This window comes from Rhopalosiphum maidis, chromosome 2 (assembly GCF_003676215.2).
Source record: "Rhopalosiphum maidis isolate BTI-1 chromosome 2, ASM367621v3, whole genome shotgun sequence".
Taxonomy (NCBI): domain Eukaryota; kingdom Metazoa; phylum Arthropoda; class Insecta; order Hemiptera; family Aphididae; genus Rhopalosiphum; species Rhopalosiphum maidis.
In genome coordinates, this window is record NC_040878.1 from 75270036 (window position 1) to 75409372 (window position 139337).

The window sequence follows — 139337 nt, forward strand, 5'->3', positions numbered from 1 at the left end:
ATATAAATAGCGTTCGCTGAATGTCTGTACCCGTATGCAATCGCCAACGTGCATACTGCGTACATAATGAACATGATAGGTATAGCCATTAGATATAACGGACTATAGGTGCGGCGCGGCCGTAGTGTTGCGGATTAATCAATCCTAATGAACCTAAATTCACAAAATATTAAATCATAAAATACTAAATTAATGCAAAAAAAATTATTTTTTCAACTTGTAAAGTGTATGCTGTGTACACACACTCCACGCCACTGTACCTTATAGGTATATACATATGAGGTCGATCTTGCAGTGTATAAGGGAATAATAATATAATAAATATTAAATATATGTATATGATTTCATAATATAGTATATTATAAAATCAATAAAAAATGCTTAAAAATATAATAAACTAGATTTTTTTTAAGAAGATGTCAGCGCACTGTTTGTTTTTTCTCTCTAGCCCACGCACAACATAGACAAAACGCATTTACGCATTCTGAGTAGAATTCGCTCAATTTTGGTTCTAGAGTAAATATACCTATTATAAAATTAAATTTTGATAATATTTCTGAGTACAAGACGATAAGTTTTTTTAATAAAATTAAAATTTTGAAAATTTAAAGGTTATTAAAAAAGTTGTAATTTATAGCTATTTCTAAACGATATAATTAACGTTGTATTGGGAATAATGGAAAAACTCATCGTCTTGTACTCAGAAATATTATCAAAATTTAATTTTATATTAAATATTTAATATTTTTTAAGTGGGTTAGAGAGAGAAAACAAACAGTGTGTGACATCCTCTTAAGATTCAGTTAAAAATAAAATATTATAACTATAGACTAAATTATATTTATAGAAATATTAAAATAAGTAGACTAAAACGTCTTATCTATGTATTGTTATAATAATGAGAAAAAATAAAAATCGTGAATTACCAAAGAATATTCGGATCGTAATGATTCAAAAATAATCCTAACGCATTAAAAAATGCGTACAATGCGTATTGAAACTTAAATTTAGAAAAACTATTTTGTATAACACTTAAGAATCAATAATTAATATCATGATAAAGATGACAGCTCAACAAGATTATTTTTCGGTAGTTGTTTTTTTTAATAAAATATGTTGTAGATCTTAAGATTAGAAAAAAAACAATTATGTTGGAAATGATATTAAGATTATAATCAAATTAAATATTGTACTTTGGTCTCTTTGTCGAAATTACAAAATTAAAATATATATATATATATATATATATATATATATATATATATATATTAAATATTACGCGGACATGCATGCATTATATTCATTATACAACCATGAACCAATAACCAATTTTTTAAAACACTATTATTGTATTATTCAAATTTATAATCATTAAAAATTGATATATGTAAGGCATGTGAAATATTTAAATTTAAATTAATTGTAACTCAAAAACAAATAACCGACAACCTTGAAAACAACTTGAAATATTGATCAAGTGTTTATAATATTATCATACTATTCTATTCTGTTTATAATAAGATTTGTAAAGATTTTGTTTGCAGTCAAGATATTTTGACTATTTTTGAGCAATTTATAGGCATGGGAAATATAAAAATGTTTGTCTTTTTTTTTATAAGTATCTACTAAAAATTATTCACTGGGTAGAAATTCCTACCTAATACAAATTTTCTTATAAATTATTAATTTCTCTATTTAAAAGTGTTGAACATATATAGTCATCATTATTTATAAGTGTTTGAAGTTAGAATTTTTACAAAATAAACTATTACTTGATTAAAAAATTGTAATTGTTTTTGAGTTAGTTATAAGTATGACAAATTTTAATTTTTTTTAGTTTTTTTTATTTGTCGATGAAAAATATTCATTGGGTTAAAAAAAACTTGAAAATTTAATAATAGATCCCACATAAGTTGTTATTTTATTCATATTTATAATTTTTTTATAATCATAGGCAAATTATTTTTTTTTTATACATTTTAAGTTAGAATTTTAACAAATTCGTTAAAATCATAAAAATGGCAAACTATTTTTTAGTTAGAAGTTTATAAAAACATTTTTTTGATATCTAAGTTTTGAAAATTTAATATAAGATTCCTCTAAATTGTAGTTAATATCGAAACAATAAAATCTAAAAATATATAAAAAAACGTTTATTTTTTAGACATTTTAATTATAAATTTGAACGAAATTAATAATTTAAACGATAAAATATAAATATATAATGATAATATTAATTATTTTGTTTTAATGCAAAGATAAAGAACGAGACTTTAAAACTTTTGCGTATATTAAATTATTACTATTTTATTACCGTGTCAAACTGTCAACGCAATGACATCTTTGATTGATTTTATAATAATATATCTGTTTTTTGTTAATATTATGAACCTGTTTTAAATGTTATATTATGGTGTTAACAGAAACGTGTTATTAAATTTTTAATTATTATAAGTTGATATAATATAGTACAATAATTAAATACTAATAATAAAATTAAATGCAATATTTTTTGAAAAAAATATATCAACCTACTATTATAATACAAAAAGTAAAATAAATGACTTAAATAACTATATCAAAATAACATACTATATTAATGTCGTGAAATAAGTTAGTAATAATTAGGTTGACACTCACAAAACGTCTCCGTTCAAAATATATAGAATATTGATATATAGAAATATATCATTGAATTCAAGTTTAACACATCCATAACAGTATTCATCGCTTGACATGTACAACAGAGAGGTTCCTACTTGCCCAGATACCTTTTTTTACTTGAAATACAATGTTTCATTCTTAAAGTTTGTATCTTAAGTAACTATAAATAGATAAATAAACAAAAGTTTTTGTGGATTTGTATTACAAACTCATATTCAATATTCAAATATTACAATTTACAATTTACAATATGATCCAATCAACCGTTAAATGCGTCTTAACAATGCATTTTCTATCCAGCACCCTGTTCAATTCACAATCATTGCTACCTAAGTAACATATTACATCATTAATCATTGTTATTCATTTAAACTAAGCGAATTCAGTATAGTTGTACTCTGTCCGTTATTAATTAATAAATAAATGTTATTTTTAGTAAAAAATATGTTCTGAAATGAAATAAAACAAAACTTAATATACGATTTTTATTTCCTGAAATAATAAATAATAATTGTATACGACGTGTACACCACTTTATCGGACTCGCGTATAAAAATAAACCGGGTATTGACGGCACGGAGTTGCGACATTTGTTCGCTGTCTATTGTTGATTCAATTGTTTTTATTTTTATACTGGATTTCAACTAAAATGTTTTTATAACAATATGAGATTTAGGATTTAAGCGTTTTACATAGTAAAATATGTTGTACAGATGGATATAAGTTATATAACGCATTCAAATTCAATAATGATTTGAGAAAAATATGTTATTGTGCCATTGCACGAATGCTTTTTATAACGAATTGAAAATCGGGGTTTCGTGTATTCGGGTCTAACTAATACGTACTAGAGAAATTCACCACAAAAATCGGAGTCTCTATCTCAAGTTTTTATATATTGGGGGGGGGAGGGCAGACATCACACACATCGTATAATACTATAATACATAGTTACTACGTTTATATGCAGCAGTTAATGCGAATTAACTCAATGCGCATTAGAGAACGGGTATATAAATGCACCTAAAATATCAAGATTAGACGTTGAATAAAATTTAGTCCATGTTTTATACTTTGGATGACATGATCAAAATAATTATAATTTGACATTTTAAAATTCCCGCTAAAATATTAATTTGCATTAAAGTGTTTACATACATTTCTTAATACCGGAGTAAGAGTTAATTCAATTCGTCAAATCGAATTAAATAATAAATGCGCATCAGCTTAATGCGAATTAAAAATGCGTTTTAATGTACCTAACTCTCGGACTAACTCTCAATGCGCATTAATGCCATTAACTGCTGCATATAGACGTAGTAATTAAGTATAACATTGAATTCACCAAGGCCCTATTCGTTTGAAATTTTATTGGGCTACTTCTTTTGTTGCTAAAGTTAAGTCTGTTTTACAGTCAAGCGTTTCAGTTTTCTACGACGATTGGCGATGGCGGCGTTTCAGCCAATGCTGTAAATGAAACGGTGTAGACCAGAGATGGGCAACTGAAAGTTATTAGAGGGTCAATTTTTAGAAAATTCAAATTTAGCGGGCCAGAGTATAGAGAGTATAAAAAGGTCATTCAAAATATGCATTTTAATTTAGCCTAGACGTAGCATAGAGTATAGACGGATAATTTTTATACATTTTTTTTTTATAATTTACTTAGTGTTCACCAATACATTTTTTACCACACCTATTTTGAGACGGTCCTAAGTCTGTATGAAGTGGGAAAGAATATGTGTTGTAAAAAACCGGTGCCGTTTGAGTAATTACCTGTTCGTTAAACATTTTTCGGCGGGAGCCGTTTGGGAATAAGCAAACAATGGAGGGAGCTGTTTGGGATGCGCCGGTATAGACCATTGACTTTGAAATTGTATGATGTAATTTTAAAATGTAGGGTGGGCTTGATAAAAAAGGTTCGCGGGCCACATCCGGCCCACGGGCTGCCAGTTGCTCACCACTGGTGTAGACCATAGACATATTAATATAATATGGTCTACGCGTCTCTCTTACCTTGGTCAAAGGTTGCCTAATCAAATAAAAAAATACCTAACCTGTATACAATAGTATGACAGGACTTAGATATACCTATATTCGTATAATTTTCTTATAAAAATTTTATTAAACCTATATCACCCATTGTCTATGTCTGAGTATAGACTCTACATGGATTAAGTTGTTATGTTTTATTGCCATATTTTTCTAATTAATGTAAATCCCAAGATTTCTCTCTCTCTCTCTCTCTCTCTCTTTCTCTCTCTCTCTTTACTCTTTACTATCAGCATACTTCTCTATAATAAATTTGTAGGGCAATCAATGAAACACGTTTGGTCATAAGAAAGAACATTATTTCTGGATATTTTTATGTTATTTTTTTTTATCGCTTTGATATGATTAGTCTGGTTTCATTTATTTGTCTTTGTTTAACAATAATATTATTTATTAGATGCACTATAGAAATTTTAAATACAACCATTTGTAGAGGTTTAATATGTAACAAATAAAATCTATTATACTCGACAACAACACAGTCTGGGTGATAAAAAAAAATGGAATACACAATGAATGTGTAATAATATATTTGTGGTAGTTATATATTTACATAATATTGCTATATTCACAGAACCGATGGAACTACGCCCAACGAAGGCAGTTAACTATAAATGTATAATGAATAATATTATAGTTTTTGTGTAAAAATATAATATACTATTATCAATGCTCGATATATATGAGTCGGTTAATTTAAAAGTAAAAATAATACGGCGGTAAATAATTAGTTACGGGAGTGGTAATTATGACATTACTAAATTATTATTATCGAGCCTGCTTAACACACATACATAGATTTCTGGGGGTTTTTGATAAATTATTTTTTGAAGTGATCGTGTTATATGTCGAATTATGTTTACGTAATCACTGATTAGTTTCAAAAACCCTGTATCAAGTAGATTTTGAATTTGAATTTTTATATTGTAAAAAAAAAAATATGGGCTATAAATGATTTTTATTTAATATATATTACTTATTAGTTATCAATAATTATTAATGTCAGTTGTCAATAATAAAAATAATGAAAATTGCGAGGCATATATTTGATACTTCATAAAACAAACTGTTAAAGTATTTCGGTTGTGGGTGATAGTGTAAGTAAGCATACGATTTCGCCTTTACCACAGGAGCCATAAATATATTTTTTTGTCACGTTTCTGCTGTTTTTGAACAGCACGGGAGTAATCCACTAACCTGCATCTAATGTTTGATATAATATATTGTCATATATTGTCGATACGTTCATGCATATCAATCTGATTTGGAGTTTGGAAAACAATTTTTCGACCGCTGACTGTCTGCCTAAAAGCCTAAAAAGCCTTTAATGTCGATAAAAAGTTATTTTACAACACTTCAACTGGTATTGAAAATTAAACTTTCGGTACAGGATTTAAATTCCAAAAAAAAAAAAAATAAACAAAAAGGGGGTGTTATCAGGACTTACTAACTTAATACCCAAAATTAATAATATTTTAAATTTATTGAAATAACTAACCTAATGCCTTCACTGGAAGGCTTCTTAAATTCGTCGTTCTAGTCATATTATAATCATCGGTTATCACTTTCACTTATTATTTTATTTATGACATATTGTGGATAATATTATGAAAATATAAAAATCAGTTGAAAATGTAGGATGAAATTGCGAAAGCGACAAACTGTAAAAAACGGCATGTGTAAAGCAAAGGCGTATAGATTGTGCTCATTCAACCAAATGTAAAGTTTAAAAATAAGTACCAAAAGTTTGCAAGAAAACACGACATAGGCACTTGCGTGGCACATTTTATTTTCGTCTCACTGTGCAATTTTGAAAAAGCTAACAGAATGCTCTACAAATGATTATAATAATATTATAGACAACTGAATACGATTACTGTTGTCTGTTACTACCGAGCGTCCGTATTCATTATAATTTTATGTCATTTTTTCTTTCACTTAGTTGTAACTCCTATTTAAATAATGTTACTTGTTTGAAAAATAGACAAGCGTGTTTAGCATAATGAATGATTATAATCTACTAAAATATTGTGATTTGGTCCTGTCGTCTAAATTAAGAAAAGACGACAACTAAAACTTGGTATAATATAATATAATTGCATTATATATTATTATCATTTATTATTATACATAATAATATCGATGGAATATCAGAAACATATTTTTAGATTTTTTATAACAATTCCTCACATTATTACAATTTTATCGAAATCGATATATATACATATATATATTTATGTACGTTCCGTCTAATAATAAAACATAATATTGCATTATAGAAGTGCGTCTATCGACTCAATCGGCAGTGCATAACATTTTTATCTAAAAAAATCGAAAATAACTGGCAAAGTCTTCCGACGACGGTTTATAATGTATATCGCATAGTATTAGACAGTGTTAAACCGTATTATACAATACGCGGTTAATAAAATATAAAATGATATAAACATTATAATATTATAGGAACACACTCGTGTATCCAAACAAAAACACATCGTCGGACGTCGCGTCAATCAGCACTCACTGGAAAAACCATACACGCTCTTGATTCTCCGGTCGGTATATAATATGATAGTATTGTAGGGTTAGTGGGTTACTATAATAATAATAATATTATGTACGTTTTACGTTTCCGACAACGACATGGCATTATTAGTTTTGTATTTTCTACCCACAGAAATGATTAAGTCAAAACAAGAATTCAAAAATACCATTGAGAAGTTAGATTCGAATATTCTGTATTCTAAATAAATTTTAAAAAGTTATAAAATAGGGAAACTGGGATAAATACGGGAATAGATTAAATATGTATATTTAATCTATGATACGGGACATACTTGTAAAAACGGGACAAAATGCGTCCTGTATAACTTTTGTCGGGCAGCGGGACACTATGTATTGTATTAGTAGTATTGTTGTGTTTGTTTTTAAATATTTTTGAATTTCTGAACCATTTTATAATAGTTACGTACTTAAATAATAATATAAAAATAATCACCAACGAATATTTTTAGTAGAATATTCAATTTGTTCGTACCAATATAGCTTATAAATAATTTAAAATATAATATATTATACAAATATGACTATAGATAAACGTTATTCACTACATCATATCATTCGCCGTTCTTAAAATGTGAAAACACTGAAAACCCATCATGAACTTGAATTTAGATTATAGTTAACTATATAGCCAATGTATGAGCACGTGTAAATCGATAAAAATAATAGGTATTACATTTTGTACTGCCACTCGCAAATCCTGTGTACAAAACATTGTTCTCCTAGTATGAAAGCTTGTAAATATAAGAAAATAATTTTTTTTTCTCTAATAAACGTTATCGGCGTTTGAAAATCTTCAAAATAAATTAATAATCATTGAAAAATTTATTAAAAAAAAAAAAATACAAGTGACTTCTGATTTATGATATATTATATTATTATTATTATTATTTGTTTATAAATATATTAATATCGTTATTATTATATTTAACAGTTGGACGACTTATTTCCAAAACAACACATCAAATTTCCAAATATTATGTTTAACATTATATTGTATTTTATCTACAAAAAATGCAACGAATTCCGAGTTTGATATAATTTTTTTTTGTTTGGCGTGTCAAACTTTTACGTGAACCTTTTTATTTTTTTTATTGCCCGTGTTTGTTATTATCCGAGTATTTGTTTTTTTGGCATTTAAATTTCTTTCGAATATTCCATCGAAACGATTTGTATATTTTATATTTATTATTTTATTGTTAATTTTCAGTTTCACCAAGAATAACTATGTTTAATGTGTTTGGACGTTTGGTCACATATTATATTTTTATAATTAATTAAAATTCATAATACTATTATATATGAATATTTTATGTAGCGTAACTTTTCTGAATAATTGTTTTTTTTTTTTAATTTTGACTACCACCACAAAGATTATTTTTTATTGTCTTGGAAATATTTAGTATACTTAATATGATTAAGTTTTATTTTTCCTATAAATGATTTTATAAATAAATTCCTAATAATATCTAATTATAACTCGATTAAAAAGTTTGTTTTAGGCATTGTATAATAGTTTAATTTTTAAGAATTTAGTGGTGAAAATATACTAAATAGTGTGCGTTTGTTTTAACGATTTAACCATAGCGTGGCTTACGATAAGTATGTAAGGCAACATTAAATGTAACAAACAATGATAGTTCATTATAAAAAGATTTTTTGTACATATAATAAATATAAATAGTGATTACAAATGCATAACAATCTAATGCATACGACAAAATGTCATAATAAAGCAATAATAATAATTATTGTTTTATAAATATTTAACCTTGAGAGGGGGTATATTATTTTGATATAAATAGGAGTGCAGAGACTTCAGTGATCGTCAATGTTTCTCAGTCCGATCGATCATTGTTGTCATCTCCACTCTTGTGAAAATTGCAGTTTTCTGTTTTCAGTCTCAAATTACGAGTTATGTCAAGTCATTTTCGTAAGTAAGTCATTATAATATATTTTTTATATTAATAGGTTGGTAGGTATTAAATTAATTTTAAATCAGTTTTTCACTGTTAATGGACAAACAAAATGTTATGTTTAGTATGATATAAATAATTGTTTTGAATTTGAATTTTTTTATTTTTATTTTAAGCTTCAAAAACATAAGATTGTATTATAAACATTATAATATAATATATTTTATGTCTGCTAATGTTATGTTTTGAATTGAACAATAATTTTTCTAGATATTGTAAAATATGGATATTACTATTATATTTTATTTCTATTTAGGGATACCAATATTATTAGATACTGCTATATTTTTGACATATACTGTTGGTCGGCACATACTTTTTTTTTATTTTATAGTGTCCCATGTCCTAGAGTTGTATTTATCAAAATGAAAAGTATATATAAACAATTAGTATTTCTACTTAGTAGTTTTTTTATTTATTTTATATTTGCAATTAGTATTGGTCTTTTCTATTAGAAAATATGTAAAAACACATTGAAATATTACAAATTATTAAATTCACTGTACATTTGTATTGTTTGTATTCAATTTTAGTGCCTATATCAATTTTCTGTAATTAATTTATACAATTTATTTTTTATTTTAGTTTTGCATTATGGATTGTAAAACATCACAGGATAGATATGCCGATCAATGCAACCCCATGCATGCTAGTACCGGCCCCGGCCATCCTCACGGATACCAAGAACCATACGTTTTGAATAATTATTCGAATCAAAAAAACTTAAATAATTCGAGATATTTACCAAAGAAATAAAATTATTTTTGAACAATAAATAAACAATCATTTATATCGAGTAATATCTATTATTTTATCTTTTTTTTTTTTAGTATTTGACATACAATCTTGTTCCTTTTTTATTTTCTAAATGTGTGTTTTTAATTATAGCATGAATATGTTATATGTATGCCTATATTATATGATGTGCATTATTCTTGTTAATATGTCTAAAACAGACAGACGCAGTTAAATAGAATTTTACGTGCATAGATATACCAGTTTATGCAGACGATATAATACGTCGACAGGCTTTATACTATGTAATATTATATTACATATTATTATGAGTAACAGCACTGTATACACAGTACAAATAGTACAATAATAAACACTCTAGGGTTCTAAGGTTCTTATTATACTTTTCAACTTACTGCTACAGTTCTCAATGTGAACAGTAAAAACAATTTACGCTATTGATGCACAAGTAGATTTAACGCAAATAAGTACAGGTATAATTTTTTAAGAGCCGATGCTTAAACTAGAGTTTGGAAAACGGTAGATAAAAATGCAGCGTATGCTAAAAGAGAAATTATGTTTCTATTTGATATACAATAGAATTGTTCTCTAAGAAATATCTTAAAAATACAATGTCAAATTCCTCGTGATGGTAATTTATTTATATTAGAAATTTAAGCAGTTTGTTTACACAACAAATTTATTCTCATCATCTTACAGCATGTCAAAATTAACTATTATCATAGTCATCATTATATCGTTAATAGTTTTTTTTGAAAAGTTAGTTCAATACAATGAACCAATGACTAATTAGAAATTAGAAAAATACATTTAACGGATTTTCGGACAGACAATTAACTGAAATTATTCAATTTCACGAGCAACGTTGTGCAGGATCAACTTACTGTAATTTGTAAATATATCTACTATAGAAAATTAAATGACTTAAATTAATGGAACTTATGCATATACATAGTTTTCGATCGATTTTCTTAAAATTTTTGTCAGTAGATTCAATAAGATCCGAAGTGTCAATAATGTCATAATTTATTTTTTATTACTAATTTCTAATTAATTCATAAGTAGTTAATGTAGTCACAAAAAACTATCATTTTATTTTATTTATAATTTGCTGTCAAAAAAAACAGAAAAAATATTATGAATCGGTTAGATTTTATATTTTTAAATCTGTATTATAAACTTGATAAAAAAAAAAATAAAAAATAACTGTGTTAAAAATTTGTGCAAGTTTAGTTTTTTACGTTTAACAAAGTTCAAGAGGGGATATTCCATGGACATTTAATTTGTCACAGGTAGTGCTATACAGGAACATCTAGCGAATTAAAATAATAAAATAAGTATAACTCTAGAAACTGAGGTGGAATGCATCTCCATTTATATTTGTTTATTGTAATTCAAACTATTACAGACTTCAGTGACTACTAATTACTGACTGCTCAGTTTTAAAAAAGACTTTAGGTATATTTATTTGATACCAAGTAAACAATAAACCCACAAAACAGGAAAGTGAGCTCCCAGTTTTTTTTTGATTTTATTTCTTAGATGATGATAAAAAATAAATCGTTCAGTCAAAAAGTTTTAAAATTTAATATAATATCCTACATAAGTAGTGCTTATATTATGTGTTTAACAATATTATATGTATTGTATATTAATGAATTTAAATGTAATATATCTATTATTAGGACCCACTAGACAGAGTAGTAACTTTATAATCAACTTAATGTTAATACAGTTTTCTGCTACGTGATTCTTGTTTTTAATTGATTTAATAATAGAAATAATTGATTATTGTATTGTTAATTTTGATTAGTTTCCTTCCTCGAATGCCTATATTAATCTTTTTGAATTCAATGTATTGAATTTAAGTTGTTAATAAAAATAATCATTGAAGGATCAAAATCACTGATGTAATGGAATCAAAATATCCAATAAAAAAAAATCCAATAGAGTCAGCAATAAGTTGATGACCAGATTAATCATGATTTATGATAATTAAATCAAATAAACATGATAAAACATTTTATCACAAATAACAAAATAAACATATTTTATTTTATTAAAATAAATTAAAGTTGTTGCTATTATTTTATTAATAATTATTTCAAATACAACACCGCTTAATAATATTTTAAACAGTTTACCAAGATTTATGAGGTTTAAAATTAGTTTTACATGCGTCGTACATCTTTGTAAATGTTAAATACGGATACTCTTAGTCTGACTGTTTTTCTCATTTTAAAATTTTGTTGTATAGTTTTCCGACATTGCGGTAATCTTGATAACTCGAAGTCTAAGGAAATATTTATTATATTTGGTAACAAATCCTATATTACAAAGACCATCCTGAAGAGCAGTCAATTTTAATTTGTTCAATAGGACTTTTTGAAGGACTAATAAAGAAAGTCTAAATGTAGTTAATTTGAATTTGTATAAGTTCTGTGGAAGACTAATCTGTGCAACTAACGTGTCCAGAAGTAATGACTATAACCTTGAATAGGGTGTTTGTTGTAATTTAAAAAAAAATTATACATAAAAAATATTAAATAAATAATTTAATTTGTTTTTATTTTCATTTTTTTATTATTATACTTGTATTTTATAATAGTGTAAAAAAACTAAAATTAAAGAAAACCCCTAGTGTCTTTTTACTATAATATATAAAATTATTTGTTGTATAAGGACTTAAGTAAATTGATGGTACATTTAAGCACCTAAGCATTACATCTTTTATTTTCTTACACAACCAAACAGTTTATATGAAACAAGTAAGCTTAAATCCCTTTCTCATGTCAACATTTAGTCTTAGTGTATATACAAATATGTAAAATATATATACATTATTATCTCCGATTATAAGATGTATCAGACACAAATGCAAAGTTATGCTAGTTTTTGGTTAAGATATGCAAAAATATACAAAATAAAATCACTCTATTTCATTTAGAATTTTACGAAAATGTAAGCTGTATAATAAATACTTTTTAAAACTTTTACTAGCAGAAAAACACACTATATTGATAACTTACTTAAGACTGGACTTTTAAGTTTTTAAAATGTTGAGAATATGATTTTTTTAAATATTTTTATACTCTAAAAATGTAGATTAAAATATTCTTTTGATAAGAATCATAATTTTAAATAAAAAAATTCTGAAAACACATATAGTATGTAAATCAATCATCATTACATTCATACGATCGTATATTTGAAAACTGTATTACTATATAATATAATGTTCTTCGTTAATATAAAAATAAATACATTAAGAAGGTATGAAATGCATCTTTGTTTAAATTTCCATTGGTTCAACTAAATATTAAAAGTAAAATTTATTTTTGCCATTTTAAATGTAGGTACATTATAGACAGTTTTAATAAGTAACTCCAGATTTATTATATAAATATACACGAGTTTAAATACTTTAAATAAATACACAAAATATGAAAATGTATTTGTAAATAATCACATTTAACAATACAATTTTGTTCAATATTGTTCAATATTATGGATGTTTTCTAAAGAAGATATGCTCATCAATTTGTGACTTATTTCATCAAGCTATTCATACACGCTCATTTCGCTTAATGCTTACTCATATTATACTTGTAAGCGCGGATCTTTTGTTCAATATAAAGAAGAAAATAAAGTATTCTAAAGGTCAATGTGTATATTGGAGTGTTTATGCTTCCAACCACAGATCATAACACAAATAAATTGATAAGCCTTAAATAAATAGTACGTAATTAGTATTAAAAAATTCACGTTTTCAGTTTCACCAAAAATCTACTAATTTAATTATATTTATAAATAATTTTTGGCATAAAAAAGGAACGATATTTGCTTAAATTAGATTCAATATTTACATATTTATTTATAGGAAATATTATTATTATTGTTATTAATATTATTATAATACATTATTTTTTAATATTATTATTATTATTTCTTAAAATATGTATTTTTATACAGTTAAACATGTTGTGGATATGTGGTATGTGTATATTGGTACTCTTTCACTAAATAATGACATGTACCTATAGCTCACTAAAATAATGATGCATATTGCATAACCTAAAAAAAATATAAGCATCTGGTCTCTATAATGATGATAACTATAAAGTAAACATTTATATTAGTTTAATAATGCTTTTTTGAAAAAGGGTCATAGTTAAGGAGTAGTCGTTACAAATATTAAAAAAAATATATAACTTTACAAAATATTATTATTTAAAATTACATCAAATTATTTTTGTTCTATCAAAAATGTAGTTATTTTATACACCAAACTGTCAACTTATAGTCATAGAAGTAACATAATTAATAAACAAATAAAGATGGGTATTGTGTAATAATTGTAACCCGTAGGTCTATTTTTTATTTTTACGGAATTATCTTATTAATGTATCATAAATATTATTAGTTAAATATGTAAAAAAAATGAAAGGAGTAATTAAGTTACGAATATTTTAAATGACATCAATAACTACGGAGTTAGATTTTATGAATAAAATTAAAATTATTTGGTTCTTTAAAAAATTTATCTCAAATACAAAACTTCTTGAAATATAATTCATGTAATGAAATGCTATATTAATATGCACTTAATTTTGGATGTAAAAAAATTGAATTATGATGGTCTCATGCATTCAATTATTAAAAACTTTTTAAAATGCTATGTTTTTAATTTATTTTTATTGTTGGTTGTAAAGTTTTTGAGAAATTGCTGTTTTTAAAACTACAACACAATAATACAGTATGTATTTATACAATTATCTTCTATTAAATTCTGTACATAATATAATATAATACTATAATGCCATTTAAAAATTTGTTTATTTATACAATTTTCTCACAGGAATTTTTGGACCCCTAATGACTCCAATGACCTCAAGACTTCCCCTCGAATATGACCTTGTTTATACCTGTATTATAATTTATAATAAATTATATACACCCAATAAAGTTTTTCTATATAATTTTGCAATTAATCATCCAAAAATTGTTATTTTTAAACTATTTATTATTTATTAGAAATTATATATTTGATTTGTTTAATAACTATAAATATTTTGAAACCATGTTAAAATTGTAAATATCAAACCTCTTAAAATGTGGGTAAACTTTATATGATAATTATATACAAAAAAAAAATTATATCTGACATAATATGTTTGGAATGATAACATAGATGCTTATCCTAAAAAAAGTAGCAAGCACATTGAATTTGTCTACACCAAACGTTCTTAAATTATATTTTGTGCGGAAGTAATCAACGATTATAAAGCACATTAAGGGGCCACAACATCAACATTTGTTTTCTCTGTCAATCTCCCACATAATATAGGCATTGGTTTATTTACGGAGGGGAAGAGTATCCAAGGGTTCCCCCCAGGTATTGACGATTTAGCAGATAAGAACAGAAGGCTTCATTTCATTTTATAATTTTACTTTATTTATACGCATAAATGTCATAAATGATGTATAATGTAATAAAATTTTCACTCCTCTTCTCCCAGAAATAAGTTTTAAATATATTCTACTGAATATAGGAACAAAGATATTACGACTCTCTAGTTATTTTTAGGACAAAGGCACCTTTTCTATATTTTATAAAGAAAAATATTTCCTATGCATTAACTAGATAGATTTCCAATATTTATATTTTTGAATAAGTTATTGTAGATTAAAAATAATTGAAGTTATTTTAAATTAAAACATGCTAATATTTATAAAAAATATAAATATTATTAATCTATCCGGTAAATGCAAAGAAAATGTTCTTCTTTATAAAATATATAATAGGTGCCTTTGTCCTAAACCAGAGAGTTGTAATCATGGAAATACGGAATATCTTTGTTCCTATATTACGTGAGAGATAGACAGAGAAAACAAATGTTGGTGTACTGGCTCCTTAAGCAAAAGATAAAAAAAAAATTGTTGGAAAATTATTTAGCTGCTTGTCAGTTAACAACATCAAAATTTTATACTATTAACTAAATGTATACAATATTAAATATCAAAACTAAACGCACACTCAACGCACTAGTATTATTCACCCTAAAATACAACATTTATGCATTTATTTACTTAATAAATATTTTTAATCACATTTTAATATTTTATTAATAGTTTCTTTTTATACAAGTGGATCAACCACATTAGTTTAAAAAAATATCATGAGTAATTTGGCTATCATGGAATATTCATGATTAAATTTTTTGATTTTTGGGAAATAGACAAAAAATAGAACATAGTAATAAAAGCTATTCAATTAATTATTACTTAATATTATAATATTTTCTTAATATTGAAGTTTAACTAAATACATTTAAGGATATTTATTTTAAGCAGCAATTTACTATTTTTATTTATTACAGATAAAAAAAAAAACAAATACAATTATTAAGCTAATCTTTTATTAGATTTTTATTTTAGTAGAAATATATCTGTTTTGTATTAATTTATTGTTTTTTCATCATTGGCTCTAAATTATATACCTTTATTCAATGTTTTATAATTTAATGTTGAAAATAAATACCAAATAGAAAGAAAAATATTATTTTATTTTTACTATAATATATAAGGCGTACCAGCTCTTTTATATATAACTAGCAGCCCGAACTTCCTCCAGAAGAAATTATTTTTTTATAATTTAATTTAAAATTATATTACTATTCTTTGGCTATACAAATAATATAAATTATAATTACATATTGTAGTTATTGTTATTGCTAATTTCTGAAAATTAAATATTCTACATTTTGAATTCAACTACTGGAATGGTAAATTTTATTCTTTTTATCATAGAATAGAGATAAGGTAGAAAAAATGTAATAATAAATTATTTGTTCAACGAATAATATATATTTTGAATGGAAAAATGCAAGTGCAAACAAATAAATAATTAAATAATAATAATGACAATAATAAATAAACAAACAAATATATATGTTTATATATAATTATTATCATTATGAGAGGAAGTGATAAGGTCAGAGACGTTCAAAACCGGTTTCCTTCGTCTCCAAAATCAGGTTAGATTCTTATTATATTGATGAAAGTAAATTATGATCAATATTCACAAATGTGATTATGTTTATTCATAGGATAAATAGTCATAGAAATATTAACAAATCGTTAGCTTCATTATGCATGTTTAGTATGTTTACACAATCAATAATACAAGTATACGATTGATACGATCAATTAGGAAATTGTTTTTAAAAATAATGGCAAGCTATTCATTAGCTTTTAAAGCTATAATTATGTTTAACTCGGTGGTCTTTATTCATTTAATTTAGTCATTCCTCATTTCCATATCGATAAAGTAATTATTCCAAAAGTTAGTAAACAATTGCAAATCAAGTAATAACTACTCAAGTGGACAAGTAGGAATATTCTATTCATCGAAATTCTCCCTATTTACCAGCAACAATTTATATAACTATAACAAGCTTTCAATAAATAAAATACAAAAGCAATTTATAAATTTATTATACAATATAAATAATGATTTCTTATGATATTATATTTTTATAAAATTAATTTTTATCTTAAGAAATCACCACATTGTTTAGTTTTCTATGAATATCTAAATTTTTTCAATAAGAAATTTCTAATTTGAGTTTTGATTTATTTTTATATTCACTTTTAATTTAAAACATTTATGATTTGATAAGTTATATATTATTATTAAAAATGTTATAAAAAATTCAATAAATTTTTAAATCTAAAGTTAAAGCGTTTGTAAACTTTATAAACATTTATATAGGGATATTACGTTTTGTTCAATAAGATTTTGCATAATGTCTCGTGAAAAATATTTTCAAAGCTTAAAGCTTTTAACATTAATTATTGTGTAGACAATATTAGTTTTAATGTATTATTTATATACACACGCACCATATACGTCATAAATATAACTGTATTACATATTTAACTTATCGTATAATATCATATTTTATAAGGATTACTATAATATTGTATTATTTTTACTCCAGATAAAAATAAATAAATTTTTTTGATTAATTAGTTGAAGTTTATTGACATCATTTGATTGCATGTTTAGTGTACCTGTAACTTATATCGTATAATATTATATATTTTAGAATGTGTGCTAAGTATATTACATTGACGTTAAGTCCATTATTTTAATCAATTTTCTATTGTTATAAAAATACTACAGATTCAAAAACACTAGATATAGCCACTTGGATAAGATATGCATTTTATTATTTTATATACTATCGTAAATGGTTTTAAAATCTTTGGGTATGAAGAAGAGTATTCGAATGTATGGCTGTACATAAAGCATGATGTATAATCAATATCACTTTAGAAAATAATAGGTACCTATTTAAAATTTTAAACAAAGGTTTATATTGAAGTTGTATTTTAATTAATATTAATCAAAAACCTCGAAACATAATTCCATTTTTAATGTCAATTCATTGCATTTCATTATTATAACTATCTATATACTTTAGGTTGAAAAATATACATATCTGGGATTATTGTAAATAAAATGTAGGCATCTATTTTATTGTATTAATTAATTGATAATTTAAAATAATACTACATTTTTTTTTTTAAATTAGATATGTGCACAATTATTTGTAGATGATAGTGATAATATTATTAATTCAATTGAGTTATAATTTATTTTAATAAAATAAAAATTCACCGAACAAATTTTAATCAGACACAAAATATCCAACAGATTTTGTCTTATCTAATTATATTTTTTTGTAATTCTACCATCTACCAAATACCGTCTCACATTTATTAAAGTAAGTATTTTTGCAGCCTGATCATTTATATTGAACTAAAGAGAATAAAATAAGCGTTCGTTGGTTAATGTTGTGTATAATATTTAGGATAATAAAACTTAAAAAATATCTTTCATGCTTAATATTATCTCAGCAATATTTATTTATAAATTATTAACATACTATTGAGAAAATTAGGAATTCAAAATATTATTGATATAAATCATGATTACTTATGACCTTTTCTATTTCTGGAAAATATGGTGTATGTACCCTATATTAAAAGTTATTTAAAATTATTTCAAGTGGTTAATTAACAGAATACAATAACCGAGTGTTGGGTGTTCATCTCGCTTCGCTTAGTTCAGCAAAATATGTTGAACCACCACATTTAAAAAATAATTATAAACGGAATTTGGTTATAACCGTGATTTTGATTTTTTTTTTTTCAAAATTGTTAGACGATGTTTTGTATTTTTTTTTTTCATGTATTCTATGATAATTTAGTAAGAGTATCTCTTCTAAATACTATTTAGAGTGTAATTTATTTTTTTAATAATTAAAAATATATTTATACATTTTGATTAGTGGCTTAGCCAATGTGGCTGAGGGTGCTGCAGCCCTCCCCCCTCCAGAAATATTAAGAAAATTAAAAAATTATTTTAATTGTCTATGAAAGTCGTTACAAAAATCTTAAATTTTATTTTACTAATTTTAAATTGTCATCTTGTCATTGTGTAGCTTTTATTATTTGATCATTGTCAAAAGTTTACTAGTATTTACACTTTACAGTTATCTATAGTCACGTTAATAGGTATTTAATGTATATAAAATTGTTCATCAGTCACTATAGTGCAAAATATTTTAGCGTTTTAACATTGTACTTTTGTAGGTACCTAAAAATATTATGAAAAAAAAAAATGTACTGGACTGTATAGTGTACATATTATTTTACAACTAATTTTAATATATTTTTAAAGACCATATAATGCACCGTCTTCATAACATTATACGCGCACACCGCAAATCGAAATAAATTTACGACCCTCAGCTGGCTAAATGCGCGTGCTTGCATATACACTCTTATAACACTCATTAGCTATGTCATATTTATGCAAGGACAAATGGGACAATTGCATTGGGCCCACTCAAAACTTAAAAGAGACTCGGGCATATCAAATTAATTGTTTACTTTTTTATCATTATTTTGGAAAACAAAAAAAATATGGATTTCACTTGGATATTTTGGTGGGTTATAAATAGGATTCGGGACTTCTTGTATTTGCATATTTTTTTTTTTAGTGGGCGTAGATTTAAAATTTGCAAATTTATACTGTATGTTACATTTATGGAAGAATCTAGGTAAACCACCGATGTGTAAACATTGATCAGACCCCTCCCCCCTGAAGAAAAATCTTGGCTACGCCATTGATTTTGATGTATTACATACATTTTTAACATAAAATTGAAATATCTTAATAATTGTTTGTATTCTATCGCCGCTTAAAACCAATTTAATCTTGACGAATTCCTATATCATTCAATTACTTCAGTTACATAAATTATTATAATATCTACACTAGTCCGTGGTTTTTGGCAGACATCTATTATATTGAAGTCAACCGAATTCAGGATTACATTTGTAAGTTTGTGACGTTTGTGTGTAGGTATTTTGTTAGTGATGTCCATTGCACAGAGTAATGGGTGCAGTTGTTTCCGCCATGACGTCACGAACGCATAGTATTACTATACTGGCATTTTGCATTGGCATAATAATATCATACATAAACATACGATAATTGAAAATTCGTGTACGAAATTAAATTATTAATCGTATGCGGTGTACGGGCTACAGACCACTCGCCGATAGAGTGCTATAGAATGGTATAAACTGGTATGTGACTGAAAGTCTGAAACGATCGAGTCACACCGCGCGAACTAAATCGATAAATATTGTAACTCAGCATGCCAAAAGCCACGATCCGAGGTCGATCGAATAATTTTAAATGTGCATTCTCGTGGCACGCTGAGATATATTTTGTGTGGTACATATTGTTTAGTTAATAGTGTGATTAAAATAAATAAATAAAAAAAAAATTATAAAAATAATACATAACAAACATATTTATACGTGTAATATTCATTTATTTGCATAAAACGCGTTCAATATTCATTAATATATAATATCTATTCCTTGAGTTGTGTGCGACATCATAATAAATGGAAAAATTATCATATTTTTTGTAAACACATACTTTTATACGACAACGCAATCTATACAACTTAAAATAGTTGATCGGAAAGCAAACGAAATAGTTTAAAATGACACATAATCTATATAATATGCATCAGAATGCGAGTTAGTTCCTCTTTAAGGCCGGTGTGCTAGTGTCTTCCATGTTCGAACTCGGCTTAGGGTGCTTTGCTAGCCGATATTGTTGGCTTACAAGTTCCCTAGCCTTCTTCTTACCCTTCAGGAAGTTCCCCGCCAGCTGCACCTATGTCCTCTTCTTCTCCACCGGTGTACCTACCTCTGGCCACACGTCAGATAAGACCAGCCAGCAGTCCTCGTCACGGTGTTCACGGACAGATACTTCAAATTCAACATCACTGGATACAGTGTTTTACACTGGTCTGTTCACATTGACTTTAAATTTGAATTCAATGACAAGTATCATTGTACCTATACGAAAAACGTTCGGAACGGAGATGATTTGTCAGTCTAGAATAATTAGTAGGATATAATATTACATTATTACATATTACCTATATTTAAATTGTAACATATCGTTATTTTACGTGGTTCCGTAAAAAATTAAATTTCATACGTTCATCAATTTTTTTCTATATTGACGCTTGAATTTTTTTAAATAGTTATTTGAAAAAAAGTTACGAAGAACCTTGTATTGGGTTTTTTAACCTTAAGTATAAATCACAAAATTTCTATGAATTTTTAAATTACTTGTAAAATTTCGCAATTTTGACATATTTTGAAAACATTTGAACTTTAAATGCTTATAAACAAAAATTGTGATTAACGATTTTTGATTTTTTTTTACTACGATAAGTACAACTTATAATAAACCTTATATTAAATTTTAAAGAACTTTTGGTGTGCCAAATTTCTTTTATAGGCATTTAAAAAAAAAGTATTTACAATGATTCATTTTTGAGTTACAGCAAAATAAAAAAATCGATTTTATCGAAAACTAGTTATGCGTAAAAATTCCCGTTTTCCGTTAGTTTTTTAGGGTTTTTCTTGACGCTCTTGAAAATTACTGAACATTTTTTACTTTTGATCCCCCAAAGTACCAATAAGATTCATTTTACTTTTTAAAGAGGGGCTGAAGTTAAAAATCAAAGCACTATTACTACTCAAAAACGTGATGACAGACACAAAAAAAAAAATAAAAAAAAAATACACATCATTGTAAAATCAATACATTCATCACTCCGTTCAGAATCTAAAATCATTTTAAACTATTATTATTTTTAATATTATAATATGATTGGATGCATTATACATTTTATAGTAGTTACAACTTACATTTAACTTATGCAGTATTTTTTCTAAATTAATTTCGTCAGTTAAATTGTATTGAAGTAATTTCAAAGCCATTATTTCTTATGAATTCTATTTAACTCTTCATGAAAAAAACTCTTAGAATAATAAACATAAGATACATTCTGTCAAATAAACTTCATTCTATTGGAATTCGTGATCCTGCCTTTTCATGGTTGATTTCTTATCTGACTCTTAAACATTCAATCAGGCACTTATTTCGCTCCATTGTTATTTATTTTATTAATTTATGATTTAAATTTCTAAACTCTTGTAAATTGTTTTTTTGCCAATTATTTTGATTAGGTAGTAAGATCACTTTCAAAATTAATCTTATTACAAAATAATTTGAATTCCTTTATAATATGATATAAAATAAAATGTTATCGTTAAATATCGAGCAGAGTTAAATAGAAATATTAATGATTAGAGCTTATCATACAAGATGGCCAATGGCTATATAAACTTACTTTTAGTGTAATATAATGTTCTTAATTCCTACTTTGTGAACACTGATATGAATCTGTAAAAAAATTGGGTTTTTTTTTAAAATGGTTTTATTGATTTCTATACAACACTTTGCCCCTTTTTACAAAATATGAATTATCCCACTTAGTATGAAAAGTTGCTCAGTATGCTGTATTTTTGTCGTTCTTACTATTCTTATTAAGGTAATGGCATATAGTATATTGCAGTATTAAAGCACAATTATTGCAGATTCTATTTTTTTGAAGAAGTTAAAAATAAGGGCTTTTTTAGTTCTTTAAACTTTTTTAGCTTAGTTAAATTGGTGTAAAAATACAATGCATTTATATTTTGATTATTATTTGATGAACACAAAGTTTATTTTTAAAACTTAGCCATTTTTTTTCAAAAAAATTCAACATTTATATTTTAGGAATACAAATTGAACATTTCCAAAGTTAATTAATTTCTATTATTTAATATATTCTGCCTACCAACTGAAACTGAGTAGTATATTATTATACTGATACTTTTTACTGCAGATGTTCCTAAATTTGTATAATGTATTTCTATTATGATAGTTGAAAATTATAGTTTTGATTCCTTGGATAATTGAAGGAATTTTTTTATTTGTTATTGGTTGTGCTGAAGAAAACTGTTTCAATTGTTAAAACATCTAAGTTTAAAATAAATAAAGTTCCTCACCCGTAGAGAATTTTAATATTTTTGGTAAGCCACATGGTATATTTTAATTTCAACTTTTAAAGTTCATAATGACAATGAGTCAGTGTATCGGAAAAAGTTTTCAAACGAAGTTTATTTACTAACAAATAAATCAGATTATTAATTTTAGAAGGTTACAGCGTTATACATGTTTATTGAATAATTTTTTACTTACAATTTTTACCTTATTTTAGACATAAAAATAAAAAATTCCGATTAAATAAAGATTTTAATATACGCAGCATGTAAATTATACATAATTTTATAAATTAATTTTTTATTTTATCGTAATAAAATGAAAAGTTATTATTATAGTTGTATAGTTTTTATTAATCATTTACGAATATTACTCTTAATTATTTTAAACGATTTTTTATTGAAATATAATTTTTTTGATTTACCAATACTGAAAATATTATAGTTAAATTATTTTTATAACTCAATGTTAATTACCATATTTTATTATAATTATTGTAGACATTTATGAGAAATTAATTTAAAATTTTAGTAAGTATAATTTATCAATTATAAGTTTTTATTTAAAAATCTAATTTTTGTAGTTATGATAAATTATATTACAACTTTATGAAAGTACTTTGATTATTATCGTGTAATAATTCAACTTAGATTTAGGAACATAAGATAGTTAACCCTAATGCTCTTCGTGTTTTATTTTTAAAAAGTGTTTACTTAAAGTAATTGAATTACAAAAGATAATTTTCTCGGTAATTCGTGGTTTTATATTACAATTAATTGATTAACGTAGTTTGTAGAAAAAAATGAAAACCATGAAATGCTTTATTAAAAAAACTAGTACATCGGTATACAATGTATGTACTCCTTTACACTAGAAAACATGAAAAACATATCTGTGAAATGACGCCATTTGTGAGGGATGAAGGTATTTGGAACAACTGTGTAAAAAATTAAATTAATCAAGTTTTATCGGAAAATTTGAAAATGAAATATAATATGTGTTTTTTTAGTTCTCCTATTTCATAGTCGAAAATGAAAAAAAGCAAGACTATAATATCCATAGAGATATTTTAAACAAATCAGTGAAAGGGAAATTATTCAGATGTTTCGTAAATAAACTAGAACATGAAAATACAATGTGTATGGCCCTTCTTTCTCAGACCCAAAATGGAAAAAAGCATCGTGGAGATACTGGAAGGGGAATATGGAAAAAGTTCTCAAAAAAAATAAATTGTAAAAAAATTCAATAGTGTCGTTAGAAACGTGGTACATAAAAAAAGCCTGCTCTTTTATAAATATAAAGGGTAAGTTTAAGGATATACAAACATGACAATCGAGATTGATGAATAACACTATAGTATATTATATTATTGGTCCATCTCAATGTTAATTGAATAGAATTCGAAATTCTAATAACGTATCACAGTAATATATATAATATATATATATATATATATATATATATTATATAAATGAAACATTGAAACACGTAGGACGTATGAGTAAAAATGCATTTATTTTGCCGTTCTCACTCTCATGGGTACTGCACTGGGTTATAAGACTAGAAATACGTGTTCAGTGCTACTAATCCGAGACATGCGAAGGTAAATATAAGCTTAAGTTGAAAAACATACATACTTTTTGAAAAACTTATTAAACATGATCAAGAGTTTGATGTTTGTATTTATTTAATGTTTATTAGCCACTCCTAAGAAAGTCAACTTTATTGCAAGTCCGTCACACCAGCACCCCAAGTTGTGATTTTTGACACCAAAATTTTACGAGATTATGTAATCATTATGTAACGAAATGTAATCACAAAAAATTTTTTTGTAACTTACTAGGAAGTTCAGAATTCCAAACTTTAATTCCGGGTGCTGGTGTGATGTCACGCCTCAAACTCCGTTAAAACCATTTTAAGTCGGCCGGTCATCACACTGACGTCACACGTGTAAACAGGAATCCATCAAATTCATTCGATTGATTCGAAATTTTCACAACATTTTGTAACCATTTTGTAAACAAATCCAAATGTTATCCAATATTCCAGATACCTGATTGTACTTTAATCAATTAAGAATCGTTCTAATAAGTGACATAAGCATCGTAATATATACTTACGTGTTACGTGTGTATAATATTGTACAATGTGTAAAATTTTTATTTTTCGACATTAATATTAATTAATTAATTTTGATAGTTTTTTTTTTAATTTAGGCTGACATAAGTTAAAAATAAGTTTTAAGTAAAACAAAGATTCCTGTTTACACGTGTGACGTCACTGTGATGACCGGCCGATTTAAAACGGTTTTAAAGGGATTTGAGGTGTGACATCACACCAGCACCCGGAATTAAAGTTTGAAATTTTAAGCTTTCTAGTAAGATACAAAAAAAGTTTTTGTGGTTACATTTCGTAACATAATGATTAGATAATCTTGTGAAATGTTGGTGTAAAAAATCACAACTTGAAGTGCTGGTGTGACGGACCTCTTTATTGCAATTTCTTATTACCTATCATTCTATATGTTATCGTCATTTTTCAAGTACTGGAAATTCTTTTTCTGTTAAAAAAATTGACTAATAGAGACCTGACTTTTGAAAAACGTCTATGTAAAAATTAAAAATAAGTTATTTCAGTTAAAAAAAGTCAAGTATTTTATTAATAGTCTTACTTAGTATTTGTGTACAGCTGTAGTACTATAATAAACAGAGAACAGCTTCCTCAAGTTTGCTTGGAACTTTTTAACGACTATATAATTATGATATCAATATCTTTCTATTGATCACTTTTTATTTTCTTATTACCATTAAACTGTTTAAATTGTTTTAATTGAAAGCAATATTTTTAGGAAATAGCATGTATGTTAAATATAAATGGTTTTAGCTGTCTAATGGTTGTTGCATATTGTTATATTCTATGGCTGTTGATTGATTTAATTTTCAAATTATCACTTTCATGGTGAAATATATTGGTAAATGATAATATATTATAATATATAAATATATACTACTATAAATTTATAAAAATAAAATACTATTTATTATTCTATTAAAATGTGTGATGTAAGCTTATAATTTTATAGAGAAAATATATTTTTTGTTTTTAAACTGCATATGTTTACAATACAATTGCATTTTAAGAATAACTATTAACCAAGTAACAAATATAGTTTGTTAAAATATATTATAATAAATAAATGGTTAACAAAATTTTTTTTTTTAAAACAAGTTATTTGAAACGAGTAGCTGTTATTACTTTGCTCCAGTCTAAGGTTAGGTAAAGTAATAGTTACAATTCCTTCATAAAAAGTTCCAAAGAAACTTTTATGTTATACAAACTATCTATACTAAGATATAATACAAATATTTACATTCAATATTGATACAACCCGCATTGTTTTTTGGTATTTAAGTATTTTAATTATAAATCATACTTTACAATAAGTAATTAAAGTATTTTCGATTATTATTTCGCTTATATATAAGTATAAAATGGTATTTTATTATTTTTATTTTTTTTTTACCTAGATTAAGCCCTATTTGATGCATTTTTTATACTATTTATTTCTCAATTTAAATAAATTACATTTAAACGCCTAAAATAGTAACTATAAAAATATATATTGTATATCTAATAGTAAAATTATATTTTAATACAAGATATTTTATTTATTTAATTTATAATTCATAATATTATCGTATTATTATTTATTACAGTTACCTAAGTGAATAATTTATAATGTGACATTGTATTTATTATATGCATAATTTGTTATTGAATTTTTTTTTTTTTTTAACAGTTTAGTTTCTATAGGTTTCATGGCGGTATTTATTTTAACGAACTTATTCCACGAAATAATATTTATTACTTCCACATATCTGGATAAAAATGTAACTTTTTAATTATTTTAATACTGTTTATTCACTGTTTTCCCTTCTTAAGTTGTCAGAAAGGAATCATTTTATGATTATTACTGAATCTGAAAGACTCAGAAATAACTTAGCGTCACGTTCTTATTAGCATTTATGTCATCGGTTTCTTGATATTACGAATTAATGGTATGATAATCATGTTATGAATAAGCTTAACTTATTTAGCAAATTATATGAAATAATTCATAAATAGATTAAAAATGTGCAAATTAATATTTAATTAAAAATTTAAATTTAATAAATCAATATACAATAAAACTTCCGTTAACGGTCACTTCTAAAATACTGCCACTTCTATGTAACGGTCATTTTTTTTTGGTCTTGCCAAGTGTTATAGAAAAAATATATTAATACCACTATATAGCGGACACTCTAAATAACGGTTAAATTGTAAGATAAAATAATAAAAAGTATGTAGAAGTGCATGGTTTTTGCCCAAATTGTACATGTTTATAATATACATAACTTTTAAATTTTAAATTGTACATACATATAAATAGATAACTTTAGTCATAAATACATTTTGCATACAATTGTTTATGTATTTGGTTTTTTTATGCACTCGATAATATATATAATAATATAAACGTCGAGTCGATATAGCGGTTATTTGGAAGTATTGCACTTCTATTATCGATAACCTCTATATGACGGCCACCTCTAAATAGCGGTAATTATTTCCGGTCCCTTCGGTGACCGTTACATGGAAGTTTTATTGTATTTACATTGAAAAATATAGGATATTTAAATTGTAATACATTTATAAATTTACAAATATACATACCATACACTTATAAACTATACTTATACAATGCTATATTATATTTAATATTATAATTGTTTTTTTTTTAATTCATAGTAAAGCTAAAGAGCAGTAAAACTAGTATACGTATAAAATGTGTAATTATGATGTAATTATTGTTATAGTCTATAACATAAAGGTATATTTAATTAATCTGGCTTTATGCAAAGTAATGAATATAGATATTATCCAGAGGTTATAGGTAGGTAGATATATAATATTTAATTATCGTACATTAATAACACAAAATTTAAATTAATGTTTAAAATAGTTTTGTGGTTCAATTTGGACGTGTTCTACAAAAATAATTATTGGTAATAGACTAGTATATACTAGGAAATATAAATAAATCACCCAAGTACTCGGTTTGAAGTTTTAATTGGAATATTTCATACATGCTTATATAGTTGATTTTGAAGTTTTTTCTTTAAAATCTTTGTGAGGTTTATTGATAAATAAATTTATAGGCATCAAAATTGATATAATGTGTATACAAGTGTATATTATACTGTATACTAAGTAGAGATTTGAACCGTTTGGTTAGTTGAATTGAATTGCATTGATTAGTAATGCGAAATATCAATAAGAAATAATGAATTGAATATTATAATTTTTAATTTATACGTATTTTTGTCATACATTTTGATTTATTTGCTTATCAACATAAACATTTTTATTTACAGTGATGGCTAATAATATAATACATAATACTTCTATATTATTATAAAAGTATGCATTTCTATTTGGTTTTTAGTGCCTCTATTTAAAATATTCTAGTATATATACTGAGATAATTACAATTCTTCTGAAAAATTTATTTATAATAACCTAATAGCAAAATTATTAAACTTCTTTTTTAATCTTTATTTGAGAAACTCAATAATCTGTACATTCTTAGTACAATAAGCTGAAAAAATAAATTATTTGAATTTACAAACATTTAGCTTAAGAGAAGAAAGCATTCAACGATGGAACTCTGGTAGAAAATTACTAAGCTAATGCTTATAACAATAGTTTGCTTTATATATGTTTAATGTTGGTTTTCTCGAATTATATGAACATATTTACTTGGTCCAATTATATGATTTTTTATTTAACTAGTCTATTTTTGGAAATTAAGACCAAATATTGATCCTTGATAATTTTTGAGTTTATTTACACGTTTTGTTATTAGTTATCAATTAGGTTACGTAAATAATAATAATAACAATAATCTTGTGTCTTAGAGCATTGATTCACCTAATAAAATCCGAACCAGATCTTAATTTATTTTCAAACTAAATTCGAGAACCCATCTCCATATTTAATTATTATATCATGAAAGTATATCGTAAACAAGGGTATCGTTTTCTGATAGTTATATACAGTTAATGACATTTATTGTATATTACCGTTATAAGAAGGTAAATTAATTTTTTAAATGCGAAACAGCATAAAATAATATTATTATTGTAGAAAAATTAAATTTCAAGTCAAGAATAAATACAAAATTGTTTTTACACAAATTTACAAACACAATTATATAAATTTACTACCCTTATCTATGGATAATGTCATCATCACCTCCCTAATTCAGCTCCTGTTAGTACTTACATGTTCTAAGACTATAATAAAATAATTAACATATTAATTTGCTTTACTCGATACTACTTGTTAATTTTTGAAATATTAATTTGTAAAACGATGTGAATTTCAGTCTCAAATAAATATTTACATCTCAATTGAAGTGTCATGTATTATAATGTTTGCTACGAAACGTCGGATTTAATAATATAATTTACGCGAACAATAAACAGTGTACTACTTATGCCTTATACATCTCTGTGGATAACAATAAACACTTAGCAAAATACACGTAAAAGCCATGTACAGTATCATAATATCATGTTTTTGGTAAGCTACTTCTACATTATCAAGTACAATTACAAGTCATTTTCCAGACCTTCAATTTAATATTATTAAATTATATTAAAGATTATGATCGACTAAGAAAAATCTCTAAATTAGTAAGTATATTAATAAAATCTGTTTAAAAATATTTTTAAATGTTTTAAAAAATATATATAATCTTAGAATACCATGATGTTATTTTATGTTTAAAATTTATTATTTTGTTATCATTAAAAAAATATTAAGTGGTCAACGATTTGATTATTTCGGTTGTATTAATATTGAAATGTATAATTATAAGTATACATAAATTTAACCAGGGCAGTTTTTTTTTAAAAGTATTCTGTAACCCACCTACGTAAATATTATTATTTTTATTCCGCCTTTTAAATTATGGATAAAACGAGAAAACTAGGACTTTTAATGATATTATATTATATATTTTTTTCTTTAAAAATACTTTGAGGCATTAAAAGAATCTAAAAGTTTTATTTAGTCTCATATCTGTCAATCGCACAGTAAACACTATAAATATAGTACTTTGGATGGCGCCATATCGTCCGTCACATCCCGTTTTATTTCACTAAAAAATAAATTGTTTTGTGAGGGAAATAATCCTGAAGACCACCATAGCCGGTAGTTTATAAACCAAATACTGAATCCAATTTTCCAGAGGTGGGGGTGGAAATATCATATTTAGTATCACAAGACATCTAGACATATACCTACCTACATAGTGGTTAGTGGAGATTATGATAAAATTAACTGTGAACAGTGTTAAATGATAATTGAACAAATTTCATCTATGATTTTGATTGGGTACCTTATTAAAATATTAAGATTTTAAAATTCCACCCCTTATTATATTGGTGATGTAATACGTCAAAAATTATATTTTCAAACTATCTCATGTATACTTGAAGTGAAGAATCTTGAGGAATTAAGAACTTGATCTGTACATAATCAATGCAATAATATTAAAAAAATCTTTAGCTTTGTATTAGTATTTAAAAACAACATCCATATAACTAGTTTTATATAGACAATGCTAGGTTTAATGTAATGTATTGGAAAAATATTAACGATTTCTCAGATCAAATATCATTCACGTGAGAAATCGATTCTATAACGATATTACTGAACAGTTAATATAGTAACACAACGGGTGTAATACATATATTTCACGATGATTACATAGCTTTAATTTGAGAACGATTATTGCTTTAATATAATGGGATTTAATTTAATATTTGTTTCAAATATGTAAATTTGTATGGTAGTGATGGTACAATTTATTTAGTTCTCTAAACTATTTTTTTTTCAATGTAAAATTTGCGTACAAAATGCTTTAGTAAATAAAAAAGATCATTAGATTTTTGTAAATATTCAGTTATTGCGTCTACCTGGTTTTCAAAGACTAAAGGACAAAACCACGAAGGGTTTGCGTTTTACGAGGCAATTACTACGCTTGCGCCCTCGATGCCGTGAGGGGCGCGAAATGCATCGCCGTGGTACTCCGACCGAGTATCGTGTGCCGCGCGGCAATTCAGTTGTCCCCATACACCGCGGCACGGAAAATGTTCGCGGAAAGCGCACCGTAATCGTTCGTAACCGCGACGCACATCCGAACCGCTGTCTGTAGGTTTCACTTGGTTTTTGACCCGATAACAGTATTTACGAGCCACGCACATTGCATTTCTGTGAGTATAATAATATTTCATGATAAAATGGTATACTTTATATGCATAATTTTAAAATTCGATAAAATATCTTAAGTACCTATATTTACTGTCCGTCATTCGATTGGTCTATCGTTGCTATCTGTCATCAAGTTATTTACACATTTCGCCAAAGTTATCATAGTGTTATGCATATACATATTTATAATGTAAAAAATTAAACGATAAAAAGACAAATTTTTATATTTGTAAAATTTTTCGCGTTTAATTTGTAAGTGTGTTATTTACAACATCTGCAAGCTTATAAAACGACTCAAGTCTTCAGGATAAAATAATACCAATAATACCATACTTATGGCTTAATTTGGAAGGTTCGGAAATGCATAAATAATAAAACTTTTGATTTAGTTTAATATATTATAGATACATTTAATTACATAATATTACTGATCAGTAGACTATGAATTATGGTAAATAAACGCATTAAAAATGTAGTATATTAAATACAAAAATAACTGTTGCACAAGTACTAAAAAATGATAATTATTTGATAAAGAATATTTTGTATGTTATTGTATATATAAATAAATAAACTATAAACTATATATGAACAAATCAATTGTACTCGAATAAACATTACTTAGTAATTAATTACAATGATTTAATTTCTTAGTTATATGTACTGTTAAAATGTGCAATGTAAGTATTCGATAGCTGGTTGATTATGAATACAATATGTTATATTTAATATACATACATCAAAATCTGTGTTCAAAGTAAAGGCAGTCTTCATAAAACAAAAGTTTGTATCTATTATGCTTATATGCATTAGGGATTTTTGGAAACTTTCGTTTATAACTATAATGTGTTGCTATCTCTCGAAATTGATTGTTCTAAATTTAAATCACTTTGGAAGTTTGTTTAGAATTTGCAAGTGTAGTTTAATTTAATATACGTTTTAATTAAAGATAAATAAAAGCGCTCGTATAAAAATATCGTAAGAATATATATGTTCATTTTTAGATTCTGAGTGGAGAGAGGAATGGATTGATCTTAAAATGTTATATTTATTTTATGCTACCTTTTGAGGGAATAAAAAAATGCTTTGATTTTCAACTTTGAGGGTTATTTTTGGTAGAAAATTGGATCTAGTTGATACTTTTGGGATTCAAAAGTAAACAACTTTCAATACTATATTAATAATTTAGAAAAACAAAAAAAAAAAAATTGACAAAATATAGGAATTTTTATGCAAAATCAGATTTTGACAAAATTGATATCTCTATTTTATTATAATTCAATAAAACGAATAATCGGAAACTTAAAATTGACATTGTTCCCAAATAATTATATTTCTTATTTCTATACATTGTATTATATTAAATATATACATTTATATGCCTTTTAAGCTATTAAATAGGCATGAAAATGTATGCTTTAGTTTTTATAAAAACTTTATGGCGATAAAAAAATATTCTTTAGGTCAAAATACTTGAAAATATTATACAAAACTCCCGTTAAGTTTCTTATATCTGGATAAAAATTACATAAATACAATTTTTTCTGAATGAATTTGAAGTTCAAACTTATATCTAAAGTCAGAAAATGTAATACAATATTCCTCATATGCATTGTATAGTTGAACTGAATAATCTAAAAAATAAATAAAAATAATTATTAGAAGTTCAAATTTGGACGAATTACATTATGTAATTGATGAATAATTATGTTCATTATTATGTTATAATTTAAAAACATTATTCGTGAAACTTAAAACTATAACGTATATTATTAATTTATGTAGATTGTAGTTAATCTTAAGATATTGCCTATTTATACCAGGTACTTATACACACGGTTTAATTTTAAGGTTAGATTTAAGGATTTAGAAGTAAATACAAATAACAGAATATGGTGTAAATATATACTTTATAATAATTAAATATAGATAGTATAATAAATGTAATGTTTTTGCAAAAACTGAATCACCTTACTATAATATTAATAGTAAAATAAATTACTTTACCTAATGATAGTAAAACACACGATCATGAAGTTTATTTAGTGATATAGGCTGACTGACCATTTTCGTTTAGAATTGTTTTACATAAACAATGATAATATATAATTGAATTCGAATTTTATATATCCATCATTGTCACCGATTCAATAAATACTATACAGAAAATTAGTACTCACTCCCTCAAAATTTTTAAATTTGAATTATTTTTACTAAATATGTATGTGTTTTTAAAAGTATTATCGAGTATACAAAAATACGAGTAATACAAAGGTTATCAGAAACATTTAAATGTTGTAAATAAATAGATTACATTTCTGCTCAGATAAACCAGAATTGTATTAAATAATATAGGACAATAAAACAAATAAATAATGATAAGTTTTTAGAAGAAATATAAATATACAAAATTATTTTTTTTTTTATTAAATAAACACCAGGATGATTACAACTATCATCAACTTATGTATTTAATTTAAATATAGAAAGGGTTGTAATTTTGATTTCTTTATTTCAACCATCCTATAAATGAAATTACAAAAATAAAAAACCTATAACTCTTAAATTGTATTATAATCTTGTTATATAAATAAACAAAAATAAAAATTGATGTCAAGTTTACATTAATATACTGAGTGGTCAATCACAACACACAAATAAATAATCTAGAATACCAACACGAAAAGCAGAAAGTTTGATTGAATTCTATATAATGTGTACATTAAATATATATTAATCATAAAATTCACTGTATTCCAGTCATATGTAAATTATATTTAGTTTATACATTAAAAGCAAACAACATAATTAATCATGAAAAGTGATAAAAATATTTATTCTAATAGTCAATAAATAAAATATATACTAAAATACGTTTATACACATTATGTATAATTTAACATACAGAGTTAAAAATATAAATTTAGATTGCGAAAGTTTGTATGTATTACATATAATATTTTATATTTATTCAATTTATAAAATCATCGCTATATTACATTTATAATTTGATAAGTTTTATTCATATTTTTAATTTATAAATTATACAACGTAACTAAAAACAATTTTGATTATTTAAGTATTTTAAGTAATAATAATAGTTATTTTAGTTCGTTTATTAATTGTAGAATAGCGAGGAAATAGCTGTAGAAAAATATGTTTATAACGTTAACATCTATAAAACAGAAAATAGTGATTAGATGATAAGTACAAAATATTGTACCTTTAACGGAAGGGATCGTTTGAGGATTCCATTTTTTATATATATTTTAATCAATAATAACTAAATTAAAATAATATATTATGTACTTATTGGATTCCGTCTCACTTAGTTTTCTAATTTGACATTTGTTGTGAATTGGTACATATAGTTTGAACGCACGCACCCTCAGACACAGGCCAAAGCCGGTCGATGCAGGGGATTAATGATACACACGATTGCAATGAGAGTGTGTGTGTGTGTGTCGTGTATATTCCCCTTTGGCGTATCTTTTAGCTTATCCAAACATTTTATATAGTCACTATAGTGACGTAAACCAACTGCTGTTCGAAATCTTGAGTTAACGAGATGACGGTAAAGGAAATAAATCTCAGAAATATAATGTGAGCTCGTGTACATTTATTTTCACGTTCAACAAAAAACACCGAATTATCAGTAAATGAATGATTTTAGAACGATTGGTTATGGGTTAAGATTTGTATTCGTCTCTCGATGGTTCCGTAAATTAATTAAATTACATTTTATTTCAAATTTGTGTATAGTATATACTTTACACACACACACACACACATAATTATATGGTCAGATTATTAGCTTCAATAATGCGCACACCTACGATGGTCTATTGGTGACCATATAACTGTACAAGTTATATGTTTAGCTGCATGCCCGATAGTCTGTCAGAAGTATATCGTCTTATACATAAAAATACACGCGTGGATGAGTGACTTGGGTCACGTGTATAACGAATGTAGGAGTAAAAATAAGAAAGAAATTTTGTATCGTCCTTACTAAAACGAAGCCCACATACATGTGTAGTAAGTACATATGTATACTAAAAATATGATATTTTATATACGTATATCGAAAGTTTGTATCCAATTAAATTATGAATTTAATATTACACATTCGGCGTACTATTAAAAGGAGCCTACTTCACCGTTTTTCTTGTTATGTAAAAATGTTAATAATAATATTATGCACAATGCGGTTATTATAATCTCAAATACCCCGTCTTAGGAAGGTAGGTCTCATTTATAAATGTATTGCCAATTTATAACGCAAAGTTTAAGTTATTGCTGTGTTTAATTAATGCTTCTAGGGTACAAGAAAACAACATTTTATTGAAATAAATTTTGAGAAGTTATATTAACTTATAATAAAATGAGAAAACCATGAAAACGGTATAATAAAAAAATAATTTAAGAATATTTTTATACTAATGTATGTAAGTACATTATTAAATTTGACAAAATTATTTAGTTAAAATGGAAGTAAAATTTATGTATTACGTTTTGACAATTTATTTTAAAATCCATTTCCATAATTATATTATGTAACTTTTGAAGCTTAGGTTTGGAATTAGTAAGAAAAGTACAGTTTTACATTTAAATTTAACTGTAATGTTAAAACTTTAATATTCTTTCTTAAATACTTTGTAACCTGAAAGTAATCTATTTGACTCAATATTGATCACTTTCAATGTAATTTAAACAAATTTTCTACTTAACTGCGGTATTGTAAAAAAGGTATTCTTATTTTTAATACATTTTGGCATAATTGCTTATTTATTGTTTCTCAAAATGTTGCATGAAGGTATGAATGGAATATTATTTTAAGTCTATAGATAGTTATTATTTAGAATTTTTTTATGCGTATTTATATATATATATAATAAAGATTTCAAATTGTATTTTAAATACCATATTGAATTTAATGGTAAAGTATGAGAGTTATTAGCCTATAAATTGTGTTTAGTTTAAAATGACTAGTAACCAGTTAATATTTTAATATTTTGTTTACTTTCAATATTAATTGCAAATAATAAAGAAAGATGGGTGATATAAGGTAAAATATAATATTATCAAGAACATGCACAGCTCATTTTCTTCATTTATATTTATATCTTCAATAAAGTTTAAGCTAATAACAAAATATAATTTTTCATTTTAAATTTTTTCGTTGACATATTTAAAAATGTGTTAGTTTGTTGTAAATATAAGTAAATATATCATAAACTATGTATACTTTCTAAAATCAAATAAAACTTAAGTTATGAATTTATAAAATATACCTATAAATGTGTATATTTTTGTAAACATTAAATATTTAATCTAAATAAAATTAGTTTGTTTTTGTGAGTTTAATTATTATGAAATGTAAAAATGAAAAATAAAATATTACAAAGCATAGAAAAATACAATTATTTATTTGTATTTGTTTAATTTTAATGAAAAACTATTTTATAAAATGTAGTATAAATGGTATTATATCAATTTTGCATTTTATAATACTTTCAGTACCTTGGTTTAAGACTTAGGAGTACATCACGTCGAGTGCACTATGTGCAATGGTTGAATGAGTTGGATTTATGGTTTTTATAATTGTATTATATATTGAAATTCATCAAGTTAATATCATAATAATAATATTATTATTGGTAGTAAAATGAATTCACGACAGTCGTTTAGTTATAGCCTACCTAGGACGCCATGTTATAATTATTTAATTATTGTCCAAAAATTACAAACGTCTGTACAAAAATGAAATATATTCTACGTACAATTAAATATGTCTGCTACAAATTGTTGGCAAGTGAAAATTTTCAAGAGTTTTAGTTACGAAGTAAATCGTATAACGAGACGTATAACGAAAAAAGTTTAGAAATACGATTTTTCCAAATTACATGATTTTTCTTTTATAATAATAATAATTAATATTATTGTCATTGGATGGTATTTATTTTTATACTGTATAAATCAATACGATATAGAAGTATATAAGTTTTCCGAGCCGTACTGTAGTCATTGACATTGAAAAATTACTACCACGTTAGTTTCAATAAGTCACCGTGCTCAGAATTATTTTAGACTGCTAGAGAGGTTGTGATTTAGATCTGAGTAGTTGAGAGTTGGTAGCACGTGTGCAACGAGTTTGTAATGCGCAGGCGTTGTTAGCATACGAAAGAGATGTGAAACAATGAAAAAAAAAGCGTGCTCACATTTTCACAAGGGTAGATGACAAGGGTTAAAATTAAAAAAAATTGAAACTTTATGAGGCACTAGTTAATTATTTTATTGTAAAAAAAAAAAAATAAAAACGAAATTGATTTTTATTCCTTTCTCTCTTATTAAGTATTAAATACATATTTATTATTTAAGTTTGTCTTATTATATTAACTATATCATTCACCATTATTAAAATCAATTTTAAAATATTATAATTAAATCTATAAGTAATAAGGCATTGAAAAATAAAATAATAGCAAAAATGATTAATAATACATATTTTTAGCTAATTTTTTTTAAATGCCGTCTTTTTATCTGTGTGATGGTTTTAAATAATTTAATAATAAAGTAACACTTAATATTCGTATGATATTGATAAAAAAAAATCATGTTTTTTGGATTAAATATTGCAGGCATAAAGCTGATTTATAAAAATAAAAAAGCTGTGGGGAGGAATTCCATCCATTATACCTCATAATGTAGTTTACGCCTCCCCTCCCATCTATCTGCACACTCTACCGATCTGAACCAGCTCAGATTAGACAACACTGTTCACAGCAGTACAGAACAACAACAGTCAACCATAATATCATAGTCCTACCGGGTGGTGGTAGTTATAAACATATATATATACACACGAGGTGTGTAATAAAATAAAACGCAGGACGAGGTGGTCAAATACTCGGCACTTTGGACAATAAATTATAACCCGATGCCCCCCGAGGGCCCGTATAATATCAGTCGTATAAATGCAGATACACACACACTTACGTGCATACGCATGCGTAAGAACGTCTGTTTATTAATGAACATTAAGAGCCTCTTGTGTTTATTAAATTTCGTTATAACCTAAAAACGTGATGTTCTACTGACGCGTGACCCGTCCCCGTAAGAATTGTTCTAATTTTGTTGACGTCCGTCACAAATTCACAACCCTTGACTATGGTATAGACACATTTTTTAACGCCGCGTAATTTCATCAGTTGACACTATAAATTAGAAAATAAAATCATATTATAATACTCTCCTTTATTCTAAACAGCCTTTCTACTGTTCCTTTCTTTGTATTTTAGCAACGCCCAAATATAATTACGACGATTTTTCTTCTTTTTTTTTCGTAAATGCTTATTGCGAATAAAAAATATCAAACTCGCTAAACATCAATTCTACTGAAAAAATAATTTTAAGTACCGTATTTTAAAATTCAAGATACTGCGGTTAAGTTAAAGATTAAGTGTAGTTTTGTAATAAATGACAGGTTAACTATTCAATATTTTATTTGGGTTTTGAAAATTCAAATACAAATAACCATTTATCTTACAGAAACCTAACCTACTCATTGAATTTCCATTTCATTTAGGTACTGAGGGAGAACCGTATTTTTATATGGCAAAAATCTCACAATGTAGCTAAATAATAATTATAAGTGACTCATAAAAATTGATAATGGTTAACTGTGAAGTGACTAATATGAAATTATTCACTTGTTTATACATTTTAACCCTGAGAATAACTTTTGAATTACGTCTCCGAATTGTTTTTTGTTTACAAAATGTATTGTAAACAAAGCGTGAGTAATATTATAATACAATTCTAGCGTGTACACTAAAAAGAGAAATTTGTGTTAGTATAGAGCTTATAATTTATATGCTATACATACTTAGGGTAAAAAAACTACCATTCTTGATGGTTAATTTATGTGTTATTTATTAAATTGAATCAATAATTTAAACGTATTTACTTTGACTTATAATATAGTATATATTATCTGACCAGGAAATAAGTTCAGAAAACATTTTAAGAAATGGATTTAAAATATTTATAAATTAATATAAATATATGTAATATTTTACGGATTTAGATGAGAACTTTCCATTTTTGAATTCAAGTAAACCAATTTTTTGAAAATATTTTAACACTATACATATATTCTATAGATTTAAGAGGAAATTGAATTTATTTATGAAATTTTTTAAATCAATAATTTAATTTCTAATCCAATTTAATTGTAAAAATACACAATATGTTATATTCATAAAACCGTATTCATATAGCATTACATAAGTGTTTATAAAAAATAAATAGTCTTCCAAGTTTCAGAATCATGGAATATATCAACATAAATAATTTTTATTTGTGCTTATATGACTTAAAAACGATTTATGAAACAATAGTTTTTAAATTATTTTAGAAGACGTATAAAAAAACTTAAAAGATATTGGTATAATATGGAAATGAGTTATTGATTATGAAAATATACAGCTGTAAATAAATACAATGAATGTATTTTCTCGAATAAAAAATATTTTTATTTTATTTAAAACCGTGTATTCAATATTATACTACATAATAATATAAAAAAGAAATGTTAAAAATATAAGTACAAATGTATTTGATTACTCGTCATTTAATAGAAGTGTCATTCTAATTGTATGATAAAAAACAATTTTAACTTATATATAAACCAGTATTGTTATTTCATTTTCTAAATAAAATATTATAACTTTAAACATATAATTTAATAAGACTAAAATCTGTAACTAGGTATACTGTATTTCAAAATGTTTTCAATTTAATGGTATTTGAGCAATATTTCTTGTTGAACACTCTAAAGTAAAGGTTATTTTAAAATTTAATTTTGATGATAGTGTTATAGTCATTCAACTACGGCCCGGAAATTCCATTGGTATTAATACTTACAAGGAATTTTAACGGAATTTATTATTACTATATATATATATATTAAATTCGATTTCACTATAAATTTGGACTTTTGTAGTAATCATCGAGTTTTTTGTGTAAATCGTTAACATCATCGTACAGTGTAGAATATAAAACATATGAACGATTAACAAGTCGTTGATATTCTTAGTGGAAAATATTGTTTTGTATCATACGTTTCAACAAGATGGGAAGTTGGAATTGTTTGAAATAATTTAAGGCTATTAAATGTTTTTTGAAGATCTGTTAAGACCAAAAAATATTATGTAATAAATTGTTGGTTATAATTTAATTTATGATGAGCAATAAAAATTATAATATTTTTATCTGTCAATTGATAAAATCTTATTATCTGGAGGCCTAGAGTATAAATGCTATTTCAGAAGTTTTAACAGATCTTGAATCATATACTTCATATTAGCTGATAATAATATACATATATTTAATTTGATATTATGTTATGGATAACCAGTTGGTAATATTTACATTGTAAATACAAATATATAATTTAATAACTACAAATATTGTTTTTATTGTACCTTGTTGTGTTATTCAATGTGCGTGTCTATATGACTGACATAAACTTGTATAACAATCACACTTGAACATTCTTTGATGTTAGTCAGAATCCCGATAACGATCGGATGGCTTCAATAACATAAAGGCATACTTGCGTATTAAAGTTGCATTACACTGAAATGTGTTTATTAATATATTATGTGTCACCAACTTATAAACGAACCGAATATAATGTATGATAATACTATAATTTACATTTATACTTAGCTATATAGTTAGTGTTTTAATAAAAATTAACATCGAGCGAGTTCTGAGATTATTTTACAGAAGTTTTTCTTTGATTTTCCGCATAGACCTAGTACACCCATATTATACTGTAATATGGGTATAGTATTTAAATTTAATAAATTACTTACTATTTCTAAAAAAATGGTCGTAGATGTGCATTATAAGAAACTGTTTATTCTTATAATTGATCCGTAGTTTGCACTCGCAAACAATGACGGGAATACAGTTAGTTAAATGTATTAGAATACTATTACAGTGCATAGCTTTATACATACGCATTTTTTGGACAATAAAAATGATGTACCTAATTAAGAATGTAGTAGTGGAGGTGAACATGAGAAAAATAGTGCCTCGACAGCTGTTTCATAAATGCAGGTATACAATACACCGTGTGTCCATATGTATCTTGCCATTTTGTGTACTTTTAAAAACGTAATAATACTATATATGCAAAAATTAGTAATCACACTTCTAAAAGTCTGATGAATGTATGGTATTCAAATTTATGGTATACGAGAGAACATCACGAACCATATTATGATATATTTGTTGTAGAAGCTGTATAATTTGTTGTAGAAACCACGCCATATCACATGGTTTGACATAGTGTAGAACAAAATACACTTAATTCTGACCGATGGAAAATATTATGGTTACCTGGCCATCATGAGTATACCATACAAAATATGGTAGGCGATAGTCTCAGTCGAGCACTGACTTTATCAATATCATAGTTGTGGACTTAGAACCTGCGAAAATAAATGTTTTGTTGTCAAACTTCCAAACGATCGGTAATGTCAGCCATACCTTACCTATAAATTATTCACAGACGTTGTAGTAGAATTAGCGACGACTTAATATGTCTCTGCGACAATTAATTTGAATTAAATGTTTGTAATGTATTTTGTAAGTACTTTATATAATATGTAGCCTTTGGAAAAATAATCGCACGATATGTAAATCTTAAAATATATTATTTCGCATTATCGTAACTTTGTATTATAATTTCGATATATATATAGTATGGATAATGGAATTTTTTTCTGTGTAATATCTTCAGATAACGGCATGTTATAACAATGTATGCATGTCACCAAACAGGCTGTAAAATAATTTATTAAGTTTAATAATATTGATGTTTGAGTTTTAATGTATATTAATTATATTTGACGAAAAAAGTTATAGAATATTATAGAATATTGATTTAATAATTAAAAATGTATTCCAAATTAATAATAATTCTATAAAAAACGATAAATTGTATGCATAAATAATAGATCAAATTAGGTTGAAATTTTTCAACATGAATTTCCCATGAGTTTTCTTCAAAATAACAAATAGTAATATTTCATTCACTCGTCTTCAATGCTTTTTTTTTATAAAAACCAATATTTTATTTTCGATATTCTACACCATTAATAATAATAAATAAATATGAATATAAAAGAAGAAACAATTAATTCTTTTCTGAAAAGGAAGGTACAATACAAAATAAAATACGTGTCTGAAAATATAAAGTGAATTTATATTCATATTTTTTTTATTTAAGGAAGCCGTGTTTTGAAATATCAGTTAATAGTTATTACCTTGCACAATAAATTCCGATTCCATTAAGCTGTAATATTGTGACTTAAAATAACGTGGTAAAAAATAAAAATGTCATATTTATTCCATCAATAGAACTAAAAATTAAACAAGTAACAATAACATTATTAGTAAAATAGAGAAAAAAAATTCTGTTTAGGTACTTATAGTTATACCATGCAGCACTAAATCAACTTATTTTTTACTAAAAAAAATAAAAAAATATAAATAATAGGTAAGAGTTCTAATTTTTAAAGTTTAATAATTCAATGTAATTAGTTGAAACGTCTTAAATTTATTGAATAATCCTACAACAACTTGTAAACTTTATGAACTGAAGAATATTATTACAAGATTTTATATTTCTTGATTACTAATTTACATTGTATTCGACAAGCAGTCGTAGCCTCGTGGGGAAATCGATTTTGCAATGTGAGCTCTTTATATAGGTTATTATTTATTATTTATTATTATTTTATATATTCACGATTTATGTTAATTGTTTTCGAAATTATCCAAAGCTATTTAAAATCAACACATAATGAGTTATTATTAGACAATATTATGCCGTTACTAACAATGTTATAAATGCATAACAGTAATGGATTTAATTAGGTTATTTGATTTAAGATCAGTACCTAAATTATAACAGTTTACTAACGTATTTCCTTAATTTTCATCAATAAGGTAACTAAAATGCTGTTATCATTATGTAATCATAAAGGCTTCAATAAGTGATTCTGGATAATCTCTATTTTTTTTTAATTTAAAATTGAAGATGAAAAATATAAACATTAAATTCCCTCATTAATATTAAATATTACATAACGTGTGTAATTTTTTTATTAATTTAATTTAAGTTAAAAATTGAAGAGTATACGTGTTTATCGAACTAAACGTATTAATCTATTAGATTCTGAACGCATTGAAGAATGTATTGATTTTACAATAATGTTTGTTTTTTTTATTTTTGTGTCTGTCATCACGTTTTTTAGTAGTAATAGTGTTTTGATTTTTGACTTCAGCTCCTCTTTAAAAATGAAAATGAATCTGGTTGGTACTTTGGGGGGGGGGGGGGTCAAAAGTAAAAAATGTCTAATAGTTTTCAGGAGCGTCAGGAAAATTCCTAAAAAAGTAACGAAAAACGGGAATTTTTACGTATAACTAGTTTTTGACAAAATCGATTTTTTTATTTTGCTGTAACCCAAACACGAATCATTTTAAATACTTGAAATGTTCACCAAATGTTTATATTAATGTTATCTGTTTACAATTAAATTTTAAAAATATTTTGACTTTTTTAAGATATTAATTATAGAATTGAAATTTTCGATTTTTCTTAGTTTTTTTTTTTTTTTAAATGTCTATAAAAGAAATTTGGCACTCCAAAAAATCTTTAAAATGTAATACAAGGTTTATTATAAGTTGTGCTTATCGTAGAAAAAAAATCAAAAATTGTTAGTCACAATTTTTGTATATAAGCATTTAAAGTTCAAATGTTTAAGAAATATGTTAAAATTGCGAAAATTTGCAAGCAATTTTTAAGTTAAAAATTCATAAAAATTTTGTGATTTATGCTTAAGGTTAAAAAACCCAATACAAGGTTCTCCGTAATTTTTTTTCAAATAACTGTAAACAATTTAAATATAAAAAAAATTTAATGAGCGCATGAAATTTAATTTTTTACGAAATCACTTAAAATAACGATATATTATAATTTAAATATAGGTAATAATATAATATATCCTACTAATTATCCTAGACTGACGAATCGTCTCCATTCAAAATCGTTTAAGTTAGGTTAATAATACCTGTCGTTGTATTCAAATTTAACACATTCATCATAGAGACCTACTCTCCATCTCTACAATACAGCAGAGCAAGACTCACTTGCCCGACCATTTTTTTATAATATTATCATAAAATTACAGTGCTTACGAATAAATTAAATTATTAATTATAATAATATATCTAAATCAATTATGTTAAGTATAATGAATTGTGTTTTATTAATGTATATATATATATATATTTAAATTAAATCTTATATGATTTAAATATTCTTTAATTTAATTTCAAGCATAATCATTGAATTTATAATCGTATTTTAATAATAATATTGTTAAGTTGTAATGTATTTAGATTGTTTAAATATGTTTGAAAAATCTTCCCTGAGATTTTTTTCTGATTTATAATATTTAAAATAATATATAATTCATTATCAGTTAAAACCAGTTCACATGAAATATATATAAATAAAAATAAGTATAACTTATATTATTTAATAACTAATAAGAGCGAATGATTTTTATTCGATTCAAACAACGTAAAGAATCATCAATTAAAAAAGTTATAAACTTGTACATTAAAATATTAAAACGTCACGCGAAAAGTGTTATTTGGTAATTTTTGAATAAATGATATTTAAATATTAATTTTTAAACACTGTGATTTTACCGTAATATATATATTATTATTTATTATAATTATAGGATCTCAAAGGATAATTATGTGTAGCCATGCATTTTTAATTTTATTATTCATAATAAGGTACCATACTACAATTAGAAAGATAACATGTTAAATTATAATATACTAATGTATAATTTAGTTTTCAGAATACATTTGATATTTGAATATATATAATAACAACAAAAATAATTACATTTTAAATTATTAATTTTTTAATTTTAAATAGACGTTTGTATTGGTTATTGAATGATATGTAAATACTAAATATAGATTATATATTTAGATTCTATGAGTAATAATGGGATATAATGATTTTACAATGACATGTTGTGTTATAAGTTTTATTTTTCACTACAAAATATTTGGATTAGTTAAAGTATTTCAAAAGTTTCAATAAATACAAATTGAATTATACTTCACACTCTACAAAAATCATTTTTTAAGATTTTAAAAAAATAAGTTTTTTTAAAAAGTAAAATATTCAGTACAGTAATTTTTAATAAATTAATAACCATTTGTGTAAATTCTAGGATAAACAGTCTTCTACTTGAAAACTTTTTGGGCATGATTTCGTAAAAATTACTTTGCTGAGCTGAGAGAATTGAGAAAATATATCATACTATGAGTATTTCTCATCTGTAAAGTAAATGTTAATAAGTTTATATTTTTGACCAACATAATTTTTATTTGTCTTAGTTTAGTTATATTTCTTTAATAATAAAATGGTTATGTAGTAATGTTTTCCAACATTTTTATATAAAATATTAAATCTAAATTATTGTATTATATAACAAGATAAAAAAAATTCTAAAAAACAATATTTAATTAAAAAAACTAAAACAATGAACTGAAAATATTTTTCAAGGACAATCAATGATTATATAGTAAAAAACAATTAATATAGGTAGGTTGCATATTTCACACGTATTGATTTTTTTTTATTAAACATTTTCGCATAAGATTCGGGGTAATATTTGCCAAATTAATTTTGATAATATAGTATAATTGTAGAATTAATAATTAATAAATTCGTTGTTCTAGATTAAATTCCGGAAGTTTTGTATTTATAAATGTTTTGTAGTAAGTAGAATTTAATATATATAATATATATAAATGGGTATATATTTTTTTGGTTTGATTACCAAATTAATTTTATTTTCTAGTATAATCTATATTTGTATTAACGGTTTCATATTAGTTAATTTATTTTCAATCCTCATGAGTAATATAACTCGATAACTTATGCATTTTGAATGGTATTTTATTTAGATAAGCTGTTTGAAATTTTTTTCTTAAAAATAAGATAAAAATGTTTTTGTTTTTGAATAAGAATAAAATAAAAACATAAACGAATATGATAGAAAAAATGTTTAATGAATGTAAGTTAGGTTTCTGGGTTAAAACTTAAGTTAACCTAATAACCTTATACCTTAGTTCACAGGCATTTAGAATTTATTGAAGTGGTTTTGATATTTATGACATTTAAATGAACTTTAAAGAATCAAGAAATCATATAAAAAAAGAACAATTATCCATTCAAAAACCATAGGTGGTTTTATAAGACTATTTATTTAGTTATCAAATTATTATAGTTATATTATGTCTTAATTCTATAGCATTCTAAATAATTAAGAGCATAGCAGTTATAAAAAAATAGTTATTTATGACTTTTTTTTTTTTTTGAATTTATTGTCATTTCCAGAGATATAGCATTTTGATTAATACGGCATGTAGTATGATATGCAAACAAATGTGATAAACATAACCGTTTCATTCTTAATTGCTATGTTTTAAATTAAGCATTATAGTTTGAATTATATTATATTTATTTCTTTGAAAACATACATACGCTATTGTTTTTTTTATTTTATTGAAAAAAGCAATAAAAATTGTCAGACCATAACATAAATAATTTTTTCTTATATAACTTTTTAGATAAAAATATATTTTTTATTACACTTAACATTTTTATACCTTTATTTTATTTAATCCTTTTTATAATTTTAATTTAAGGTTAGGTTTTTAGATTTAAACTTAATTATATTATAATAATACTGTATGACTTATCTTCTAATTTTTATCTAACTATACTCGTGTTTGTTTTTCTATCCACATAATAAATTATAAACGTATGATCGTATATCATTTGAACATTTTAATTACTATAACACTAATTTATACTATTTTTATTAACATTATTAATAATAGATATAGATATTTCCATAACGCCCAATCACAAAGAAGATCCAATTATATTTTTAATGGTACATTTAAAATATATAAAATATCTTGAAATGTGAGATGATTCAATTAAAAATAATAATAATAAAAGTTAATACAACCTTAACTTTAACAAGTATAACAAAATCTAAATAAAACTTTGTATTTTAAAATTGTATTCGTTATTTATTGTATAGAGATGAATTTTCTTAATATATTCTAGATTTTCTGATACATTAACAATATGCAAAATTATACAACAAAATGTGCTGTTGTGGTATATTTATAAAAATAATTTTATTAGTTTTAAATACGATTCGCTACAATGCTTATATTTTATTATTAGGTTAATAATTTTCTAGTAAGTGGTAATTACTTTTATTAAAACAAATTTGATATAGCTCAATAAAATGAATTATAGAACACGCGTAAGTATATTAAGTATTTTTGTGGGTTTTGTGTTAGCTAATAATTTAATGTATATTGTATACATTCATAAAAACCAATCCGATTTTATAATTTTTTTTATGGAATATAAATTTTAAAGATATGAAATGTCTTATAATTTTAAATAAGAAACAATTTCCTTATATTAAATATTGTAATTAAAAACCCGTTATAAAAATTATTTTGAAAATTATGGAACTATTGTTTTAACACTTATATAAAAGTTAATTTGTAAGCTAATGGCTTTACAGATGCCTTAGTTTGAGTATTAATACTTAAGATTTAGTATTATTGTGTTATATTATATAATTGTGATTTATATGATTTTGTACTTCTGTAAAAATGTCGCCAAGTACAGCTGTAACAAAATAATATTTTCGCAGCGATTTTATATATCAGTATATTATAACAAATTATTATTATTTTTAAAAAATGCAATTGAAATAAAATATTTTTCGAAAAATACATTACTGGTTAGTAAATACGCGGTGCATAAGAGTAGACAATTAATTAACTTTTCAATCAATTACATTGTTATATAAATTACAATTACATTTTGGATAAATAAATTAATGAATTTAATAACAGGTGACACCAAACTACAACAGCTTATATAAAGTAATTAATCGAGAAATTGTTTATAACATAATATGTAGAACAATAATTAAATGTAGTATGTATATAAGTAAAAAAAAAATGTTGAATATTTGAATTTTCATTAATTTAAAATGTATATATTTAATAAAATAATTTCAGTTATATTCTTCATTACGAATTTATTATTTCTCAAAAAAATAATATATTTATAAATTAATGACTTTAATTGAATATTTTAATAATTATTATTACGAATTTACAGAATCTACAGATTTAGAGTGAAATTACAATACAAAAAAAATATACACAAGTCGTTTTGTTTACGTGTTTATTAACAGTCTATTGAAAAATATATAAAGATAAAAAAAACAATAATTTATACATGCGCTTTTAGTCATTCAGTCATTTTCAATTTTTATATTTTATCAATATAAATATAGTTTGAAGTCATATATATGATTAAAGTTTAAACAAGTGTTTTTATTGTGTAATCGTCTATTTCATTTTTCATGTCAGTAAACTTTAAAAAGTTATTTTTTATATTATTATATTCAGTCCATTTTTATAATCTAGATTCTGAAGACTAATAAAATTGAATTAAATTTTTTATAAATTTTGAATTAATTTAAAATGAAAAAAATATGAAAAAAAAAATAATAATATGTATTTGTAGAACTTATTTTCTAGATTATTTTTTTTTTAAATAAATTAATATATTACATTTATTTTGTTAAAATTCTAATCTAAGTAAAATTTCAATAATTGTAAGTTTTTTTTATTGGTAATCAACTCGACATAAAATAAACGCAAATTAAATATATGATAATAAATATTTTAATTTTAATATATTGTATTATTTACTTTTGGGTTGGATACAACTATTTTATTTTCAGACTAATTTAGTGACGTCATTTAAATTCATTTCATTTAGACTACGCCCAGGCCTACTGTTTTTATTTTTTTATCGAGATTTTCGTAAGGTTACTTCCATTAATCAATGTTAATTTTTTTTTTTAGTAATTTAATAGTGATTTTGTTTCACAAAGATAACCTATACAATTTTTTTGTAGTTGAAAACTAAAATACAAAATAATATATAAAATACATTTACTATGTGGTATTAATATTATATTTCTAACCACATGATTATGGCAGTTTGATATCGAGTTTATTACGAGTGTAATACATATATATATTAACAACAAACACATAAGAAAAACGATTGTCTCTGATTAGTTTTGTATATTTTATTATTCATTTGACGTTAATGATCGGCGCTCAAAAAGAATCCAAAGACATAACATTTTTGCAATAAATAATTAGTTGTACAAAGTAAATAATAATCATAAATCAAGTTCATCAGTCATGTTATAACGAATTAATGAATTTTTGATAGACAAACCAAATCGGCATATAATATAAACGCCGAGTATAAAATATAACTTAATAATAAATATAATAACATAATACGATAACGATGGTAACGAAAAATTCTTTTGATTATAAATTGGTAAGTATTAATCAGACACAATAAAAAGGGACAATGTGACCGAAAGATTTAAATATTATTATTATTAGTAAATAGTAATGTAAACAAACATCAACACATATTGTATCACTATACATTCTAATCGCCTTTTCGTTCAGCAAATGGCAATCGTGGCTTTTCCGTTTAACTCTCGCGCTATTTCTATGAAAACAAAACAAAGTATGGTTTGGTGGACAATCTTTCTTATGAGCTGTTACTTCGCTTTTGATAAAATATTACTCGATAGCAATAGCGTACGTCTTAACTCTACCGAGCGTATTTTATACGAATAGCACGAAAAGAAGAATGTATGACAAGTGGTTGGTTAATCACTGGGAACAAATCACTTATACTGAATGATTATTATAATATTTTATTTTATTAAAATGACTAAACTACTTTCGGTATATCTGATAACAGAATTGTGGAGTGGTAAGGTTTGATGGTTAAGGTGGGAATTCATTGGGCGTGTACTCGTGTGCTTATTAGTGCAAGGCCAATACAAATATAAAATACTTAATACAATTAATAATACTACTAGTTAATAAAGTGTATCTTTCTAAAAAAATATTATAGCTATTAAAATTTTATAAATTATAAATATTTAACAATAACTATGATTTTATCAAAAATAAAAAATAAATAAGTTATTAGGTTGGATTTTGAATATATATATATCAAATATTGGTATACATGAACTATGAATACACATATTTATAAAATATACTGTTATACAATATGTAAATCAAAAGATATATTACATGACAGAAGTAAAAAGTATACAATGTAGTGATTCTTGAAACTAACTTCAAGTTTTGATATGCACATTTCCATAACGACTCAAACAAAACTTAAAGAAAAAGTGACACCCTGGAAATATAATTTAATTTCTTTCGACTGAAATTTAAGTCTGAAAATATCAACCTTTAATTAGAATATATTATGAAAATTTGTATTATTTAATAATGAAATTTGCATATTTTCTGGGTTCGTTTATTAAATATTTATTGGAATTGTGATTTTTGAGGTTTACGTTCATCATCAACATCAATTTTCAGTTATCAATTTATCATTAACGAACAGAATACTGTCACATTTTATGTTAGCAAAACCGTACGGGTTACGTCATGGCATGTTAAAGTATCGAGTAACGTAATAAAAGCTCTGTCGATAGTTATTACGTGCAACAAATGAGGAGGTCTTCATTCGATGCAGGTTTAATGTAATGGAAAATCTAAATGATTTTCCCTAAAGTGCCCGAAGTATTTACTTAAAATTTCATCTCTAAAAATTCTCACCGAACACAATAATCGATTTTTTTTTAATATGAATACATTTTCCTTGGAATGTTTTTTGAATTTTGTTATAAAGTACAATGCACAGTTCAAACTTGTTCAAGTTTAGTATAGATAAAAGGTTGCTATTAACAATTAACATTACGTGAATACATAATGAAAAAATTATACAAAAAGCATCAAGTGTTTTTTTTTCAACAATTTAGTAAGTACTCTTGATACACATAAATGAGTTGTCTAAGTTTTTAATTAATGTTACCACTTTTAAAAAACATTGAACGTTACGGAAATTCTTTCTTATCGGTTTGAATTGTATTACGTTTTGAAATATGAGGCTTAATTTAATAAAAATTAAAAATTTAGTAGTATTATGTTTGAAATGCTCGTATAATGCATTATTTTAAAATTTTAGCAGAGTGTTGATTGTATTGGTTTCAACAAAAATGTGTTTTTTTGCGTCTGTAATTACCTTTGAAGTAGATATAATGCTTCAGTTACTAACTTTGAGTATGATTTGTGGTAGAAAATTAAATCTAGTTATAGTATTTTTGATATTCAAAATATTAAGTACTTATTTTTCAAAATAATCAGGAAAATTAAAAAAAAAAAAAAAAAAAAAATTAAATACCAGTTTTTGACAAACACGGTACTACTTACACTATCAGTAAAACTCAGTAATATAAACTATAAGTAAAACTGTATATAAGTACTTACTGATGATAATAGTTTTATATTATAAATGTATTTGTTTTATATGGTGTTAATACATATTTCAAAATCTGAGATTTGAATAAGGTATATTTATTACTTTTATTGTAATATTATTTGTCATGTCTATAAATAGCTCAAAAACAGTTGAATTATTTTGAATATGTTATTATATAAACATAATGACAGTGATAAGATTTTCCATTTGGTGAAAATTGTAAGTATTTATTGTTATTTTTATTTTTTATATAGGTACAATAAAAATTTCAAATATTTTTGAGCAGATATAGTTATTTCACATGTAAATATTGAAGACGTTAAAATTTAAACTTGAGATGTTCATAAAACAAATATTTGGTTTACCAGTATATTTTTAAAAATTTAGGTTGAAAAACTTATAAAATCCTTGTGTTACGTTTTTAAATCTGTTATAAATAAAAATGTTTATAAATTTCTTATAAAAAAAATTGGTTATTTTTGTAATTTAATTTACATTTTTAGAAAAAAAATAAAAAATGTCGTCATGTCAATTTATAATTAAAAAAAGTTTAAATATTTTAAAAATTTGATGATAAAAATAAAATAACAATATGAATATTTAGTGAAAAATGTTAGTATATATGATTTTTAGTTTTTTAGTTAAAACAAAAAACGAAATCGATTTCGTCAAAAATTGAATTTGCATAGAAATTCCCATTTTTCTTACTTTATTTTTTATTTTTTTTTTTCACGAACAAAAAAAAATAAATTCTAAGCATTTTTAATTTTAACTTTTCTTTGGTACAAATTAGATCAAATTTTCTATCTCACCACCTTCAAAGTTAAAAATTGAAATATTACCTAATTTCTAAGATGTTCAGTTAAATTATATTTTTAGTAGTTTTATGAGGAACGAATAAGTACCTAGTATTTTTTTTGTAAATTGTTGATCACACCCAAAATTGGTTTTTGATATTTTTGAACAAAGTTTTAAAAAAAACCCAATTATTGTTTTTCAGAAAAATATTTTATCTGGTACTATTTCAACATAATATCTGCTCATTTATTTAAATATTATTGTATCAACATTTAACAATAATAATACATTTGGCATTTACGTATGATCTATTATGAAATACGATTAGTATACAAACACAACACAAAACGTGTTATTAATCTTAATAATTCTATATTAAATGGAAAGTAATATGTGTTGTGAACAGAGTAAATTATAACGATTGGAGTTGAAATGTAGTCAAACAACCGTTCTATAGACATACATTCATTGTTAGAGCATATACATACAACGATAGTATAGGTTTTTAATGGTCCGTTTTTCATTGTTTTTCCGGAAACGCGCAGCTCCGGGTGTGTGAACTGTGGCCTACATACATCGGGCGCTAACGTTCTCATATAAAATTACTCGCTTATGAGAAATTCCGAAGAGTATTTGCAGTTGTTTCAAAGGCCTAACCATTTTGAATCGAATACATAAATATATATATATATATATATATAATATACTTATAGTGCACAAAGAGTCTAGAGTATAAATTCCAAATTTAAACTGTATGGTTGAGGGGGATATGCTGCTTAAAAGGGTCTTAAATTTATGGCTTTATAAGTTGATACTTATTTGTACAGATGATTTGCACATTTAGCTGTATGAAATGGATTATGGAACAGAGAAAATATAAATATTACACTAACTGCATTTATCTGCCATGAATGGAGTTTGCCTTGTAATAACCTATATTCGAATATTTTATTAACAAATGCTCATTATTTTTAAATAAGTGTTAAATCAATAAGCGCTAAAAATAAAATTATTATAGTAAAATATTTCATACTTATATTTATTGATATCTTTAAACAAATGCTTTTACATATTATTTCTTGTATACATTGTATACATTGTGTTTTCATAATTTTTATGATTTTCAAAGATGAGTTGTGTGGAAATTTTTCTCGGTATTGTCTAAGTGAATTAAAATATATTTTACTCAAAAAATATGTACAAAACTTATTTTTAGGGTACAATCGTTAAATTATCTGTACACAAACTAAAGATATTATATAATATAGGTATATATTTTTTGTGAAATATTAAAAAGAAATGTACTTATGTACATATATGATTAGATTTCTTATATTTTCTGATGTTCAGCAACACTGAATATATTATATAAGGTTAATTATGTTTGATACAATAAATGCCTATGCAATATAAATAAATATAATTTATGATTTTTATCAAATGTAATTCAATAAGTTGTTTTTAATTAGGTATAATAATTTATGTAAATTGAATTTCAATTAACTTTTACTATGTTCACAATTTGTAATTAATAAATCCTTATTTAAGGTGAAAGCTAATGAATATTAAAAAAGTAAAGTCAAATATTCAAGATATAAAGATTTATTTCTAATTATTTTGTACTTTAAAATACTTTATATAAATTACTACATACATATTATATAATATAATATGCTTATAGTACATTGTACATAAATACTACATTCATAAATGCTGTATTTTTTGCCGTGACAATAAGTTTAAAATAAAAAATGATTATGTATTTGTATTTTATTATAATTAATTATTAAAATTTGTTTTTAATATACTATTTTGCTTACCAGACAATTTTTTTTAACTACTCAAATCAAATACTGCTTAATACAATCCTTAGTATACTAGGTCGATACAAATTAAAATTATACTAATAAAATAATATAAAATATATATTTTGATTTATGAATATTATATTTTTATAAATTTAATATTTTATTAATTTTGTATATTTGTTTTTTATTAAAATAATTATTATAGTCCTAATCTAGCGACTTATTTATACTCTTTATTAAAGTTTTATAATATTAATAAATATAAAAATAATATTTTGTATTTTTGTCTAATTTTGTTAAACTATAGTACTACAAAGCACTTAAACACAAATTGATGAACAAATATTAATTACATGAATATTGTTTGATGAAAATTTTTTTTTTTAAATAAATTTTAATCTATTTTTCATAAAGCATTTCATCGATCACACATAAATAAACAGAATACAATTAAATGATAAGAAATTGAGAATAAATAAATTCGTCCTGAAGACAATGATATTTTAATATGTTTGAATAACGTGTGACAAAATAATATAATTATACATGGTTATACAATACGTATTATTTATTTGTGTTTTATATCCTGTAAAGTACAAATGTACATATTACCAATAGGATTTTTGAAGTAGCATTATGTACAAGATAAAATAAAATATTTATCATACATAAAAATCTTCTATAGCTACTTGTTTATTGAAAACTACAATTTTTTTCATAACTATAATAATATTCTCAGAAAACGAGAAATTATTGTAAGTATTAGTTTCTACAATAAAGTACTATTTATTATTTTTCCTGTCAAAGTAAACAATCACCAGTTAAGATTGGATGTGTACTACAAAAGTCTCAGCAACTTTTTAAAAAGGTGCATGTTGTTGATACCTTTAAGTGGGCATTTTTCGATTTCAATCAAAGTTTGTCTAAGCGTAGGAAAAAACTACAGTATCAAAGTATCAAATTTAGAAAAAAATAAGATCAATTATAGTTGTTTTGTCATGATTTAGGTATTATAATTTCGAACACTAATACATTTTAAATATTCACTCGTTGTTTGATAATAGTACGTCAATTAACTATAACTCAAATTAATATTCAATATAAAACTGTAAAAAACTTTTTTTCCTGTATCATAAAATCTTTGGTTAATATGCATTTTACTGCATACAAATACACAATACACACAATAGTTCTATGAAGTATGCATATTATTAATTAATAATTAAAATATGTTATTGCATATATTTCTATGATTAGTTTGAAGTTTCTATACATTTAATCTTTTTTTAATTTGTAGGTATTTAAAATTGACGTTTGTATCACGATAGCATATTATGAGTATCATAAAAATTTTATTTTAATTGGCACGTAATAACCATTAAAAAATTTAAATATATATACAGATAAGTAATGGTATAAATATTTATATTTTTAATTAAATTGAATAAATGAGTTTGTTTTTAGTTTATATAAAGTGTCCATAATACACATCATAATACAGCTATTTATAAACACCATAATTTATTAAAGCGTTTATGCGAAAATATTACTATTAATCAAGAATAATTCATAAACATTTTTTTAAATTTAAATCAGAGCAAATACGCCGGGTTCTATTACTTCATATTATTTAATTATTATCATTTTTCTTTTCTTTTGTGTATATTAAATTTTTACCTTTTTTTCGTATTGTTCCTTAATTAAAAACAAGATTGTAGATGGTAAATTTTAATTTTAGACATAAAAAATAATATAAATGGTTGTGTCATATTATAATTAGTGAATTAACGATAACTTATGTTAATTTATATTAGTAACTATATTTTTTATCTGTTTAAAATTATGCGATAATTACACATTATTTCTTAATACAAGTGGATTAAATATTTGTAATTTTATTGAAACACAATTGTTTATCTGATTATCATTACACATTTTTAATAAATGAATATAATATTTGTTTACGTATTTAAGCAAGTAACCATTTTAATGATAATTAAAATAATTGTATTAAAAGGTGTTATGGTATCATAATAGTTCTAATACAATAAAGTATGCATCAGAAATGTTGTATATATAAAAAAAAAAAATCATGAATAGTTACAATTGTTTTAAATTACCACGTCAAATTTTTAACACAAATATATAATTTTATGAAAATCGTTACGAAAAAATTTAAAGAGTTCGAAGAAGTATTTTAAAATTTAAATATGTAGCTTTTTTCCATTTAATCAACATAAAAACAAATTGTAAGTCCAGCACTTTTTCTATTACTTTGCTAAATTCTCTGGTTAAGAACTCGACTTATGACTATTTAATAATAAGAGACAATATTTAGGAAATATGCAATACCGATGCAATCGCCAATGGCCGTTTGTGTTAGTCGTAAATAATAATTAATGTACATTGTACCTTGTAAGTGTTGTATACTGGTACTAGCTATCTACACACATGCTGGAGTCGCAAATATGTCAATAGTACGGCCGAACAAAAATGAAAATCACGATTTTATTTCTCAAAACACACTTTATAGGAAAAACTTGACACCTTTTAGAGTCACCCGTTTTTATTATTATTTTTTTTTTTTTATTAGAAAAAGGATGATTTTTACAGGATATATTGGACTTTGATTCTTGGTAATTACGTTACATAAAAAAATGGCTCATTTTAAAAATCATATAATATAGTTTAGAAATATAATTTTGAAAATCGGAGTCTAATGCATTGTATAAGAAGTTTTTGTCTTTCCAAAAATTAAAAATGATCGAAATTGGATTACTCTTCTAGATGTGAAAGTTTTTCTTATAAGGAATGTTTTTGAGCAAAAAAATAGGTCACACGCCGGTTCTTTAATCTTTTTATCAAGTAAATATAAAAAGATAGTATGTTATATAATATCTTCATTTAACATTTTATTGAGATCAAATTGTCATCAGCAAATATTTGCCAATATTGCCTTATATATTAGAAATATTTTTATTTATTGCGTGAACAGAAGTATTCATATTGTTTTTTGGTTTTGTATCGATTGTTAACCTTAGCATAACAACTTTACAAACTTTTAGATTTTTATCTAACCAAGAGTTTTTGAAAACATCACGTTTATATGACTATAAAATATCATTGTTTCGTGATTTGAAACCAATTTCTAACAAATTATGAACAATATATATGGTTCCAGCCTGGAACATCCAGGTTTCAACTTACTTATCTTTAATCGGACTCGGTGCAACAATAATATACCGTAATTTCTACTTCTCCAAGACGTTTACACTGAATAAATTGAATTGATATACAAAAGCATGTTTTATGGTTTAAATTTAATTTTTTTCTACTGTTACGGTCTCTTAAGAAGTTAATCTAGTAGACATTTATTTATTAGAGAAAACAATTACTGTTATTATTATTGTAAATATGTGTACTTATACCATTTATGTGCAGTCATAAGTAAAATTAATAGTAACTATTATAAAAGTCAAATCAAATTTAAAAAAAAATAATAATAAATCATGGTTATTATTGTCATATCTATTGATCAATTGATGTAAAAATGAAAGATACTGATATAGATCCTGAAAAAATATTGAATGTAAAAAAAATCGCTATAAAATAAAAATGTTAAACAATATTTTTTGAAATAATTTAAAACAATATCTTCCTGCTTAGTTTCTAAGTCTAAACAGACTATTATATACAAAATGGCTCTACATATAATACTAAGCAACTAATTCGTTTGATATTTTTAGAACTTATATAAAAATTTGATAAAATATATTAATACTTTAACTAACTTTTATTCCGTATCTTCTTGATAAATGTTCGTATCAAGCAGACATTTTTTGTTTCGTTAACTACCGTGTTGAATAAACACAATAAATATCACATAAATGAATTACTTAAACAGCATAAAATTAGTTTTTTTAAAGAGATTACTTTTCCCCTGTTAGTATGTAGTTAACGTAGTAACTATTGTCTATTGCTTACTTGCGTATTGTGATTTATGATACTTGGTGAAATGCGTCTATGTAAGAAACTGTAACATTAAAAAAAATAGTAAACTACGTTTCTTTAATAAATTTAACTTAAATAGAAGCAGTGATTAAAAAAAAATGGATGATAGATAATTTTATAATTTTAATATGTAGATAAAAAAAATAAAAATATTTTGAATTTAACATTAAATTAATAAATACTTAATATTTTAATGTAAAACAAAATATTGTGTATTGTATATATTATATTTTTTTAAACTTGTGTAAATTAAAATGTATTTAAAAGAATAAATTAAAATTAGACAATCATCCGATTGTAAAATATTTTAGTGGAATTGTCTATATTCTACAAATAATAATTATGATTATTGGTAATGACTGGTATATCGGATGATTGAAATGATTGAATACAAATAAATAGTCGAATCATTGATATTAAACTGAATAAATTAATTTTACTAAGAATCAATTTCTAAGAATCGGTATAATTAACGAAAATAAACAAATCTAGTGAGAAGAAATGGTTGTTTACTAATATCTTCCATAATATTTTAGTGTTCCTTTTATAATTAGAAATTTGTAATTATCAAATAACCTGTGTTGGCAGATTTGTTTTAATACGTTCATATGAATAATATTCAATTTTTCTATAAGTGTATGTAAATGGATACAATATGTAAATTTGTCTTTCTTTTTACATATTTGTAATTGCTTACAATTATCAATTATTATATATACCATTTAAACCTGAACTGTTTATAGAAATAATATAAGAAAATAACGTCATTAGTTATTACTGATTATGCAATTATTCTTCTTTCTTGAGCTTCCCCGTATTTTCTTCGACACTATTTATGGTTTACTAAAAACGTTTCTATACGAGTTCATTATTTCTTGGTTCGTGCTGAATATCAATAAACCTAAAAAATATCTATCGTAAAAATCCTAAATAAATATATTGGTTAGAATAAAATACTATCAAAAAAAAAACTCAAGTTGATATTTTCAAACATACGATGAATTTAATATTAAAATTATTATTCAAAGTATGTAGCATTGTCACGATAAATAAATATTTCACATAAATATAAAATGTGACATTTAAATAAATTACTATGTTAAAATATTATGAATATTCTTTTAAGTATAATATTCATCCGAGAAATATGAAAAGATGTTATATGTATAAAATATTTTAATAACTAAAATGCAAAATATTTATTTCTAATAAATAACATTCTACTCGAATTATTTTACAATGGTTTTATTTTTTCAATTTATGCATAATAATTAATTATTTCTGTTGATTTATAAAGTGGACAATTTTTATAACCTCTAAAAGAAGTACGTTAAAGATTTTTTTCTTAAAATAATATTATTATATACATATGTATACAGTAAAAGTAAATTATTTTAAATACATTTCATTCATTAAAAACTTTACTAATTTGGGATTTTCATTAATCGTTACTAATAATTATTATCAAATACTAATGTTCCAACCGATTATTATTGAATATTAAAATTAAATAAATATATTTTTGTATATTAAAAAAAAAACGCAAAATAAATATTAATAATAAAAATAATATTTTTAGTTAGTTATATTTATAGTTATATATTGTTCCATTTAATTTTACAATGGCATTTTTGAAACCTTGTAGGACGGTTATATTATTGAATGCTTCTAGCTTTATTACTGCTTAACTAGCTTTCCACTTTTAGCTGTCTCTGTATAGTGATTTATCATTGTCCATTTGAACTTAGTTTTGATTTGAAGGTCAAGACAACATTTTTAGAACGTATGCGCTATAGTAGAATTCTACGAAAAAAAAAATCGAAAATTAATTTTGCTTATAAAATGAATAATAATTAATAAGTAGTAGATAATAAATCATTATTTTATTTATATTTTCATTAGTCAAAAAATTAAAGTAACTATATTACTGACATTGGTGGTATCTGATGATATAACTCTGGTGGTGAAAGGTTTAATTATAGATTTAACCTGACACTGTCTGTTGGAGTTTTTGTTGTCGATATAAATGTAACTATATATCATTTGTTATCAATACAATTTTGTTTTTAAACTTTATCCGACACCGTTACTCTACATTTATAATTGTTAGTTTACTTAAAGTTTATACTTTGTGTAATTATTACCTTAGACGGTGACACATAATACATATTATATTTATAATATAGTTAGGAAGTATGTGTTGAATAGATATTTACGTGAATTTCATTATCCTCAAAATATCATTTTGTATAAGTATCTGCTAAAAATCAGAATTTTGCATTTGTATTTAAGGAAAAATGTTAGATGATTTCTTTAAAATATTTATTAAAATATTTTATCTATAACGTGCATTAAAAAATGTATAAATATATTGAAACGAAAACATTTTTAAATGAATCATTATTTATATTAATAGACACACAATTTATGTGTTGAACATTTTCTCCAATATGTTGCGCAATAAATGTATCTTTTAATGATAAATTTAAGTTATTAAGTTCATACATTTCATGCACTTTTGAATTATATATTTCAAGGTTAATAATTGTATAAAAATTGTATAATAAAGTCAATTATATTAATTAAATAATTAACGACGTACGTACAATGTACATATATGTGTTAATTATTCCTAAACTATACTTTTCAGAAGAATGTTTAACCAATTTGTTGAAAAATTACATTAGTTTACTCTTGGCTTATTGACATTTGAAATTAATTGAACGTTTTTTCTCTCGATGTTTTTTACCATAAATGCTTGTCGATGATCCTTGTAAAACAACGACCCCTAAATAGTCGAGCATTCAACACCAGTAAATTGAGGTTTTTTCAAACGGTGTAAAAACAAAATTATATTGTCTTTTATAAACGAACAATATCGGGAACGTCCAGGAGAAATGAAATGAAGAATCCATTAGCAAAAGCAAAAACGCACCGCCACACGGTCGTAAATAGCCCGAACTCAAACAAAAATCAATTTTGAACAAACTATAGAAATCCCTGTCGAACAGTTTTGCGTCAAAACAGTGGGTAGGTAGAGTACGGGAAAGTAATTTCTGTAATCTCAACAATCTCGTGCGTCCTTAGGTATACATTCTCTCCAACTTGACCTGATCTGATCTTAGTCAACCTGACCCGATCTACAGTGTAAATCCATGAACATATAGCTTATTTTCGTGTTTAAGTCATAACGATATAGTTTTTTAATTAATCATTTCTCTCCTCTATTAATTTAACATTAGTTTTACTTGTTTTAATGTTTTAATGCACTAACGGGCCAATCTACACGCATTCATTTATACTGGATATACGTTAAAATCAATGTTGTTTTCATTCTTTGTCCTCTAGAAATATGAATTCAAAAACTATTGGATCGTGTTCAATAATGACATTTATCAAAAAATTTGTTGAAACTCGAAAATGGTTTTAGTTTAGTTTTTCGACACATATACATCGCGTTATAAGGTGGATCTGATTAATTTTATTTCCTCTCACGAAAGTTAAATATTTCTTTTTTTATATCAGCGTTGTCATTGGTAACAGATAAATATATATATATATATATGTATATATAATATTATAATGATTAGTAGAAATATGGTAAGTAAAAATTAAAAATGTAAAACAACAAATTTCCATGAAAATTATTTACAGGAAAAACGAAGTTTAGAACGAAACATCGTTCTAGAAACATACCATGTATTTTCGAATAAATTAAAAATTACCAACTCGACGCATGCGGAATAATTAAAAAAAAAAAACTATTTAAATCATTAATTTGTATTTAACTCATAAATATTAAACTATTAGTCGAATTAATATGTGTATTAATTGGGGGTAGAATTTCTTCCCTCTCAAAACTGCATGTGGCCGGATAATTAAACTAGTCGCGATATGAATACATTGAATAGGTACTAAATAATTACAATAAGCAAAAACATATAACGCGTACGATAACAGTATAGAGCTTTTTCTCATAATATCGAAACGACTTTACGGTTTTCACGTTAACGGTTTTATTATTTTTTTTTTTTTTGTGTCACAGGCGGTGTGACGACAGCCAACGACGACGACGACGATATGACCCGTAGAGGACCGTTTGCCAGGCTCGCGGTCGGACACGGCTCAACGAGGACGACGACCACTTCGGACGGGCGGTAAAACGCGAAAATCAAAACCGAACGGACGCCGGACGCGGTACCGACTCGCTCGGAGTCAGAGTGATTGGCCGGCCGGCACCGTTATGTTCAACCCACCCAAACTTCACAAGCACGACTGGTTCATGACCATGGTAACCACGCTGCTCGAGACGTCGGTGAAAGGCGGCGGCAAACCCGACAAAGACCTCGGCGGGATCGGCGACCATCCCTCGTCGGGTCTGTACGGCCCGAACGGCACGTTCGACGGGGGCGGCGGTGGCGGCGACGGCCCGTTCAACTTCACCGTCAAGCGGGCGCTGGACGTGATACTCGACAACCAGCTGAACGTGGACAAGGTGCTGGTGCTGTACCTGGAGGTGGCCATCGTGGTCGCGTACGGCGTGCTGTTCGTCATCGGGCTCGTGTCCAACGGTCTGGTGTGCTTCGTCGTGTTCCGGCAGTGCGGCAAGAAGAACGTGCCCAGCCAGGGACCGTCTCCGCGCAACCTGTACATCGTCAACTTGGCGTTCGCCGACATCATCATGTGCGTGGTGTGCATGCCGTTCACGCTGTGGGCGCTCATGTCCCGCCGCTGGACATGGGGCCTGATCATGTGCAAGACTGTGCCGGCCGCCCAGGGCGCCAACATAACCGTGTCCGCGTGTACCATAACCGCCATCGCTCTAGACAGGTACACCTCCTGACCATTATGTTATAACATAATTATTACAGTTGAATCGCGATAACTCGAACGTCGATAACCCGAAAATATGTATAGGTCTATAAATAATTTATATTTCTAAATTTAATTAGATTAATAAAAAAAAAGAATTCGAGTTGTCAAGTTTTTCGGGTTACTGAGGTTCGAATTAACGCGACTCGATTGCAATATATTATGATCGATCTTAAACTACATATATCTTCCTATATGATTTCATGGTATATAGAGAACCCCGTTAGACTATCGCTGTTATAAGTATAAGTCGCGCAATTTATTGGTATATCAGTTGTTCATTTTGGTAATGAGCTATTAAATGGATCTATCGATTGCTGTGTTGACCTTTCGGGCGATGTGACCTCGGACGCTAAGGTCTCCCGTTAAATATTGTGCAAATGGTACACCCTATTGTGGGGCGATGCCATCGGAAAAAAATATTCGCTTAGCCCAACTCATATAACATGTGATGTCATTCTATTTTATCATCTTCGCGCACTTCTTCAACCGCATGCATAATATATTAATAATTATTATATTAAAGATATATGTGAAAGTATATTTTATTTTGCATTTAATCGATAGAAGTCTACTAGTTTATTATAAATGGTCTGGTTTGCGATGAATGTTCGACGAATGTATAGCTATTAAACCACATGCACTATGATTTATACATAGGCATACTACATAGTAAACTTATTAATAAGCGAAGTTGCTTGAGTCTTTTGTTCTTCGCCGACTTAACCATCAGTCAACCAAATCTCAGTACAAATGCATTGCTTATAATTTACTAATTGCATGGCCTCTGTGGTAGAAAATCGTTCTAAGACAGCGTAATCTGACTTCATTTCACTAATGATTTCGAAAGTAGTTACATGATTTTTATCTTAGTTGGTTTTAATCTAGTATAATAATTATACTACCTAGTAGCTGTTATAGTTGGGTAAAATTTAATCAAGAAAGGTATTACTACGTTCATCGTCATATTTAATCGTCGTCATAGCCATACAATAATACTTGGTCTAAATGCACGAGATTGTCGTACGTCAAAGTTATTGTTTATAAATTAGAATTTACATGGAAATAAAGGGTATTACAAAATAAAAAATAAAACCAAAATCAATCAATCACAGGAATTTTTTATTTTTTAGTGTCACATATTGGAATACATTTTTCCAATTTTTTTCGGTTTAGTATTTGGCGCATTCAGTTACCTATACCATTTTATCTATACAATATTATTACGGTCAATACGGTGATTGTTTATATGACATTGGTATGAGTTTGACATTTATTATCATTGATGAAGTAAAATATAATATTATTATTGCAAAGTACATTTTCATAAAATGATAAAAAGAAGATTCGATTGGTTAGGTTTCGGTGTACGATATCGTAATTCGATTTTTTAATTCCTATATTAACTAAAATGATACGTAGTTATTTTTTACCGTCATATTTTGAATAAATTTTTTATTTAATTTGAATAGTGTTTGTCAGTAGAAATATTTAAATAACTTCATTGAAAATATGTTAAACTAGAGTGCATTAGAATATAGATTATATTTTATTCATATTATATGTGTATTTTATTATTTATGGAAATATTCTGCGTATTAGTATTTTAAATAAAAATATAAGGTTGAAAATATAGAAGTAATAACTAAATTAGCTTATAATTTTTATATTTTAATTTTATATGTTTTTATTTAAAACTATCGTTAAAAACTACATTTATAAAGAGTTGGAAAATACTATAATCTGTACAATCCACATAATATGATATTATTAAAGAATTAGTAAAAATGAAAGCAAAAACGAAATATTTTTATACTTCATAGATAACAAGAACTATTTTTTTTAAATTGTCAATTAATATAATATATTTAAAGAAGTTTTTACAAAAAAACTGACGTGGTTGTGATTAAATCAACCGTTGTTTGTCGTTATTCGTCAAAATTGGTGTTGTGTGAGAAGTGAAGAGAATATACAATATAAATGTAAAATTATATGTTCGATTTTTTTTCAATCAAAAAACTAATATTATAATTATACTCTGTCACTCATAATGGCCGGTGGTAGTTGGTAGTCGTCATAGCTTTGGTTAGTCGTAGGACGTCATCAACGCTATTCATGACGTTTGTCGACAGTTGTACTTACGCATATAGTAGGTTCGGTCCTTCATTCAACCTCTCCTGTGAATGGGAAAGGTGAGAGAATCGAACGAGTCGCGCTGTTTATATACCAAAGTAGAAAGAGCAACGGTGGTCTGTAGAAATGTTTGTACTTAGTACTTGCGATTGCTACGGACCGTGTCAAAACATATAACCGTATAAAGGATATAGTAGATATATTTATTTATTTCCATTTATTATTATTTAATAATATTAATTTTTAATATATTATGTATCAAATAATAGTGGATAGGTGAAAAATTTACTTCTTTCATGATTTAAATGTCATTAATATAAATGGGATATATCAGATAATTTGATTTATTTTTATCATCTGATTTTTCATTTGACCTTTAAAATGTACAGACTTATATTTTCAAGCTAAAAAGTGAACAATATATTTTTATAATTAATTTTAATATATAATGTAATTACTAAAGTTCTTTGTTCATACTTATAATATTTGACGTTTAGATGGCTTGTCTTCGAAATTTGTATATTTTGTAGTAACTAGAATTAACACCCGTAAATAACTTTCATAACCAAAAGAAAACATAAAATGACTGATGTTGACATATAACTTATCCTACTCATAGATTCAAGAACTGCTTTTACTCCCCTGCTTTTAAGTGAGTCTGGTTTTAAATACTTAAATCTTATTACGTATTTAGATATTCTCGATAATATGTGTAAATAATAATCAAATCCGAATGATCTATTTCTTTACGGCCAAAAATATATTAATAAAATCGCACTACGATTAGATACAAACTATTCTAGCTATATATACTCGGTGAATAAAATACAAATTTAAATCAGTAGCAACTGTTCAGATCTTTTTTGACAGACGGATAATAACTGAACAGGCATTTTCGGATTCTTTTCTATATTGTTTTTCTTACATATCTGATAATATCGAATAATTTAATAATAAAAAAAACCCACATCCAGTGCTAGTTTACTGAGCTCGATCGTATATAGACGGCTATATACAATTATTTTTATATAAAGTGCACACAAATAGCTCTAGCTGATGTGGAACGAAGAACTCTTCACCCGAAAATCAAGTTTTATGTGACAAAAAATCACCGAAGATTATATTTTAATATTAGTTTGATATTAAAATATAGTGATGCCAGATAATTTTTAAATTTTGTTGTAACAACCCATAAATATAAACAAGAGACTAGTCTTTTTAATTTATTTTTTGTTATTAACTTGGGTTTTGTATTTTTTTACAAGCTAAATGTAATTAAGATATTTTTAGAAAAATTACCTTAATAAATAATAAGTAGATTTTAAATCGAAAAAAAAACTAATAATTCGGTCGAGACATATTAAGATAATTATTAAAGCGTAATAATTGTATTATAAAATACTTAAATATTTATTGTTGATTTTAATCATATTAGATTTAAATACTACATTTTTAATACAAGTATACGTAAATTATTACATTTTTCAGACCATAAACTGCATTATAGTCACTATTCTTTTTTTCTTCATTTTTTTAACCATTTATTCAATGTCTGCTTTTTACAAAATATTTTTATGCCAAACAATTGTGTTTCTTTGCAATTTATAATAGCAAAAGCTTTTGTAATTTGAAGTGGTTATTGCTTTTAAACTGTAATGACAGACAAAAAAAAAAATTGATGAATGAACCGTCGATACTATTGTGAAAATGGTATGATGAAATTTGTACGTGATGTAAAACATATTTTTAAACACATTGTATAAATAAATATAAATTGAAATAAAATAAACAGAGTTTTAATAAAAATAAAAAAAATAAACATAATATCTAATATTTACAAAGATTAAAAACTAAAAGGATTGTTTTTTTATTTTAAATATATTATTTCCAAAGAAATATTCTTTGAGCTATTTAAAAAATTATTTGCATTTTGATTTAACCTAATATACCCTATATATTTAAGTATAAAATATTAAGTGATTAATTCAAAAAATAATTATCAGTATCTTATGTCATCATAGAATTTCAGTTTTCTATACGTAATTTATTTGTTAATATATTTAAAAGTTTATAATATAATACTATCAAATAATCAATTTTGAACATGAGCATTGTGATTGCATTATAAAAATTGAAATAAAATTGTATACAATTGTACATTGCATTGTAAAATTGATTGCATAATATAATTTAAAGACAGTGATTAGTTGTTCCGTTTAAAAATGTTAATTCTATAAGAATCAATTTTATAGTATAGCATTCAAATTTGTTGGAAATATAAATACACCATATGTATACCACATATATACCACATTTTAAGAATGAATAATGAATTAATAACTTATCCATAGATCCACATGTTTATTATCAAGGCCTTAAAACTTTACAGATTTCTAACTTAGTCTTACATCATCATATATTTCGTTAATTATACTCATCACTATACACTGATTTTGAAATTGATCAACAAAAAAAAATGTTCGTAAAAATATAAAATAATAGTATTAAAAATAGGACCATAATATCATGCGTTTCGTTTTATGCGTTTATACAGACGTAAAATACGTATATATTTGAAGATATATAACTTAGTGCTTCAGTAAACACGTGTAAGATATTGTCGTACAAACTATTTTGCAGAATATTAGTGTGAAATTGTGAATATACGATTATCCTCTGGGAAACACGCACGCATGTTTGTTCGCTAGAATTTCCTAACGGTGTACCCCCACAAAACCATTGCTCACCTCAGTTACAATCCCTTCCCCTTGTTCTATTGTCCACTCTCCTGTTTCTCCTCATTTTCTCTCTCACCACATATCAAAACCACCCTCTTCTCTCTCTTTCTCTCCTTTTCGATATCTACATCTCTTTCTATCTCATCCCCTATCTTTTTCTCTTTATTCTACTCTATACCACCCTATTCTATATATAACAAATATATATATAATCTGGGACAAATTATGTACTTGATCGGGCGGACGGATGGCAAAATGACACCACCAAAGCATTGGTTCCATCACTTTGGAGAAGGACATCTATACACGTTCCATCCACGGTGTATGTGATCATCCGGCCGACAACAACATTCGATGATTGAAGTGTCTGTTAAGTTTAATTTACTGCTCCACGACACGTTCGCTGTCGGTGGATCACTATCGATGGGGTAAAATGGGAATTCACAATATCGTATATTATATGGATAATTTAATTTTAAAACATTTCTATTAATGTTCAATTGTTATAATCATTTATTTATTTGACCGAAAAAAGTCGTGTATTAAAAAAACTTGTTTAATATTAAAACTATCTTTCAAGGTAAATAACATTTGTCATAATTTTTTACATATACAAAAAGTAGAATTGCATATCAAGATTATTAATAATCGTGAAAAACCCGTTGTCGTGAGAAACTCCCGTAATCGATTACAGTGTAATAAAATATAATTAATAGTAAAATAATAAATTCACATTCGCAATCTTACCTTCCTAGATAATGTTTGATTGAAATTGATCGAAATTCGATAGTTATTAATGATATGTAACACTGTAATCGTTTACGGGAGCTTCACACGACACCGGGTTTTCTACGAATATTAATAATTTTGGTATGCAATCATATATCATTAATCTCCACGGACAATATTATATTTGTTTGATAGTGTCTAACAATGGCACTTTTAAAATGAAAAATATAATCTTCCAAAAGTATTTTTTCCAGGTATTCCAAATTCAGTTAAAAGATATGATGTCTTATTTTTACACGTACGCATGTCATGTGAACATTATAAGTATTTTTTTAATGTTTTGCCAACTGTATGATCTAGACACTAGATTGGCTTAAAAATGTACAAATAAATAATCATAAAAATAAAACAAAAGGTTGCGGTACTCGAAATACCATTACGTTTAAATACTACTAAATATATGCGCAACGAAGAACTTCGTAGTATTGTTCGTAACTAAAAACTGACAGGCTTTGTACTTACGTTTTCGTTCTTTCCGTATATGAAACGTGAGTTACCACTAAAAAGTAAAAACTCGCAATTTGATTGTTTCAAAAATAAAATATTTTTAGAACTACAACCGTCACGTTATTTGTACACCAGAGTTTTATATTCAAAGTCCCTTCCCCGCCTACAATGTTTATCCGGGTGATGAAAATAACAAATATCTCAAAAAACAAACTTATGTCTGGTTTCGACGAGAATTTGGTCACATTCTGCATAGTCAGTCAAGCTTCAAGATGTTTATCCTATTTGAAAATACTTTTTGGTTCAGCTGAAATTGTTTCGTCATTGCGACTTTAAGACGATGTCGTATAAATGTAATTAATATTTTCTCTTCCAGTTAAAACAATACAAATATGCAACAATAACAACTTTATACAAAATACTGAAGTTATCTAAGAAACTATTTTAACGTGATATTAAATGCAAAAGGAAAAAAATTATGTGTATTATTACATTAGTTATATTAGTAGGTAATACTTTAAATGTATTTATAAATAACTGTGAAGGTTATTGTAATGGCTCGACAACCATCCCAAGACATCCGAATTTATTTCAATATACATGTTTTTAAATAATAACAATACTATTTTGATAAATAAACATAAATGTAAACATATAAAACATTTTAATTTGGTTATATAATTTATTTTAATTAGTCATAATAATATAATTTAAATATCACAAGTTCATCAAATAGAAATTTTACTTTTTGATGTCTAAATCTATGATAATATTTGATTTTATAACTGATTCATAAATAATTAAATTATGAATCACATCTAAAAGAATATTCTTAAAAAAAAATAAGAATATTAATGTTATTTAAAATAATTGTTTTTTCATTCTAACTAATTCAATTTTTCGTGATTCACGATATATTTATATTAAAATATAATATAATATCAACATATTAGTTTTTATTATAAAGTAGAATACGTTAAAATCAATATTCAATACATCACGCAGTGTGAATATTTTATAAAATATATGTTCATAGTGTAATTTATTAAAAATTGGTAGGCACCAAAATACTTGTGTATAATATAATATTATCTATATGTATATTGTTTTATGTCTATTTGACATGTTTAATCTGACATGTGATATCCGAGTACGATATATATAAAAACCGACGCTAGGGGGTGTCCGCTTTCATGCGTATTTTTTGAGATCCAAAACTTTAGATGAACAATAAACTAGGTTACGTAAGTGATTATAATTTATTGACTTAGGTCGTAATATTCCGAGAAGTTAAAAATCATTTTTAAAATTCATTAGAAAAATGTGGTTCTTTTTTTTTATTAAAACGTACTTGTATAGATATAATACCGCAGTGAATAATAATTGCTATAATAGTGCATTAGGATAAGTTTAAACGTTTTATTTAACTTTGCAATTGAAATGCGAATAGCAAATATTTATAGCATTTATAATATTTGACTTAATTATTGTTAATACTTAAAAGAAATAAATTATGATGAATTTGTTTCGTCTTGGTTTAATAATAATAGGTAAAATGGAACCTATTAGATTATTTATAATATAATAAAATAATCACTATATTAAGAGCAATAAATTAAATTTTTTTTTCATTAATAAATTAAAAATTAATTATGATTTAATGGTCAACGACAAGTCTTATTAAAGTAAACAACTGTGCATAACTTAAAATTCATAATTACATATATCATATTGTGGACTGATTAACAACTAATCATATTTTGTTAAATACGAATTGTAAATACACAGAATTTGTATCAATGTTTTTCAATTCAACTTAATATATTTGTTTTAAAATTGTTTAATAAAAATAATTTAAAATCATTGGTATAGCCATTATATAGATAAGTGTTTAAAATAAATTATTTAATTTGAACGATGTAGGTTTAGTTTATATAATTGTTCATACAACTCGAGTATCGGTCTATTTGAAAAAAATGAACCAAGTAATTAGTATATATACAATTTATAATTTTGTCGTTATAAAATATTATGTAATATGTATTATACTTGATACGTCATGGATATAAAATGTATATTTATTTCTTTATTTAATATTGATCTGAATAAAATGTATTATTAATTGTTGTTAAATGTATAAAAATAAAATGTACAACATACGTTATGATATTTTAGGGTCTTGGAATTTTTACTTAAAGCAGTATATATTTAAAATAAAATTCTTTTAAGTGATTTTCTTAAGAAAAAAAACTGTTGTATACAAATTTCAAAATTTATGGAAATAAAATATCAACTGTTTGCTTATTTCTTGTATAGCTATAAGTAAAAATGAAATTGAAAGATATTTCTAAAATTGTTGAATATTTAATTTAAATAGTCAAATAATATTATTAAAAATACATAACACTGATCGTATTTCAGTATTTCACGTTAAATTAATATTTTTTTATTTATTTAAAGGCCAATGAGGGCTTAAGTACAGTGTTTACGAGTATCTTGAATTACATTTATATATTTTAAACTTAAATACTAATTAAATTTTAAATTTTTAAAAATATTAATTCTATGTTCTTGTTATTTATAGTTTAAAAATTAAGGACTAAAAATAAACATTTTTTTTTCCCCATAAATTAAGTGATAAGTATAATTAGATTTAATATTTTTCCTATTGTCTTATTGTTGTTATGCTTGGCACTTTTTTCCCAACTATTTGAAGTTGATCACATTTTCTACATTTTCATAGTGCTCTGGGAATTTTTTTTTCTTATCCTATGTACAACTTTACAGTAAAGAAGGTTTTTTCGCTCTTAAAAAGGATTAAGTCTTATTTGGTATCAAAGGCTACTTATGAAGGAATAAATTCTTTAGCTTTTTTAACCATACAGTCAGATTTAACAAAGGAATTAAATTATGATAATATCATTGATACATTTTTCAATGAAAAAGCTTGGCGTAAACATTTTTAATTTGATTTAAATTTCCTTCGTTCAAATTTAATTATTATTATATAATATATATAATATATATATATGTAAACGAGTATATTATATACATATACATCATAAACTATTGTGTTTCTATTGTATTTTTCTGTATACCTTAAATGTTTTTAGTTTTCGAATAATGTAAAAAATGCATATATTTCAACATAATATATATATTTTTTACAAATATATAACTGAAAAAAATTGTGATGAGGTAGAAAAAGGTGATTTTTCCTTACCTTGGGCACAAAATACTTAAATACGTTTTTGGCTTTGTTCCCGCTTTTTCTATTTTTGTGTGTCTTTATAATTTTCTAAAGTAATACATTTTTTTTTAAATCCTTGTATTACTTTTAGATTTATAATTTGTATAAGATTTATATTTTTACAATATTTATGGTGTTTCATATTTTAATCTTAAAGTTAGTCCTATCATATATTTAGAACTATATTCAATCAAATTAATTAAATATTAATTAAAAAAGTAAGTAACCAATGTTTTTATCTTTATGAGTTTTAATTTGGTATTTAAGAAACGCAATATATATAAAGTATAAAATTTGTACATATACATAACCCGACTAGGCTCAAAATGTAATTTTTAATTATTTATTATGTATTCTAGCCATTCTAGGTGATTACTTTTTTATATATACAATCTAATGTTCATACTTTTCAATAATTATGATTTTATTTAATTCTATATTTCGGAATTGTACTAAATTTTCATTGTTTTAAATCAATGGATAAAGAAAAAAAATGTTAACAACAAATAAATTTATGTTGAGTTTAAAGGAGGAAAACATTCTAGAAATGGAAGTAGATATGAATTCTTTATAGATTAATGTAATATTTTAGTGTAAAGGAATGTGTTGATGAAATATGGAATTTCGAGACCATATAAAATTAATAAAAATGATTGTATTAAACATATAAATACATAATGTTGATCAATTTTAATTAATTGTTTTATAAATAAATAAAAAGTTCGATTTATATATTACATAAATGTTATTGGATATTAAACGTCATATAAACTAAGAATTGAAACAATTTTTTAAAACAAATTAATTTAGTAAAGATGGTTTGTTTCAAATTACGTTCATGTATCAAAGAATTTTTTTAACTTATGATTATGGTGTTCTCTATCGTTACGTTTTTTTTTATGTATTATCAAACTGATTTTTTTTGTAAAACAAAGTGACAAATTAAAATACGCACTTAACAATTTTTTATATTTTTATATTTTAAAACGGCGCATTAGATATGCAATTTTGCTACTTTTATGTGTGCATTGCATTCATATAATTTGTCTATTATCATAATTATTTTGTTAACTCGTATAACAAAAATAAAAATTTAAGTGATTTGATTATTTTATTTTTAATTGTAATATATAAACCATCGATTCATTCATTCAATTATATACTGGTAATCCAATGTATTGATGTAGTATATTGTCTTATCAATAATATAAAATCATAGTGTGTTATTATTATTATTATCAATGATTAATGAAATTAAACTATGCACATAATATTTTAAGGGACATATTTATTGTTAAAAAATATGTGATCAAAACATTCATAATATGAAAGTATATCATGATGATACTGGTTAAAACATAAAAAATTAATTAAATAGTGTTTTGAAAAATAATTACTATTTTTACGAATGATATGGGAATTACGGCATATTGTACACATAAATTAAAATTGTTTTTATAATATTTTCTTACAGAAGTTTTTACGTGTTTTTTATTGACAGTAACTTTTTCTAACCCAATATTTTGAAATACGATTTTTTTATTTATTGATATATTTGTTTAATAATACTTTTAATCTGTTATATTTTAGTTATGAAAATACTACTTTGGACTATACAGTCATATTAATATTTAATTTAAAAAAACAAACTTAATCAAGTTTTACGGTAAGAATTTGTTGAGTTTTATGTGTGCAGATTTTCGTTTTAAATTTTAACATTTCATTAAACACATTGATAACCTGTTCGCTGTGTCTTATTCTTATTTTCGGCTAACATGAAAGCACTTTAAAAATAAAAGATTTTTTAAAAATAACTAATGCAATTAATATTTTAGGTATCGTAGTTAATTACTATTGTTAATTTAATTAATTATTGAGAATTTTAAATTGTGCATTAGAATGTTAGGCATAGGTTTTTAGAGTAATTCATAACTAATTTGGGTATTTATTTCAATTTATTTTTATCTGTTTAAATCAATTTATTACTATTATTATCAAGTTCAAATATATGCTTGTATAATATGTGTATGTGAATATAGTATTAAATACCTAATTCATGAAATGTTTCATATTATATGTTACAAAATTTGTTATATAGTAAAACTCGCTTAAAACGATCTCTGAAGAGACACTCTAGAGCAGGGGTGGCGAACCTTTTTGGTGTCAAGTGCTAAATTTTCCCAATCAAGGTTTTAAAGATTTTTCACGTGCCCAAAAGAAATTCAACTTTCTAATGATAAAAATAAAGCTATTGATTTATTATATATTATTTTATTAAGTTAACACACCTTTTTTTTTTAGTATTTTTTTTTTTTTAATGTATATAATTTGTTTCAAAACAGTTATAATCAAAATTGTATAGATAGCATAATTTTAATAATTTAAATTTTTTCATGTGTGCCATTGAAATTTGATCAACGTGTCACCTTTGGCACGCGTGCCGTAGATTCACCGCCCCTGCTCTAGAGCATTCTAATCAATCTTATCATTTAAGAAAAAAAAAATAAATACAGACAATATTTGTTTTCATAACAGATTACAAATATTATGGTGATTACTGGAAATTTGGTCGTTAAGCATAATTACTGAATTCAATTAAACCAATTAAATAGTCATCAGTCACCTCGATATTTTACAAATTACACGTTACACAAATGGAAACAAGGTATACATGCAAAGGTATAATGTATTTATAAATACATATGTAATACGTATGGTATATATTTATGTCTGTATAATTTGTACTGAAAAAAATTATTTTACTTTTAAAGATATACGAGTATTCTAGTATAAATACTTGATATACAATTATTTATATCGTAATTATATATAATGTATATACAATTATTCTTGTATAGTTTTTATTATTTTTAGTTATAAAACATTTTAATTGTACATATTTATTGTTTACAGCCAATGAGATTATTTTTATAACTTGAATAGATATATTTTTTGATATTCTTTTAATCAAGCTATATAGAGATATATATTTTATTTTTTAATGTAAAAGTTGTTTATATATACTTACATATGTTAGACAAGAATCAAAGTTTCTGTGTTTTTACGCAGACCACATACTTTTTATTTTCATAATAAATGTGCGGGTTTATAAGAATTTTCCGAGACCAATATTATAGTTTTATTATTCAGAAAGTAAGCCGTTATACAGTCAGAACTCAGAACCTAATACATAACTGATGGGTACAGAAGAAACAAATCTTTAATAGACTTACGTCTAATGACTTATCCGTATTATATCATTTCAGTTTATGAGGAAAATATTAAAACATTTATATGTATTACGCGTGACATTGTTTATATTATAATATAAAAAAAGGGATTCGTATATTATACTTTTGAATATATATGTATGGGACATATTAAATACCGTAGGCTTTCATATAATAATCTTAGATTTTAAAATGAATAATGAACTTTAAGAGTACGTCCGTTTCGTATTTATCTAGAACTCTATTTTGAGTGGAACTGTTAACTATGGTGCAACACAAAATATTCTAAATAATATAATTTAAATCCATAGAATCTATGTATTTAATAGAATTATTAACTAATCACAAAAAATGTGTAATATTTTATATTAAACGTAACATTCTAAAATGTGTTAAATTTATTTATTTTAAACATCGTAATGTATACAATTATAATAATATTTTGTTATCACTTATAATATTGGTTTGTTTACAAATATATGTATATATAATAATAATAATGAATTACATTTTAAGATCACAAATATAATAATATATCGTTCAAGAATTTAATACACATATATTAATCTAAATTGCACAACTGCTTATGAACGGCTTTGTACATTACCTCCCGTACAAGTTATTATAGACTATCATTAATTAGTGCATCCTAACTGTACATTTAACTCTGTTAATATGTTAATAACAAATCTATTTATAGTAGTTATATGATTGTGAGTATCAAATAAACAATTGGCAGGGTTATACAATATACATATGTGTGTGTGTGTGGAACAAAGGAATATAACCAAGAAATTCTATTTGCTTTACACTTTGATGTGGTTCTTGTGTCTGATAATGAATTTCGCAATATGTATTTTCAATTAAAAAACCAATTACTTATGTTTGTTATCAGATATGCAAAACGGCAAACACAAAATAAACTATAATAAACATGTTGTTAAGGTTAACATATTATTATTTATAGCTGTTTTTATTTAATCTATGGTTTATATTTGAGTTAATTGTCAATAGGTAACTTAATCAGATTGACGCAAACATTTATAGACAAAACAAAAAACAATAAATAATACCTTAAATGTCCCATGTATTTACTTTTTTTTTCAAAAACATATGTGTAGGTAAGAGTATTGTTAAACGTTATTCGAATAAATAATTATTGAATTGATTGTTAGATCCTAATTATTTATTTCAAGAAAAATTATTTTTATGCTAGTTCGTAAGACATTCGAATATGTTGATCTAATTTTAGAAATCAGAAGGCTAGTCTATACTGTATTTTAGTATAACGTAGAGCTCGAAATACATTACAATGATGTTTTGTTGGGTAAATTCTCAACTCATTATGTAAAAGGTTGAAAAAATGTTACGGTAAGAAATTATTAAGCAAACTAAAAGACAGCTTAAAGGAAGCATAACGGTGTAAAATAAGAACAACTGCAATGATGTAAATACTCTAAAAAAATATTTTACTTAAACTATAATGAAACATTCTAGTTAGTTTTCTTTTGTCTAAAGGCTGGTGCATCATCAACTTTGGTTATAAGCAGAATTGAAAATCTCTAAAGTATTTACTGCATAGTGTATATGAATATTTAGACATATAATGAACGATAAAATATGTACTTTAAATTCAGTTTTAATCAAGAAACAGTAATAAAACAAAACATCGAATGTTTATTTTCGTAACCAGAATAATAAATATATAATATGTGTACGTGTGTATTTGTGTATATCATATGAAAAATCACTTGTACTTGGAAAAAGAGAGCATAGATACCTTAAATATTTTCTTCATATACATTTACATCTATAAAAATACAATTTATAATTATTGATTTATTCTCTATACTTTTTAAACTATCTATTATATGATGTTGTAATATATTTTTATATCGAACAAGAAATATTTTATTTTACGATCAATAAAACTTTTTAAATAAAATATAAAACAATGTAAAAATATTATAAATATTTTTGTTATTATAGAAGCCATGGGCATGGTATTTTTAGTTTCAAACAATATTAATGAAAACTAATGTGTAGTCATAATTTACATACATATGTTTTATATTAATAATAATCATAATAATAATAATACATATGATAGTTTTGGTCTTTATATTATTATAGTCTAAAAAATAGTTAGGTAATCAGTTTATATTAATAATAATTATATTTTAATATTAATATTAATAATTGTGTAGAATTGTAATAAAAATCAATGATAGATTCAACAAAAATGAAAAGTATTATGTTTTCACTAATTAAAGTCCATACTAAGACTGTTGATAGTGAATTCTGGAAACTAATAAATACGGATGTATTAATGGTAGGTATAATATTTAATAAGTTGTTTTAATACAATATTCATTTCTCAAATGAAAATTTTAAACAATCAGAATTATATAATTTATTTATTTTAACAAATTAATAATTATGTAATGCTTAAGTACTTTTTATTATTTTCAGAATAATTTTATGTTTTTAAATTTAAAATTTTATAATAAATTTGTTATTTGAATATTTGAGGATTCACGATAAAATTTACAAACACAAAAACAGAAGGAAATAAGAATATAAAAATTACAAAATTACAAAAAACTTTAGCTCCCTAATCGTCATTACAGTACGTAACAATTATTATCTAAAACAGAATCGGAATATTTTCGATGTACTAGTATAGATTAATAATATACAGAAAAAAGTGAAATATTCCCCTCGATTAATGATTACATAGCATAACAACTTGATTAAAATATTGCCATCCCCAAACAGTATTGATCGAAGTTATCGCTACTATGCACATTGTTATTTGCTAGAGTGTGTAATGCTGTTTTTAATTACGATCGATAATAAAAAATATATAACAGTAAACGGGCGTGAAATGAAGTGTATACACCTATATTTTTGTACTTGAGTCAAAAAAGATAAAAATCCACCGCTGATTCATCATAGGTAAAGGGAAAACTAATATTTAATAACGGTCAAAACGTAAAAGCTGGCTGGCGATGATGTTTTGAACGCACTTCTAGGCCAAGAACAGACTTGCAGCTGATGGAAACGGAAAAAGCTTTTAATTATGACACGATGTGACTAACCTTTATTTAAATTGATTATAATTGTATGTAAAATCATGTCACCGTCACGATATGTCAACTTGTCAACATTTTACCGTAAACGATTATATTATTATTTGCCAGTGTAGATTAGCAGATTTTTCACATTTTTCACTCACGTAAATGGTGTCATTAAAATATGTTAAATATGTTTTTTTTTTTTTTGATACTTCTCAAACTCTAGTAGTTCTGAAAATTTTTCAGCGCATTATTGTGCCAAAATAATTTGAATTTTGACACCAGTACCTAATACCAAACACTAGAATAGAACAGTATAAGCATAAATGCACCTGTTTATAAAATGTCACGAAAACATCACATTGCAACCGTAAGTCCTGTGATGATGCTCTAACTATAATTTTGTAAATTTCAAAATTTCTATCCATCAACATTCACCAACTAACAAAGAGATGGCGCTATGTTGCAATGATCGCTGTCGGATTTAACTTTAATTTGTGTTCTCTTCGGCCATCACTATTTTAAAATTCTAACATAAGAATTTATTTTATAGAAAAATATTTCTTAAAAACAAAATGAAGTCTTAAGAGCAATTTTAAATTCAAAAATATCCCAAACAAAACTAAACAGCTTCGTATTAGACCGTTAGTAAAAAATGGCTACAAAATCCAAAACGATAAAATTGATTCCAAACGCCATGAGTGACAAGTCGCTTGGTGTCGTTTTGGCATGGCTGTGTGTGGTTATAATTTAGTTTTCCGTTTCTATTGTCGTCCAGCCAGGTTAGTTTGGGTTTTGTTGTGTATGACAATGCGATCTCTGGGTACCATAGGCAATGGCTTAGCCTTTATGTTGGATTAGAGATTGTAATACCCCTCCCCTACCGTTGCCTTTCGTATGATATACAACAGCTCTCTACCATTGACTTTCTTATGCGTACGTTATATTTATGTATACCTACATTTAAGTCGATAACCATCACTCACCCCTCCACATCCACCACCACCACCAACAGTATCAAATCGATAAATCGAGAGTGTTGTACCACTGGCTCACAGACGTCAAATCGCTCGTTGTCTTTTTAGCGTAGCAATGGATTGTACAGTAAAGTTTAGAGCGTGTTATTATAATTTTTTTTAAACGTCTATGTTGTTATCTGACAGGTACTTCACGATCGTCCGGAATCCCCGGGGTTCGGTGTTCCGGTGCAGCGTTGCCAAGACGTTGGTACTCATCTGGGTAGTGTCGTTCGCGGCCATGGTGCCGCTGCTATTGTACCAGAACGTCGAGGAGGTGCACGTCGGACCCATTCGGCTGTACGAGGCGTGTGTTGAGAAATGGCCAAACCGCGTGGCCCAACAGACGTTCACCGTCGGCCTGGCGGTCGCCCAGTTCGTGTTGCCGTTCACCACCATATCGCTGATCCATCTGAAGATATCGTCCTATCTCACAGTGCATCTCAAACACCCGGCTATCCCGTCCAAGGAGATCAACTGCAGACGAGGTGAGTGGCCCACGACCTAACCAAAGAGTTTCCGAACCATTGTCCTCGGACGAGTTTTTACTGGTTAGATAAACACAAAAACTGCAGCGAATAATTCAAAAGCCAACCATTGGCGTTGTGTATTTTTATGGTTTCTGTAAAACGAAATTATTGATGATTTTATGGAATATAACGTACATTTTAGTATTAAACAAGTTCATTCAGCATAATAACAATCGTTAACAAATATTATTGCTAATATGTGCACCGAATTTCAATAAAACTAAAAACTTTAAATATTTTTATACATTATAGTATATTATTATATTACAAGACATAATATATTTTTTATGGCTTCGAATAAAAAGTTTGGAGATTCATTGACCTTACCTAATAGCAGTGTTGTATTTCACAAGTATGTCGTTAAACCGACTGTATTTAAACCCGTGAACCCGTGCGGAGCGTGTCTTTACGGAGTAAAATCACACACATTTTAATGCACGCAGAAAATATCGTTAGTTAATTTGTAAAAATTAATCGAAAACGGGAGTAGGTATTGTACTCATATATTGATATACATTTGAAGATACCTGAACGGTATTTCCGAGTAATTTTTGTCACCTTTGAAACATTATTACGCATACATTAATAGTAAAAACTTTGGTGGTGTAACTTTGAGGTACGCTGTTGGTTGACGGATGGTAGGTATAAGCCTTATTCGATTTGCTTTCGAGATTATTCGCACATACAATATTTAACAAGTATTGATTATAGTTTTGTTGACCAATTTCTGAATAATAATCATATAAATTATTAACACTTGAATATTTAGTATTATTGTACGAAATAACATATATTGTTTTTACGTAGATCATATTATTATTCACTAGATGAGGTAAACTTAAATTCAATTTTTTTTTGTATGATATATGTGAATATTTTATATTTAAAAAAAATATCTTAACATATCATATACCAGTTAATAGTATTGTAAGTAAATTATGAAAAAAATATTCTTAAAAATAAATGCTGGACACACTGTTTTTGCTCACATTTTTATTGAGTATGCAATGATTTATAATTGGTTTAAAATTTAGTATATCCATCACAGTGAAACGAATCGATACAGTTTTAATAAATTAGCGTTTATATCTATAATAGGTTGCATGTATAGACCCACATAATGCTGAAAAGCTTTCTAAAATAATTTTAAGTTCTTATTTACTTATTCAAAATATGTCCATTGCTAAGCCAGTTTGTATTTTTTACGAGAATGTCAAGAACAGATGTATAATGGCAGCGACTAGCCATAATAAAACTAACACAGGAATAATAGTCACGTCCTCAGTGTGGAATACCATCCTATTAGGTCAAAATTCAAAACATATAAAGCTCTTTTACTCGACCTGGATACGGTCATTAATTTTTAAGACCATACAACATGTACTGTGCACAGACCGAAACCAAATTTAGGTTGGGTGACATTTATTTTAATCAATGGACCCGATCAAAAGTTTTCAACTAAAATCAAACTGCAAAATGTCGATTTTCAACAAACACAATAAGAGTAAAGTAAAAAAAACGTAACAATACAAAAATATCTATGATGATAGATGATGATGGTTTTCGCACTATTATCGCTATATTAAATATCATGAATAGGACCTAAATGTAAGTTATTGCATTTTTATCTAAACGATTTCTTATATTGGCGTGTGTCATATAAAAATGACAATACACAAAAAGAATTCTATTTCTTATTATTTAGAAAATGCATCAAAACTTCATGTTCTATTGAGTAATTTAAATAAATAAAAATCAGAAAATATATTTTAGACAATGAGATACAAAAATACGACTACTTTAAAATTCATTATACATTTACACTGACTGTTCAATTGTCCAATACTTTTCAATTAACTTGAACAAATAAAATGTCTATTAGCCTATATGTCTTTTTAAATAAATACCTCTCAAAGTTATCAACCATCGTAATAATAAGCCCTACTGCAGAATACATCAATGTATCGTTTAAAAAATTATTATTAAAATACGTATTTATTTTATAGTCTCTTATTTTGGATTAAACGATACTTACAACTTATCTAATTTCATTAAATATTAATCAGAAAATAAATAACATATTGAATATTTTTCTTTGGAAAAACAAAACAAGAATTGTCTTAAGGTCTGTGTGAAACAATATTATGGTATCGAATTTAAACGCGATTATTTGCTTACACAATTTCTTAATCAAAATAATCTTTCAACAATTTTTAGTTGGATAACATTTTGATTTCACCAAGCGCAAGAAAAAACTATCGTCAAAGTGCGATATACTACAACACGATTGTTTTTGTTAGCAGAATACATTTTTATTATTTTGCTATAATCCAGAAATCAACTCTAAATGTTTAAATCAATATATAGGTATAATAGTTGTAAAATTTGTTTTGGTGGATACAGTATTTTAGTGGAATCTAATTGCATAATAGCTCTATAAGCTTGCTAGTCCGTAGGAATACACAATGACCACACTTAAATAATATCTAACCCAGTAAAATACTTTTTATGCTATAACGAAAAAAATATTCACTTGAATTGCTTTTTCATACTGATACGACAAATATTTCATATGGGTATGCTTAATATTCTCGTGTATGTGTGTGTGCGTTTGTGTGAAAAAAAGAGAGAATATACGTGGTTCGTTGTTTTACATTATCCTCGTCGTTTATAGGGGTCCAAATTTGAATGCAGGGATTAGATCGAAGACTCTAGTGTCATTTGTAGCTACCGATGGCACGAAGGTCAGAAAGTCAGATAAATATTCGCTTTTTTTATTATAAATATATACAATTTCAAGAAAAAAAGGGTTCTCGACCTAAACTTTTAGTATGCCATTTATATGCTATAAAGTGCATGTATGTGTAGGTTTTAAGCATTTATATGTTAAAGCGCATCGGAAAGAAATGGAATATTTAATTTTAATATTTGCGAGTAAACGATAGAACGCGTATAATTTCATAAAGACGGTGTCCCAATTTGCTATACATGAAATTTAAATATGTATCTGTTATGAAAAAAAACTAACGTCTCGATAGTCGATTCGGGTTATACTGTGAAAATACTATTACGTTTATAATAATTAGAACGGAAATACAATTGAAATATTATGACGCACGTATATCGCAATCGATAAATAGATACCACAGGCGATTTCTTACGGAAGTCGTGTGTTTGAAATGTGAGGACGTATAGGTACGCGATAAACGCGTTGTCGAAATGAATGGAGGAAGTCTTTGAGAGAATCGTCCTGTACTATACGCTTGCGAGGCGGCAAAACGATAAACATCCGATGAAGTAACTCTGTGACATACTACACCCAGGATTAAAGGTGTACCTACTTGTACACCTTAGGCGACATATTGAGTAATGTGATCGGTGCCCCCGTAAACGGTGTAGCGTACAGGCAACACACTGCGTTTTGAGTAGATATTTGAAATATCCTCGTCTCGAAGACTCATCTCTTGCTATATATATATATATAGTCCATTATGGTTACAAAGGTAAACTCAAGCTGTTTCAAACCTTTATAGCTAAATGAGTTAAATAAGTTGTCAAAGTTTTAGTCCTTTTCCTTAGCCTATCGCTAAACCTTCTCTCTCATTATAGAAAACGACCAGTAAAAACTGGAAATTTGTTTTATCCGTACAACCGTAACAGGGCCGGGTCATCTGCGTGGTTGTTTATACGGGTCGAATAAACGTACAATATAAATATCTATTATGAAGAGGACAGCACACCCGCATTTGTTGTTTCCATTTTACACACATACAACGCAGCAAATTTTTGTTCAGAAGAATCCATTTTATGTTGTTAGCTTTAATTTGAAGTAAATTGACTACTATTAAACTTTAAGGTGAGAATATTATCCAGGCCCTCTCATAGGCTTTTATTGATATTATAATTTTAGAGTAAATTATTCTGGCTATATAAAATAATGTAACTTTAAAATGCACATAAAGTTATTATATACTTAATATAGTATAAGTAATATTATAACACGCAGTTTAAGATTTTAATTAGATTTCACAATAATGTAAAAATTTAAACTTATAATTCGCATTAGTATATTAGCATATTATATTATAATAAAAATAAAAATGCAGATTACTATTATTTATATAATATTTTATCAACTATATTGAGATTTAAATAAAAAGTAATACCATACAAAATTAATAAACAATAACTTATATGATTATTATTTATATTATCATTACTTATTAATATTAATTAAATTAATATACTGTAGCCTATAGTTGTACATAGTTAATGAGTAAATCAAATTAACTACCAATTCAAAAGCCGACTATGGATATATGTAAAAATATATATCACTTCAAAATTAAATAACACCTATTATATTTGTTTAATAATAATTCGATATATTCAGAACTATAATATAATCAATGAGTTTTTCTATAAGCTAAACAACGGTAAACGTTTTATGTTTTTTTTATTAAATAGATTCTTGAGATTTTTTTTAAATGTATCACGAATTGCGATCAATTAAAACTGGTCTACATACAACATAATTTAATCAGATGTTTTAAAATATGATATTATTATTTATTCTATCATTAAATTTTACCTTAGTATACTTATTCAAAAATATAATAATATTGTCGGTAAGTAACTCACAAGTAAATTAAAAAAATGAATAATAACAATTAAATCTTTACTTAGTATACTTAATTAAATTAATATGTATACAAATTAAATACAATAATAATGTCATATATTATAAATAAGTATTAATTACATAATATTATAATATAGTAATATATGTACTTGCTCCTCGTTATCACCCAAATTTTTTTTATTAGAAAAATATGTCTATTGAATTATATTGCATGAAGTATAATATTATATTAAAAAATAAAATAAAATGAAAAAGACCACCTAAAAGTGGTATTGTCTATTATTTTTCTAAAAGCCACTGGCAATTTTTTTCCTTAAAAAATTTTGTTTTTTTTTTATGTTAAATGTTGTGCCACGTTAAGCCACTTGATTTTTTTTCATTAATTTAATTATTCTGAAATTTAAAATTTATTTTTCGCGTGAGTCATTAAATCACATTTTTTTTTTATATGTTAAAAATGTTAATATAATTTCTTAATTATACAAAAAAATTGTTTTTTCTTTCTTATATTGTCAATAATATAATACTTAAATGATTTTACCTAACTAGCGAAATAATGACTTATAAAATCGTTAAAACACAATATTATTTATGTACCTCTACTTATCAAAAAATTTATTTGTATTTAGAGTTACATAAACATGTTCATGGTTGATACATCGACCTGCATCCGCTATAAATACTAAATACATATTATATACTGTTTCAAGAAATAGTTGAAACATCGTATACATTAAATGCAGTGAATTGTAAGTAAAACACCGACGAATACATCAAGGATAGGTATTTAAACTAGGTATAAGGACTGTAAATAAATAAATATACGTGTTACGAATAGCGCAAGCGACTTCTAGGAGTTGAAATGTTTTTCAATAATTATTAAAAATATAACTAAGTAAAATATAAATTTATTTCATAGAATTACGAGTGTATATTTAAAACTGACAGGTACATATTTTGCATATATTTTGACCATTTTTTTCATTTATAAATGTATATTTAACAATTATTTATATAAAGACGTTTTATAATTTTAAATATATTTTCTGGACCTAAGAATTAGTATGATGATTTTATTTATATAAAATAAATATTTTAAAGTTAGTTTTTGAGCGTTTCTGGCCAATCACTTGTATTGTTACTTATCGGTACACCACAAGCGTGATTCAAAGAAAATAAATCGGAAAAGAAAAATAATAATAAACAATTTATAATTTTGAAAATTTTGAAAATTTTGAAAATATTATCTAGATTTTAGAACTAAAAGATTTTGTTCAATACTATGATTTTATTTATTTTTAATACGTATTTAAAATAGATTATTTAGTGGTTATTTAGGGCATTAATGCAAGCATATCTAAAGATTTGTTAAGGCATGAGTCCCTAGCTCTACTCATAACTTACTTTAAAATGATAAATATCAATGAAAGCTTATGAAATGGCCAGATAATATTCTTAGCTTTATGTTTGATAATAGATAAATTTAATCTAATATTTAAGCTAACAACATGAAACGGATTTTATTGAACGGAAATTTTCTATGTTATATATGTCTAAAACGGAGACATCACATGCGGGTGTGGCATCCTCTTATATTATAAATATTATTATTGTGCTTGAAGGTCATATCGGAATCGTGTAGGTATAATATTACAACAACGGAGAAACGACATATTCATATTATTCATAATAGTATGCAGCATATATTTTTGACACACAAGATCTAACGAGAATCCGGTCATATAATCATATACGCATCGATGAATATATCGATTCATATTGTTTTCCGTCTAGTTGATTTTGGGACCGAACAATGTGCGTTGATGCGTGCAAGCGTGTATACCGAATTTAATAATATATTATATTGTCCGCGGACCAACAAAAGATAGAACGGTTAGAGCAGAATATTCACGATATGCATTGCCAAACACACACCACCGGTTAAACTGACGAAATCCTCACCTACCAATTGATACTTTACCGACACTGACCATTAAATTTTTGATACATGCTCAAAATCATAATTATGAAACTAAAACAAATTTTCAACACTTATTATTTCTAAAGTTTCTGAAAATAATTTTTTCAAATAATTTTAAGTCAAAATAAAACCATATTTTTTTAATATTTGTTATTGTTTTATAATTTTTTAATGTTCTACCTACATGAATCACAACATACGAGTAGGTACATTTTTAATTTCATTTCTGAAACAGAATATCTTTCGGAGTATTTTGATACATAAAAATTGGAATTCGGACGAGTATAAAAATCATGAGTTATAAATATTTAAAATATAATTGACCAGAGTGGTGAGGTAAAGGGATACCCTGCAAAATGTTAATATATTACTCCGCAGAACTAAACTTTAAATACTTATAACTCATAATAAACTACTCATTTAAATTTCGACTTTTATTTATCAATATACTCCAAAATATATTTTACTTGGAAATATGAAATTAAAAATCATTAAAAAAAAGTAAAAATAAAATAAAAAACATATAAAAAACATATAAATAAAGAAAACACAAAAAAATGTTTTATTTTGACTGAAAAGTTATGTATAATAAATATTCTTACAAACGGTAATATAGATTTTGAAATAATGAATTTTGTTCAATCAAAGAATTACTTAGTATAATAAATTGATTATAATCACTTATGTTCAACGATTAAAATTTCAATTTTTCTATGCGGTTTCATTCTTGATTTATTAATAATTTAAAAATATATATTAAAATGTTTTATAATTTTATTAAAAGTTCAACTTCAGAAATCTTTATTAGTTATTCAAATAAAAATAATACTGTCTAAAATTATTTAAATTTATGAATAAATAAATTATTGCAACAAAAAATAATAAATAAAGTACCGAGAAATTTAATTTCTGAAACTGAAATTTTTAAAAAATCAAATTTATACAACTTGTCTTTAATAGTGATGCACAGATGAACTATACATATGAATGCAAACGAAATTTATCTACACTATATTCACACATAAAAGATTTGTTTTTATATTTGTACAATATATTATAAAATAATACTATAATAATGTATTATACAGATTCAATTTATTCAAAACAGTTTACATTTCTTTCGGTTTAATACTCTATTTACATGTTATGTATGAATATATTAGTAATATAAAGTAACATTATAGTACTACAAAGTATAAATATTATGTTTTATTAGTTTTGTCAATTAATTTCAATTAATTTCTCCAATCACTGCTCCAGAACACAATACTTAAAATCGGTAAATTTTTTTTTCAATTTATAACTTAACTACATTTGTAAATATTATAATTAGCCATCTAAAATTAAATTATTTAAAATTATTTTTTACGAATTATTAATATTATTATTTTAGATTTTAAGCGGAGCAATGGAAGTATTGATTTTACAATAAATTCTACTAGTTTTTTGGTGGTATCTAGTAGCAAACTGTGTATAATTGATACTTAAGAAATCAAGACTAAAAAATTCTCAGCAATTTTCAAAATGATTGATAAAAAAACAAAAAATTAAGGGAAAACAAGAAGTTTAATGCATAGGTAACCAGTATGATAAAAACTATAATATAATATATAATACTTGATAAAATTGATTTTGTTCTGTTATTTTAATTCAAAAACAAATAACGATAAGTACTTAAAATTTTCACAAAATGTTTACTTTACCTATTAGTTTTATACTGAATACTTTATACTAAATTTTTAAAACATTGAACATTAACTCGTTTAATAACTATTCCTCCTTAAACAAATTTTTTTGTTATTCAAAACCGAATAACTATAATTACTTAGAGTTAAGTTAACAAACTTAATGTTAACATTTTCTACACATAGTACTCAGTACACGTATAATTTTTAATATAATTCTTTTTGAGCTAATTTATAAATGTTTGAAGTTTTATTTTTTTCTATAAATGATAACTAATAATCATTCGCTGGGTGAAAAATCTTAAAAATTTAATACAATAACACATATAATATATAAATTGTTCTTATATCTGTATAATACATTTTCTACCTATTTATTTAATACATTTATGATATTTATCGAAAATATAATTGACAGTATACGTTATACAGAATGATTTTCTAAAATAATTCAAACTTGTAACACACATGTGATTGAGTATACACAATTTTGTCTGTTGCAAGAAGATTAATACTTTTTTAATTTGTATATTTTTGTCTATTTAGATTTATAATAAATACTAATTAAATTATATGACATTTTAATATCTGGAATTTTATTATTTATACAGTTACTATTATGTTTTTATTTCTATAAAATAAAATATGATTAAAATTAATATTTATTAATACATTTGAATTCATCAAGTTGTTTTATTATTTTAGTTGATAACGATTTATTACAATTTATTTTAAGATTTATTCTGATATAATTACCAGTTTTCACAAGATTCACAGATCACTAAGACTTAAAACATGTTACTTCTACGATTTATGCTAGTGTAAGATAATATATCTCTAATTATAATTGCATTTAACACGTTCCAATAATACATTTCGTAAGAAAAACTACCTAACTATTTATCAATTGAATCAGAAACACGTTTTGGTTTAATTAATTTTTATCTATAAAATTTAGCTATTTGATATCGGTATTTTAAATTTTTGTTCATCAAATACGTTCATACTTTATTCTAATTATATTTATTTAACCATAATATCGAAATCAATTCCTTGTTGATTTCGTGACGTAAACTCATTATCTGTATAAAGAAGTTTTATCATTAACAATAATTAGAAATTAAAAACCATTATTATTTTTTTTTATTAGTGATAATTTTGTTTAGGATACAATATCTGTATCTTAACATAATAAGTAACATATTTATTTAATACAAATGATAATTAATAGTAAAAATAAAATTGAACATGAAAAAAAAAAATATTTTTATTTGGTACCGTTTTGTTACACTGTGGAATTGCTAGCAAACGTCACTCCGAGTTTCTACTATATTCCAAACCGGTAGTCGATGCTAAACGCCATACCCAGACGTTGCAGGGAATTTGTACTTAAGAAAATAACGTTGAGTGTACCATTGTACACAAAAAAAAAATGTCAAAAATATTATCATTATATAATATTATATAAAAAACTTTATTTTTAATTTAAAATCTATAGCAAACTTTCTTTAATATTGTATTGGTAGTTGATTAAATATATATAATTCTGTGAGAAGAAAATATTTTACTTTTTAAGATAATATAGATATTAAATACCATAAATTATAACTATGAAAATTTGGATATTTTAAATTATTGAACATAATTCCAGGCATCCTAATGATTATTATACGTCCGTGTGTATTTTTAATCATCTTAATTTTGTTTAAGACATATTAAAAAAGATATGAATTAATACTAGGATTTGTGTTTTAAAATTGATGAATAAAAGCATTTTACACAATGAAAAATTGATTCCTATAAAATATGCACTCTTAAAATTGTGGGACGTTCTATAATATCTAGCGTTCTATTTACAAGAATATAGCAATGGTTTAAAGTATTAAAATATTACTAGATTAGTATCTACGTGTATTCTATACATTTTAAAACAAATTATACATATCACAAAGATATTTATCCTATTATTAACTGTAAAGTAGGTATATTAAACTGTATATATATATATATATAAATATAGATAGTATAGCTGGTACAAATACTTACATAATATGCATTATGTAAAGCTATTTCTTTAATGTATTTCTTGATTTGATATTTTACTATGTATAAGCGGCTTCATTGGTACACGAATGAACGACGAATCATACAGATTATAATTTAATTCAATTTTCAAAGGTTCAAAGTGCTCTAAAATAAAACAAGTGGGAATATTCAAATAATTTCATTATATAAAGTATACACTATACACGTATAATATACATATATAGTGAACTAATATTATGAGTATAAATATATATTTGGTATGATACTTGGGTCTAAAATTCAAAGAAAACAATAATAATGAGTTTTTTTATTGTTAAAAATATTTTTTTAATTTGAAATAAACTTGTATTTTCTATTAAATGTTTCTGAATGACATCAATTGAATATTTCAGAAGTTACCTTCTGAAATAATCAAATTATATTCGAACTTAATAGACCTTAAAGTTCGATAATGAAGAATAACAACAACACTACATAAATATTACAGAATGATCCATTTGAAGTGTCTACACTCATATTTCAAAACATTTAAATTTTTTTTTTTAAATATTTCTTCAACATAATTTGATTTTATTTAAAAATAATATTTTTGAAAGAAAAAATATATCTTTTACGATATTTTATCACTATAATTGTTTAAGTTGTTTTTGTATTATAACAAACGTACGATTTCATATTACAAAGCAGAAAATTATTTTCCGAGAATTTTGGTACATAAAAATCGAATTTCAAACAAATAGTTAATTAATTATAACTTATAAGTATTTAAAGTACGTATATAACCGGAGTTGAGTGATACAGGAGTAGATACCTCTCAAAATGTTGGTCCGCTGATTGGTTCATTCAAATTTTAATACTTATAAAGTTATAACTAATAAAATACTTGTCCGAAATTAGATTGTTAAGAATTAAAAATACTCCTAGTAATATCATGCTTTAGAATATAAATAGATAACGTCATTGAAAAAGTAATAAGTTTTAACAAAAAATATATCGATAAGAAATATTAAAAAATTATAATTTGTTGAGAAATGTCATTATGTATATTAATTATAATATTTGATATGTTGACAAAATATTATCAAACAAGTAAAACCTTCAAAATAATGAGAGTAGACCTTTAAATGAATCACTAAAATCACTTAGTATGTAATAAGTGACTGAAGACATTTTGTGTAGTGTATATATTATTATTACCTAGTAAATGATAGAATTGAAACGATGGAGAATATAATACAATTAATCGAAAATTCAATTAATTAATTGGAATTACAACTGTATTACTTAAATATAATAATATATTAATAGTTAATATCTTGTTTACAGAGAATGACGACATAGAGACATTTCAATAAGTTGGCTTAGGGGTGATATGCCGTATCATGTGATCCGAAAATATTTTAAATATTCCTAGATTCGTGTTCTCCGACAAAGAAACCATTACTAGTAATATATTATTCCTACATACTCCAGTGTTCTATCGTGATTACACAAAATCTTGGGATCTTTTGACACAACAATTTATTTTCTAAAAGAAATAGGCTTGTAATTGTGTCAGTTATTAAATTATATATTAAGAAAATGCTTTGAGTAAATAGTTAATAAACGTTGTTGTTAAAATTTTAGATCAAAAGAAAAATAATAATTATAAAACAGTAATATAGTGCATGTCAGCACAAGAGCCAAAAAGTTTCGTACAAGTTTTGCTAGAATCTGATAAAAATACCTTCTGTGTATATAGTTTACAGGACAACGAACATCTATATAAATACAATCTACAAGATATTATACAGTAGTGCGTTTTGTTTCTGTCAATGATATTTATTTTCAAACTAGTTGTTTAATATTTAATTATTTTCAAATTATTATTATTTTATTAATTTTGTACATTTTTTAATTTTATTAATTTAATAATATTTTCTTCATATTTTACAATTCAAAAATATAAAATAGTTACTTTTAAGAAATTTTATTCTACTATGTATATATAATATATTACTGATTTTATTCTTTTATTTTGTGTCATAATTTATTATATTTTTTATATATTACAATACTGATGCATTTAAAAGGGATACTTTTTTATAACTTAAAAAGGTCATTAAGTGGACTTGTGTTCCACAAAACTTTAATTCCAAAATTTGGACCACCAGTTTATAAAGGTTGTTAACTCTATTAAACGAACCATTAATAATTACATTTTTTTAATATTAATTAAAAAGAAACTGGAAAAATTGATTTTAAGAATGATAGTTACTTATTTATAATAATAATACATTAATTTATTTAAAGAATATAGTATTTATAAAACAGTTCGAAATTTTTAACATAACTTATTATTAATAAAATGTAGATATATTTTTATAACATTTTATATCAAATAAATCCTAATATTATAAAAAAATTAATAAAATAAAAATAATTTTTTAATAATTCATTATGTAACTTTTTAGACATGTATAACATTTTGAACTGTTTTAAAATAAATATAAAAAATGTAATATAATAATATCATAATATTATCATAGAGTTATTTATACCTTAGTATATATATTTATGTGTGGATGTGTACCTATATATACCTACCTATTATTGTATCTGTTAAGTCTCACCATATTAAACTTTATCTGAAAACATTAACCTAGTTTGTCCAATATTGGCAATTTGCGTGTAATAGATTATTAAAAAGGAATATGTTAAATTAAAAACGCTCCAGACATATAATAATATTTATTGTTTTTTATTGAAGAATATCTCGAGTACTACTTGTCTTATTTATTATGTTACATCGTAAAATATCAGACATAGAAAAGCCGAGATTTCACAGATTATTAAAATACAATATCATATGCGTACGTTTACGAGTTTGTGTTGTGTGAAAACTCAACGTTTAGAACCTCTAAAAGACGACTTTAATGTAAAAATCTACAGAAAATTCGATATTTTTTTTTTATGAAATATGAGCTACACATATACATAATTTATTTAACAAAAACATTTTTTTTTTTTATTTTTTTTACTTAAAAATAAATCTGACTACTAATATGGGGTTCATTGTGTATTTTCTATATTTACTTTACCGACGACAACGTTAACAACAAAAGACGAATAAAATCGAAAAGGGCAAAGACATTGGTTGAAACATGTTTTGTATTTTATATTTCGCAGTCTGCAGACTGCATATTGTATAGAAACTTGATTAAATGGCATTGTCGATAAATTGTATACGGAAACACCTAATTCGGAAAATGGAACTGTTATGTTTTCTGCAAATGTTTTACAGTATACATATTATAATGCATTTAGATATATAAATTATTTGATAACTATAAAGTGATGCATAAAGTAAATGTACACATTTCATTTGTGAGATATATTATCGTCGTTAAGATAAAATTATATAAATCATAATTTATTGACAATACATATTTAAAAAACCAAAATCACTTTTATTTAAGTAAATATATTTTTTTGGTTTAAATCAATATTACCTGTATACTAAATACACTATGAATTTGTAACTATTATATTAATTTTAAATCAATTTTATGTATTAATTATACACAGGTACTACCCCATAAGTATTTAAAATTGTATTGAATTATTTATGAATAAAAATTATTTAATTAAATTTAATACATAAATATTCAATTACATTAAGAATATGTTGAAAAAGAAAATAATAATTTAATTAAATTAAATTAAAAAACGAATTTATGATATTTTAATATTATAGGTAATTATTAATTGACATCATTTTTTTTCTTATTACAATTTATGTATACCGTAAGAATATAAATTTAATTAGAAAGTATATTGTTTAGATATCATTAAATCATAAAACCACAATCCTTAACCTTAATACATTGTTATATGATTATATATTAGAAATGCTAAATAAGATACAAACCGTATGTTGTCTATTTCAATTTACTTTGGATCAGGATAATGGTACGTTGTGAATTTGTGATATTAAATTTGAAAGCAATGATAAATCATAACATTCGTTAAAAGATATGGAACTCTTCAAAGTACCATCTAATAAAAGTTAAACTCTTCTCTATAATCTGTAGTCTGTAAAGATGTGCCTCGCAGAACTTTTTGATTACTCTTTTCATACAAAAAAGTGATTATAGCGCATATTATTGTAAACCCAATACATTCTTCAATTTACTCAGATATTAAAATACGAATTGCAAAATTAATTTTTCATAGTACATTAAAACAATAAAACTCATTTAGCTTACTACTAGATAATAGTTTTATATTTGAAATATAAATACTTGTTCCAATTTATTTGATAAATATAATACTTATTATGTAACACAATTACAACAGTAATTTGTTATACATATTTTTTATTTAAACTAAATGAACCCAACGCTATAATATTAATTCATAGATAAATTATTAGTAATTTGACTAAATCAAAACTTTTTTTTTCTGAGTGTCCGAACATACTAGGTTTTCCAATAATGAGATAGCTGACTAAATGGAAAAATCTACATCTCTCTGACCTTCAGCTAACCCTATCCCTATAGCGGTTAATATTTCCCTGATTTAAAGACTTAGTATGTATAATTTCTAATTTAACAATGTTTTAAGCCTGAAATTGAAAAAAAAATGTTTTTACGAAAGTTACTTAAAAAACAAAACAAATATTTTATGAATCATTATCCATACAATCGATAGTACGTAGGTATTATATTAAGGATTCATTTATTAAACAAGAAATTTCTTTAATTTTAAAATGTATGCTTTAATATAAAAATCACATGCATTCACTTTAAGTAAAATTATATATTAACATTAAATTGACTTCGAAACCTCAAAACGTCCAAATCAACTACGTTGCTTTATAACGATTTCTTATATCAATGCATACATTCGAAAGACCTAAATATCTGTTAAGCAAATAACATTGTGTATTTTCATACAAGTTAATGCATGCTATAAATTATCATCATGGGAAACATTAAATATTAATTTTTTACGTGAACCCATTATGGGTAACGGTGGTGCCACAAATTGCTGGCGTATTTCATGTAAATGACAATATGTACACCATGTAAAGTTTTTGCATTCATAAAAGAGGTCCCTAGGGTAACTAAAATACATTGCACGGTCGTCGGTCATGTCGTAAGGTCATAACCATGACAATCTTTCCCCGACATCAATTTGGTGACATTAAATTGAACAGTATTGTTTATCTAATCGATGAAATTTACTCCGTTAACTCGTAAACGGACGTTCATTTACGATCAGCATAGGTTGAAATATAATATCATCTTCTACTTGGTACCATTGAATAAAATATATTTTTAACCAAACACCACAGTAGTATAGAAATTGATTATCATTATTTAGTATAATTATCGCAATTGAAAATGCATACAACTTCTATGAAAACGAATATTTTAACTAAATGTTATTTTATTATATTTTTAAATTCTAGTTTTTATATATTTGATATAAAAAATATTTTATGTAACACGAAAAATAAATGTATTTAATTGAGTGTAATTTCTCGCAAAACTCAAACAGAAAAAAAAAACTAAAAACTTACACTCGGCACTAGGTGTATAATCATAGTGAAATGAATATGTATTTGGCTAGATTGGGATACGTATCCACTAGGTTGATTGGTATATTATTATAATACGCTTGTAAAGTAATGTTTAAAAAAAAGCTCGTATGTCTTTACGTCAAAAATAAAATCTCTCGTAAGTTATTTATGATGCACCGTTTCGCGGTCGTAAATATTAAAGTTTCAAAACTCCAATAAATACGACGATTTACGAGTGTGAAACTTTAATGGAGCAAAATAATAATAATAAATAAAACAAAAAAGAATTCTCTCGCATACGCATAATACACCTACCGTGCTCGTATAATCGTGCATTCGTGCGTGGCCATACGGTAAGCCACAATAACATATAATAATATGGTACCACACTGACAAATTTTCATGTAGAGCAGGTGGACAAATCAAATTTGAGCGGTAATCATCGCGGGTGACGTGACGAGCAAACCGCCCGGAAACTAATAACTTGATAATTAAACCACCGTTATTATTACTCGATCGAATTTGGTTTATCGTTGTATTTTCATCGTATATTTTTTTTACGTATTTAAAAATTATAATATAACAACTGCAGGGGTAAAAGAGGTCACGATGCTCTAAATTAAGGTATTATAATAATTATGTTAATTTGACACCAACAAACTTTATAATATTTTATACTATAATAATACGGACAAGAACTTACATAAAATAGCGGTTAGGAAATTTGCTTATTTATCTCGTGTGAATAGTGATAGGAGACCGCTAACACTTCTATAAGATTTCTCTACGCGACTTGACGCATATATACATTGCAAGAATACTGACGATGCGCAAGTGCAAGGGAATAAATAAATATTGGTATTTTTACGATTAATACAACACAATATTGCAGAAAAGAATGTGATACGTAGTTTTGAACAATAATTATTAAAATATAAATGACTGATGTATTATTTATTATCTTAAATTAACTGTATAAAATAAAAAATCCATACGGTTGGTACAGATATGAGACTTTTTTTCGTTTCCTAAAATAAAATAAAGTGGTGATTTTCATACTCATTTCCTTTACCCGCACATCGAATAGATTTAATACCTATGCATTAGCGAAACTCTAGAGCTGAACTTTTTTAGACTTGCGTGCCTCGAAGATCACGCCCTAAAATAAACGAAAAGGAATCATATCCTTTTCAATACGTGGTTAAACATTTTTTTCATAAAATATCAGATTATTATAGCGATACCACAAAATAAATATTTCAATTTTGTTAAAGATTTCTGTCGTTTGTTGCTTGGCACGCTGTTTATTTCGATCTATGTGTGAATTATATTTAGATCAGTGTTACCTAGAATAACAAATGAAATGAAAACTTCCCTTAAATTGACGGCAATGTTGATTGCTATACGATATCGTGGACTCATTCCGTGATATCTCATTAGAATCGACAGACTATGCCGAAGGGTATCTGGAGGTGAGCAACAAAAGAGAACGGAGGGAGAGCTGTTCATATAAATAATAATTAAAGAAATTCTCGCTTAACGCTGTAGAGAAAAATAAATTGAATAATATTGATGTTAAGAATAAATTGACATTGTTATGAATAAAAACGAATTGGACAGATAGAAATATATAAAAAGTATATATACCTTTTTTTATGAATTTTATATTGTTTTCCGTCTTTTTTGAAGTGCGAAATATGAGTTATTTTGTTAAGTAATTAAACAGTTTTCTCGGGCCTAATTGTTTTCACAGTCTGCCGTTTGTCGTAAGACCCCCGAGTAAAAATTATACTGTTCCACTAATTCCCAATCGATTAATATTTATTCTGTGAGCATACCTTTCGGTCGGTTTTATTGATATATCATAAGTATATTTACTTATTTGGAAAAAATTACCGATTGTTTAATCGAATCACTGATTGAGTTTTGTGTGCGTGTGTGCGTGTTCACAGTGCGGAGGGAGCTGAGCCGGAACAAGCGGACCATGTGGATACTGTCGTCGATCGCTGTGGTGTTTGCGCTCAGCTGGCTGCCACTGACGCTGTTCACGTTGCTCGTCGAGTTCCAACCGCATCTGATCGACTCGTCGGACGTCCTGTACAAGGCTTTCGCGATCGTTCACATGATGGCCATGTCGACCACGTGCACAAACCCGCTGCTGTACGGCTGGCTCAACACCAACTTCCGGCGGGACATTTCCGGTATATGCCGGCAGATGTGGTACTGTTGCGGCGACCAGAAACCGCCGCCCAGGCGCAGGCGGTACCCGTCCGTGGCCACCGACTACCGCGGCCCCAACGACCGGCGGCTGGGCCTGGGGTCCGAGGCGGCCGGCGGGTGCGGTGGTGGCGGTGGTGGCGGGGGCGGGGGTGGCGGTAGCCGACGGCACCAGATGCACCACGACCCCGAGACCACCGGCATGTCGATGGTGGTCAAGAGCGACCGGCGGTTCAGCACCAGCTATCTGACCACGCTAACCACGGTCACGTCCAGGTCGCAACCGGGTTCCAGCATGGGCCGCGTCGAGAACGTCTAGAGACAGTATGATTATATTACATATATAATCGTCGATGATTTACTATATTACAATAATAATTAATAATAACAATAATAATATTATATATCACCACTTGCAAGTAGTCCCTCGTTTTGGTGGGGCGTGTGGGCCACGAGTTCGTATATTATTTGTTATTGTTGTTGTTTAAGGGGAAAAAAATATTACGACGACTTTATTGTTTAAATCTTTAAATGACGACAATTATTAATATGTTGGACTAACCACAGAGACTGAGTCAGGTTCGGAGCTACAACCTCTGACGTGTTATATTCCTTGTATCGCATTCTGATTGGCCGCTGTAATCGTGGGATATCGTCCGCTAACCATGATCTATCGCGATTTGGACCGAGCTCAACTTTTGGACACGACACGACAGACTACGTAGCTGTGAACCCGTCTTTACGCATTGAGAGCACTAACCACGGTATAGTAATACGCTGTAAACAGGTCACTGGATATTTGCCGGTAACCCGAGCGCAAACTGCTCAAGTACCGGCTAAATGGTGCTAACGGGTGTATTATTTTTTTATTGTAATACTAATATGTAATTATCATTCCTAAAATTTGTCAGGAAACGAAATTATTGTGTACAAGTCCGGGCCCACCCACAATTTATTTTTGAGGCTGTGCGTACATCCCATTTTAGTGCAGTTATACCGGAATTTAGGATTGGCACAAATAGGTTCTAGAATACGTTCTATAATATATACAGGACAATTCACCAAGCATGCCCCCCTGCCCCCTCATAATTTTTCATTTAAATAATGCATTATTTATTTAAAATTCTAATTTTCGGAATCTAAAACATTACACTAAAATACCATATTTTTTATTACTGAGATTATCTATAAATTATTTAGCAAATCTTTACTTTAGAATTTTTATGTAAATAAATTTAAATTCAATCGTGTAGTTTCCTAGTTTTTGGACATTAAGCACTTAGGATAATAATCAATAATAATATGTTTAAAGATATAGATACCCAAAATATTATTATACTATTATTCTCAGTATAAATATATTAATAACTCAAAAATTACTCGTTTAAAATTTTATTTAGATACATCAACCGTTTCAAAAAAAAATATGTACTTCACAATTTACTGTAGAAAAAAGAGGTTTTCAGGTGAAAAACAAAAATTTGTATTTCTACAAGTCACTCCTAATATGAAACAAAAAATCTAAGTATTAAAAATATGGTTTGCTTGGTGAATAATTGTATATACAACCCGAGAGAAAATGCGAAGTAATAGTTGTTACATTGTTTTTTGAAATTTTGATTATTCAACTTCTGTACAATTTATTTAACACTCTTGTACACACTTCTTGTATATAGGTACTTAATTAAACTGTAGTTACTAATTATATGTAAAAGAAAATCGACATATTTTTAACAACATTATATCGTAATAATAATACTATTATTAAAATAAGTATTCTAAAAATCATTTTTCACGGTATAGAAAAAACTTACTCATTTTTCATTCAGTATACAGTTTAGATAAAACATATTATAAGAACTTGAGTGAGTATACTTACTACACATTAATAAGTATTTTTCATGCCTAAATTATAATTATATTTTAAATTTCAATTAAGAATTCAAAAGGTTTCTTTTACATATTATTATAGCTAGTCTAGTTAACTATATTATTTTCTGAAGTTAAAACTATTTAAAACTAATAATATATTAGCTTATAGACGAAATAACATACCTAATATATTTCATGATAATTATATAATTAATTTATAGTAAAACCAAATTTCGTTAAATTTTTGATTTTGAAAAAGTTGTTTATTATTTTTAATTTTTAGCATACATAATTTATTTTTTCTTCAAAAAAGTACCGTTTTTAATAATTTTTTAATAAAATATGATTAAAAAACTTTAATTATGTATTATGATAAACAATATCTAAAATAACAAATTTAATAATTCATACATAATTATTCTATTGGAGAATTCAAATTTTAAAATTATATTCTTAAAATATTAATAAAAACACACAAAAAAAGATGTTTTATTAAAAATTATCAAATATAATTTATAAATAAAACGTGTGCTTGGTAAACATTTCATCACTAAAATAAATTAAGAACCAAATTTAAAAAGCTAATTTATGTTAAACGAATGTTTGATGAAAATATTAATATTTATTGGAAAGGTATTATAGTAAAATTGGCATTATCAAGAATATAATTTTAAATACATATTATAGACATTTAGTGTACTGTTAGTTTTGTGTAAAGCAATATAATACTGTAAAATAGACCTCTAAAGTAAATTACATTATTCCATTAAATGTTAATAAAAAAATCATGTATGTAATAAATTTATTAAATCGATTTTCAAAATAATTTATACATAATATATTGGTGTTATTTTTAATTTACTTATTTTTTACTTAATATATCATAATATCGTTTTAAGTATTACATTCATTAATTCAAAAATAATTAAACTGAATACTTGAGTTAATTTAAGCTAAATGCGTATCCGACATGAATATATTTAAATTATTGCATGCATCTTCCAAAGTCTTACTGGCTAAGTCCTACGTAACTTTTGACTGATAATAATACTAATAATAGCAAGTTTGTGTGCCGTATGTTAACGGTTTTGTTTTAAAAACCCTCCAGACGCATGTCTAAACATACAATTTTTTAATTTATGATGTATGAAATGATACGGTTTCGGTTCGTTTAGACGGCACGCTACGTAGTAGTATAATTATTAACATAAAATTATAATCAATGGAACTGCAATGTAAATGTATGTACTTTAAGACACGTGTGATTATAATTAATTTTTTAATGTTTTATTACATAATTGTTTATACGAACGGTATAACTGAACAAGATTTAATAATATATTGTACAGCTCTTTTTGGACTAGAGCAATAACATATATTGGATTTAAGGGGCAAATGGACAATCTTGGGACCACACTACAATCATGTTTATATTTTAACGTATTTTGATTTGTATAAAATTAATTTACTCGACTTATCTTCGACATTGTTAGTATCCCGATCCCCGTAAACGTTCGCATGCAGAAAATGTAGTGTGATAAAAATTATTAGTTATTGTCGAACTGTTGACCATTATTACTATAAATATTGAGTATTTCTGCCAGACCAGACCGATCATGCACCGATTACAACATTTTCTCTATTCACGTTATCCACTCAACCGATGAAATCTAGTTGCGTTGGCGTGCATCTCCTCACACATATGTTACTCAATATGAGCACATGATAAACGTAATAGCAGCAACAGACTGAACAGAGTGTAATATATAGAGTAACCTTTATTATCACGTCCGTAAAAGGCAAGTGAGAAAGTGGGTAAACTTAACTTGAATAGATTGCAATAAAATATAGTGTAATACTGTGTATTTATTTTATGAATTAACGTTGACAACAGATATTTATTGACATATTGTGCTTATAACGAATTAATTGATGGTAAACGGATATATACAAATCGGATTCATCGTTTTAATGATCTACTTCATTGATAATTATTAAAAGAGTACCTAGATTTTTTTTTCTGCCAAAATTATGTTACCGATGTCTTAAGAACCGATACGACTTTATAACTTCATAGTAACCTCGAAATAATAATTTTGAATAACATTTTTGACCAAAACACCATTTATAATATATAAAAACGTAATTCTATCTTTATTTTACTACCATTAAATGCCAAATACGATATCTTCAATTTATAAAAGAATAAAAAAGACTTTTAAATACTGTTTAAAACAATTTTGATAAAATTGAGTTTGTTTTCTTTAATGTCACGCCACAGACACAATAATGATAATGGTTTCATGATTTGGATTTGTATTATTATGGTTTTATAATTTTAATTCATGTTAATCAATTTGAAACTTTTATTTAAAAAAAAGTGTTGTGAGTGTTTTGACTTCAAATATTTTTTTTAATTCTGCAACAGACATACGAATAGTATTTATCATACTATTTGTTGTTCTGTTGCCGACTAGGAATTGAATTTATTCGAATTTCAATTATTTAGGCAAAATTTACAATATATCTACATATAATTATTTATAACTGTAGGTGTAAATTAAATAATTTGAAATATTTAAATATTTTATTTTCTCTGATAAGGTATAAATATAAAACAAAAGAGTCGTAGGATAATAATTGTTCACAAAACAACGCCAACCCTATATATTGTGTTAATAGATTTATCACCAAAATTAATCTCGTAAGCGGCATATTACACAATTGTTCGTCGTACCACGTTTATTACCGAATTCCGTGTTTTAATTATTGAAAATTCATTTAAAAAAGGACACACCTTTGTCAACGATAACACGTGCACTTGACGTTAATTTACCATGTTTGGTAGCGACCAGTGTTATCCGCAGCCCATACTATTTAGACTAATTTAAATTCACATACAATCAACTCATAACACTATATCAGGTACATCACAAAACAAAGTTGAGCAACTCCCCTCTATGTATAGAATATTTGCCTTATCAATTTATTAACACCTTCCCCTAAACTGAATAATATTTTGAGTTATCAATTACATTTTTTTTTTTTTTTTTGATAAATTCGTGAAGAATAAGCATCTGGTTCATTTTGTATGGCAGAAATTAAAATATTATAGCAACGCTGACACATGTCCGTATAAACTGCTTATTTCTACATTCTACTTTGATAAAATCAATAATATTTGTAAAATAAATTAGATTCTCAACATAGTTCTCATACATTTTCACGAATATCAATTAAAATAAAATTATTGAAAAATAGTTTCTATATTTTCTGTTGAAAAATATACATAACATACATACCCACTTACTTATTAATCCAAATGAGCTCTATTTTACCTAAATTCTTAACTACGGAATGTTTATGGTAACTTACTGTAAGGAAAAAACCTTATTAATTAAATATGTGTACATAAACATCTATTAGAAAATAAAAACTACGTCAAAAATGTTTATTTAAATTGTAAAAATATTAAAATAAAAACAGTGACGTGTGTATATTTTATATTACATTATTATTTAAAGAGAGATTATACTTTTTTCCACATAAATTATTTTAGATCACTCTACCTCCATTGTAAATTGTAATGTTCAATATCCACGTTACGATAACATTTATAATAAATAATAATGTATAATAGTGATTAACAAACATTTCGAGAATCGGAGATTCATATAAAGATAAATATAAAAATGTATTTCTATGTTTAATATATATTGCAATAAATAAAAATTGTAAAATTGTATAAAGTATATATTATTGTTTAATAGTTACGAGTTTTAACTAATTAGTAACAGGAGAACATTTGATAATATATATTAATGACTTTTCAAGTGTATGGTTTTTTGTTTGTTTAAGAATAACACCCATTATAATTACATATGACTGCATAATATAGAAAATAATTATTTTTAGAAATAAAATTAGAAAAATGATGACGGCAATCGATGAAAAAAATGATTTGTACTTTTTGTAGTTTCTGACTTATTATTGTATGAGCATATTATACTTTACTATCTTTAATATTAAATAAAAAATAAAATTTAGTTATATATAATTGCTATTATTATAATTAATTTACTGTATTAATGTGTTTATGAACAATATAATAACCTATTTTGTATTAAAGTACTTTATTATCAATATTTTAATGAAAAGATGGTTTCGAAATAAAATATTATACATGATACAGTTGTAATAAACGACCAAAAGTATAATAATTGTGGATTTATTTGTCCTAGTTTTATTTTTATCTATTTATCGATAAGAAATATAATATAATGTTCATAGTTTTAGCATAAATTTATTGTACTCCGTAAACCTGGGACCAGAGCATCAACAATTTAATGACATTTTGAGTTTCTATAAAATTATAGACAATATAGAATGTTTCAAATAATGTCTACTCAATCCAGACGCTTGATAAGACCCTTCGTTCTTACTTGTAAGTCAATCATTGCGAAAACTTATTTTAGAATTTAGAAACATTCAAATAGACGTCTTTCTTAATAACGATACTTACTGCCTTGTATTGGAACTTCAAGTTTTATTAATTATAAATACTAAATTGATTAAATTAAATTATTAAAATTGATTAATGTTATCTTAATAATTTGCGAAAATATAACTTCATCAGCATTAAAAATCAATATTCATGTACATTTTAACCTAAAAAAGTAGCTGTCATGAAACCTTTAATTTCTCATTAGATATTGATCTTTTAGATTTAATATAGGTAAGCATTTTGTTAGAAATAGAAAAAACACAAGTTATGGGTTCTTTTCGCCTCGCTAAAAATTATAAATAATCAATAATTATATTTTAATATTTTCCAAGTTTTTTTTATTATAAAATTCAACTGTTAGATAATAAAAATAGATAGTATAAGTAATAATTGCAACCAAGTGTTTATAATGTAATGTATAATACGCTTTGAGAGAGAAAATGAAGTCTTTTGTTGTTATAGGTATCTATTTAACATTCATAAATTCAAATAAAACCATAAGTAGTATGGTAAGTGACGTACTGACGTATATTTGATATGAAATATAGAAGGTTATGTGAAACACAAAATTGGCTCAAACGGCTAATTTTAACATTTATTCTTTTTTAAATCACTATTTCTACAATAATTTTTACCTTCATATACCTTTTTTCGTATTTTATTTAAAACGCGTTTTCAAAATTTTTACTTAAATATTGTTATATTACTTGATTAATATCGGTCACATTTAGGTATGAAAAAAAAGTCTGTAAGACATACGCAATTGCCTACAAGAATCCGAATTTTGCAATGTATATATTATGTTAGTTCAGATCAATATCATTATTAATCGTAAAAGTACTAATCTAGTCAACCCGCGTTAAAAAAGTATTCACCCGCCACTTACTGTCTCGTGTTTTCGATGTTGTAATCAATAATCAATAATAAATTTAATTTATAAAAAAATATACAAAAATTATTTATACATTATATATTTACGATTATACATAAAAATCCTGGTGTTCAAAATAAAAATAGATAAATAATATAATAATATATTATGAATAAATAAATCGTAAAAAATGTGTTCATCATTCATATATGAATAAATAAATGCAGAAAATAATGATCAAATATACAGGTGGCCAAGACTCTGTTATGTCCTTCAGAATTTTTTTAAACGAATCGTGGCCGTTTAATTTACTTCGCCGCCGCATAAACTCTGATAAATATGAATCTAGGAAGTTTCACTTTTTAGTCCCTCTTCGTTTTTAGTTGTTCCGTTTAGCACTTCCCCACATCCTCTCAACATTCTGCGTATGACCTCCACTAATAGGATCCACAAAGTTATATTTGTGGTTAACTGTTGAGTGTGTATAAAGGCCGGTTTGTTGAATATTATTACATTAGGCCCGCTAGGAATACAACGGTCGATCCAAATCGTATACGTTCGTAAATTATTGGTAATAACTTATTCTCCGACCGATCGAGTACACATACGACGAAGCACTCGTTGGTATCTTTTTTATCTGCAGTACATACGTTTTATAACATCGAGAACACAAGAGATGTAAGTGGCGGACGTCAACTAACTAAAACTGAGTGGCGGGGGGTATGCTTTCTTGTCGGAAGTCAGATAGACCAATGACACCCTAAAAATATGACCTAAATATCATTAGAATCATTTAACAAAAAGCGTATTTTAACATTTGACATCCGATTTATATTTTTAAACAATGTTGACTAGTGTAGAGCGATTGTTACAAACTAAACGGTGTTGCATAGAAAGTTCTCAAATTGGCAATATTAATTTTACAACAGTTGGCATACAAGGTAACTGCAGATATTTTACATGACGATTGCCACGCATTTGTTTTCCGTACAGTGCACCTCACGCTGCTTTGTTTTCTTTTATTTCTAGTACCGTACACTAGTTTTTCATTATTTGTGATTTATCATTATTTTTAGAACGGTAAACAAACCATTTTTCTCATACACAGTCCTCATGAATGTAAAAGCTTTAGAATTTCCCCTTCAATGTCAATAACATTTTTTAAAACGTAGAAACACTGTCACTGTCTCTTTTTTCCTTTTCTTCGCCCCATATTTTGACAATACACATTTTATAACTTTCTGTAATTCACCCGTCACCGGATATTTCTATTGTTTCTTCGGAACACAACGTTTTGTTTTCAGTTATTGTCCCTTGTAATTTATCACTGTCCACCGCATCTTTTGAAAACATAATGCGGAGCCTAATATAATTTCCAACATCTCTCTGATTGCCCATCTCGTACGTTTTCCTTTTGGGCATTATTTTTTTTAACTATTTAATAAAATATACCATATTATGGTTAAACACTAATAAACTATGGGTTATTTGATCGCTGGAACAAAAATTCTTTCAAATTATACGAATTACTCTTGTCTAAAACTAAAGTACAAAATCGTTTTATAAGAATTAAACATAGTTGTAACCACGTCCTTAATTAAACCTGCAAAAACCGATGTAATTTAAATTGATTGCGTGTCAGTAACACACAAACACGACCTATTAAACTTGATAAATGTGTTCACGAAATAATATATACATGTAACCATATAAGTACTCAATAATAATGCCACTCCTTTTCGGACATTTAATAATTTTCAATTAACAGGCTACATGCATTACTCGTGTCATTATAATAATGTTGTTTTACAACAATATTGCGTGTATGTAAATTTTACGAAAATTCGTGATTAAATTCAAAACGGTTATTAAATGTATAGTTTATTTTTTTGTTTTTTTTTCTGTTTTTTCCACGTTGTTAACTAATATCTAATTATAAATTAACATTAATCAAGTATAACGATATTTTATGTGCACGAACTTTTAAAATTAAAAAATTATGTTAACAGAGGAGTGATTTTATATTAACAATTAACATATGAATATTTAATGATGTGAATAATTATTTTATAATATATTTAATAGCTGTATATACCTACATGAAACTTTCGGGTATTTCCTCAAAATTGAAAAAAAAACTATGTTTTGAAAAAAACTCGTATTTTCGTTGTTGTCTTGCTACGGTTAAAATGCTACATAATAATACCCAACGGACTAATTTTGGACAAAAGAATTATCAAATTTGTCTCGTGAAATTGTTGTATTGACGGCTGACAAGCGAAACAAAAACAAAATATAAATAAAATGAAAACATTATACACCAAAAACTGTATTTTTATGAGCTTTTTTTTCATAACCCATAATATTATGTCTGTTTTTAGAACCATAAATATTATATTACAAAGTCAACTTTGAACCTCGGCGATGTCACAAGGCGCATTTTCTCGAAAAAAAAATACACATATATTTCATTTTACGACGCACTAAAACACCGAAAACTCTCGTTGAACGACCGCTTCCGCTACTGTTAAGCTTCCCTGCAGCGGTACGTTAAATATCATCACTTTATTGTAATATATAGGTTCTAACCTACCTTCGCTGTTCCGACTGCATAATAATAATAATAATAATTAATATTAACGTCGTAATTATTATTATTTACGGCCAATGGACGATTCGGTAACGTCTTTGCCGTACGCTTAGAGTAATAATAGTTATCATATTATTTTATGTTATTATAAAATCATCGTGTTGACGATTTAAGCCCGGGGCGCTGTATAAACTGCTATACGGAAATACGCTCTCGGCGTAGCAGACCACTCGACAGCGTGCGTTTACGTACGGCGTAATATAGATGTTATTAATATATTAATTTCGGTGGAAATATTGCCTCCGGTGGAACAACGTAACGTAATATTATAATATTATCTTATTATTACATTTTATGGCACCACCTCTAAAACTCGTGGACGGACAGTATTTTGTCGATCATAAATAATGCCCTGTTCGTGGGTTAGGGTTGATGTTTAGCAACATATAATATACCGTATACTATTTATCGAACGCGTCGTTTCAGCTATCACAATTATTGTCTTCGATCGCGGCCGTGTGTTTTCTGCTGCCAAAACATACCAGTCATATTCCAACTGTATCTATATCATTATATACAAATCGAAAGGTTAGACTTGAAATCGTCATCGGTCGAGTTTATATGGATACTAATATTCCATTTTTTCGAAATTGAACCCTTAAGCACATTTAAATTAGATCCAGAGCGCGGTTAGGTCATGCTCGTGTTGGAACATACCACAGATTCCAAAATTAACAAAATATTTTCGTGTACTCGTAATTACTGACTTTCTCTTGTGCGTATGTATTTACTATTTAGTCGTGGATTAAAATATATGCTCTATATTGTTTAGTTGATAATTGCCTAATACTGCGGTAAAATAACACTATGCTCAAAATTTAAAATTGATTATTTATAATAATGATTAATAGCGTTATTATTATTGCCGTAAATATGGCATACACCTACATTACTACAAAATCCTATACAATTTTTATAAATATTATCGACCGGTATTGTATTGACATGACAAGATATTTGATGACTCATAGGGACAAATTATAGTTATGTAGGTTAGTAAATTAAATTGACGACAGCAAAGAAGTATACCACATTATTAAAATGTTGTGGAAATGTTAACCTAGTATACAACCATACCCTTGATATCTTTAAAAACCAGTGACTGATCAAAATTAGAAATTTTAATTTTCTTTAAATTATAACGTAAAAAATGTATATAAAATTAATAATTGATTATATTAGAATGAATAGATTATATTTTGATCAGTTTTTTATGTTTTTTTATTTTTTAAGTACCAATGGAACATCTTGGGAAATTACTACGAGAGCCTTTGACATACTATGCCGTTACTGAGTACCTATACTGAAAATGAATATGAAATATTTATCAAATCATTATGTAATCCTCGTAACTATAAATTCCTATATATTATAACCGTAAATAAATTACAAATATATAGGATTTATTAATGTAAGTAATTATTACAAATAAACATGGTAGCAAATAAACTATATTATATTTTGTACAACGATTTTCACCTACCCTCTCCCCACCACAGACATTTAATCGTCATAAGGGATATGTCAAATTAATGATATCTTGTAAGCTCAGTATTCTTTTTTACGATCTTATGATCAAAATATGACATTCATTAATAATTGGTACCGATAAATCTTACTTAAACTGTACTTATCTAAGGGTAGTCCGTTGTATAACCATCTTTATCGATAGCCTATCTTCCAATTATTATAAATTAAAATAAATAAAAAATTATTTTGACTTTATGCACATACTCGTATGGACGTATGTATTATATTGTGTATACTGTATATACATTCTATATAGTATATAAAATCTAAAATCATTTAGTATTTTTCAAAGTTACAAATAATTAATTATTGGTTTTATGATCTTTTTTTTTATGGAAACCGATGGATTCGCGTACAGGAGAATCATTCGCTAAATTTTAGACATTTATTTCACAAGTAAACATTTTTATTTTTGCAGTACAGATTTCGATTTTTTTTTTTTGAAACTGAATTGTTTTTACAATAAATATTAATGAGTGTATTGCATAAATCCATTTTATTTTCTTAAAAATAACAAGGATTAAAGTATTCTGAATATTGAATAAAAGAGAATGTTTGACGTAAATTCAGTAATAAAATGAAACTACAACTTTGTTGTGTGTTTTAAATTGCTGGCGGTACGGCGTACTCATTGTAATTGTGTTGCTTATATTTTCCTTCTTAATGAATATGTGTATAAGTTAAAACGTGAATTGAAGCAATAAGATTAACAGTAAACGATATAATAATATCGTAAAAGGTAAAAAAAAAATCCGAGATTTACCCAAACACAATTTAAAACATAATATTTTATGAAATAAAATCGCTATTCAAATTTTCTAATTATATATTCCCGCCAATGAACTATTCCGTATGGATAATGTTCCGAACAAAATTGTTAACCATCATTTATTCGCAAGACTTTTAAATTTCTACGAGTGTTTTCATACTTTTTTTTGGAGGGATATAAATTTATATTTTACCTCTTTATATTGTACAACTACATCATAAAATTCGATCATATACCTATTTTGTTTCCCGTTTAACCATATCAGGTGCGTGACAGATACTTATTTCCGTTGGAAAATAAAATTTTGAATATATTTAACCTAACCACCGACAAGTATAACAAGTACATAATTATAGTGTTTTTAATTGATTACAAAAAAAAAAAACCCCGTTATCTTACGTGAAGCATTATCTACGCGCAAAAGGAGAAAACACCATCACTGTTATTATCAAAAATCACATCTTTAATTTGTAGAGAATGCTATTTTAATTCGACACTATAAAACTCGAGATGACTTAAAATCGGTCGTTGCCGCACCCGTGAATGAGTTCAAAGTTGTGAAAAGAGAACGCTGCCCTCGCATCCTTTTCAACTGTTTTCCAAAACTATTGAATTATCGAAAAAGTTTTGTTGCTGAACGATTGACATGTGGGCGCACGATAAGCAATATAGAATTATGATGAATCGTGAATTATTATAGACGAGATTCGGTTTGCGACAAACATGGTAATGCGTCATAAGACAATAGACAGAGACGGTCGTGTTACACAGTCGTCACTGCGTACACGGATTTACTTTCAAACCACCGCCGTTCGTCCGAAATGTTTAGAATTTTCTTATCGGGCGTATATTATTGTTGTATCGTCGCCGCTGTCGTATCTAACTCGCCGCGACTCTTTCCCCGTCCGTTCGACGGGCGGACGGACGTGCCTCACGTTTCGCGCGCGAAAGTGGCGTGCAACACGCAGCCGCCGCGCCCGCCATCTACCGCGGAAATCTCGCGAGCGACTGATATGATGACATGCGTATTATTTTCCGCCGCCGTGCGGGCGGCGAGAGCAGTTGGGCGGGGCGAACGAGTCGACGCGACTACTACACCAGTCGGTGGAAATTGACCCGGGGACGAATTTGACGATGAGAACTTCGGGGCGGCGTCTGCGGTGGAAGTATGACGTCAACGATGAGGTCACGGGGCCTCGAATGACGTAATGGCATACGCGTGCAAAAGCCCGGGGACGGTTAAGCCGAGAGTGTTGCCGCACGGTACGTCGTCGGCACCGTCGGCCTCGAGTGGATGAAGCGCTTCCGCGGCGGCGGCGGCGGCGGCGGTGGAATCTTTTCCGGTGGGGTGGCGACGACGTGCCGGCGGCGGGAGTGACGGAGCGGGCGGTGGGTAGCGGTGGCCGATCTACTGCGACGTCCCCCGCGCTATATAGAGGGGCCGCCGCCGACCGTCGCGCATTCGTGTTTGTTATAACATGACTATATACACGCGGTGTACTCTGCTGTAATATAAATATTGAAATATTTATGAATAATTCGTTTGAATCACAATGAGTGTTGACGGTGCGCGTCATCGATGACGGACCAACGAAACATTACGAAAAACGAGACAACAAATCCGGGTTTTTTCGGTCTTTCAGACCGTCGATAAACGTTTATAAAAAAAAAAAAATACTGTTTTTACATTTCCAATACGAATTGTTTACAAGCCGACCCACCAAAGACAAAATCTCTGGATGATGCATATCATCGTAACCATTATGTATATATCAAAAATGTTATGTATTCACCATATTATGGCGGAGGACACTCTAGACCACTACGGGAAGATAATAATCATGATTTGCAGACTAGCTTATACCGTGATGAGTCATTACTAATGACTTTATGTGACCGTAGCACATACCCGATAAATTTCACGTACGTTTAATACTATCGAAAATTTCACTTGTAGCAGCAATCCCATAAATTGTAATGGCAAAGTTATATCGGTGCAGATAACAGAATATGATACAACGCTGTATTTGGAGTGTAAATTTTAAAGTCTGTAGAAAACGAATTTGTTTTAAAAAAGTATGCGAGGTTATATTTTGTAGAACTCTTACGGACATGTATAAATTCCACCCCGTATTTTTTATATATATATAAAGAGGTGCTCTGGAGATTTGTATTATACCGCTTAAACATGAATATGATGAATTAATATTTAGTTTTACGAGTTTTCGTGAGCATAATTTGGATTTTATTAAAATATACTAGTCACTGTAATATGGGTTGAATTAAAAAATTTAAAAAGTGCTGTTTTGCCTCCGGAAACGCTAAAATACTAACTTCATTAGTTATTTGATACATTAAGCAATCTAAAAAGTTAAAGTTATTTTTAGCCAAAACAGAATTCGAATTTCAATAATAGTGTTTAAAAGTTAAACCATTGATATTAACATTTGATAAAACCATTAGGTTAATTTCAACAGGTATGTGAACAAAAATACAAAATAAATAACATTAATAGTTCGTGGAGTTGCTGCTGGATCGCAATACTCGTCGCAAATAGCCTGGCTATTAAATGGCTTGAAAACGTTCTGTAGATCTACACTATTAGTCACACGCTATCGGGCAGCATCGTTTGTATCGCGACGACGGTGCGAAAAACAGTGATTTATACCCATCGCCGGACTCGAGACCGAGAACCACACAACGCATGCCCGCCGGTTGTCGGTCGGAGTTTTGGGGACTCGGTCGGCGTCACTGGTGGCCACTGATTGATGATGCGATGTGGTTTTTGTGCAGCGATAAACCGACTCGCCGTAACACGCGCGTTATATCATTATATATATATATATATATACGTAGGTACCAGCTATACATCACGTGAGGTACGGGGTAACGCACATACCACGATAATTTCGTTTATTCTGTGATGTAGGCGGATAGTATGGATAGAATAATAAGTCTTACGTCCTGCACCGGCACTGCCCCGACCGCCTTGCCAACTCAAACGTCGTCCCATCACGCGCATTTAACGACCGTGCCGTGTGTAATCGCGGGGCCTAGCCGGAATGTGATTAGTCATCACACACTCAGATTTCAGCTACCTTTGAAATTTACCACCCCAACAAGAGTAACGAACGTATTCAATTTTGTACGCGAGCACTATATAAAGGTGTACGCGGGGATGATTAGCATATGTCAAATGCCGTCACGAGTTCGTATGTTTGCACTATCAGTACTGTACACGCGCGTGCGACACCGCGCACAGTCTCGCCACTCTCGTACAGCAGTACAACTCGTATCGAATGTCCATGTAAACAATAGATAGTACTATATATATATGTATACTTATGTACTGGCTCGTGTATGATATGTTGTATATTATATTGTACGTATAACATTCAGACTTCGCGTGGTTTATTTTATTTTTGTTTTATAGCTTATCGTGACCACATAAATCAGGTCGACGACGAAAGTGTTTGATCGCTTTGTCGTCTTTTAAACCGACCGTCGTCGACATTTGTTTATCGATAAATAAATAATTTACGATAGTTTTGCGCGATCTTTATGAATTTCAGACTTGTTGTACGCATTTCTACTCCGACAATGGTCATCGCGTATTATTTACACACAGGATTCTGTACCATGTACACGGCTTAGTTTATATTTTGTTATTCACATTTACTCTTTTTTTATTTTTTTTTTTTTTTTTGCTTTATTTCTGTTTGCTGTGCATGTTTCATATTCTTCGAGACATAAACTTTTACACTACAGTTACTTTTATTTTTTGTGAATAAACCATTCAGTAAGTGTATACACAAACAATCCACATTTTTTCATATTTTAAGTTCCAAAATAAAAAAAAAAAACCAACCAATTAAAAATACATCAATTTTATTTTATAGTTCAAAAAGCAAAGACGGTTGAGACTTTTAGATAATTTTCTATATCATCGTATAATCAATATGGTATATTATATTATACAATCGATTTAGTTGAACACTCTTGATTTCTGAATAAATTAAAGTTTTTGTGAAGAATATATTATGCTCGACCGCCATGTTGTACGTATTGAATATATTTAATTTCATTATTCCTTATCGCTATGAAAGTTTTTTTTTATTTTTTAATAGTACAAAAGGTTGTATTCAAGTTCCTTGTCATGTGTACAGTAGAATTTTCATCGAAAATAAAACTTATTTATTTTCACCGGGACATGAATAAACCTATTAAATTTAATTTGTTTGTGTACATAACCATCAATGAGTGTGTAATTCAATAATATTTAGTACTGTTGTTAAATATTATTACTGTGCAAATAAGAATACATTAAAATAATTAGAACGCTTACGTTTTAAATCATATTTACACACCTTAGTCAAAAATAAAATCCAATTAATTAATTATTGACTTTTACGCAACTGGCAGTATTAAACATAATAATACATACCTTTACGTACATTTCAAGATGTTTTCCGTACTTTGTCATTAGGTTTAATATATTATTCATTTTCTCATTATAGATAGTATGATAATATAATTATATCGTGTACACATTTATAATGTATTTACGAGGGGAAATTAAGGAGATATATCTCCTTCCCTTGATTCCCCTTGTTTAGCTTATATGTTTACGGTTATACCTAGTTGTGTTTTTTTCATTTATCACTTTATCAGCAGGTAATAAAATGCTAAAACATAATTAATTTTAGTTATATCACCCTCCTCAATGAAATCCTAAATACGCCACTATGCAAACGAAATCGAATTATCTGTAATGAATTATTTACCGTTTAAAAAACAAAACTTATTTCCTCTGTTATATTACATTTTTAATAATGTAATTTATATCAGTTAATCGGCGCATTGTATAGGCAATTTCGGTACATACAAAGTTAGATGGTATTCAGATGACATAAAGAATTTAAAACAATCATTATAAACAAGTAAAAAAACACAATTAAATAAATTACAATTTACGTGATAACGTTATAAAAATATTCACATATTAACCCAGGTATCGTAAAGGCGGAGTCTTGAGTTTATTTTTATTTTCCTTTCACCTTGTATTAATACTTAATACTATTATTAATTAAGTAAATAAGTTAATACTAAATACATAATAGTTAATTAATTTTAGTTAAAATAATTGCTTTGTAACTATGATTACCGACATTTAAATAATTATCGCTCAGAATTGTTTTTCATCGTATAAAATGGGTTATCATTGAACTAAAATTTAATAAAATTCATAATAGTGATTTATTCAATAGATAATGAGTATCATTCGACACATTTATAGTACCTATCACTTGCCTACATATCGTTTTTTTAAGTAATAACTTTCTATATTAATTTCAATTCATGAATTAAAATTTATCCAATTCATAAAATGTTCAATCTGATTATTGTTCATCTCATGAATTGTGTAATTTTATCACAGTGACGTAGAATGAATTATAAAATAAAACATTTGTATTACAATCGACAAACACAATATAATAGCTGTCGTTCGTTGTTTCATAACTTTACGTTTACCATATTTAGGTCATTAAAACTATTGGTTTCAATTCAAAAAAATTTGCTCGATTATTATGCAACGCCCTTACTTTATATACAATAAGTCAATGGGCCTTTATACAGAAATTCAAGTGTTATACGCGTGAAAAGGAAATAATTCTGAAATACACTAAAAAGGAAATCTCCAACAATTGAGAAAAAAAATATTCTTTCTATCTCAATTTATTATAATTTTATTATAATATATAAATATAAGATATTTCATTTATATTTTAAATCGATTGTGCGTGTATTAATATTGAAACAACAACCACACAAGTTTCAAATTTATATATTATATGTATAAATGTATATATATAATATATAAATGTAATCTTTTAATTTTTATCATAATTATTTAAGTAATATTTTAATTTACATTATATTACAATTACAATAACGCATATTATGTATTTATTATTTTTTTTTCGAAAAAAATCTAATAATTTTGCAGTATGGTGTCAGTGATTAATATTACAATTTATAATATTATTTCCAATATTCATATTTATATACGTTGTAATAATACAAATTTCTATGACATTTTTTTATATGAATAGGCCTCTGCTGTATTTTCTAATTAGTTTACACAATGCGTATCAGCTTTTTACAGATTCATTATGTACATGGAAAGACGTGTAAGATAAATTACTTTTAACGAATGCTATTTATAGATAATTCTTTCTACGTCAATAAGTAACGAAGTAATTAAACTTAAAATATGAATGATATTATCATTAATTTCGTTTTAGTTTTTAAATATTGATATCCAAAAAGAGATTGTTTATGAATGCATAACATCAATAATGAACCAAATAAACCTTATTTAAATATTAATCATGAACAATTATCAAAAATACTTTAGCTATTGAAATCGATAATTTACATTTTTAATAGAATGTTTTAATTGTAAAAATTAACTAAATTAAGTCAAGTTAATTTCTCATAATAGTTTTACTTATCTTACCTAATTATATATTTATATCCATAGTTAATAAAGTAGGTTATGATATTTCTTACTAATTAAATTTTTTTTTAAAAATATTCACAACGGTGTGCTTTTTAAAAAAAGGTATTTTATCATTCTTGGAGAAAAGTTGCTCTGTAAATTGTATAATTGCATGCATTTCAAAATGTACAAATTCGAGGAAAATATTTAATTTGTTTACTATTTTAATAATAAATTAATACTTTTATTTTTTAACAAATTTAGAATATCCCATTAGATATTTTTAATTTATTATAAAAATACCTTACGGCTTACAAGCTTGTCAATATCAGTAATTTTAAACATTTTAAAAAGTTTTCTTAATACATTATAAAATATTATAAAAATGGCATGTTGTTAACAACGAAATAATTTACAACGTAAACTCTACGCCTATAAACTTCCAGTTGTTAAATCTAGTTAACTATTTATACATAAGCTACTGCAACAATTTAAGAATAAAAGCATAAAAAAGTAAAATGAGAAAAAAATATCGTCTGTTTTCCTACTTAAATTATTACTCTACTCTATCTCAATTCAAAGCGAATGAGACGATATCTATAAATTGTGTTATTTTAAGGTTATAAATTACTTTATTTTTTCTCTATACTTGTATTAGTACACACATATGTATATTTTGCAAATAACTGTATATGTGTGTTTTTTTTTATTGATATTTGTATTATAATTTTACCTTTCTATGGCTAGTATTCTTCATCTGAATAATAAATTTAAATAAGAAGGCTCTCACTCTTCTCGTCGAAATTATATAGTATAATACGTATTGTATGTATTTTGTGGCTGTCTTTATTGTAGATTCTAAATCTTATTATTTGTTACATTACAATGTTTATTTGTGTATTCAAATGATTCATTTTGTAATATCGTACATTGCTTAAATAATATTATTCTATTAATAGAATGTATAAGAAGCGTACATAATAAAAGACAATCTTGAAAATTCTCTAAAAAATTCTATGTTACAACATTAAAAAGTTTGTATATAATGAAAAAGGAGTAATAGCTTTAAAAATAAAAAAAATAGATAGTTATAAAATTATAAAATTAAAAATTATTTTAATACATACTAAGTAGTGTCATAGTGTATTTTATTACATAATAATTTTATCACGTTCAACCCAGATTCTTCAATGAATGACGTCATTCCGCAATCACATTTTCCTAAATTAAAATGTTTAGTGTTATTCGTTTTGAATACCTAGTTATTATATATAACCTATATAAAACCATTAAATCAAAAAAAAACACGTAAACCCTGTTTAAGATAATCAATTTCACACATTCTGACACTACCAAGTACTTGGTAGTGTTGGATGTTTGAAATCGATCATAGTAATAAAATTAGTGTAACTTATTGGAACGAATACCGATGAATATTATACAAAGTTCATTACTCACTCATTGTCATTAAAATATTACATTCAATTCGTTATTTTTGTATTTTGTTGTAAAACGTATTGGAAAAATTGAATGAACAAATAAAATTAGATATATTATTAATTTAAATTTCTTAAGGCTATACTGGATGGTTTTTTTAAAATTTTGATCTTGGACCAAATTTTATGATAACATTCACATATATACCTATAACTTACTCTAGTACCTACCAAAATTAATTGACCTTTTTTCCATTTATCTTAGTTAAGTATAATGTAAGTTGTTAAATGTCAAGTATTTCTCTGCGTGTTAAAATATTACAATATAAGGATAAGGATTTGTATTATCTTAATATAATATAAATAAAATACTAGTATTTATAATCAATGATAAAACCATACTACTATCGTTATATTAAAAGCATCAAAGTACAAAAAATACATGTTACTTTAGTTAATTCGACATTATAAGTATAATAATTTATAAGTTATAACTATAATTATTAAAAAATTATGTTTTATTTTATTTTTTGATATTGTCATGATTAAAATTTAAAATAGATGAACAATTTATTTATTTTTATGGAGTTCAAAAATAAATACATACTAAATAATTTATTTTTCAATATTGAATCTGAATACAATTTAAAATTTTGAAATTTAGATTTTAATTTTATTGATTTGTGTTCTTAATTTTTATTTTTAGCTCAATTTTACCGGTTATCTAATTTCTTCTAAGGTAGAGTCAATTTTCGTATTTTGCATTTTGGCTTATTTAAATATATCATATTCTAAATATTGTATAAAACTTATAACTGAGGATATATTAAGGCAATCAATCTACTCACACAACTTAACTCATATAGGGGTTTTCACTTAGCTAATACCCATTCTAACAATCCATAGCTTGTACAATTAAAGATTATACTTACTAAATTGTTAAATAGTACTTTGTAAGAGTTCTTAAATGATTAAAGTTTAAATCAGCACTTAACCTAGATTTTTAAAACGTATATGAATATTTTCATTGAAAAGAAGAGATATTAATTAAAACTTTGTACTAATGGTATTATCACTTATCAATAGTACAATCCTTATTCCGATAAAAATAATTGTCAAAAAAACAAAATTTATCGATTAAGATTGCCCGGAAACATTAAATAAGTCAAGATAATGTTAATACAATTACTATTAGCAGTTGAAAGGTACATAATTATATTCTACGAAATATATATTTTAAATAATTTTACTTAATTCATATATTTATAGGGTAAATAACTAAACATGAACAGTGTACACTCCTATTTTTTCCTTTAATAATAAACTTATTAAAATAATCTTTGGAATTTTTAAGTATATTCTTAAGGACCATATTTTCAAATACTTAGTTATTTTATTTTTTTAAGGATTATATTTAGCAATTTCCTAAGGCGATACGACATACGAGCTTTTTTTTATAATGAGAATTGCTATTTTTTTATTATTAAATGTTAAGAAAACGATCTTTTAAAAATGTTAATTTTTAAAAATCTAAATTCGAATTAGTATTTTCTGAATTATTAAAATAGTTAATAATAATTTTACATAAAATATCTAATATACGCAATTACTTGGTACATGCTATTGCTAGAAAATTTTTAACAAATGATAAAATGTTAAGAAATTAATGTTATTATTTTATTAACTTTGATTTTCAAATCATTCTATCCGTGTATCATCTATACCTATTATTACGAACTATATTATCCTTTGTAGGTACTTAATGTTTAATGACTCAATAAATAATAATTTGGGTTTACATTTGAATATTAGGTTAGGTTTTGAACGTTCAGTTAAAATTGACTTATTTGAAAAAAGTAAGTTTATATCGCTGCAGGATATTACTACATCACATACTCCTTTAATGGTATAAAATATATATGTATTATTTTAAAATACGATTTTTTAGTAGAATTGAAATTCCAAAATCAGAATTTGAATAAATGCATTATTAAAGTATAAATGAGAGGGGATTTTATCATGTTTGGCAAATAACTCTGTACATATTCATGTATTTATTTATATTGATCTTAAATGCTTTAATTATTTCTATATTAATCATTACCGATTTTTCGTTCTTAAATAAAACATATAATATAATATCTTATTTTATCTTCACGTAATGTCCAAATAATAATAAATATTATATTATTTTGTATTCAAAAGTTCAAATTTTAACATTCACTAATAAATGTAGATATAAGGTGCTATTGGCTATTTGAGTAATTAAATAATATAATTTATACTGAACATCGCTCTGAGGTCAATCCATAATCCACTACAAAATATTTTTTATATGCTGAAAGAACATGATAATACTACACAATAACATAAGTCTTCAATAAAATTGTCCCATTATTATAAAAATTTTAATTTAATATTTCTAAAAGTCCTCATCAGAAAATTCAAATACTTAAAAGTAGTTTAAACGTTACATTTAAAATAATAATTTATTAATATTGAAAAACTTAATACATTAGAGTTAGGTTATACGTCTCGCCTAGGTCACCTCAAATGGCAAAATACCTCAACGGAAATGTGTTTTGTTTATAGGTCACTGCAGTAATGTATATTAGAGGTGTGGTAGAAACATTTGTTTATAAATATATAACATAAACCCATCGACGCATTATAAAAATTAACTAAAATTCAGTGTACTATTGGTTTCGACTAATATAATTAGTTTTCTAGTGAGTTTAAAAAAATAATAATGATAATACTTTTCATTTAACATATCCGAACAGTCAAGATTTACGATGTATAGAATATAAAACGAGTTCATTTTCAAATAAGTTTCTTAAAAATTATTTTTCTTCAAAAAACCTCGTTGTTATATAAAAAAAAAAAAACTTTTTCCGGTCTCTTCAGTTTCAAAGAAAACTAAAATTTATTGGCTGAGGTCAATAACCATTGATTCGCCATTATCAGCTCTAGTCCCAAGTCACAAACTTCTAAAAACTATAACCATCAACAAGTTCAAATAAATCTGATGCCAAAGTCATCTATATTGAACGGTTATAGACTAAATGAAAAATAACAAGTTCTGTAGTTCTGTTGGTATTTCTCTAAAAACATTATTTTATTACCATCAAGCTATTCATTATTATATACTATATAATTTATTGACTATTATTAATGTATTATATTTCTATATAATATATATAATATCTGGGTATACTTAAAATAAAGCACAATAAAGTATACCCTAATATTAGAAATTGATGACAATTTATTTAATAAAGAACAGCCTTAAATTAGTAACATGTTACATTAAATTAAATTTTAATTATAATTTGTAAATCATTTTATCATTATTATAATAAAATATTCAACATAAAATATATGCATTCTGCAATATTCATAATATTATGAATATTGTAAATAATATATTAAAACATTAACTAAGACATTGTTTATTTATTTATTTATTTATTTTTGTTAATTTGTTTCCTAGTAGACACACTATATAATATTTTGATTGAAAATATAAAAACATTTAAAAAATAATTTTTAGTTTAAAATAATACTTATCTTTCATTGTGTACTGGAACAATATTTAATCATGTAATAAAATACATAAAAAAACAATTAATTTATCAAGACAATTGGCTATAATTATTTATTTTAATTTATTTATAAATTAATAACGTAATAATAATAAAAACAACAATAATAAATACATAGCACTTAAAAATGTATATGTATATATAATTGTATATATTAAATTGAAAAAAAATTGGTAAAGTTGTTATACCCCCTGCTGTATTTTAAATGTCAAGTGGAACTCGTTATTGACTAATCCAATGATAATCCATTTTATTCGATGAAAAACAATTCTGAGCGAAAACTGTATAAATGTTAGTAATCAAATTTACAAAAAAATTATTTTAATAATAATTTTGGATTTGCGCAATTTGTTCATTTCATACCTTTCTTGGATATTATGTCTTTGATGATTTTTACGAAATTTTTACGTAAGCATTTATAGCAATGTTCTAATCATGGCTGATGAGTGATGACTAAAATGACCTAACCTAACCGAAACTCGAATCAGTATAATTATTTTAATATACACAAGAACCAATGTTATAAAAACAAAGTAGTCGTTTTGAAAAATTGAGACGCCAAATCCTAGGAAAAAAAGTCATTTTTTGAAATCGTGTATACAATTTACTAGGCAGATATATTTAAATTATCTTTAGAATGGTGCAAATTATAAATAGATCAAAGTGATTAAGAGACTAGTAAGTAACGTTTACAACGGATTACTATGATACAATGAATAATACCTTATTTTCAATCAAATATTTTTATAGTTTCTTTATTTTCAATTATCTATCTAACGTGTAGTTGTTTGATATTATTTTCAACTGTTTATATCTAATTTTTATTTTTTTATTTTTTTCAATACAATAGTAGTTAATAATGACTTTTATTAGTTTTAAATGTATATTATCGATATGAAAAAAAAAGATGTACACTTTATTGTGAAGTACCGTCAAACATTTTTAGTTTCTTCAAATTACTCGAGTTACTAAACTCAAAAGTTGTTTAAAATATGTAACCACTTTATAAAATAAATATAAAAAGATATTACTTACATTTCATACAATTTACTCAATTTAAAACGACATCACCATCATATAAGTCGGTTTGACATTACCAACTACAGAGAGAGATCGAGAACTTAGTAAATGTTTGTGGCTTAACAATAGCAATTAAAATGTCGTCTATAAGATGATTTAACAACATTATTTATGGTGGAAAACAATACTCACCTAGTCACCTAATTCCAACAGAATATAATTAATTGCAGTAGACATTCAAACCAAAAATGAATTACTTCAAATTATTAAACGTATTTACCCAATAACTGTTCTGTTAGATTATTTAGTCTTGTTAAGTATTTAAACATGATAAATTCGTTGTCAAGGCTGTAAAATTATACAACTATTTAGGCTTTATTATACTACCCATGCACAATTAAATTAACAAAACGATAAAATAAAATGGCAAAAATTAGCAAATAACATTTTTTCTATACAAATTTATTTGTTGAATTAATCAACTTCATAAATTTTAATCAGTTTGGCCGTAGCGTTCAACATAAACACACGTTCTTTGCGTTGTATGGTTTTCGTTTCGTTATCGCTGCGAGCGCTCATTAATAATAATATTTTTATATTAATAACGTAATTATGAAATATAGAAATCAGAAAATGGACCTCATTTCGACTAGTGTACGCCTAAACTCTTTAAAAGAATTTTTTCGACTGTCTCTGTCGCTGAATCAAAATGACAAAAAATCGAAAGTTTTTATCATCTAACATCTCTAACGATCAAGCAATTGTCACGTTCTCGTCTAGCCTTACCGGTGTTTCTGTCGAACTCTATCACACTAATCATGTCTTGGAACCTCTAACTTCATCTATCTTCATCAAAAATATAGTGAATGTCTCCGCTTTAAAAAACCTCACCAGCCTAAATGATTTCACTTGTAGGAACTTATCGTCATATCTCATAGCTCACCCCTTAGGTCACTTAAATTATAGTAGTATCATGAACTATATATACGAAACTGATACCAGTTTTCACTAATTACCCCCTCCCCCCGTTACCTTCATACTTAACAGTATTGTTATTAGAAACCTACACTATTCCACACTAAATACTAACATCATTAACGCTACTCTAGTCAAATAGGTGATGAAGTTAAACACGTACATAACGCCAAAAACAAAAATAAATGCCTCTTTTCTTTATTATTTGTAGGATTTTTAGCTCATTAGAACAATATAGACATTCTTGATATCAAGTCACTATTCAGTATAAGAAACTCGGCCCTTGGTAAATTTTTCACTGCCAATCCTATAAGTAGACGCAAACAATTTTCGTTTAAGTTTCGTTAAATGTAGTAAAAACCATCACACTGGCGATTATTCCAAAGTTCACAATAGTTCTACCAAATGTGCCCTCTGCACCAATGACCATACCGCTAACTTCAAGGAAGTTTCAAAAAAAGCTATTCCGAATGTTTCTCAAGTTAAAGATCCAGATTCCAAATTGTTGAGCTGAAATAGTTTTTGCTAGAAATAAAAAAATACTAAAACTGTTAACGAGATTAGATTAAAAAGAGGAAAATTAACCGCTCTGTTATACTGTAAGAGCCGAATGTATCTCGTCATTGAATAAGTCATTGTAATGAATTATTTAAATTTAAATTCAATAATACATCATTGCATTCCGAAAACTAACGATAATAGTCTTTCAACCTATTATCATGTAAATAATATTGGAATAAATTACTATCATCATTTATTCTACAATTATTAATACTATACAAACTATAAAAAAGCAAATTAAAAAGTTAATCTAAATATTTTAAAAAATGTATTCTGTATATTATACAGTGTATATAAAATATAATAAAATAACAAGCTTGAAATGAGTAAAAAGCTTATCAAAAAAGTATAAACTTAAATTTTGATTGATTTATGACTATATATTTATTTAATTATTTTATTATAATAAACTATTGATCGTATTGAATTTTTATAATATTCAACGTGTTTATTTGCTTTTTTTTTTTTGATTTATTATAATCATACATTTAGCAAATAAATTGTTATTTATTATTATTTAAAATCCTCTAATTAAAATACACAAATCATGTTTCAAATATTTTGAGACGGAATTAATGTAGACATTTTTTACCGGCGAAACTCATATGCCCCGTAAAATCTCTAATGTAGTAACCAGACACTTAAAAGAACAACGATATTATGACCTTAATAAATAACACACGGATCAAAACAAAAACAATTATATTTTTATATTGTATATCATATTATATTTTTATTTTCTATATTTTTTTATCTATGTGCATATTATACTTATGCTCTATTCATATTATTTGTATTTATTGCATTTAGAAACTAAATTTTTTAAAGATATATAATATAGTTATAACAAAAAAAATATTAAAAACAATAATATTTTCTTTAAACATTTACTTAGAAATTAACATCAATATATTAATATAATGTAAGATATTTTATATTATATATCTTTTCCAAGCATTAAAAAATAAATTTTAGAAATGTAATTTTTAAAATTTTAAAAACTTTTTAGTTTTTACATTTATAATATACAGTATACACATACGAGTACATATTGAATTTTAAAAATTTTGGGAAAAATAATTGAAACGACATTATACTGTCGTAATTTATTTTATTAGCTAATTGGCACGTTTCATTATTTGGTAACTGAATTATTTTGATGGATAATATATGTAGTTCAATTTTCATTTTATTTATGAAAACAAAAAACATTTTCTTGGCTTCTTCGTAAACATAACGTCACCATACCACTTGACGATACTCATAAGATAATCATACTCGCTAGAAAACTTTTTATACATCTCAGACGATACATTTTATACCCTTAATGTTTTGAAGCAGCTTACTCTCTGCCATTAATGAGTATCAACTTAAAAGTCTGGTACAAGTATTTTTCATTAAAACGTCATCATTGATAAAACATACACGTACCTATCTAACTGTAAAATAAAATTATTAATTTCAAAATATAAAACCAATTGTGCAAGAGCCTATTTGAAATACGTGCACATTTCTCTTTATGTACATTATACCATTCCATCATACTAAGTAAATAACAATATTCCTACTTAAGAATAAGAAATAATATATGTATAGTTGACAGCGTTCATAAAACTACACTGACACTGTTCGTAAAAAGTAATATTTAATCATTTTAATCGCCGATACTATGTAATTAGAAAATTATTTAACTAGTACTAAGTACATATAGACTGACTATATAAAGTGTAATATTATGCATGCACATAAATAGATTTATTGTGTTCAAATTTCTTTGAAAGTTATATTACGAGTGTTTATTTCGATAAACCCGTGAAGTACCAAATTAACTCACCCACAGATCCTCAAGTATTATAAAATTATTTAATTTTCAATAATCTCCTCATTATTGTTGCATTCATTTTAATGAAATAACCCAAAAACTTTTGTAATTATTTTCGTAGTCTAATGATAGCTGAATAATTTAACTTTTTTCCAAAACTAATTAATTAAAAATAATTAATCTGATTAGATTTATTTAGTACAATATTTCATAGTTTTATGGTATTATTTATATGACATGAATATAAAAAAAGTACCTACTATACTTAATTACATTAATCTTACTAGGTATATAATGTAGTAAATTATTGCTATTAATTGGTCAGTTGAATATGTATTATATATATATATATGTATGGATGGAACAAAAAGAAGCAACTGTTGGTAAAATGAATTCATTTTTATTATTAAAATAAGAAACAATGACAGTTAAAAAAAAGTCTAAACAACAGGAAATTCAATTAAGTATAATATATATATTATATTTTTTCTCTCAAAAAACAGTGGCCTAACCACGTACGAAGAATATTCTTTTTATTGTTATTAGGTATTGTGTATTTTTTCGTTATTATTACTAATGAATAATAGTAGCCAAATTTCTAAACAAAAAAAAAAAATAATAATAAAACACTGAGACAGCCTTCGTTATTTTTGAAAGAATTTTATTTTTTTTCCTTGATCTAATAAAAAAAAAAATCATTCTTTGCGATAATTCAAAGAACTGTTAAAATGTATATATTTACTTAAGTTTACGTAATTTACTTTAAAGGTATCTTAAAATTAATATATTATGTCAATTTTAAACTTAAATATTTTACAGTATAGTGTACTTTGAATATTAACGTTAATTGTTATAGACTATATTATTGTTACGATTTCTATGACACATTTGTATAACAATTTTATAACGAATATTGTACGGTGTATCGACAGGTTTTTTTTCGTATAATTAATAACACGAGCATGTTGATATCAGAACGAATATCGTGAACATTGTATTATTTAATTTAACCATTTAGGTAAATTCACACGCCGCTTACTTTTTGGAAAAGTCAAAACTCTTAGTCACACGGATAATGATTAACGATACGAATTGACAAGAATACTAAATCTTATCACGAGACTCCTCGTGTCAACGGAGTCGCCAATACCATGATAACCCACTCTTTACTATCTGAGCATATATTATAACGGAGACTGCGACAAGAGCTCAGCGGACGGTTAGGGATATTTGAGACATTCAGAGGCTGGTTGTAACCACTCACGGTTTGGTTTATCAATATTTTACAGTCAGGTCATAACACCGCTCACCCAACAGCTTGTATTTACACATATCGTATTTTTGTACCAAGTTAACTTTAAAATAAATATTTTACCAAACACTAATAATACATCACGTATTTATTCCCACGTTTAAGCACGAACCGAGTGAACCGACCAAGTTATGCCCATGTCCGAATAAAAATAATCGTATTAAATAATATAATAAATTAACTTAACATAAAAAATTTTTATAATGCTGATAATAATTGACAAAAAAAAAATATTTCATTGCAATCTTAAAACATATATAGCAATCAGTATTACATTTAAATCATTAAAACAAATGTATTATATTAGACAACTAGCTGATACTATAAATCGTGTGTACAGTCTACTCGTATATAAATATTATAAATCATAATAATTGGGTCGGTGTCAGATGTGAGTTATCATAATACTTGTGATTTTCAACAATAATACGTTGTGGTGAACAATATGAAGATGATAGTTACGGTTCAGAGTCTCGACAAAATAAAATATTTTTATAGATAATATATTTTAATAGGACATTATTAAAATGATATGATATCATTAAAAAAAAAATATGTATTATATTATAACAAATATATACTTCTAGTGTCTGGCTTAGGTACATAAAATGTTGTTTAGAACGTAAGTATAATGTTCGCATCAATTATTAAACAAACATATTTTTGTACTATGAATATTATTATATTGATTCAAAAAAGGATTTTTTTCTGGCATGATCGGGGTCATTTGAAATTAGGTGGAAGTCGTATACTCGTTCCGACTAACTGGTCAATTGTTCAAACTTCAATGTATTACGAGTAAGTTATTATCGATGACACACCAATATACTTCTACACAGAGATTATTGGACGTATTGTTCTTGTGTTTTTGATAATTTTAACGTAACCCAAAGTCTCAAAATCGTAAATCCTGCGTTGATATTTATAGGGTTTCGCAGTACAAATATCATACTTAATACATAATATAAACTGTATCTCGATGTAACGGAAATTATTAAAAGATATTTCTATGCCAACTTGCCTTATTTTTCTAGAATTCAGTCACGTAATAAAAATATAAAAGTAATGTTGCTCCTATCCTACCTAGGGCTACGCTCATAATCTTATGCGGTGGAAAAATATTATTTTCTAGAAATATGTTTCATCTTTCCAAAGTTGAATGTGTTTTTCTTGAACATGATATCTCGTTAAATTTCTTAGATTTGTCTTGCCGTGACAAAGATTATTTATTTTCAACTCACCCTGTACATTACTAAACATTAATCTTTATTTATAAATGAAAATGTTAATTTTTTACGGAGTACCTAAGCGAAAGAGTTAAAAAACGTGTTATATAATACCATTATATTATATGTTGCACTGGTAGTTAATTAATGGTTCTGTACAATCAATCACGTGACGTTCTTTTTGTCCAATTTAGACGTTTATTATAATCGATGATAACATAGTAATCCGTTTCATGGTTGTACAATAAATTATTAATAATTTGTAGCGAACAAATAATAATTATTATTCGCGGCCTTAGTAATTCATCCTGTCAACAGATAAATTCACTTAATCGTAAAAGCGCCGAACATCGATCTGTATACTTTCACTCTTCCCTGTCGCGTCATCGGTGAGTTCTGTTTTTTCAAATATTTACATTGTAAACAAAAGTCTCTGTTTAATAACTAAATTCTTATCAATTGAATTTTAATGTGCAAGGCGTGAATGCAAAGTTTTTTCTTATTAACGACATCGTGTACGGAACTGAAAATTGTTTCGAACAAGTGCAATTTTTCCAAACTGCACGACATTTGTACATTGCTTCTCCAGCCTTCTAATTATGATATTATTGTGACTGATTTTATCCAGAATACAAAAATAACGGCTGAAATCTAAAATACATAATAAAAAAAAAAATGATAATTTCGTTACAAGGCACTGGAGTATTGGACACACCGTTTTCACGAAACGTTGTTTTAGTGCCTAGTTCTTTGGTTATCTGCTTTTCTGATTATACAGAATCTCTGCATTGGTATTATTAATTTCTGGTCAAATCGTAATTGTCACTATAAAATTACATTATTTCTATTAGATCTCATGGAAATGTTTTTTTTTTTTCATTTCATAACGTCCATATTATTTTATAAGACATTTCTACTTCATGATATAACTATAATAAATTTATAAACGTTGGTATAACAATAATCAATATCTCATTAAATATTGTAAAAGAAACAAATAATAATAATTATTATTATTATTATTATTATTATAGAGATTGTATAAGACGGCGCTATGTGTATGCAATTTTAATACAATGCTTATTATTAAATAAATGATCGTATCCTACGTAATAACTAATAATATATAATATTATTATCATTTACGCAATTTGAATAGTTGTCCGCGTTTTAGCGTGTTATAACAAATAAAAATGTATTTCAACATAATATAATATTACGATAATAAATAGTTGAATATTGAAATACTAACGAACTCCGTTCGACGTTTGCATAACATTTTTAAATTGTATGTTTACAAAATAAACGAAATCCACACTGAGATTATACATCTCTTATTTTACCAATGAATCATGTGTAATTTTGTAAAAACAATATTTTGTACAACTACATTATCGTAATTCACACTCCAAATAGTCTGTGATTTTTTTTTTTTTTCATCTTGTTTGTTTTCACAGCATACACGAATTTATTTCGTGATATCGCCCAATAAAGTCGAAATATGTGTGAACAACCACGACGGACCGCGGCCGTTAAAACGGTAGAACCGATCAATATATCGTACAGTAAATTTGCATACACGCTAAATAGCGGCCACCCTAGCGTTAACCGGCTTTAACAAAACGATCAGATCGTACCTATTTGGTATCGGAGAAAAAACTTTCGACCGCGCTACGAAGTACCTGCACTCGCAGCCAAGCCAAACCTTGACCCTCCAAAACACGTAGGTTATTAATTTGTAAGTCGACGTTTATGACCTTAGATTGTTGGTGTAACGGACCTCACGCGTTATATTCCTTCAACGATGGAATTACCTCTCTCCCCTTCCCTGTGTGTCATCGCTTAAGTTAAATAATACCTTGTCTAGAATATTACAATAATTATTATACTTATATTAATGCACCATCAGTATATATCACACGCGATCATAGCATTTTTATTTCATACCAAATAGGTATATATCGTATACGAAAATATGGTAAAAATTGATAAATAATGTAATAGTGAAACTATTATAGTTTATAACAAATGTTGAATATTTTTAGATTATTAATGTTTTTTTTTTTTATAATTCAAGTTATTTCTTTTATTCAAATCGTTATTTTGACTCGATTTTTACAAAGACTACAATAATACCTAAACAATATACTTATACAATCGTTAGGTTTGCCTTTGAAAAAGACAACCTGCAGAGTATTTATAGGTTCGCACTGGCTCCCGCTATTAGACAATATTATATCTATGTACAGAGTAGCTCGCCGAGTATGATCGTCCCAATTTTTTCCTTTAAAAATTAATTTATCCAAATTCTGATTTTTAGAAATTTGAAGTACACTTAAATAATACCACATTTTTTATACTATTTAAGGAATATCTTGTAGTTTTAAGTATCATCTTCTTTTTTTAAAAACATAATAACTATTTTTTTTTTTAATAAGTAATCAAACGAATTATTTGAAAATGTTTATGTATTATGTATCTAATTTTAGTATAAGTGAAATGTTATAATTAAAATTAATCTATAAAAATTAAAATATTAATTCATCAGCATTTTATGATTAGTAAAAATTGACTAATTCAATAAATACTAGATCCCAATAACACATCTATTTTATATTATTTTTAAAAATTATTTTTAAGGATATATTTTAATAACTCATAAATTATTCAGTTGAATTTTTATTTCTAGATAAAAAAATTTTTCAAAAAATTTTCTGCTTGACAATTTAGTCGAAAAGGTTGGTCATTATTTTTAAAAAAGTAAGTTTGTATTGTCATAATCATAAGACTTTCTATAGGAATAAAAAAAAATGAATGATCGAATATATGTTCTTTATGTATATAATACATTGAAGAATTCCATAAATCAGAATTTCAATTAATTCATTATTAACTGAAAAATGTACGTGAGCATGCTTGGTTTTATCCTGATATTAACCTGTATACTATATAAAGCGGGCTGTAATACACTAATACCATTACCTCCTCTCCACGCTTCTGTGTTTCATAAACTATTATATTCCGCTAGAACTATTATACCACAAATGTAGCTACGGAGTTTAACATTTATTATCTTTGTGAAAATTGCAGCTTATTCATCTTTATTAGCGTTTAAATTTAGTGTATAGTATTCAAACGGGAAAATCATTCCAAATTTGACCCAATATGACGTTTTCTATAATATTCCAAACTCGTTCTCTGATAAGGTATGACATAATATAGAGGTTAATTAATTACAATTGTTTAACAATAATATGTAATTCGCATAATTTAATTGCGTAATCAAATGCAATTTTGTTACTCCCATTTCAATTCTAGTGAGAAATGTTTAACCAAATGTATTGATTTTAATTGCATGCAACTATTATATATTTTTTTTAAATTAACAATGAATCAGTTAAAAAGTAAAAATAAAAAAAATATAGAATAACTAAATATAGTGTAACAATGTCGTTAAAAAATTGCATTTCATTCTTGATAACGTCTTATGTTAAAATAATAATACTATGTATAAATATGTTGTACTGTCTATATGCATAGTCTACATTTAGATACATTTACATTTTAATCAAATGATATAATATTACTAAAAATGCTTAATGTATTTTATTTTTAATTAATGACTACTTATTTGGGGTGTAATATTGTCATATTGAATTCTATATTTTTAAATTATTTTTATTTTTGTCAAGCAATTTACTACATTAGTAACTCGTCTATTATCTATCTAAAAAATCATTCAATTGTAATCTATATATTTTAAAGCATTTTTTTATATTGTACTTTAGGTCCTCGTAACCCCAAAAATTCACAAAAGAAATTTTAAAGAACACATTTAGCAAATATTTTTTTTTATTTTTGTATCACTCGGTAGTCTGTTTGAAATAGTTGCACCAACAATGGTAGACTGCACTTCCATTGTTTACCTATACATATTAACACACATCGTACTATTATTTAAATGTAACTATTCTGTTTACGGTGCATACTATAAATTATTATAAAGGATACGCGAATACTGAACACACGGAATATATAATATGTAGATGATAGCTTATGACAACGCTAAATCATTAAATTGTCCGACACAAACCTAGAATACGTAGTATAGGGTACTTACCTATAACAACCCAAGTCACAGCAATGTATGTAAGTGTGTTAAATTATGATGTATAGGCGTAGGTAATATTTAGACTTTAGAGGCTACAGTAAGAGGTAAACGGTCGACGATCCACCGGTAAAGCATTTTCACTTTTGCCGTTTATTATTGTGTTAAAACTTACAATATATAATTACACATAATGAATATATTTAATATATTTTTATGACTGTGACACTTCAAACTCGCAGAGATATTGATGAGAAAAATTCTAAAATCGTCTCCTCACTCGCCACAATGTTGGGTCACACGATACCGCATACTCGTCAACATAATTTCAACAATAAGTACATACTTATGATTCAATTCATAACCAGCTCCACTAAGATGTTATATCCTACTACGCTCTTTGTCTAAAAAAAAACTCTAGACCCTTGACGTTCTTGAAGAAATTCAAATTCTTAAAATATTTTATGACAACCCTCTCAACTTTTACTGAAAAGTCTTATGGCTAAAAAATAAATTACATAGTAATATAGCATTATTTTTTTAGTATTACTAGTTTCTCCCTCTGTTTTTAAATATCAATTATTATAAATAAGCAGTGTTATTATTGAAAATGTCAAATTTCAAACTTATTCGAATCAGGGTTCAAAGCTGAAGAAAAAATGTATATACATAAATACTCAGTACAATCGTCAAGTATAAGACATTCAAATTGACCGTTCATAAACTATAATATAAACGGTTTTTTCCGTGATAACGTGCGAAAAGTCGAAACAAAGCTTACTTATTATATTCGTCACGCGATAATTTAGTATGTTTACCTAAACTCTGAATAAAATAATAGGTAAGAACATATAATCCAAACCACGCGTAAAATAAAAAAAAGTATTACTATTTACAAGTTACAACGATCAACCGTTCGATAAAAGTATATTACATTATACGGTAAAACTTCCATGTTACGGTCACCGAAGGAAACGGACATAATTAACGCTATTTAGAGGTAGCCGTCCTACAGAGGTTAACGTTAATAGAAGTGCAATACTTCCAGATAACCGATATATCGAGTGCATATAAAAACCAAATACATACAAAATAGTAATAATAGTATATGCACATTGCACATATTAAAAAATGTATTTATGACTAGAGTTATTTACTTATATGTATGTAGTATGAACAATTTAAAATTTAAAAGTTGTGTATATAATAAACATGTACATAATATGTATGTATATTAAGATTGAAAGTATTGTCAGTTTTTTAAAGTTCGAAAAGATAACTGTAAACGGCCATTAATAATTTGGACAAAAACCACGGACTTATTGTACATATTTTCTATTATTTTATCTTATAATTTGACCGTTATTTACAATGCCCGCTATATAGAGGTATTAATATGTTTTTCCCATAACACTTGACTGGACAAAAAAAAAAAGCGACAGTCTTTTAGAGGTGATCGTTAACGGAAGTTTTACTGTATAATTACTATAATTACATAACTGGAATTATTGGCGACGGCTTCGGCATTTTTTGAAGAGCTGTACAGACTGTTTCAAGAAGAATAATGAGGACACGGTGGAACTGAGAATTCTGGTCGTCAGGACTAATTTCCAGTCGTTGACAACTGATGGCCCTATGGTATAGTAGACAAGCAACTATATACCATTAAGCCATAAAACTTAATTAAAATCAAATTTAACTAAGAGTATTTTTTTTTTAAATACCCACTACTTTAATTTTTTAATGTAGGTAACATGTTTTATACTTTTATATTGTAATTTACTAACGATTTTATTTTTATACTATATAACGTTATATATTAATTTTTATGCTTGAATTTAGAGTAAAAATCATAATAATATTTGATATTATAATTGGTGTGTATCATCGTGTTTCGTGTAAATAGTTTTTATATTTAAAGTTTTTATATAATATCATGATATGAACTAAGAAGACATGAAGTAGTAGATAACTAACTTACACTAAAGTGTATATAGGTAGGTATTAAACATTTAAACTACTTACTAACAACTTATATATTATATTATAGCAGCAGTAAACAAAACTGATGTCATCCCGCCCCTTACCATGACTTCCGAAGAAAAAAGTGACGTATCGATTTAATATTGTAATTTTTACATAAAGTTTTTCATGTAAACGAAATGTTATTTTACGGTAATAATAAGTACTAAATAATGGTATAATGATTATTAAATATATTATGACAGGTAGGTTTATAATGTATTATATTGATCGAATTATGAATATTGATAGAATTGAGTCATGCATGGAATTTTCATTTCCGGTGGGGGGGGGGGGTATAGCTTTCCAAGACATTGTATTGAAATTTTTTTATAACTTCATAGTTTCATAAATCATCCTGCCCTCATAATCACTCCTAGGTCCGTTACCGACAGATTTAAGTTGGTACCTTATTGTAAATAAAATAAAATCTAAATATCGTGAATATCTTAAATTCTTATTCGCAAAGAAAAGATTATGTCAAGACTTTAGTGTATTTTATACACATAATATTATGTATATATATAAACTTGCATGTTCGTACTCACACAAACAGAAAGTATTCAATATAAAAATAATAAAGTTCGTGTATAATATATAATTTTTTTACAGTTTCTGAAAAAAAAGTTCTGTACTATACATACTTATATATATATATATATTTTAATGCATCCTTTACTTAAAGTCTTAAAGGAAACCAAAAGATTTTTGTGCAAACGCTATTTCATGTAAAATTTAAATCATGTCACAGCTATAGGTACATGTGGCTTTTTTCGATTTAACGACAAAAAACGAATTGGTTTATTAAAAATACGACTTGGCGGCATAATTTGATTCTAACTTCTAGCAAGTCGTTTTACCCCCATAATGTACATCGTATATAATATTATATATCTAAATACTTACAAACGTAATACTATAGAAGTGTACCATACTACCAGATTTGCAAAAATATAATAATTCCTTTTGATTTTGATTGTTTTATAAATGTACTATATCAGTGAGACACTGATTACATATTATACTATAAAATATGTTTAATTGTCACACATACCACATACGACCCAGTAGGTATAGTGAACATTTGATGACTTGAATAGAATAAATACTTTCATGAGAAATTTGTTCACCAAAAAATTTATTTTATATTTTTATCGATTAGTAGGTGCCTACAAAATAAATATGGTAGGTAATTCAAATGTTACAGTTTCAATATATTTTTAATATAATTTAATTTAGTTTAACACTTGACGACCATAGTTTTTAGACAAATACAAGTGTTTTGGTAAATATAAAATACCTACCTACGTAAGTAAAAAGTGTAGGTGTAGGATTTGCTACAGCTGCGGGTTATTTCTGTGATGTCTAATAATAATAATTGAAACGTCGAAACTCAGAATAAATTAAGTCGCACGTTTGCGTTAATTAAACTAGTTCCTATTCTAAAAATAAGAGTATCCGTATTATATTTATATACGATAAAAAGTTGGAGTCTAAATTAATTATTAAGGTCTAGAAACTGAAACGGGTAAACAGACCTTTTTGTTTTTATAAGATAAACATAATACTTGTCTGGTGAAACTTATGCGTAATTTTAAAAGTAATAATAGCATGAAAATATTATATAGGTTAGTACCTACTAATCGAAAAAATAATATTGTTTTTACCAAATGAAATAGACTAAGTACCTACAAACTACAAAGCTATATGCAGTATCTATTTTATGGAAATATGACGACTGATGAGAGCACTTTCTTGGTTTCTACAAAACTGATGTAATTTTTGGAAAATACTAAAACATTTAATTTATATACGTTTAAATGCATTAATTCTATTTAATGGTTAATATTCTCGATTTTATGGTACCGTGTACAATGCAAAATAATTTAATTGTTCAAAAACCTACAATCGTGTTTTATATCGAACGTGTTACCCAACCCTTTTTGAATATACCTAAATCATTAATACATTTCGTAAATCGTAGTTCAAATTAATGTTTCTCGATTTTAAATGATTTGAGAGAACTTTACCATTTATTTGTGTTTTATCAGAAGTTTTTTATGCATGTCATATACATATATATATATATATATATAGGTATCATGTATTAGTCGTATTACATTATATAATGTTTAAAGATATAATAAAATCATTTAAATTGCAAATGGATAAATAAGCCTAACAGAATGATGCAATTTACTGTCTATATCTAATATAACAGATAGTAATAACTAATAATAATAAATCAACTGCAGTGAATAAAACATACGTATCATAGGCATAAATTAAAGACACAGTAAACAGTAAACACTCATTAGAAATCTCAAAAAGTACCTATTAAGGTTTTATAAATCATTAAAATTTAAAATGTATGCGAGTGAATAGTATTACAACATTTTGCAGAGCAGTACTCCTCGTGTGCCACTCTACTTGGCTCATCTAAACTTTAAATACTTGTAACTAATTAAAACTACTCGTTTGAAATTCTATTTTTATTACTAAAATTCCAGGAAAAAATTCTCTGCTTTGATATATAAAATTAAAAATGTTCAAAAAAAGAAAATAACTTAAAAAATGATAATATTAAAAGATGGTAAAAAAAAATATGTATAAACAGAATGTATTTTCTTATACGCCTACATAATCTATTATTTTATTACAAATATAAACTTACTATGTCACCCATATAAATTTAAAGTTCTTTTTATTAATAAATAAAGTACCTGAACGGCTAAATTGGACATATTTGAAGACATCAGCTTGAAGAAGAAAAATAGTCTATTTTATGACCATTTTTAAATTTAAATTATTTTTATTATAAAATCTTGCATTATTTAAAAATTAAAAATTTATTTATTTTTTTTTTACAACCATAAAATACCATTGAAAAATGTAGGTATTCATTATTCATGTAAATAATCTTTCATAATATAAAGTTTTCTCCATATCTTTTAGTTTAAATATTTATAGTTTAACCTATAGTTGTATTGAAGTTTACCTATTGACTGTGTGCCTTTATTGCTTTAAACTTTAAAGCAATTTAATTTAATCATGTTGATAGTCTGATAGTTTATTGTTGAACTAATCCTTTTTCTATAATAAAAAATGTGTAATAAAAATAAATTAATATTATATAAGTATCAACAAGTTTTTCTTCCTAGGCAATTAATTAAAAAATATAATGTCATATTGCTAGATCAATTTCTTTTCTTGTTGGTTTACAAAGCAAATTAAAAATTACATAAGCACATATAATAATATATATTTAGATACTAAAATATGAA

The 139337-nt window shown here is 25.7% G+C and overlaps 1 protein-coding gene across 2 annotated transcripts; it reads left to right on the forward strand.

Moving 5' to 3' along the window:
• Positions 1–31696: 31696 nt before the first annotated feature.
• LOC113551682 (neuropeptide Y receptor type 2-like) lies at positions 31697–100937 on the forward strand. 2 transcript variants are annotated; one of them, XM_026954074.1, is made up of 4 exons: positions 31697–31829; positions 63095–63879; positions 80749–81089; positions 99004–99587. In XM_026954074.1, exons 2-4 carry the CDS (start codon positions 63293–63295, stop codon positions 99585–99587), a joined length of 1512 nt encoding a protein of 503 aa, XP_026809875.1. In that variant the 5' UTR covers positions 31697–31829; positions 63095–63292. The 2 variants fall into 2 exon arrangements, with proteins under 2 accessions (XP_026809875.1, XP_026809876.1); XM_026954075.1 differs by lacking the exon at positions 31697–31829 and having other exon boundaries at positions 63293–63879; positions 99004–100937.
• The last annotated feature ends 38400 nt before the right edge of the window (positions 100938–139337 follow it).

Bases quoted from the DNA above. Each gene is read 5' to 3' on its own strand.
- LOC113551682 (XM_026954074.1), top strand. From the start codon at position 63,293: ATGTTCAACCCACCCAAACTTCACAAGCACGACTGGTTCATGACCATG. The intron at 63,880-80,748 runs GTACACCTCCTG...GTTATCTGACAG, and splicing joins ACCGCCATCGCTCTAGACAG to GTACTTCACGATCGTCCGGA. The intron at 81,090-99,003 runs GTGAGTGGCCCA...GCGTGTTCACAG, and splicing joins GGAGATCAACTGCAGACGAG to TGCGGAGGGAGCTGAGCCGG.